Below are 121896 nucleotides of genomic sequence, written 5' to 3' on the forward strand. Positions count from 1 at the left end.
TCGATATTTGTTGACCAGATGAATGGTTAGAAGATCTAAGGTATAGTTTTAGGAAAAAGATCATGAGGTTGGCTTTAGAATTTGTATTGGGGATTGTCGTGGGTTGAATTTTGTCTCCTAAAAAGATATGATGAAGTCCTAATTCCCACATGTGTAAATATAATTCCAATACCTGTAAATATAACCTAATGAAAATAGGGTCTTTGCATATGTAATCAGGTTAAGATGAGGTCATACTGAATTAGGGTAGGCACTCAATCTGGTGACTTGTGTCCTTGTAAAGAGAGATCGAAGCCCTGGATGGCGCAGCTCAGTGGATTGAGCACAGGCTGCGAACCAAAGTGTCGCAGGTTCGATCCCCAGTCAGGGTACATGCTTGGGTTGCAGGCCATGACCCCCAACAACCTCACATTGATATTTCTCTCTCTCTCTCTTTCTCTCTCCCTTCCCTCTCTAAAAGGTAAATGAATAAAATCTTTAAAAAAAAAGACAGCTAAAAAAAAAGAGATCGAGAGACACACAGACATACATGAGGGGAAGATACCATGTAAAGATGAAATCAATAATCAAAGTGATGTGCCTACCAGTTTGAAAACTGATTGCCAGCAACCACCAGGGACAGAAGAGAGGGGCATGGAAGAGATTCTCCCTGAGAGCTTCCAGAAGGATCCAACCCTGCTGACACCTGAATTTTAGACTTCTGGCCCCCAGAATTGTAAGAGAATAAATTTCTGTTGCCTAATGCCTCCCAGTTTGTGCTATTTTGTTACAGTAGACCTCAAGAAACTAACACAAGAATGCCATCCTAATATGCAAGAAAAAAAAATGTTTATATGGTTCAAACGTTAGCTCTGAAACTGAGCTATTACGCTAATGAGGGCTCTTAGTTAGAACCTGCTACTCTTAAGGCAAACATATTTGATAATATCCCTCTTAACCATTGTTGGGAACCGCCCTGCCTGGTATCAGAAGCTGTAACCCCCACCAAGGCTAAGGCTGAGGGAGTGGCCTTGGACCACAAGCCAGTAAGGAGACAAAAGCTTATCTCCCCTGCAGGAATGCTGCTTCTGCTGCTTCATTCATAACTGAACCCCCAATGCTTGGTCGGTTAGCCAATGATGGGTAAGATTCCCCAAGGGGGGAATGACCTCAGACAGGCACGATCACGTAGGATGCCCCCAAGAAAGGACTTTGGGGGCTACAGCAAAAGGGGGTGATGGACCCTCGCTCCTCGGCTTTGACATAGCCTGAGTCCTCATCGTCTGGGAGGAAATCTCCTTATCTCCTGGTTGCCTTAGTTCCCTTGCTCCACCTAAGCCTGAAACAATGACAGGGTGGTTTTGACCCTGACTCAAAAGAGGCCCTCAGACTTCCTTGTTATCTATTGTTTGATCCTTACTTCCTAGCAATGAGTAGTGGCCTTTTACCTGAATTCTTATGCAAACGAAACCAATAAAAAGCATCTCCGGAGGGGGAATGGGGCGCTCTCCCCACCAGAGAGAGTGGCCATTCCGTTCCTACTTCCCCACAGGACCTGGCTGTGTCTATGTATGTTTTTCTCGCGTGTCGATGAGCCATCCACAGCGTTCCGCGCTCACTGCAGGCAGGTGAGCACGCGTCAAACCATTGTGCCCTAGGAAATCTGGGAATCCGCTTTTGTGGTAAAAACATTTTATGTGGCTCCAACCACCCGTATGGCAATCTTAGAGTTTGGAAAAAACCAGATATAAATAAAAAAGAAATGCTTAAAAAAAAAAAAACAAGATAGGGCACAAAGCACAGAGAAAGTTGTTCTCCGGGAGTGCTCCAACTTCTGCTTTCAGGGACAGGGATGCTTTCCTTACGCTGGAGATTGGGGTGTTGTTTAACTACTGTGGGGCAGTACAGTAGCTGTCCAAAAGTCTCGTGGAGATTTTCTCCAGCTCAGTGATCACTTCTGAAGAAGTGCTGGGAGATAACCTTTGTGAGCCTTGCCTGGGATGGAGACATCACTTTTAATTCCCTGTAAGACTCGAAAGGTCATCCTCATTCATCATGGGCCAGCCTGCTTCCCAGGGCTCAGAGATCGAATGGTTACAACAGGCTTATCGTCAGTGCTGTTATATATCCATCACGGCCTCCAGCATAACTGGGCCTTGGGTCCAGAAAAGAGCAGGAACTCGAACTGCTTGGGAATGAAGATCTCCTTGTTCCTCCCGCCTGAGTTTCTCTGGACTTTTTTGTGTGTGATGGGCAGCCCACTCCTCCTCCAGAGCTGGATAAGAGGCATTATCCTAGGCTGGTCCTGAAGACTATTTGGCCTTTGGCAAGAGGATGAATGAATGTGAGCCGCTAGAAGACAAGGAACAACACAGACGTTTCACACGCAGACAGTGTCAGGGGACTTGTGCTGCCAGAGTTCACACCCAGTTCAGTTGTCTGGGACTTGGAGCCCTGTCTTCACGGATGTGATGCATGGGTGGGGCTAAGCATCCCAGGTTCGTCCTCCTGAGGCTGCCAAACTCCCCTCATGCAGCTACACCTGATCAGTGATGACTGTGTGAAACTCTGTCCGGAGCTCCCCCTTGGAATTCCTGGAACAGAGAGACTTGATGGCCAAATCAAAGACAGCCCTCGCCTCTCCCCCTGGTTCTACCCCTACCCACCTGGTATATAATCAGAAGTAAATATTTCTACAACTCCAAACCAAATCAAACAAAAATTCTCTAAGCAATACACAGAAATGGGCTTGTGCTGTAAACAGCTGTAGGAGATCAGGGAGGTCTCTTGCCAGACCTCTCCTTTGGAATTCTTGCTTCTCTCCCGGGCTCTTCATATTGCCACTAAACTTAACCACACGTCTGTGCTACATGGATCCTCTCTGCAGGTCTAGGCATAAACTGAAACTTTGTTTCCCCCCTTCCTGTGGTCAAAGCAAAGGCAGGTGGATATTTCCAATAGAGAAATTGAACAACAAAAACAAAAATAAAGGAAAGTATAAAAGCATGAATAAATGCTCAATTTACATGTCACTGCCCAAGTGGCCTGTTGCTTGGGGAACAGACTGATATTAATTAATACCTAGGAAGCAACTGTCGTTCGCTTGGCCAACTCACAGCACAGGTAGTGCTCCTGCCATCTTCTTTCCCTGGCTGGGGAGGGTGAAGCTAGGCTCCCTACCCCTAGTACTTGCTGAAGCCATGCTAGTCATGAGTCATTACCACTGAACCCGTCAGCCATGAGCTAGCTCACGCGAGCTTACTAAATAAAGCAAGGCCTTCAGGTGGATCCGAGTGGACAGAGGAGGAGTAAATAATTGATGACTTTGATCTCTACTCTGATCAGAAGTGTTCAGTGTCAACAGGACAATTAAGGGAGTGGTGTAAGTTTTAGGAGTTGGAAACCAGCCCCAGCAATTGGGCTGAGTTTCTACCTTCCTTCTTGCCCTCTTTGTATATGCCTCGGGCTGTGCAGTGGGTTGTTTTGCCTCTTTAGCTCTGGAGTGGGGGGGGAGGGGAGGGAGAACCTCGAGCAGGCTCACACTTGCTCAGCAGGTGGTGAGAGCCTGGGTTTCAGCCTTCTAGATAATCTAGGCCTTTTCTTGGGAGAAGATGAAGTGACCACAGGTTCCTTAGCGAGAAGCAGTAGTGCTGCCTTTGAAAACCACAAGGTTGCAGCTCCTCAGCACACTCCATCTGCAGGGCACAAGGGATGCAAACCAGTGGGGAACTGAAAGTACAAAGATAAACAACAGTGTAGCAAAGACAAATAGAGTTAGCTACTCCCCACCTGTTTCCTATGCATAGTGTCCACCAAGAGCAAAACGAAACAATTCCCACTGAAGAAGGCAGAGAGAGCGGGGGAGAGTGAGGGTGGAAAAAAGAGAAGAGGAAAGGGGAGGGGGGAGGTAGAAGGCAGTAAAGTGACTGGAGAGGAGAACGATGAGGTTTGAGGGCTCATGCTGGACCCCTAGCTGGCTTCCCCGGCCCCTGCATCTCCCACTCCTTGCAGTAAGTCTCTGATGATCATCTTCCAGGGCCAGATCTTGCCTGACCCTATTCCACAGTCAGGGAAAGGAGGTTACTTAGTCACAGACTCCCTTCCAAGGTCTCAGAATTGACTCAATCTCCTTGCACAGGGCCTGCTGAGCAAGCAAGAGGAGCTGTCTTCCACCCGCAGCTGCCCACTGGCTGAGACTCTTCTACTAAAGAAACCCTAGGCCTGGAATCATTGTTTTCCTAGGAAATCTTTTGATCCAGCTGTGGGTTTCAGCCTGACTCTCTTCATTTGTAGTTGTTTTCCTGATACTCCCTGTTCACTGCAGCGGTATTCAAAACAGCTGAGAGGTGGAAACAACCTAAAAGTCCCCTGATGAATAAGTGGGTAAAGAAAATGTCATATTTTTATTGATAGAAGTGTCAATATTATTGATATAAATGTTAATATTCTTTTTAGAAAAACTGATTTATTTATTGAGGGTACAGTAACCTTTACACTTTAGCTTCCAAGCCATCATGACAGGTAAATTTCATCCCTATCATGACATCTTGATGTCACAATGTTGGAAAATTACTCCACAGAGCACGAGGAAGCTGTTAATTTTGCTCACCAGTTGGTAATTGGTAGTAGTGATTTTGGGATGGTACAAAGAATTCATAATTGTATTTTTATGAAAGTCCTTAACTACATATTAAACAAAATGTCAATATTCTTATTGATCTATATCAGATATATATGTATCTGGTGATATATATATATATATATATATATATATATATATATATAAATGACTATTACTCAGCCTTAGAAAAAGAAGGAATTCCTGCCATACACGACAATAGTGGAGAACCTGAGGACATTCTGCTAAGTGAAAAAAGCCAGTCACAAAAAGACAAATACTGCATGATTCCACTTACGTGAGATACCTAAAGTAGTCAGACTCAAGGCAACAGAAAACTGAATGTGGTCACTGGGGGAAGGGGGATGAGCAGTTGCTCAGTGGGTGGAGTTTCAATTTTACAAGATGAAAAAGCTGTAGAGACCTGCTGTACAATAATGTTCATGTAGTTAACACCCTTAAAGCTGGCTAATAACACAGACAGAACCCCTTTAAAACAGAATTGAAGCTGCCATGCAAGAGAAACTGCTTTGCACCACTTACATCTCAAAATCTTTGGAAAGTTAAAACAGGGCAAAGCAATATTTGGACTGGGGCTAGGGCAACATTGTGTCCCCCAAAACTATTTGCAAAGATAACAGCGAGGCAGTAATGATGACTACTGACCGATGACTGCGGGACTGAGTACTAAAGGCATTGCTTACCATCTGCACCAACAGAAATGCTTTCCTTCTGTTGATACAATTCTTCTCCATCTCCTAAATGCCCTTTGTTTCCTAATCACACATTATTTGGGCTTCTGTCTGAATCAACGCTTCCCAAATAACTATTCTTATTGATCTCAATAAAGATGTGTTGCTTTTCACTTTGAAAGGCCCTTTAGTTGTTAGGTGAGCAATGGTAAATTTTTTGTGTTTAACCAATTTTTAAAAATGGGAGACAACCCAAACGTCCAACCAAGGATGAATGGATAAACAAATCATGGCATATATGTATGAGGGAGTCCTATTTGCCATAAATAGGAATGGAGTACTGAAACATACAGCAACCTACATGGATCTTGAAACCACTATGTTACGTAAAAGAAGCCAGATCTAAAAGGTCACATATTACGGGATTCCACTTGTAGGAAAAACCCATAATAGGTTAACCCACAGAGACTGAAAGCAGATTACTGTTTGCTAGAGGATGGGGGGAAGGGGAGAATGGAGCACAGCTGCCCGGTGGATATGGAGTTTCCCTTTGGGGTGATGAAAATATTTCAGAACTAGACACAGGTGGTGGTTGCACAATGTTATGAATGTACTAAATGCCACTGAATTGTTCACTTTAAAATAGTTAATTTTATGTTACGTGAAATTTCACTTCAATAAAAAAATTAAAACACTTTTAAAAGATATATGCACACACACCTATGTATACACACACACACACACACACACACACACAGAGCTCTTGGACTAACAACTTCCTACTATCTAATTAGATTAAATAAGACAATTGGGACCATCCCCCATAAAGCCCTTCAGTTTTAAATCGAATCACCTTGCATGCAAACGTGTGAATATCCACAGTTTTACTTCCTCATTTCATGCTAAGAGAATGAGGAGTCCTTTCTATTTAAAGGTAACTCGTCCAAACCTCCCCATTCTTTCTTCCAAGTTCTCATCTCACCCTCCCACCTTTTTGTTTTCTCTTAAATATTCGATCTCTCTTTTCTATCCTTTTCTTCCCATCCTCAAATATATTCTACTACCCTTGTAATTTGCCTCCTTCCATTCTCTGCCAACTTTCTCAAATAGTCAGTATTCACATTCTGCCTCAATTTGCCTCCATAATCTAATGAACATATTTGCCTTTATTGTAAAAAAAAAAAATTCCTGGGTATCTTTCCTCGTTTCTTTTGCTTATGCTATCTCTACCCACTCTGAAAATATTCTTGTTCCTAGGGGCCCGTTCCCAGCCCACTCTTGCAGCACATTCTCTGCGTAATCTCAGCCCCTCTTGTGATTTTAACAGCCACGTACATGACAGTGACAAGCCTCTATACCTCTGACTGAGACACTTCTCTCAAAGCTTTAGACACGTATATTCTACTTCTTACTCAGCATTTCCACTTGGATGCTCCATGGGATCTTCAGCTTCAGCGCGTCTAAAGTAACTTGTCACCTTTCGCACAAAGGCTTCTCCCTCTGCAGCAGCCACTCAATAAGCTCAGTCACGTGGCCACTCTGTCACTGGACTCTGGCCACACCATGTCTCTTTCTGTTTCTCAAAGACTCAAGCTCATTCATAACTCCAGGTGGTGCCACCAGAAATCTCCTCTTCTTGGAAAGCTTTACTGCCAGCTCGAGGTCCACCTGGCTCCTTCCTCATCTCTACTTCCCAACACAAGAGCCATTTCTGAAAGCCCTAATCCTGCCCCACCCCCCTCAGCAAGTAGACCCTGTTGGACACATCATTGCTTTTATTTGCTTCATGGCACTACTCAAGTCATCTAATTTGTACATTTCCGTATTGTCTGACTCCTTTCCTAGGAAAAACACTTATCATTTTGGAAATATTATATGTGTTTATCTTATTCTGGCCTATCTCCTCTACCAGAGCGTAAATTTTATGAGAGCTGGAATCATATATATATTCTTATGTGGCCAACTCCAGTCCCCTTCCTGCCTTCTGGCAGGTGACGTTTCTGGCCCCAAATTGCTGATGTCTTAGTATGCTTTATGCTCAGTCTTCTTTGAAATATGGAAAGAAAGAGAAAAAGACAAAAAACTCTCTTCATTCATCTTCTAAGAAGAGTCTAGAGCTCCTAGTTTCTAGAGGTATTAAAAATGCCTTGGCCCTCACAAAGGTAGTGACATGTCCACATAAATACTCCATGACTCAACATTTATTAGGGAGGGAGGTGGGGAGGGGTGGGTGGGTGGGCTGGAATGGGAGTAAAGGACAGAAAAATATACTTAAACAATAATTAAAACAAAATTTAAAAAAAAAACATTTATTAGGCACCTCCTATGTATTATATTAAGGATTGTTTGGGTTACTCTGGTGACTTCAGCACTATTTCTGGTCTACAAGAACTCATATTTTTGTCCGAGAAGAAACACCAGCAACTGTAACTATGACAAAGATCTTAGATTATTCCAGATGATTCTGATTGCTGAATCATGTGTCCTGGTTTGTGATTCAGAGTTTCTTGCCCTTGTAACTATAACTTAAATGATAAATACCCATGGATGAACAAAGTTCTTTGCAAGCATAAAAGAAGCAATTCATGCTATTGGCAATATCAGGGAAAACCACAACAGATCAGTTGGATCTTGATGTAACTACATGATACTTCAGCTGAAGGAGACGGGGACAGAAAGCTGTGAGCAGATGTACAGAAGTGAGTGGGGTCATCAAGAACTAGGGACGAGAATTAAGAAGCACAAATTGGTAGTCACAAAATAGTCACGGGGGATGTAAAGTGCAGCATAGGGAATGTAGTCAATAATACTGTAATAACTGTATACGGTGCTGGGTGGGTGCTGGAAATATCAAGGGGATCACTATGTAAAGTATATGATTATCTAACCACTATGCTGTCCACCTGAAACCCATACAAAATAATACTGAAAGTCAACTGTAACTGAAAAATAAAAAAATAAAACAAAAAAATGCTAGCAAATCAAATACAACAATCCATGTAAATGATAATACATTACAATCAAGCAGGGTTCATTCCAGGGCACAAGGATGGTTCAACATATGCAACTGTATCAAGGTGATCCACCATATTAACAAAATGAAGAATAACAATTCTATGATCATATTAAAAAAGAACAAGGAAAGGGAAAAAAAACAGCAAAGGCTGTTGCCAGCCTTCAATGCCATGGTGAAGAATAGAGATTTCCCCCCTCTAATACACTGGTTCCCCACAACTGTGCTCAACCAAGTACAGAAAATTACCTGGAAAACTTGTTTAAAATACACATTTCCGGGGTCAGACCTGGTCAGACTCTTTGTAATGGATCCCTGGAACACTCCTGAGAAGTTCGGATGACAAGCTCAGGTTGGGAAGCGGGACGGCAGAGGATGGAGGAGGCCCTTCTTAGTGTTGCCCCGCTGGTGCCACTGAGGTCTAAAACTGGTCTACTCAACCTCAGAGAGTTTCCAAACAGGACAGGAAGTAGCCTGGTCACCCCACACCAGACAGAGAGTGGGCTCTAGGCTCTTCCTGCTGTTATTATCCATTGTCCTGTGTGTTTGGGCACTTAATGTCCACGGGACCTCTAGATTTCTCCCACTCACCCCCTGTGCCCAGTACATGCAGCTGGACATCTGTCTCAGTGTCCTCATCAGCAATCCAGTTTCCCCACTGACATGTGGCTTCTGGTAGATTCCAAGCTACAACCTGTCCAATCCTGCAACTCCCTTCTCTGTAGGGACGGATCTTCACTGTTACGAAAGTCCTACTTCAAAGCAAAGAGAACCCCAGAGACACTGGTCCTCACCAGAATCATCAAAGTTGTGGCAACCAAAGCTTTTCAGTGGGAGGGTGACATAATCTGGTTTATGTTCCAGAAGGATGAATTCCAAAAAATAAGGGGAAATGCAGGAAAACTTTTAGAAGGCTGTTGCAGTAGTTCAAAGGGAGAGACAGTGAAGAATTGTGCAAACAGTGACAGAAAAAAATAGACAAGTGGGGACTGAAGAAGTTGGTCACAGATTAGAGACGGGGAGAACAAAACCAAAGACGATGCCAAGGTTTCTAGCTTTATAAAGTGGTATTTCAGCTGGATTAGCACTTTGCTCCTATATCCCTTCCTACCTATTTTCAAATCTTCAAAGTTTTCATGGCATAAGGAAGCACCACTACTAAATGATGCCACAGTGTGTCACAGCCCATTTGTACCAAGCACTGTGAGTAACAGCGCTGAAAGCCTGTCTCCTGGCTTGAACCAATTTTCTCCACCACAGATATCGAAAGTTACTGGAAATGTACAAAATGATCATTTTCAACCACTAAAAGTAATGCTGTTATCTGGACTTCAAAGTAATCCCTCAAAATGTTATTTTAGAAAAATAAAAAGCATTCATAGTTGACCTTAGCAATGAGACTCTTTTTGGCTTCAGGCTGTTAACCTGAAAATAAAAAATAAGTGGCAGGCCACTCATTTCCCCCCCACAGGAGTATTTTAGCGTTACTTAACAATTCCACTTCTGATTGACTTGAATGAATGTGGTACTCACTCCAGCAGCACAAACACTCAGGTGAATAGAGCAAACGTGCGCTGCTATAGTATTTGGCTTGAAGATTTTTTTTTTTTGGTAAAAATAATGCTGCCCTGTTTTGTTTTTGAAATGTTTATTTTTCCAGAGATTCTGTGAGCTGTTCATAAATTTAAGAGAACAAGTTAAACTTTAGATTTAGTTTTGAAACTTAGAGAGGTGTCTTTCAATGTACAGCATCCTCAACAAAATTTTAATATTCAAATGCTGTCCAATTACCCTATCTTGATTCCTTGAAATATCACAGCTGCCTCCTTTATTCTGCTTAAAGTTGATAAGTAGAACTAATAGTCAAATTAAGCAATAAACCTGCTGACGTAGGATTCTTCATTCCTAATTTGGCTCATACCCAACTCTAAATTAGAATACAACAAAAACCCCAGGTTTACTCGCAAAGAAACTTGACTCAAACGCAGAATCTACAGTCTCCCGAAATGCGGATTTGCCTTCCTGACATGCCAGCCACAGCCACTGAAGAAACCATCATGGACGTGTCAATTATAGCAACCCTTCCTTTGGCCGGAATTTTCTTCTTCCTGGCTTTCTTCTTTCAACAAAATAACGAAATGATTGCCAAACTCCACTTCTGTTCCACAAATACTTCCTTAGTGTGGAGAGAGCTTTAAAAGCATGCACGGTGGAATTACTTCCCTCCTTGATAAGTTTGTCTCAGCCTTGTGTGTTCAGGAAGAAGGAACAACCCCTCTTCCCAAAGAGCCAATGAATAATTGCTTACAAGGAAGAAGAACATTCCTGGCCAGGGGAGAGGAGTTGCCAGCCCTTCTTGGTACCCTGTCTTCTGCCAAGTAACAATTGGTAGGTTGCCTCGTAATTTTCTTTCTTTACTTTTCTTTTTTTTTTTTTTTTTTTGGCTTGTGATTTTCCACACTGCAGATTCAAAGAAAGTGATGTTCTTCTTTGTTCAGATAAACCTGGGAAAAGAGAAAAATAAATAAATAAAGGAGCAGCGGGTGAGGCCCAATTTACTGCCACCTGAACTTCTCCCAGAAAAGCAACAGCCTCCTACACCGGCATGTCAGAACAAAGCTCACCTTCATCAGGAATTTGGAAGAGAAAGCCAAGTTACCCGGGGAGAGTTTGAAATTGCCTTAAGCCACGTCGCAAAGAACGGCAGCACAGGCTAGAACAGGACGGGACGTCTGAATCCTTGACATGGCCCTTTTGTCGTTTCTCCCCCGCTGGCGTCCAAGAGTAGAGAGGACATGACCTGAACCCAGAGTTCTCAGCAAGTTTGAGAAGAAATGCTTCTCCGGAGTGTTCTCTGCTTCTCTGAACTTACAGATCTTCTTCTTTAGAATGTTCTCACTTTGAGTGAAATTCTGTGCACTGGTGAGCGGAGCAAATCCAGCTACATTGTCCTCATGAAGAAAGGGGAGAGAGGATAAAAACAGAGAGCTGTTGAGAATAACTTTCTAGGCCCCACGTGGAGCTGATCTCGCCCAAAGTGCATGTCAGCAAACCGAAACTTAGATCATTTCATGTCCTTTAAATGTTCCTCTAGACCAGGAACGCAGGATATCCTGTCAACCCACCCCCAAACACCAAGCCAACTCGGGGCCTTTGCCCCTCAAGCTAGGTTGGCTAGGTGGCCCCAGCCAATCAGATATTTTCTGTTCGTCTCTTAAAAGCTTCCTGACTTCCACCCTATTTTGCAGTTCTCTGAAAGGAGCCTATCTACTTCATTAAGTATTAAATAAGTTTGACTCACACCTAGCCCGCCTGGGTGTAGAGGGTCTCTTTAATAGCAAGGCTGATCGGTCTGGCATGTCAGGAACCAGAGATCTTTTTATATCAAAAATCGTCCACAAGTCTTTTGTGGAAGTGGATGAGGAGGGCACAGAGGCAGTGGCCACCATGATGGCAGGCATATAGGGCTGCTGCCTGCTGATGTTTGAGAAAAATTTTGTGGCCGACCATCCATTCATTTTCTTCATTCGACACAATCCCTCAACTAACATCCTGTTCTTAGGCAGCCTTTCTTCCCCTTAGAGACTGTGGAAATACAAGGCCAAGCTCAGAGCTTTATTACCCGCACTTTCAATGGTAATAGTTTTCATGTTTCTTTAGCAAGAAAACTACCATCCCAGAACAGACCTTTAATTTCCTTTGTACGGTCAGCTCTGTAATGCCACGGCATTCTGTAGTTCAGCTCTGTTGCCTGTTTATACCCATTAACTTTGGTATGTATTTCTATTTTCCTTTTTTTATATTGAAAATGTTCAGTGATTATGTCTGATGCATCAATCAGCTGTGCAGAATCTTGACAATGTAGTCATCTATAAAATTGCTTTACTTTTTTGATAGCCATGTGAAAATTATAATACTGTGATTTATCTCACAGATAGACTTCTGGAAGACACAAGAGAGACACTCTGATTGTCGAAGGAAGGCTTAAAAACAGATTCAGTTGAAATACAGGAGAACAGTCCAATTAAGTGCTGGGTTATGAAGACCAATGTGCCTGGGCCAGTGTTTCTGACCTTCATTCTGGAGGATTAGTCTTCTATTATAGCCCTCTAGTCTTTAAACTATTAAAGATCCACCTGGTAATAAGAACAAATAAACAAAAAACAAACAAACAAATAAATTTGACCATAGCACCTAAATTGTCTTCTTTAATCATTTTTTTCACGGAGCCAAACGCATTTATACTTCAAGTCTGACAGAGCCCCATCAGATACCGAGTCTGTCCATCGAAGTGAACATAGGATGTAACAGGTACTGTTGTTGAAGCTTGGAAATGTTACATCACTAGCTGAAGAACAAATGACTAATGTAAGGCAGAGCTTGAATTTGAACCCAGCATGTCCAAACTTCAAGTGCCGGGTTTGTCCTTTGTCCCCCTGGTTCCCAAATGGCAGCCCCTGGAATGATGCTGTCACCCGGTCACTGCCGACATCCACTGGGCAGTGTTGTCAAAATGCCTGGGCCACAGGCTCCAGAAAATCTAACCCAACAGATCTGAAAAGAAACCTGGGAAACGGTGGTGTCTTTTAATCTCCTTGATAATTTTCTGCAGCGGGACTTGGAAACCACCATAGCATATACTCCTCCAAGACTTTTTCCCCAGCAATTAATGAACTGATTTCATGGAAATCAACATGCTTTTCTTGCAGATCAAAGTATAATGCCTCTATCACTCTTAGGGAATGGATCTGATCTTTCTATGAACAGTAAACTGTATTTTCCAAATATTTAAAATTTCAGTGTGCCTTAAGCTGGGACTCGAGATGGGGTGCTTCTTTATGTTCAGAAAATTAGAGTACATCCTGGGGGCTAATCTGTTGCCCACAATTGTTTTGTTGCAGAACTGAACAGTTTCCTTCAGGGATCAAAATTGTTCTTATTTCTTGGTGTTTAAGAAGGCCAGGGCTATGGATACTCAGGGCAAACGTCCCATCTCTTTAGATATCTTTGATTTACTGCACCCTCTGGGCTTTATTTATTTTAGATGTGGGCTCTGCATCTGTTTCCATGAATTTTCTAAAATAAAATACATGTTTTTCTAAGACAGTTTTTCTCTTGGCTCCTCTCTAAAGCCAGTGTCGAGCATCTCTTGGGACCTGAGATGAAGCTTGTTATGTCCCATGCTTTCCAGTTAGAGGCTCTTTGTGTGCCCCTATGTCCAGGTCTCCAAAGTTTATTTCTCCTCCTCACTTACCCTTTTGCCATGAAAGGGTCCACAGCTAGACTGAAGCAGGCTTCAGCCAACTACAGTGGGGGTGCCAAACCTAGCCTGACATCAATTTTTGTAAATAACGTTTTATTGGAACACAATGGGGTCCATTCATTTGCTTGCCTGTGGCTGCTTTCACGCTACAGCAGCAAAACTGAGTGGCCAGAACGAGAAAGAGACCATATGGCCTGCAAAGCCAGAAGCAGTTTCTGCCTGGCCCTTCACAGAAAAAGTCTGCCGATCCCTGGACTAAAGGAACATTTCCAGTGAAATTATTTCCAATTTTCCCCTCTAATCTTAGAAGTATCAACCCCAACCACATATGCTGTAAGGTTTTTGTCATTTACCTATTTCTCTTTATTTTCAATCTGGGTACAACATATATTCTTTAGGGTACAACATATATATTCTTTTTTCAATCCCATGTTCAGATTTCACTGGTTATGAAAGAGGCAATGTAAAAATGATACAGTCTTGCCCCCCAAAAGCCATTCTTTAATATATTTAAAATGAATTACCTCATTACATGTGTGAGGGATGGAGTACAGAGATTATTTGAATCTCTGTTAATTTGCCATAATTCCCTCCACTGAATCTTTTCCCAGCTGCTAATGCAAACCCTGACTTCACCAATTTTTAACTTTCTATATTGCTGATAACAATATATCTAATATCTAATAGAATATTAGCCCTGGAAAATAAATTTTTAGGAAAAAAATGTTTCTGTGAATATAAAAAGCAATGTGCCTAAAATAAAAAGCGTATTAACTCTTTTCAAATCCTGCAAAAGCTACTAAAAATAAGTCTTCTGGATTTGATATTTAGTGATTGCGGAAAAGAAACTGGGTTGTAGCTGAAATCCCCGCCTGGTCTTAAACTGTGCTCTCTTCCCTGGCAGAGTCGATATTTAAAGATACCAGTGTGCCCTCTTGCGGCACACTGCAGTTACTGTTCTTTTCTACTAAATTTAGAAGTTTGGTAAGGCCATTAAATTTTATGCAACTCATTTTACAAGAGGCCACTCTATCTTCCATTTCATCTGTGATTGATTCATATGGAAAAATAATCAATAATATATGCTGGGACTTGCAGGATGAACTGCTAAAATTGCCCTGGGCCGTAATGAAATATGACTGTCTGACACCCAGTCTGAGTTGCCAGGAGCAGTAATAAATCTGTCATCCATCTCTGGTTCATGGGGCTACTTTGTAAATGGAAGAAACATGAAGTCTAACATTACCATATTCTCGCATGTCAGGTGTTATCAAAACTTCCACCTACTCTGCTTTCCAATTTGTGGATGTAGATATATAGATAAGTGTAAATATTTTTATTGAAGGGCACATGAAAATCCCCCTACGTGGAACAAAAAAGCTTTATGAAAGTCAAGTCTACTTCCTTATTGCTGGTTGTCTCCTTTCAAGGGGTGCTCTGGGTACCTGTTCTGGCCACTTGACTTTGTTAACGCATTGGATTAGGCCATAGTGCAACCCCCATGGGTCCCCTAGATTGCATTTTGGCACTTGTGAGACCAACTACCCGTTATATATCTTCTTGACTGTTTGGACTTTCTGTTATTTTTGTTGTTGTTTTTAAATATATACAAGACCCACCACTTACTAGCTTCACTGGGACCCCCTATGCAAGTTACTTTACTGCTATCAGCCTTAATTCCTCATCTGCAGAATGGAGAGATCAATAATGACAACCTTAATGTGGCTGTCATGAGAGCTGGTCACTTAGGAAGAGTTCACTATGAACTTGAGTTTTCTCAACATGCTCCAACACTATAATTTCTTAGTATTCCCCTCTCCTTTTGTCATTCCCCACTTTTCTGGTGTATTTTTGGTTTGTTTCATTACAGTGTTTTGTTTGTCTGTGTTTGCTTTTGCTTATTGTGTAGCGATGGAAAAGCAGGGTTTAGAAGTGTGGGTTCTTGTCTCACAGCCCAGCATTTCAGTGGACTCATGGCTGTCCTGAACACAGGAAGACTGCACTATAGGGCCAATACCTAGAAATGTAAATAACAGTATCTCCGAGGTACTCGGGTATGAATCTTTGGACACCGTTTTTACTGGAGAGCTGAGATAGGCCTCCAGAAAATATATTTTTTTAAGTATGAAAAATAATATAATGAAGTACTGTTTGTTCTTTCAATGGTTGGGAGAGTCTTCTGCATTTATCTGAAAGTTTCTAATGCAAGTTGCTTCTGTGAGAAAACACTCCCACATCATGGATTTGTCCATTTTAGAAGAAGAATAAACATTGACTATGATACAACACAGGACAGAACAGATGCTCCAACTATTGAGGGCATATTTTTGTCCACAGCTTCATCAAACATCAAGAATGACTTTCTAGGTCAAACCCAGCAGAAAAGGACTTATTTTAGAACCCTCACTTTTTGTTTCCCCAGCAAGGCTATGACATCATGTCAAAGTTCTTATACTCGGAATTAGGGCCTAAACATGCTCATTGATTCTTCTTCTATAATTTGTATTTGGAGGCATTTCAAATCTCCTCATTAGGTGTAGCAATCCTAAAATATGCTGGGGGAGTGCTTTTCAAGCAGATAATATTTGATAAATAGAATTTTTACCTACGCCCACCCTGGAATCCACGATTGTACTCTGTTACCTAAGAATTAAATGTTGATTTGCCAGGGATGATCACTATAGTAACTAGAAGGGCACTGGAACATTGAAAATGTGGGAAGATGTTAAATTTAGATCAAAGTGAGTATATGTCACATTATCAACCCTATTCCTGTAGGAGCTAATTTTCTTCAACAGATCTTCCTTATAAATCACATAAAAGGCCCTTTTCACTCCTTTGTGCCAATTTTCAAAACCATTTCAATTAGCAGAAAAAAAAAATCTGGTATTAAGAAATAATTGTTTTTGTTTCTTCAGACTATAACTTAAAATAATCATGTCCCCAATGCTATTTAGTTTTCACCAGATGATAAATAGTGCAGATGTCTTGTGTTTTCTGGACACACACTTTTAAGTAACTATTTTATTTTTTTTAACACCAAAAATGCACCATCTGACCTGCATTGTGACTGCTGTGAATCATTCGAAGTTGGCATGTTGTAGGATTTGAGTGCTTTTTGTGGCATTAACTTCCCAACCCACAAACAAACAGCCTTCAAACTACCCAGAGCCGATCAAACAGCTGATTTTCCTAGGCATCAGAAAGAGGAATTCAATCCCACAAAATTAAATGCCTTTAGGAGAAAAAAGTTACCATGCCTATGTTTGACATCAAAGACAGAAATATCTTCTGTCTCTGTTTAGTGTTCCCTCACTCCAGGCAGACTTTCTTATTTTTTGCTTTTTCTCCATTTTCTTTCCCCTCCTGGCTCTCTGAATTATAATGAGGAACCTGGAGGATAGGTTTGACCTTCACTTGTGCTCATTTTTTAATATTATACGAAGTCTAATAAAGGACCGTTCTGCTTCTTCACAAATGATTGACTCTGTTGCTTTGGTGCTCCCGACACAGATCTGCGGGGTGTTGGTGACTGTCTCACCAACAGTAAACTCCCAAAGGCGGACTGCGTTCCAAGTAGCGCAAAAGCTTGTGCTGTTCGCTACTGCTGCGTTCGTCCTGCTTTGTCCATCAGCTATTGTTGTCTAAAAATAACGGGTGCTCATGACCCAGCTTTTTACTAAAACTTTCAGCAGACATTGGCCTTCCTTGGATTGTGTCTCTGGAACAGCGGGGTGAAAGGCTGTATTCTGAAACACTGTCTTTTGCTTCCAACCAGAACCCATGATAGATCTATCAAGGCACCTCGCCTTGTCTGGACTGAGGAGCGAATGAGTGGCCGCAGTGTTTCCTTGGACCAGCACGAGCAGCTGGATACAGTTCGTGATGATCGAGATATATCTCCCCCTCGCCTCTGCCCAAAAGTCCGAGGAGAATGAGGTACAGTTCGTTACTAAAAAGAAACAATTCTTCTAGTAACTAGTCCAGACCCACAAGGAGTCCAGAGTGTGTCAGAGGTGAATATTCATTTTCTGATGAGTTGTCTGACAGTCCTTACAAAGTCTGCCTTGAGTGAGAGCCTGAGAATCCCTATTCTCCACAGGCTCCTTTCTCTCCCCCTTCCCCCAACGATGCCTAGTTCTCTCCCTGGGGTGCTGACTCCACCTTGGGAGCTGAGAAGGCAGTAAGAGTCCTTGAAAGTTCATGGTGGCCATTTCTCCTAGACAACTCAAATTCTGTTATACTTACATTCTCGCTTCTAAGAAGGGGCCTAGGCATTTCAGAGTCTTCTGATTGGAGCATTTAAAATAAAAATAAACCCTTTCCCTTATAACATTAACCATTGCTCATAGCATTAAGTTCAATGTACTTAAGATTTCTTTCACTTAAGTCTGTGTCACAAAACCCCCCTCATCGGAGGTAAAGAAGGAAGAAAAGATTTAAAAAATAGATACCCATTCAAGAAGTCCACACATGAATTAGTGCCTTCTTTGGACCAGGAATTGTAGTGGGTGCTGGGAATACAGAATGAATAATTCATGGGCATAATCTCAGTAGCCAGAGATTAACTAGGGGTGGGGCAGGAGTGGTAAACAGACATATAAAAAATTAATGGCAGCGCAGCATCTAGATATAAACTAAGTGTTGTGTTAGCCCCGAGGAAGGCCCTAGTCCCTGGGAAAGCCTGGACGAGTGGGAGGCAGGCACAAGAACAAAAGGAAAGCATGTACTTTGATTAATTTTCCTGGACGCAGCCTCCCTAGAGCCATTTCCAAGGTGGACATGTGGCATTTTACACAGTGCGTTCACATTCTGCACCGCTGTTAACCACACTGAGACAGTCACAGCCACAGAATGTCAAGGGGGGAGAGGCCAGAAGGAAATGGTGACACGGGTTTGAATAAACTTTGCTGCCCGGGCCACTGTAGAGTACATCTGTTTGCTAGAGCTGCCATAACAAAGTACCACGGACTAGATGGCTAGAACAACAGGAATTTATTTCCTCTTAATTCTCGAGTCTAGAAGTTTAAGATGAAGGTGTTATCAGGCTGGCATCCTCTTCTAAAGGCCTCACTCCTTTGCTTGAGACGGCTGCCTTCCTCAGGTGTCTTCACGTGGTCGCCCCTCTGTGTCTTCAGCTCCTTTCTGATAAGGAAGAACACCCGTCATATTGAATCCGAGTCCATCCATATGACCTCATTTTACCTCAGTCTCCTCTTCAGGGGCCCTCTCTCCAGCACAGTTGCATTTTTAAGCCCTGGGGGGTTAGGGTTTGACAAAGATCTCTCCTTGACCAAGTTTTGGTCAGGCTCTTCTGAGTTCGCTTTTTGACGAGGCCTGACCTTGGTTGGACTTTCATGTGCTTCCTTGTAGAATGCATTTCTCGCAAGAATCTCATTAAGTCCATTTAATGAGAATCACCCATCATCACCCAAGTGAAATGTTTAACCTGGCCTGCCTTTAGCAGAAATCCTGTTAGGTCCCTTTAGGCAGAATCCTCCCTTACCCATGATGTTTCCTTTTAGTAACTTTCTATCCACAACACCCTCCCCACCCTACTTTTTGGCTATAAATTCCCATTTTTCCTTGTATTTGGAGTTCAGGCAATCTCTATCCCCTACTACAAAACCCCATTGCCCTGGCCCCTATACCTATTGTGACAATCCCCCTGAATAAAGTCTGCCTCACTGTCCTTTAATAAGTGTTATGAATAGTATTCTCTTTAACAGACTTGAACCTATAAATTGGAGGGGGAGGACACAATTCAGGCCACAAGATCTTGAAACTTCAGGAAAGGTATAGTAAGGAAACTCCAACCATGAGCTTCTCCTTCAGGAAATAGGGGTGGAGGGAGGAGGGTGCAGGGAGGAGAGATTCCTGGTTTCTGTAGAGCTCTGCAGGAGCTCTGGTTGGTTGGGGCAACCTGGAGCTCTGCCCTGGGGAGTCAGGAAGGAAGAATGAAACAAAGTAGTTGGTTGTTGCCTTGTAGGATGACGCCTCTGTCTGGTTTAAGAAAAATAAACTTTAGGAAAAAACAAAATCAACAAATGTTATGACAGTTGTTATATGTCTTGCATAGCAATTGAAACTCCTACTACTATTTCACCACCAAAGAATCACTTTCATAATTGTTACCAGCTATTGATTGCCTGCTCATTCAGTCTAGCCGAGAAGTTAAGGACAAGGGCCCTAGAGTCACAGATCCTCGTGTTTGAGTCCCAGCTCTGCCACTTACCACGTGACCTTGAACAATTCAATCTCTCTGCACCTTATTTTCTCCTCTGGAAAATCTGAATAATGACTATCTTCCTTAGAGGGTTCAAGTGAGGACTGCATAAAGATCATAAAGATTATTGTTATTATTAATATTTTTCAGGAAATGTGTATATAGTAGGTGTTTTATATATTTTATATATTTTAATCTCCTCAAAAAAGTCCTGGGAGGTGTGCATCACCAGCCTCACGGCCTCCTGATATCCCATCTACCCTGGCTGTCCCTGACAAAAATTTCCATGAGGAGATTCATGGAAGCTTTGCTCCCCAGAACTGATGAAAAGAGTAGCTTCGAGATCACTTCCTTCTCTCAGCTTCGGAAGGTACATTCCATCCTGTGTAGCTGCTCTCCTGGCACAGTTTCTATGACAACCTGTCTCGGGGATATTTTTCTGCTCATCCATAGTACTCATGGCTCTTCTCGTTAGAAAAAAATAAATCCATCAAATGAAGCCTCACATCAAGGTTTTGTTAATGGAAAACCTTTTATTCATGGAGAATCACAGAAAGAAGCCATGACGCTTTAAAGACTGTTTTTTGTTTAAATGTTATAAAGCCCCATATATGCTGGCTCTCTCCAGCACAATAACTGGAAACATGCACAATTGTCACTAGTACAACACAAAGCAGAAGTACAATTTCATCCTGATGTTGGAGCTTTCTTAAAATCCTTTTCTTGATGATTGTTTTGGTTTTATCGTCATAATGTTGTACAATACCCCAGCATGTAAACACTGGGAACTCTTGTGTGAGCAATTTAATTCTAATTGAATCCCTAGGAATTAATAAACACATGAAGTGGCCTAATAGAGTTAACACCCTAAGAAATGGTCAGGTTGGCATTCAAAAGTATTCTTGTCAAAGTCAACACCAGGAGTTTGATTATTTATCATCTTCCAGGCCAGTAATTCATCCCAGGGGGACAGCTGGTAAGGTCCTATGCCTCTCCCATCAGTGGACAATCCTGTCATCTGATCGAACTAAAGGGCTTGACCCTCCTTCTATCAGAACACATGTCTTTGTCTTGGGGGGAGCCTTTCATGAAAGTGCTGGTCATTATGTCAAGCGTTGAGACTGGAAATATTCCAAGTATACACAGGCAGTGTGATTGTTTTGTGCTTGCTTGCTAGTGAATATTTTTTTTTGCTTAGAATATTAGGGTCTGAAATGTGTTTTTGTCACAACTGCCTAGTAGAAAGGTGGTAGGTTGGAAACACAGAGCTGACACCCCCTCTAAGGGTTGGGGAGTTCTGATGAAGTCCAAAATGACCCGACACTCATGGGATAGTAAACTGGGTTAAGTTGGTTCAAATTCTCACCCTCTATCTTTCACACGTACCTCACAATAATCTTGTGTACCTGAATTTCCTCCTGCCACACTGGTATTTGTCTTCATTAACAGGTTCATTGATCTTCGTGCAAACGCAGTCTACTGATTAGAACACCACATTCAGGCAGTGCAGAAACGCTCTGGTTTCCATAGCCACCACTCAGGCACTGAGTCATAAATCCTCATGATAGCTTCCAGACTCCCTTTTTTCCTTTTAAATATACTTTATTTTTTAGACCAGTTTTAGGTTCATAGCAAAATTGAGTGGAAGGTACTTGAGGTTTCCCATGACCATCTGTCTTCACGTATACACATAACCTCTCCCACTATCAACAAGCCCCACCAGAAGGGTGCATTTGTTGCAGTTGGTGAGCCTACACTGACACATATTTATCATCCAAAGTCCACGGTTACATTAGGGCTCAGTCTTGGTGTATATGGTCTACTGGTTTTGATGAATGTATAGTGACACATATCTAACACTATAGTCACAACAGAATAGTTTTGATGATCTAAAACTCTTCTGTGTTTCACCTATTTATCCTTCAACATATGAATTGTGGTAGGGGATGGCCTCCCCCATCACCCCAGCCTCAGCAACCACTAATTGTATTGTCTCCCACGGTCTTCCCTTTTCCATAATGTCATGTAGCTGTGATCATACAGTGAATGTTTAGCCTACTCAGACTGGCTTTTTTTCACTAGAAGTATGCATTAAGGTTCCTCCATATTTTTTATGGCTTGATACCTCATTTTATTTTAGTGCAGAAAAATATTCTGTTGTCTGGATGAACCACAGCTTGTTTATCCTTTTACCTGTTTAAGGATATCTTGGTTGCTTCCAAATTTTAGCAATTATGCTACAAACATTTATGCACAGGTCTTTGTGTGGACATGTTTTCAACTCCTTTGGGTAATACTAAGGAATTTGATTGCTAGATGATATGTTTAATGTTATATGAGACTGCTAAACAGTCTTCCAAAGTGTCTGTACCATTTTGCATTCTGACTGGTAATGAATGAGAGTTCCTCTTGCTTCACATCCTTGCCAGCATTTGTTGTTGTCAGGCTTATGGATTTTGGCCATTCTCATGGGTGTGCAGTGGTATCTCCTTCACGTTTAAATTTACATTTCCCTAACAACCTATAAAGTAGAGCATCTTTTCCTATGTTTATTTACTATTTGTGTATCTTCTTTGGTGAGGTGTCTTTTAGGCCTTTTGCCATTTTTTTCAGTCAGGATGTTTGTTTTATTATTGTTGAGTTTTAAGAGTGTATCTTGGATACGAGTCCTTTATCAGATATACCTTTAGCAAAGATTTTCTTCCAATGTGTGCTTTTCTTGCCATTCTATTGACAAGGCTCATTTTTAATGTAGCAAAAACATGCCTATTTGCTTGTGCATGGGTCTTATGCCAATTTATTCCCTCTTTCATTCATTCAACATGTATTTATTAAGTACCTGCTAAGGACGAGGCACTGTGCCTGGCAAGTAACAACATAAGCAAGGGGTTGCACATGCCTCTAAGCCACAGCACCTGATATTTTATTTTATTTATTTATTTTTATTGTTACATTTATGGAGAATTTATTATGAGAGGGTCACATTAAATGTACTGTGTATTATCTCTTCGTCTTCACAACAACCCTATTGATAAATATTATGAAATCCCTTTAGTAAATATTATTATGGAAGTTTTATGAAATACTTTCTTACTTTTATTTTTATTTAGTCTTCATTGAATTTTTTTCATGACAACTCATATTTTAAATCCTCAAACTTGTATTCACACCCTTTGTGATTTAGCCTGTGAAATATTGTGAAACCTGCCCTCTCCTCTTTATTCCCAGAGACTACCCTAGTTGCTCTCCTTATTATGGCAGATGATCAGACCTAACTGGTCTCATCTTTCAATAAGGTCTCCCCCTTCCAATTCCTTCTCCACTTGTGTGATAGTTATCCTTCCAAAATTTAGATACAATCAGGTTATATTTCTGGTTTAAAATGTACATCACCCACAACTATAGTGGGTATGAGTTTTATTCTGTAACACTAGAATGAAAGAGACATCACTTCTCTTAACTTCTCTAAAATAGTTAAATGATGCTGAGCCCTTTTCTATTTAGTCAATGAGAAACTCAATTTCAGTCTTATTATTGGGCTCCTTCCTTCCACAAAAGATCCTCTGAAATGTATAGAAATCTCATATAGATTATTCAAAAATGAGCTCTCGGGTCTTAGTTTACAAGGCTCACCTTTGATCTTCACCTTGACTGCTTCCAGGTCCTATGCCAAGCCTAGATCTTTAAAAATCTTTGGTTTCTAGCCAGCAAAAGTATCTGAGACAAGGAAAAGCTAAAGTTAAGCACCTTCTTTGGTGGTAGAAGATAAAAAAATACATAAAACAAGAGAAACAAAACCACTAGGTAATATTTCAAATTACCCCGCCTCTTGGAGAGAGTCCAAATTCCTTAGCGTGGCCACAAGACACAGCTGTACTTTGCAACTTCGCCTGTATCCCATGATGCGCTACACCCAGTTCACACCAGCTCATGAGAGCACAGTGCTAGATTTTCAGGACTGTTGTGATTTAGTTGTTAATCATAACTTTTATTAAAAATTAAATAATATCAGTATCACTCATTACCCCTTCCCATCTCCCTGGGGAGCCCATCCACATCTGAGCTCTCAAAGCACTTTGTAAGTACTTGAATTACAACAAACCCGACACTGTTCTTCATTGTTGTTCTTACTAAAATATCCCCAGACTATGAGCTTGTCAATAAGGTTTTTCATGGGGAATTCAATAGTTATTTGGTGAATGAATGAGGGAATGACTCTTGGAGGTTAAAACTTATTCCCTTCCTGGTATCTTGGGATTACCTCTCTATCTAGCAGCATTCACAGTTTCTCAACTAAAGCTTTATATATATACCTAGGAGCCTGAGTCCTTCCATTTTTGGATCAGTCATCACAGGGAAAGCTTGGTTTCCCTCCAGAAGAGATATGACTTCCATTCTCTAAGGCTTTTACTCTGGGGAGAGTTAAAATTCAGATCAGATACAAGTTGTCAAATAACAAAGAATGTTTAAAGCATTCCTGATGTACAGAAAGCAAGCAAGTCTCAACATCCATATTTAATGCCCAGTGGTCTGTGAGCCTAAAGTGAAGTGTCCAAGTGGCTGGTGGATAAGCCAGTGCAGGGCTCTCTTCAGCCCACCTGATGTTTTGGAGGCAGAGAGTGGATATGATGAGAACTGTGGGGATGGTGGATGTGCATGGCATTGTTGGGTAGGCTGGTAGATGGGCAAAATAGCCAGGAAGTTTGCTCATCACATAGACATACTTGGGAAACATCCCTTAGGAAAGAATGTCATGAACATTCTGGAAGGCTCTGTCAGAAATGTGACAAAGACTGGGGGAAAAAAACACAAAGGTTGAAAACCATTGCTTTTGATTTCAGACTACGCAACCCCAAGTACGGAACTGCCTAACCTAATTTCTGATTCCACAAACAGCTTTGGGGAAGTAGTCATTGCTTTGCCCTAGTCTTCCCAGAACAAGAAGCAAACGTCCCTGAGGACACCAAATGACACCACCACCCCACCGCCAAGCTGGCTCCGGCAAAAATGCAGGCTATTTACAGAGAGCACACCGCCTCTGCTGTGAGTGGGCAATAAACTACCAGGGAGATGCGTGCAGGCTGCCTGGAGACAGGGTTGCTAGGTGCCTCTGAAGTAGTGAGACCGAGAGGTGTACGTTGTTCTCCCCACACTTCTTATTTTACACAGTGACAGTTGGAGCCTGGAAACAAAAGCGAAGCACAGCATCTGTGGTATTAGAAATAATGACCAGCCAAGTGCCCTATGGAGCAGAAGGAGCAGGACTGAGGCTTTTATCAAGAGCAGGAGAAAAAAGTAATGTGATTTGGTTTCACCATAATTGCTTAAGCAGCCTGGGTGAGAACTAATTATGAGTTCATCTGGCTCCAGAGAAACCCCCCTCTTCCCTTCTCCAGGATGGGACTAAAATATCAGCATTGCATCACCAGAAATCACTCCCATTGGTGGCCTTTCTTAAGAAGAGCAGCGGCTCTCTCTCTCTCTCTCAGAAAGTCACTGAAATCTCTAAACCCAGGACTTTATATATTTCCAAGGCAAACAACACATTCCTGGCACTCACTCGTCCCTTGAAAACTCAGAGTGCTTGCCCATTATTATATCATAGATGAAATGGTGTTTTAAAAATGTAGGAGTGATGAAATGCAGAGAAGAAAAGGAAGGGACAAGTTACAGGCCCTACGTTACTACAACAGCCCAGCCATTGTTAGACTCAGGGGAAATACTGGGTTTCAGAAGCAGGCTGTTCATCGATGATATCTTGACACTTTGCAGCATCACCAGACTCCAATGGCCCTAAAAAGGTAAGTACTTTTCCTCAGAAAGTTGGCCATCTAATTAACAAAGCAGCAGAGCTCACACTGGAAGTCAGCAGGATAGGATTTGAATTCCATCTGGGTTAGTAGTCCAAATTACAAATCTAGATGAGAGCTAAGTAATGCTGCTCAAGTATGCTTAGTTGGACTCTGTGAGCTCTGAGAATGAGGCGAGTGGATTGTGATAACAGAAAGAACATGGGTTCAATTCCCAGGTTCAACCTGGGTTCAAATCCTGACTGATACTTAATAGCTATATGTAAGTGAATTGCCTTCTCTGAGTGTCAGATTCAACTGAAAAATGAGGTAAAAATATCAGTCCTTTTGCAGCATCTATATAAGGATGAGAAGTAATACGGAAAGTGTCTACATGGCACTTGGAACAGAGGATGTGCAAGATAAATGGTAGCACATGTCCCAGTTCTCTCTCAATGAGAAAGTCTAAGCTGAGTGCCACTGTGCAGGTTACAAAGACATACCACACATGACTTTGTCTTCTGAACCACCACAGTTGAGTTAGATGGGGAGGGGGGAGGGGGATAAGGAGCTGTCTGAAGCAAGTTGCAACAAAACACTATAGAATTGGATTCTAAATCATGTGGAGCAGATTTGAGGCATGGTAGGAGTTCAGGGAAAAGGAAGGACAATGTGGTGAGCAAAAACTTCACCCAGAACTTGAACAGAAAAACAGACACAAACAGGATTTGCCAACTGCTAAGATTTACACAGAATCCAAACTGTTGATTTAACAAAAACAGAAGACCGATCCATTGAGAAGAGATTCATTTTCGCACCCAAAGGACATGCTAGAAAAATCAGCCAGCACTGGTTGCTTATTTTGCAAGGTCACATTTTCAAAGAAGACTGGGGCCCTTTGGAAGTTCCACATGTGGACCCTGCCCAGACTCACCGGTGGTGGGTAGGAGCAGAGCGGCCATCTTTATTTTGCAAGAAAACTCAGCTTTCAGTTAGGGAAATGAAATATCCAGTTCCATAAAAAATCCAAACTGCAATACAAGTTTAAAATGTATCACTTTATAAAGTAAATTGCTTACTCTATCCATGATTTTGTTGATCTCTCTTGTCATAGATCCCTTTAAATATATATTGGGCTTATGCCCAATTCCATAAACATGGATGAACAATAAATAGCACCTCATCTTGTGTAACTTAGAATAATTTCAATATGCATCCACAGGAAAATGCACCCCTCACAATTATTGCCCTTTTTCTTAGTGCAAGGAAGACCATGCTTTATATTTTGTACAGATTTGCATAAATACCATTGGAATTTGAATATAAGTAATATTTTTCCAAAAAGTATGCCATGGAAATAAAGGAATTGCCCTATATTTGAGTCTTTACAAAGTTTCATGTGTTATAGGAGGTCTATTTAACTATCTTGAAAACCTAATTGCATATATGTGAATAAAAGGTATCATTTTTCTCCTTTTTTTCTTAGAGATAAAGAAGCTCACCTTAAAAGAAATGCAAATTAAAACCACAATGAGATACCACTTCACACCAGTCAGAATGGCCATCATAAACAAACCAACAAACAACAAGTGTTGGAGAGGTTGTGGAGAAAAGGGATCCCTAGTGCACTGTTGGTGGGATTGCAGGCTGGTAAAACCACTATGGAAACAGTATGGAATTTTCTCAGAAAACTAAAAGTGGAATTGCCTTTTGACTCAGCAATTTTACTGCTAGGTTTATATCCTAAGAACCCTGAAACACCAATCCAAAAGAACCTATGCACCCCAATGTTCATAGTAGCACAATTTACAATAGCCAAGTGTTGGAAGAAACCTAGGTGTCCATAAGTAAAGGAATGGATCAAAAAACTATGGTACATTTACACGATGGAATTCTATGCAGCAGAAAGAAAGAAGGAGCTCCTACCTTCTGTGACAGCATGGATGCAACTGGGAAGCATTATGCTAAGCGAAATAAACCAGGCAGTGAAAGACAAATACCATATGATCTCACCTTTAACAGGAACCAAAACAACAAAACAATGAAACAAGCAAAATATAACCAAAGACACTGAAATGGAGAACAGTCTGACAGTGTTCAGAGGGGAGAGGGGAGGGAATTTCAGGGGTATTTCAGGGGGGAAGGGGATGGGTTTACAGGAACAAGTATAAAGGACACATGGATAAAAACTAGGGGCGGGTGGAAATGCGAGGGAGGAGGGGAGGGCTGGGTGGGTGGGTGGGCTGGGATGGGAGTAAAAGATAGAAAATTGTATTTCAATGATTAAAATAAAATAAAAAATAAAATAAGAAGCTCACCTTGTATGTGAACCTGTACAAAGTCTTTCCTGTTATGGGAGGTCTATTCAGTTATCCCAATTCAGTCCCAGTAAGTGCAAGTTCAAGTGTTTCTAGAAATCAACTAAAGAAAAGAGACAAAAATATTTTATATAGATTTGAAATAATTCATAGAGGCATGAGTTCTAAATTATAACAATTGGGTGACATTGTAAATAATTCTTTTAAAGATCAACTTAAAAAGCAGTATACTAAGCAATCAGACTGGAAAGATTATAAATATAAGCCTGTGGTATGGATTGGATGTTTTGATCTCCCCAAAATTCATATCAAGATCTGGCAGAAATAAGGCCTGCTTCAGTGTGGTTGGCAGTGTAATAATATAGGTGCAATAATTTATAGTTTTAATTTGAACATTTCACCTAAAATGTCATACAGTGTGTTTGAGTGTGATGTTGTTATGTTACAGGATTACATACTTATGATTTTGTAATAAAAGATTCTGCAATAAAAAGGGGCGTTATTTGTGCTGAGCCCTGAATTAAAATTCTAACCCAAATGTGATGGCATTAGGAGGTGTGGCCTTTGAAATGTGATTAGGTCATGAGGGTGGAGCCCTCAGGAATGGAATTAGTGTCCTCACCAAACACCAGTGCCTTGTCATTGAACTTCCTGGCCTGCAGAAATGTGAGAAATAAATGTTGGTTGTTAAGCCATTTAGTCTATGATATTTTTATTGTATAGCAGCCTGAACAAACTAAGAAAACACACCCATGAAATAAACTAACTGTGAAGTAAAGGGGACTGAGTGACTGAAGAATACTCGTTTGTTTTTTATACTTTTCTGAAATCCCAAGAAAACGTGGTAAAGAATGTTTTTTCCAGGACTTCAAATCATAAAGAGAAAGAATGAGTAAAAACAAGACAACTTCAACATTTGATAGCTGGGAAGATTAATGAAGGGTAACTGATGTGCCAGGTTCAAGAGTGCTGGGCCTCAAGAGGGGAGGAAAGCTGAGAAGGATTTGATTACACACAAGTCTTGAGAACTGGAGACACTGGGGCCAGCTCAGGAAGTGGGTTGAAAGTGGAGCAGAAAACAAGAGGTAGTTAGAGCCTCAAATCTCCTCTCCAACCCTAGCAAAATCCTCGAAGTTTATTTTTTGGAAACGCTAAAACACGGGGCTCTAGGAGAACTAGGGGCTGGGGTGCAATACAAGATAGAAAATTAAGATTAGGTGCATGTTGGTGTAGGGAAAACGAAGCTCATCCCTGCCCCCTCCTCCTCTTCGTCTACCTGGCTCTCAGAATGCTAGCAATTGGGCCAGAAAGCAGCTCAACGCTCTTTCTCCAGTGAATCAACCCAGTTCATACACACACCAAAAAATATTCAAAGAGAAAGCCTGGACCTGCATTGTTAATACAGTACTCACTAGCCACTCGTAGTGATTTACATTAAAATTTAGATTAATTGAATTAAGTAAAATTAGAGCATCAGTTCCTCAGTAGTCCTAGCCATATTTCAAATTATTAAGTCAGATATATTAGTGGTTATGGTATTGGACAGTGTCAATATATAACACCCCATCATCACATGGAGTTATAACAACAACAACCCAGACAGGTCTCCCTACAGCAAAGTCAACAGTATCCACTCTCACACTCTAAGCATGTCACACTCTTAAATGCATGTCAACATGAAGGATCACCAAGTATCTTGGGCATCTTTTAATACAAAAAATAGAGAACTGAGTCACAGTTTAAGCAAACTAGAAGAACCAGAGACAATACAGAGAGAAGAAAACATTATCATTCATATCTTTATGAAGGAAAGAGAAGATATTGTGCCTATGAAACAAGTATAGCTTATATTGTAAACAAATCCTAAGTAAATATATAACACATTAGAAATTTTAAAAATACAATGGCATAAATGAAAAGTCAATAAATTGTTAAAAGTTAAAACTGAAGGAATCTAGCCCTGGCTGGTGTAGCTCAATGGATTGAGCATGGGCTGAGAACCACAGTGTCGCAGGTTCGATTCCCAGTCAGGGTCCATACGTGGGTTGTAGGCCATGGCCCCCAGCAACCGCACATTGATGTTTCTCTCTCTCTCTCTCTCTTTCTCCCTCCCTTCCCTCTCTAAAAATAAATAAATAAAATCTTTAAAAAAAAAAAGCTGAAGGAATCTCTCAGAAAGCAGAACAAAATACAAGTCAAAAAATGGAAAAGAGGAGAAAAAAGTCAGAAAATTAGAGGACAAGTTCACAAATTCAACATTCAAATAAAAGGAATCCTCAAGAACTATGACATAGAATATGAGGGGAGCAAATTATTTAAGAAACCTTTTAAGTAACTTTCCACAACAAAATGACCTAATATTCAGTGTGAAATTGAGTCCAGAATATCCAGGTAGTGGCTGAGAATGAACCACACACCAAAGTCATGTCATTGTGAAATCTTAAAGCACCAGAACAAAGGCAAGCTTGAGGGCAAGTGTGTGAGAGGGAGGCAGTCATCTAAAAAAGTCAATAATGCAAATAGCTTTGAATTTTCAACATTAAACTGGGACTATAAAAGCAATACCTTAACAATTATGAAGAAAGTAGTTTTCAACATAGATGTCTGTATTCAGCCAAACTATCAACTAAATATGAGGGAAGAATTAAGACATTTTCACACATTCTGGGCATCAGAAATTTTACATCACCTGTAGCCTCTCTCCGATAGCCACTTTGAGGTTGTGCTGAATTCACAGTGGGGAAACAAAGAAGAGAGAAGGTGAGCCCCTGGAGACAGGAACCCCACAGGAGAGACAAAGTGGAGAGAATCACAGAACCCTAGTCAAGAGTAATGCCATGGTCATGGCTGTGTGGAGGCCCTGAGGGACAGCCTTTCTGGATTAGGGCAGGGTAGTGTGCTTCAAGAAATGCCAGAATAACTTGTGTCTGAACACAGCAAGAAGAGATTTTAGCAAATGGAAGAAAGTTTCAATTAGGTAGAAGAGGTAGAAAACTAATCACAAATGTTTAAGACAATTATTTAATCCAGAGAAAACACAGTTGTCAATGGGAGAAATAATCTTACTTGTATAAATGATTGTATTCTGCAGGGCATAGCTATGAATAGCATGTACATCATCATAGTAACACAGTAATTTTTCTCTAATCTAATTATAAAATAACTAAACTATACTAGAAAGATGAGCAAAAGGAACTATATGTGATTGGGCGGGGTGTAGGGAATTAAAGAAAATTCATCTTCTAAAATGGGATATATTAATACTAATAGATAATGACTGAAACTAAAAAATCAAGAATGAAAATTTCACAATAACTCTGGGTGTAAGAAATACCACATTTTTTATTTTGTTTATATCAAATTGAGCTCTTAGAGCAGAAATTGCCTGGCAGGAAATTCCATTTTGGTCAGTTCTGGACTGCTCTCCTCCGCTCCCATTTCCCGGCGATTTAAAGGTTGGGGGCGGGGATGTCTTCTGCATTCTGAAACACTGAAGGGAAGGCTTGTGGTCTCCACTGGTGCCCACTGCTTTGCTCAGCTGTGCTCCTGGATAAGCTTGAGCAAGGGTCTCTATCATCTCAATTCCTGAGACCTTGGCTCCTCGAGTCCTTCCTCCCTAACATCCTAATCCGGTCGCCACCTACCCAAGTGGAAGGTGGCATGCAGGCCCTGCGTCTCCTTCTTTGGAAACCACCCAAATCCCCTGCCTCCCGCTCCTCTCAAGGAATTGCTTGCTTGGGGCCAGTTTTATTTCCACCCCCTCAAAAGCCCTCATCTTCCTTCTCTTCCACTCTGGGTGATGTGGCATAATCTCCACAATGGGTCTAGTGTTCCAGAACCAAAACCAACACAAAGGAATGAAGCTGTCCTCTGGCAGTATCTGCTTTCCTTTCAGCATCCCAAAGTCCCTGGGGCAAAGAAACACAATGGCTTGGCTACTCCTTGGAATGGGAATGGGAAAAATAGCTTGAGCAGTGAAAACCAAGTGCAGTTAAAAAAACAATGTAGAGCAATAAAAATATAAAAAAATCCTGCCTTTAATAGAAATACACATATACATATGTAGTATAAAGAAGCAGGTATTTATAGAATTATATTTATAACATAAGCAGTTGAATGAATGCCTGTATGAAAAGAAGACTTTTACTAAAAAAGCAGTAACTTATTACGATGGACTGTCTCATCCTCCAGTTTTCTATTATTGCCTCTGAGCCACATTCCAAACCCAGGGAAGAAACATGTTTATGAAACTGCAAAGGTCAAGGCCAGTAATGGAAATTGATTTTACATGCTCAGTGGAGTGTTTTTAAAACCATGGAACAGTCTAAGGGAAAAGAAATCTACTTAATTACTCGACAGTCTTTGGTAGTCCATTAAAAAGGCTCCACAATTGTCTACCTCTCCTGAACCAACTTAACATAAATCCCTCCCATTAAAGAAGCACTTCTTAGAAATTGCACAGAATGTGCCCTTCTGAGGAGGTGGGAACTCCAGAGGATGAACTCAGACCGGGAAAATAATGATTCCGACACGAGAACAAGCTGCTTCCTTTAAATGTTTTCAATGAGGCAGAAATTTTCACGTGAAGCTTCTGCCCGATACCTGAGTAGCTGGTTCCTCTGAACTTGTATTTTTCTCCCTTCACTTTCTGTTTGACGAGATGATGGGGAAGAAATCAATAACAGCCTCTGCTTCAGGAGCACTTATGGTGCATTTTTGCCTTTCTTCTTTTTGAAATTCAGTCTATCATGGCCAACACTAAAAATCTTTTCCCCACATTTCAAAGCAAATTTGTGACATGTAATTTGAAATACGATTTTACTCTTATTAACAATTAATTGCTTTTTAAACTTTTATCATTTTGGATGAGAAATAGAGAAGAAAAAAGCATATAAATTAGAAATAAGGAGCTGTATAGCTGAATGACTACTTAGTTACACAACCAAGTGTGCTTGTCTTCATAGGTCGGAGCTCAGATGAGTCTCCTGGGACATTTTTTTCCAGTTAGGGGAAATCAGACTGCAAGTCTTTCTTAAGATCATTATGCTCATTAGATCATTAATTCAAGAGATTCCATTTAATTAAAGTTCCTGAAGAAAGGGCATAGTCAAGTACTATTGTCTGGAATTTTAGTAGTCTTTTAATTAATTAATTATGCATTAGTTATACAATATGCATTCTAGGATAATAAGTTGAAAACCATGACAAATGATTTATACTATTAGTCTGAACAAGTTATGTTTCAGATGGAATGATAGTGTTCTCTCTCCTTACTAACAAAGCTTCACTATAACTGCTATGTCAACGTAGGTGCTCATCAAAAGCTACTTCAACTTTCTTATCTTACCTGAAATCTAGCTTTCTCCTGATTCCTTCCCTTCTAGCCCATTCCATGACAGCCTCTCCCTTCCACTAGTCCTAAATCTTCAAGAGTTGCCATTTATGTTCTTCCAGACGTCAGTCTCCAGCTTTTAAAAGAAAAGCAAGCAAACACTACACTCAATAATTTCCATTCCTCTTTTGAAATTCATGGTATTTGCTTATATTAGCTAGGCCTATCTCAGCCAGTTATCCAGAACATTCCATAAGGTTTTGAATTACTAGGTTTTCTTCTTCATCTATGACAAACTAGGAAATGGGACCCCAAAATACACCATACCCTAGTCCTTGGAACCTGTAAATGTTATCTTATTTGGAAAAGAATTTGATGTGATTAAATTAAGGATCTTAAGATGAGGAGATTGTCCTGGATTATTTGTGCGAGCCTTAAATGCTGCCACATATGTCCTTATGTGAAAGAGGCAGGGGAGATTTGACATAACCACAAAGAAAAAGGCAATGTGAAGATGAACGAAGAGACTTAAAGAGGCTGGCCTTGAAGACTGGAGTCATCACAAGCCAAGGAATGCCAATAGCAGAAGCTGGAAGAGAAAAGAAACTTATCCTCCCTTAGAACCTTGTGACACCTTGATTTCAGTCCAGTGGTACTGATTTTGGACTTCTGGCCTCCAAAGCTGAGAGAGAATAAGTTCTTCTTGTTTTAAACCACCAAGTGTGTGGTATCACAGAGCCATAGGAAACTGACATACTATCCCATTCTTTCCTTTCATTCTCTAAGACTTCACTATCTATAAAGAGCCAAGAAGTCATATAGACAATCCGTAGAGGAATAAAAGGCCATGCATCATCTCAAGACCAACGTAGTAACCAACATCTTTAAATATTACTAAAAGTTAAAGATTTCAAAGTGCCTGCTGGATTAGAGAATCATGAAGTCTTCAACAAAACAACCACAAGAATAGTTTCACTATGGTGTTAGGGATGGCCGTCCCTATCCAGTATGCAATAGATTGAGCAGTGAACGGAAAGTCAGAAATGACAAAATCAGTGATAGACCCAATTTTCAAAAATCGTGTTTGTATATAGAGAAATATAAGGCAATTATTTAGAGTTGAATATGAGACCAAAAAAATTTTTTATTTTTAAGGGAGAGACTTGAGGATAGTCATAAGAAAATAACCAGTAGAGGAAAAAGACTGAACACACAAGAGGAGAGATATTTCATAAAATAAGTTCTCTGAAGAGGTGGGCAAGGCTAAGCACAAGCTAGCTACTATATTAAAAGATCAGCTGTGAACAGATAGATACCATTTCCTCGGAGATGGGGATGAAGAAAGTAAAAAAGGGTATAGAAGCAACCAGTTTTGTGTTAACATATGGCAGGTTGCATTTTCCATGCGTACGCTCTTCAGGAATGTAACTGTACCACTCCTCCATTAAAAGATGGATTCTTCCTCCCACCCTTGAATTAGGTGGTTCTTAGTGATTTCCTTGATCGATAGAATGCAGAACTGCCTTCCCTGCTGGGACTTCCACGCTTATGACCTAGATTTGGAATGCTTGCTCCTGGGCCTTTCCCTTCCAGACCCAGCCACCATGTGTGAACAGCCAGTGGAGTCCCACCCCAGCTCTCAGCTTGCAGCTACCATCAGTTGCCAGCCATGTGGGAGCGGCATCTTGGGTATCCAGCTCAGTCAAATCTTCAATTGTCTATAGGTCACACTGACTGTGGGTTAAGCTAAAATTGCATGACAGACCCAAAATAAGAACTTCCCAGCTGTGCCTGTCAACCCACAAAATCTTAAGAAAAAAAAATTTTGTTTTAAGCCACTGAATCTCGGAATGTTTTGTTATTCAGCTAAAGCTAATTGCGTACAGAAGAATGGGGAGTTAAGAGTTCATGCTTTATTTTCTCTTAGGTGAGTAAAATGCCAAGTGATTTGGAATAGCAAACGTAAGGAATGAAAGAGATAATTGGTCAGAAACATGTAGAAAAACAGTTCAGCGGTGTTAAGAGTCCATTTCGTGTCACAGACCCATTGTGATGGCACTGATCCCCTTTATGATTTCTCTCTAAAATGAGCGCTCCAAAGATGAATACAGGTTTGAGGTGTGGCAGTACAAACACAGAGAAACAAGGGGCCCGAAGAGCAGAGAATGGTGTCGAGGAGGTGGATGGTGCCGAAGGCACAGAGCTCAGGGCCCACAAAAATGTTTCCCTTTCTTTCAGAAACAGAAGAAAAATAAACGTTAAGGCCAAAGAAAATGTTGAATATATTACATTTACCTTTTTATAAGTGCAAATGTAAAATAGAACTTGTTTTTTTTTTCTTCAATTGAGCAAGAGGCCAATGGAGGAAAAAGTGTTTAGGGCTGAGGAAAATCATTATGTGGTCCTACCTAGGAGGGGCAGACAATATGAAAAAAAAGAAAGATGTTAAGGGTCAAAAATCTTGACAAAACTATTATAAATTTGCACTCAAATTAAGAGAGCTAAAGACCTGGAAGGATAAGAGATTGTGATGAGGAAGTGGAATATGAGAGTTTTAAGTTTTGGGAAGAGAAGAAGGACCTCGCAGGTGATGAGAAGCTCTGAGGCATGCTGGGGAGGGGCGGGAAAGGAGAAGGCTTTCTGAGCAAAGGAGAACAAAGATGGTGGTGGGTAGGTTATGAAGGCCCTTAACATTGAAGTGATTCCCCCATCACGGAAGGAGTTAGAAAGACTAGGATTCTAGGTGGATCAAAGACTTATGTATATAAATAAACACACAAAACTTAAAGTACTAGAAAGAACAAAGGGGCATTTTTTTAGTTGACATTTACTGACAAATCTCACATTAAGTGGAATTTTGAGACGCTCCTAATCAAGTTTTATAAAAATGGAATATATTTTAAATATTTCTTTTCTACCAAAACTAATGTGAATTTCCTATTTTTTAAGTTGAGATATAATTGACCTATAGCATTACACCAATTTCAGGTATACAACATAACAATTCAGTATTTACATATATTGCAAAGTGATCATCACACTAAGTCCAGTTATTGTCCATCACATAGTTACAATTTTTTTTTCTTGTGATGAGACCTTTTTACATCTACTCTCTTAGCAACTTCCAACTATGCAACACAGTACTGTATTATTAACTATAGTCACCATGGAGAACAGAAATTTTAAAAATTCTTTTACAATAGGGAATGTATAGGTATAATATAAAATATAAATAGCAAAATGGAAAGATTGGTAAACTACAATGCAAATAAAAGTATTCTGCATGAGAAACACCACAACCAAGTGGCAATTCAGCAAACTAGGAAAAAATGTATATTGCAGCTCATATGTCAGTAGAGATCTATTTTCTTTATTATATAAAGGACTGCAATAAAATAGGAAAATAGATAAGGGTTCTGCAGTGAACTCTAACATGTGGCAGGTTTCACCCACACCACCAAGCAATTCTCTGATACCTGCTATGTGTTCTACAGTTCAGCTCAGTCCTGACATTATCTACTCAGAGAGAGCATCAGATTCCATAGGCTAAAGGCTCAGTCCCACAAGACTGCCCTCCACTTCTGATGTCAATCACAAGTTCAGCTGTTACTTGTGCTTCTAACAGAGAAGCTATAAATCAGAGGTTCCCACAACCTCCTCCTTGGGTTCAATGAACTTGCTAGAGCAGCTCCCAGAACCTGGGAAACATGTTTACTCACTAGATTATAGGTTTATTATGAAGGATATTAAAAGATACAATTAACAGCCAGATGAAAAGGTACATAGGGCAAGGTCCCTAAATAAAGGAGCTGTTTCTGTCCTTGTGAAGTTTAGGGTCCAGCACCACTCACCAATCCAGAAACTCTCCAAACCTTCTCCTTTTGGATTTTTAATGGAGGTTCCCATAGGCAAGATTGCTTAAGTCATTAGTAATTGATGACTGATTCAACCTCCAACCCTTTTCCTCTCCCCTCTCTGGAGGTCAGGAAGGGGTGGGACTGAAAGTCCCATCGCTCTGATCACATGATTGGTTCTCCTGGCAATCAGCCCTCAACCTTAAGTACCAAAGTCATCTTATTAACATAACAGAAACCACTTATATTGCTTTCATCCCTTAAGAAATTCCAAGGGTCTCAGAAACTCTGTGCCAAAAACAGAACCAAGACCAAAATACAGGGTCCAGCAGAAGTAACACCTGCTTGAGTGTGGTTTGTAGGGTAATAATATGGGTGCAATAATTTATCATTTTAATTTTAACATTTCACCTAAGATGTCATATGGTGTGCTTGAGTATGATATTGTTATGCTATAGAATTACATGCTTGTGATTTTGTAATAAAAGATTTTGTAATAAAAAGGGGCATTATTTGTGCCAGACCCTGTATATATTTTTTTCTTATTATAAATCAGTATCATAATAGGCAAAGGAGATAGCTAACAATTCACAGAAATGGAAATACAGTGTTAAACATTTGAAAAGGTATGCATCCTCACTTAAAGTAGGAAAGTCACAAATTAAAAATTCAATGAAATATTTTTTTCAATGATCAAATTGGCAAAGGTGAGAAGAAGAATTAAATATTGTATCGTCAGGAATAATTGGAAACTGACTCAGGCCTTGCTGATGAGTGTAAATCAGCACACAGCCTACGGAGAGCAATGTTGTCAATATCTATTACAACTTTAAGAAAGTAAATAACTTTGATCTAGCAATCTCACTTCTAAGAACTAACTGATGCCACAAATAACATTCCTCTTAAAGGGCCCATGCACAGACTTGCTTGGTCTCACTGGCTCTGAGCTGTAGCACTGGGCAGCCGCTAGAGAGATGCCAGGGACACATGGGCAGAAGCTGAATTGTCCGGCTTTGGGGTGGGAGTTAAGAGAGCAACCGTCTCCCAGGTAGAAGTGCTGGCAAAGGCCATTGTTTTTGCTGAGACCTCCCTCCTGCCCCAATGGAACCAGCAGGTGGGTGCCATATATGAGTCTCCACCAACTTGGCTAACACAGTTTGCCCCACCCTGGTGATTCCCTGAGCCACCCTGCCCCTCCCAACTTTCAGCCCACCTGAGCCATTTCCTGTGACTTTTCAAAGCAAATGACCTGTCTTGCCTCAGGCTTAAGACTTTCTTAAAATTTTCCAAAGGTTCACAAACCCCAAACAAGCAGCATCTACTCTGATCTCAATGTGCTCATACCTCTTGCTAAATGGCCTCAGGCCCTGAACTACCTGGCGTCAGTTCCAAGCCTGGCTTCTCAGAAATACCTCCAAGGCCAGTACAAGTAGAAACTATCTGCAGATTGCTTTGTAGCTCATGCAGGTGGCCGATACTGGCCAGCTCCCTGGAGGCCCTGTGGTCGGCTTCAGACCACACCAAAGCACCACAGCCAAAGGGAGGACTTAGCTGGCTTCTGAGCCCCGCTGAAGTAAGTCCTGCTCCATGGAGTTGGCCCCTGCACAGCAGCTACTCCACTGTTGTCTCAGCCAGTCCTCTCCACAGCCCATGGGCCTTGGGGGTAAATCCCTCCCATTGATGTGCCAACAGCAATTAAGGCTCCACTACAACAGGAGGGTGCACAGAGCCCACACAGGGGGTGGACACGGAGGGCCCAGCTTGAGTGACCTGGAAGGCTGTGCCACTGGGCCCTTCAGGACACTTACTACATATGGCCACTCTACCAAGACTTTGAGATGTTGCAGCTCTACCTAACACATAGAAACAAACACAGGGGTCCTGCCAAAAGAAGGAGAAAAAGAAACATGGCCCAAATGAAAGGGCAGAACAAAATTCCAGAAAAAAAAACTTAATAAAATGGAGACAATCTACCAGATGCAGAGTTCAAAACACTGCTTACAAGGATGTTTGATAACTTAGAGGAAGAGTGTTGGGAACTTCCCTGCCTGGTATCAGAAGCTGTAACCCCCGCCAAGGCTAAGGCTGAGGGAGTGGCCTTGGACTGTAAGCCAGCAAGGAGACAAAAGCTTATCTCCCTGGCAGGAGCACTGCTTATTCTGCTTCATTCATAACTGAACCCCAATGCTTGGTCGGTTAGCCAATGATGGGTAAGATTCCCCAAGGGGGGAATGACCTAAGACAGGCATGATCCCGTGGGAGGCCCCCAAGGAAGGACTTTGGGGGCTACAGCAAAAGGGGGTGATGGACCCTCGTCCTTCGACTTTGACATAGCCTGAGTCCTCATTGTCTGGGAGAAAATCTCCTTATCTCTTGGTTGCCTTAGTTCCCTTGCTCCACCTAACCCTGAAACAATGACAGGGTGGTGCAGCTCTGTGCTGAGAAGGGTGGGTTCTCCGGGTGATCAGGCCTAAGAAAAAATATGTAAAATCCTGTGAAACCTGTTTTGTTCAGAATGCTCTCAGTTGAATGATAAGGGTCCAAGGAAGAAGTAAGTTTGTTCCTCAAAGTTTTACAGCTCTTTGACCCTGACTCAGAATAGGCCCTCAGACTTCTGTGTTATCTGTTGTTTGATCCCTACTTCCTAGCAATGAGTAATGGGCTTTTACCTGAATTCTTATTCAAACATAACCAATAAAAAGCCTCTCCAGTGGGGGAACGAGGCGCTTTCCCTACCAGAGAGAGGGTGGCCAAGCGGCGCTCTCCAGGAGAGAGGGTGGCCAAGGTGCTCCCCACATGAGGAGTGGCCCTGCTGTTCCTATTCCCCCACAGGACCTGGTGTCTCTGTGTATGTTTTTAGCATGTGTTGACGAGCATCCACAGCCAAGATGGATACTGCTGGCCGGAATCCACCACAGAAGAGTAGATGAAATCAGTGAGAACTTCCACAAAGAGATAGGATACAGAAAAATGAAGATAGAAAACAGAATCTTTGCAGGTCAGAAGGGGCTGGCACAAAATATTCAAAGTGATCCAGCAGAGCTATCATTTTGAATTAAAGAACAGCCCTCACCAGTTAGCTCAATTAGTTAGAGCATCATCTGGATGTGCCACAGGTATGGGGTTCAATCCCCAGTCAGGGTGCATGCAAGAAACAATCAACAAATGAGTAAATAATTAGAATAACAACACAATCTCTCTCTCTCTCTTCTCTCTTTCCTGTTCTCTCTCCCTCTCTCTAAAATCAGTGTTGAAAAACAAGAATTGAAAGACAGCTTTCCAGACAAGGAAAATCTAAAGACATTCATCAGCAGCAAACCAGTATTACAAGAAATGTTAAAAGGTCTTCTTTAAGAAGAACTAAAAACAATTTAAAAATATGAATAATAAAATGACAATAAATACATATCTATCAACAGTTACTTTTTTCAAAATCTTTATTGCTTTTTTCCCATTACCATTTAGCCCCCTTACACACACACACGCACACACACACACGCACACACGTGCACACAACCACCCCCCAGCAATCACCACAACAGTTACTTTAAGTGCAAATGGATTAAATCTTCCAATCAAAAGACACAGAGTGGCTGAATGGATCACAAAATAAGACCTTTACATATGCTCTCTACAAGAGACTCACTTCAGATCCAAAGACATGCATAGACTGAAAGTAAAGGGATGGGAAAAGATATTGCATAAAAATGGATATGAAAAAAAGTGCTGGGATAGCAATACTTATACCAGAGAAAATAGACATGAAAACAAAGGCTATAGCAAGAGAAGACAAAGGAGCCAGCAATTCCACTTCTGGCTAAAACACTAAATCAAAAAGACATATACATCCATATACTCATTGCAGCATTATTTACAATAACCTAGATATGGAAGCAATCTAAGTGTCCATCAAGAGAGGAATGGATAGAGAAGAAGTGGTGCATAGAAAGATAAATACCATATCATTTCACTGATATATGGAATCTAAAAAACAAACTTATAAACCAAGCAGACCTTAAACAGACTCATAGAACATTTTGATGGTTGCCAGATGGAAGGGGTGTTGGGGGAATGGGTGAAAAAGGTGAAGATATTAAGAAGTACAAATTGGTACCTACAAAATAGTCATGTACATGTAAAGTACAGTATAAGGGATATAGTCAATAATGTTATAATAACTATGTATGGTGTCAGATGAGTACCAGATTTACCAGGGTAATAACTTCATAAGTTCTTTATATGAGTAATCACTGAGTTGTGCACCTGAAAATGATATAATATTGTACATCAACTGTAGTTGAAAAATAAAAATGATTAAAGATAAAATTCTATAGCTACTATCACATTACATGGTGAAAGACTGAACACATCCTTAAAATGGGAAACAAGGCAGGAATGTCCACTCCTTCAATTGCTATTCAACACTGTACTGAAGATTCTGGTAGCATAATAAGGTGAGAGAAAGAAACAAAAGCAAACAGATTGCAAAGACACAGATCTCTGTTTATTCACAAATGATGTGATCATATATGAAAAAATCCTGAAGAATCTGCAAATAAGCTATTAGTAAGACGGTAAGGTTCAAAGTCAATTTACAAAAAGAAATTGTATTTCTATATATTAGCAATAAATATCAGCAGTTAAAATTTACCATTTAAAATGGCATCAAAAATTAAAATACTTAAGAATAAATTTGAGCCCTGGCCAGTGTGGCTCTGTTGCTTGGACGTCAACCAGTAGGACAGGGGTCACAGGTTCAGTTCCTGGTTGGTGAGTGCAAGAAACAACCCATTGATGTTTTTCTCTCACATTGATGTTTCTCTCCCTCCCTTCCCCTCACACTAAAAATGTATAAGTAAAGTTTTAAAAAAGAATACGTTTGACAAAAGATGTTTATGATTCATCCAACTAAACACTGCTGAAAAAAACTGAATACTTAAATAAATAGATAGACCATGTTCATAGACTCAGTATTTTTAAGATATCAGTTCTCTTCAAAGTGATCTATAGATTCAAGGCACCCAAGTCAAAATTCCAGCATAGTACTTTATGAAAGTTGCAAGGTAATTTTAAAGTTTATATGAAAATGCAAAAGATCCTAAATAGCCAAAACAACTTGGAAAAAAAGAACAAAGTTGGAGGATATTTGGGTTTTTTTTAAGTATTTTTTTTAGAAAGTCATTTCTAGGAGTATAATTACTGGATAAAAGATGAGAAATATCTCTAAGAAAAACCAGTGTTACTAAAGTAAATTTTGCAGCTCAGAAAACTTTTAGATTTGAAATATTTAAAAAACAAATTACTAGTTGTCACAAGCTTGGGGAATGCCTGAGTGACTACACCCTTCAAACACCAGGTGAGAATGAAATGGGATGGGGTGAGGGTGTGGCATGAGATTACCTGCTGGTGAGGTATAACATGGCAGAGAGAAAAAAATCCTATTTACTAAAGAAATTAATATAGGGGTAAAGTTACTAATAAATAAGAAAAAATATCTTATTGAATAGCAGATATTTTACAAATAGTTGATGCTTCTAATTATGCTTTAATAGAGCAAAGATTAATAATATCAATTTTTAGAAGTTCCAAAAAAATACACTGAACTAGAAATCTGGTGACCTAAAACCTTAGCATGGGGTCTGCTACTAACCAGCCTTTGGGTAGGTAACTTTACTTCTCTAGGTCTTGCCTTGACATCTTCAAAAGGTTATTGAAGGAAATAATTTCTAAGGACCCCTTCCAGTTCTATTTTAAAAATTCTCTTTAGGTCTTTCTGTAGGGTTTTTTTTCCAGCATTACTACATTTTGAGATATTGTCTATTTATTTCTTCTCTACAGAACCCAAGTTTTTGTAATTTACATGTCTTTATTAGAGATTATTGCTACCAGATTGTTGTGGTTGTGTTCAAGAAATCAAGGGCTATAAAATGGTTTTCCCTTTCACCATCCAGGACCAGTAATGAAGGCATTTAGCATGTCTCCACCACTGATTACAGATACTTCTATTATCTCTTCCTTCTGCAGTCCTCCAAAATGTAGTCTTTGACACATCGCATGCGTAAAACACAGCCAGTATTCTTCCCTCCTGATTCCCAGAGCAAGCACAGTTTAAGAAAATACATAAGTAAACTAAAATGGGCACAGCATTCTAAGTGGAAATAACTAGTTTAAGGTCACTAACTGACCTCTCTCTAGCTGTGTCTCAAAACCTCCCTCCATTATTTTTATACTCTGATTCCTTCTTTACAGTGAGAGCTATATGCATATAAGAATCTTAGTCCCAAAAGAGCCCTGTTTAGCTTGTCTTTTTTTAGTGTATAAAGCCAGAATTCAAAAGATATGCAACATGAACAAAATTTTATAAAGTGTTGAAAAGTACTTTGTCTTACATTTAGCTATGATAGAATGAGGTACCCCTACCTTGTTCTACCCAGGGCAGATCTTAAATGGCAGATGTTCCTTATAGGGGTCTACTGTTACATAAGGTTTAAGAGAGATGAAATCTCTGCTTTAAAGATCATACTCTTCGGTTCATGACCTTTTGAACTTTTTCTTCCTCTTCTGTTCACTTACTGCAGAACACACCAGCACTCCTTAAGATCTGCTAAACTTGACTAGTGTGTGTGAGGCCATTTTGAGATATAAACTTCAGAGACTTAAAGAAAATTCCAGGTGTGGTCTCATGTTATACAATTACCTTAGTACATGATTTAAAAATTAGATTTAAAACTTAAGGTCATCTTGACCATTGCTCAAGCCAGAACCTGAGTTCCCTCCTTTAAACTTTCACACCTATCAACATAAGCTCTGGCCCAAGTCTGTTCCTTCAGTTTTAAGTAGAAGTTATACCACTAATGACCACATGAATTGTCAACTTGGCTTTTGTCTCCCAAATGACACTTTTGGGAAACGTTGACCAATTTGTCCTAATCCCTTTTTAGCTGAAATTCCAAAACCAGTATGCAACCTTGTTATTCTGCATGCTTTCCTTATCTGTTCTTTGTTTATAGTTCTTTTCCTGGTACTTCTGTAACTGGAAAAGACACTGGCATTCAGGCTGCCTGTCACTACCAAATCCAATAAACAATGACAGCGATTGAATCTTTTATGGGCACTTTATTCAGATGGCCGGAGATCCAAGAAGATGGAGGGTTCATACCCTAACAAACCATCTTCCCCTTTCTTTCTTGGTCAGATCTTTTTATAAAGGGGGTGGGGAAGGACAAACAATGTGCGGTGAGGGCTTTGAGATTCAGCAGCTGCAACATTCCTGTCCTGGGCAGGTAGCTGTCTCAAAGCGGGAGGGGTAGTCGCCTGCTTCTTCCTGATATGGATGTCTCCAGGTGGTAATCTCTAGCCAATGCCCCAGGAGGTCAGCTGCTTTTCCCAGGCGCAAGGATGGGCCTTATCTGTAGTTTCTGAAACGAAAGCTTAACATATACATTACCTGCTAGGTTTATGGCTATTTACCTTAAGTTAAGATTTTCCAAGTCTTGAGTCCCCTATCACTTCCTATTCTTGGTCTTTCCTAAGGCTGTTAACTCACATTGTATTCTCTTGTTTCCCTCTGAACCCTTAAGCTTTGTATTTCATAGATTAACTCAGACCCTCTACTCTTGGAATGACATGTAAATGTTGTCCACCTCAAATGGTCTACTGTGAAGTTTTTACTCTGTGCTACTCAAACTGGAAATAAATGAGTTATTTTTACCCAAATCCAGACATTTTTTAAGTGGCAGAGAATAAATTTCACCTTCCTTGATTGTCATCGTAATCAAGTGGTGTCTAGTCTATCACACTTAGGGTGGTTAGGGAACACAAACAAATGTCTTTAGTCTATAGCCTGTCATAGATGGCAGTCACGTGGAGAAATATATAAAGTGACAATCTGTAGAGAAATGTATAAAATTAAAACAATACCGCCCTGGCTGGCGTAGCTCAGTGGATTGAGTGCGGGCTGCGAACCAAAGTGTCACAGGTTCGATTCCCAGTGAGGGCATATGCCTGGGTTGCAGGCCATGACCCCAGCAACTGCACATTGATGTTTCTCTCTCTCTCTTTCTCTCTCTTTCTCTCTCCCTTCCCTCTCTAAAAATAAATAAATAAAATCTTAAAAAAATTAAAACAATACCAAAAGTGAATTTTTTAAGTTAAAATTATTAATGCTGTCATGTGGATCCCCCCTGATCTCTATGAGAATGGATATTTGATATATTTGAGGTGTTGCTGGAGCCTACATTTATTACTGTACAATAAGTTTTCAAAGGTAATTCTGGAAATGTTTTAGTGTATTTAGAACTCATAAAAAATTATTTCATTAAAAAAGAATACAGGTTGACATCTGTGAGTGTTACCTCACACTTAAGTAAAAACAAAGTCAGCTGCCACCTGGCTGCAGCAGTACTTTCATTTGACACTTTCAAATACTTGGCTTAAAATAAAGTAGTGTGCTAGCCAACTAAAAAGCAAAAAAGTGTGGAAAGCAGTGGGGCAATGAAAATGGGTAAGAGCACATTTTCAGTTCAACTGTTTTATCGTCTAAGACTATAAAAGCAACGAACTGTAAAACTATACTAAACCATTTACCACTGAATTCTACATGATTCTTCGGTAAGTGTCATAATCTATCCTTTCCTTAAGAAGCAATTGTCAGTTCTATATTTCAGCCAAAGAACCTACAATGCCAATGTAACAATAATCAGTTTAGTGGCTTAATACATTTTACTCTTTAGATTTCCATTATCCTCTTAATATTATTTTTTTCTATAACTATCTTAATGTCTGCACACGATGTCTCTGTTTTCTCAAATTCAGTTCACTTTAGATTCCATAGAAGGGAAAATCAGAGCGATTAGAAGTGTGAGAAGAATACCATTCACTGTTGCTGACTCTATGATGTAGGGTCCCATGAGCAAAGACCAGGGAAGGCTCTGGGAGCTAAGAGCAGCCCCTAGTTGACTGCCAACAAGGAAACAGGGAACTAACTCATCATCCCTACAAATACAAGGTGAAGGATTCTGCCAACAATCAGAAAAAACAGCCAAGCCAACCCAACTTCTGATCAACAGGACTGTGAGATAATAAGTTTGTATTGTTTTAAGCTGCTCGGTTTGTGGCAATTTGTGCTCATTTGTTATGGTAACAATAGCAAACTAATACAGATCATGACACTGGATTGAAATGAGGGGATCATGCAAACTAATACAAACTAATACAGATCATGACACTGGATTGAAATGAGGGGAGACTACATAAGTGAAGAGGATGGACCGGAAGAAGGCGAATGAGATGGCAACCACCGTGTGGCCTTGTAGAGCATTGTAAGGCCAATTGAGTGGGGCAAAAACAGTTGAAAATCAAAGGATGAGTCAAGAAGATTTGCTCATCGATGGCCTATTAGGTGTTGAGCAAAGAGAGTTGTTTGTTGACTCCAAAATCATTTGCCTTAGCCAAGGGTGGAAGAATTATACTGAGATGACATAACAAACAATTCAGGAGGGACAGCTTTAGTGGGGGCTGAGAGGCAAAGAAGTGTTCACCTTGGGACATGTTATGAATGAAATGCCTATCAGACATCGAAGTGGAGATCATCATTAAGCTGTTAGAAGCACAAGCCTGGAGTTCAGAGAATTGTCTGGAGCTGGAACTGTTAATTAGGAAGTCCTTCCACATCAAGGGTTCCAAGCCCGGAGATGGTAAGTTCAAATGCTGCTCCTCTGTAAGGGAGGCTTTGTCGCTTATCCCTTTTTGAAAGTCTCTCCTAGATTGTACTTTTTTTTTTCTGATTTGTAAATACAGATATATGAATGATCTCAAAACCAAATATTTAAAAAATATTTAGTTATGTATTTAATGAGTTACCTGACTTATAAGTAATAAAACGGAATGAAATCCATACTATTATTGAAAATCCCAAATAGTTATCACTCATTTAAAGTCTTCCAAATTAAACACAGATCATATAGTTGTAAAAGTCCATTGAAATTTACATAAGCTACATACCCATATCCAAAGAATAATGAAACCTCTCATAGTTGTTGCTCTGAGACATTTGAATGTCCTAGGGTTATATATATTTTTATATAACATTCATGCTGAAAATCTGGTGAGGAGTATTGTCCTTCCAATTCATTTTGGTTCCTCAACACTATAAAAATTCCATATTTAAATGTCTGCAATTGAAAACAAAGGCAAAACAAAACAGAAAAAATAGGAACACAACAACTTTGTTCCATTCTCTGTTTCCTTCCACACATACTTGTCTGCATTGTGTTTTCAGTTGTTGCTAATGAAATGGCTCATAGCTAGTTTATTATTCTCACCAACTTTTCTTCTGAAAAGAAAGAAGTACTGTGAGTGCTTTAGGCTCGTATAAAAAAAAACAACCCTATCTTCACAAATTTCTCTGTACATACCCTTTTTGTATCACACAAAAAAGTAAGAGTTGTTGAAACCTTCTTACGAGGTAAAGAAAAAGTGACCTGCTGCAATCAACTGCCTAAAGTACTCTTACAAGCACAATTACAAACTATTTTTTGCCAACCACGTCACAAATAATTATTAATGTGGTAACTTTAGCTCCACGTTTTGAGCTTCTCCTGGACCAGGTGTGGGGCGGTTACAGGCTCTTTATGGTGACACTTCATTGGATCATCTGCTGACAAAGCAGATTTTTCAATCTTACCCATAATCACCCTAATTAGGACATGAAATGTCAGGGCTTGCTGTGTGAATTCAATTCTAACCATCTCTGTGGTGCCACTGACATGGCCCACATAAAAAGAGTGACTCTGCCTTGGAAACAATTTCCTTATGTTTATGGTCTCTCCCCGTTTACCTGCTTGGATTGAAAAAAACAGTAAGGAATGTTTGCAATGCAGTTCCACCAGTCTGGGAAACCTCCTTTCAGCTGGGAGCACAATCAAACCTAAACCCTTTTACATACCTACAACACTACTGACTTTATATCTTTGCGTGGCACTTAATTTATAACACAACTTGTAATCTATAGATTGTCTGCATGTCTACCTTCCATAGATTGTTAGCAATTTATTTGTTCATTTTTTATCCTAACAGGCACACTGTTCCCAATGCTCTAGCACAAACATTTGACATGGTTATGCAGATGAGGGCTTTTGAAAAATGACGTACAGTCCTACCTCCACATGCCCATACTTCCCACCACCACACAACTGTCTAAAAAGAGCCAAGAAAAGTAAAAACATGAGGACTTGTTTTCTTAATGAAGGCATGCTTTATGTCATTCACTAAGAGATTTATATATTTAAGCCTACTTATCTTGTGCCTTTGAGGAAATACTGTTGAATGAAGGTTGTTGTGATGGTTAATTTTATGTGTCAGCTTGGGCTACACCATGGCACCCAGTTGTTTGGTCAAACACTAAGACTAGATATTGCTGTGATGGGTATTTTGTAGATGTGATTAACATTTATAGCCAACGAATTTTACATAAAGGAGATTACCTTCAATAATGTGGGTGGGCCTCGATAAGTTGAAGGCTTTAATAGTAAAAACTGAGGTTTTCCAGCCCTGGTCACGTAGTTCAGTTCGTTATAGTGATGGCCTGATATGCTAAGGTTGCAGATTCGATCTCTCTGGTCAGGGCACATATAAGAAAAAACTAATGAATGCATCAATAAGTGGAACAACAAATCAATGTTTCCCTCTCTCTCTCCCTTCCCTTTCTTCTCTCTCTATTCGTCTCTCTCTCTCCAAAATCAATGAAAAAAAAGTTTGTTTGTTTGTTTGTTTGTTTTTGAGTAGAATGAATATTACTTCTTTAAGACAGTAAGGGGAATCCTGCCCATGGATTTTGGACTCAAGACTGCACCTTCAACTCTCTCAACTCTTGCTTGGGTTTTCAGGCTGCCAGCCTGCCCTACAGATTTTGGACTTGCCAATTCCCATAATTGCACGAGCCAATCCCTTAAAAGAAATCTCCTTCTCCATATATGCATACTGTTGGATCCATTTCTCTGAGAACCCTAGCAGTTATATTTCAAAGCAACTCTTTCTTTTAAAATATTCTGAACCTTTTGCTAATTGTATGTAATTATATTCTTAATTTGTTACATGGAATAAGAGAATGGATTTGTATACTACTTGTTAATAGGATTCAGTTTCTCTGCTGGTATGGAGAACAAGAGTATTGTCAAAGGAACTCAAGAGCAATGATACCTCTCCTAACAAGCAGGGGAATTTTAATCAGGAGTTTTTAATAGGAAGCTCTACTTGAGCCCACAGTGTGCAGCCCACCTATACATTTTCTTAATCCGTAATGGGGTGGGGGCTCTGAGCAGGTTGCTAGAGAGTGAGGAACCCCAAGCCGACATGAGAGGCTGTGCTCCCAGAGTGGGGTAGCAGATACTGCGTCCCGCTGGTGGCTCTTGCATTGCCTTGCTGGCACAGTGTGGAGCAGGCTCATGCAGGACTCATGCTCCACCAGCGGCAGGCCTGAGGGATGCTGTGCGGTGCAACACCGTTCCCAGACTGCTCCCAGGGAAGCTCTCTGGTCTCAGGGGTGCAAGCAGCATTGGATGCGGGGGCCCAGTGGACGGAGCCCCTCAAACGACCGGCTTCAGTGATCTGGCAGTACATCTGGGCCCTGGGAGAGGGAGGAAGCTATGGTGGGGCAATAGAGACACTGGCTTCACAAGTGTGCACTCTGGGGAAAGAGAACGCCCAGAGCTGGAGAGATGGAGACCACTTCATGTAGCAGCCTTAGACTCCAAAAAGGCATATAAGAATGAAGGGGGGCGGTCTCTGGGCATGGGTTTCGATTTGTCTTTTCGGGAACAAGGGGATTTCTGTGTTTTGCATAAGAGAATGGCTTGGAGAAGGGTAGCCTCCATTCCCCCAAACTGAGCACCCTGTTAACAAAAACCTTTTTCCTTCCCCACAAATTATTGTGTTATGCTTGTCTACAGAGCCAGATGGTCTGTAGACCATTTTACCTGGTAACAAGCCTCATTCACACGAATCGACAAATCCTAACCAATTGCTAACAAAGAATCTGAGAAGCTGGATTAACATATTTTCTGAAAAAGATAGGACATGTTTGGTGTTTGGAGAATGGTTGGGGCAGGAAATACAAAGTTGGTGTGTCCAGTTTCCATTGCCTCATTCATCAAGAGAATTTGTGTGTGACTTTTGGAAGTCAGTTTCATTGCATGATGTAATGGAGAAAATAATGAAGATTACAAATTTTCTTTATGCTTGTTTTTATAAACACTGCCAGTTTATTGAGATTTAAGAAATTGAAGCAAAGAAAATAGATTTAATTTAATTAACTAACTAGTTAAATATTGGAAAACTGAAGAAATATATTGAAGTGTTGTTTTTTTTAAGGTTTTATTTATTTACTTTTAGAGAAAGGAGAAGGGAGGGAGGGAGAAAAAGAGGAAGAGAAACAGCAATGTGCTAGAGAAACATCAATTGGTTGCCTCCCATGTAGACCAACTGGGGACCTGAGCTGCAACCCAGGCACAGGAAATCGAACCAATGGCCTTTTGGTTCACAGGCTGGCACTCAATCCACTAAGCTGCACCAGCAGAGCTGAAGTGTTTTTAGAATTAAAAAGTTTTTTTTTTAAGATTTTACTTATTTATTTTTAGAGAGGGAAGGGAGGAAGAAAGAGAGAGAGAAACATCAATGTGTGGTTGCTGGGGGCCGTGGCATGCAACCCAGGCATGTACCCTGGCTGGGAATCGAACCGGCGACACTTTGGTTCGCAGCCTGAGCTCAATCCACTGAGCTATGCCAGCCAGGGCCTAGAATTAAAAAGTTTTAATGCCACTTGATAGATGTCCAATGATCCCCAAAGGTTGCACACTTTTTCCTGATGTTGTATAACAGGACTCGCTCTGTTCACTACAAAAGTAACAGTTTTGTATTCAGATTCCAACCTGACGAGTAGATTAAGATGGTACCTGAGATTATTCTGTTTTTAAAATTTAACTCCTCTAAACTCAAAAGAAGAACAGATTTTAAAGAGTTACACAGTTATTTTGTGGGAAATAAGCCCTGATTTTGAAAGCTATTCATAACTTTGGGATTGTGTATGAGTTGTTTACTATGACTCTGGGATACAACCACATGATGTGTGTGACTTTAAAGCCCCTGTGCTATTAAGGTGGCTCATTTTCAAAAGAAACCACTTGTGCTAAAAGCAAACTAGACCTATTAACAAACAATCTTCGTGAACATTTAGATTTCACTGTGAAAATGAATCAGCCGTGAAAGGAAAATTACATTTTGTTGTGTAATTGTTTCAGCCTCCTAAAGAGAAGGGTCCAGCCTTGATAGACCAATTCCTTGGGGCTTTTGTGATTCCAGCTAAGATAAGAAAGGAACTGAGGGAAAAGATCTGAAGAACTGGCCACATTTTGAAACCACACAAGCAGCTATCTTGTGTGAGAACAGTGGAGGAGAAAAAAGAGAGAAGTGTTTAAGATGTGTTTGTTACTTATATGCTTCAGTGTTCAGGTTATGAGAACCTTAAAAATTTATTTTGAAATCAGATTTCAGACACGTGCCTGTGTTTTTTGGAAATGGTATTGCTCTAAGTCTGGGCCACGTGGGCCACAGATTTCTAAACATTACACAAAATAGCAATCTTGAGCTATAGGAATTTCAGAACAAATTTTGAGCAATGTTTGTGGCTTCCTAGCTAGTTTATGAAATTGCAGAGATAAAAACCTTTGTTGGTAAATAACCTCAATCAGATTGTTATGAGTTTAGAAAATGAAAACACCCTCATATCTCCTAGAATATTTCAGGGTATGAATATCAGTACTCTTTTTAAATTGACCAGTCCAGTAGCCCTAGGTAGAAGAGTGTAATTTTTTACAAAATAGTTGTAAAAAATATACAATTTTTTGTACTGGTCTTGGGATTACATATCTTTCGCTAAAAAAATTATTGTTTTGGATTGCTAATAAGCTATAACTACTAACATCAGTAATAAAAATTTAAAGTATTCATGAAGCTGGGCTGAACACATGCTCTGAGGCCTACTGGACTGTGAGAAATCTGGTCAATCTATATGTTGACCAATCAGTTCTTGAGTAATTTACATGTTTTATCAGGAAAGAGTGAAAACTCACTCTTTCAATAGTAATTTTTTAAAAGTAGAAGTATCTTTGTATTTTGGGGGCCTGTTTGGTGTATTCAAGTTCTTTCACAAAACGAATACCATGGTCCCAATTCAATATAATAGGTTGAAAAGATGTTCCTCGTTTTCTTCAGAAAGTTAATGTACCTTTTCCACATTTGTATGTGCTCAAAGATGAAGCTGTGTCTGGGAAATGCTTGAATAAAAGGACCGCAAAAGCAGAAAGCCCAGACTCTCAAGGTCTCATTCATTCAGCCAACACCCTGGAGCCCCTCCTTTTTGCAAGACACTGCTCAGTGCCACGTGGGGGCGGGGGTCGCACAACAGGTAGTCCCTGCTCTGAAGGAGCCATCTGCCCAAGCCCAACTAGGCGCTCTAAATAACCTAAAATTAACATGGCAGCTGCGCAGTTGACATGTCTTCAGTTACTAGCGCGAGGTCAAGGATCAGCCCATAAACGCAGCTTCCCTTCCATAAGGTCCACGTCGCCCCTGCCACCCCCTTTCCTTCACACCCTGGTACTAGAGAAATGGAGGTCTACAGAGCTGGATTTAGAGCTCGCACTCCCAACATACAGGATGTCAGGGCACAGAGGGGCAAGGAGGGACCAAAGCAGGGAAGCCTTAGTCCAGACAGTCCAGGGACGTGGCCCGCGCAACCCCAAAGGCTGTGCCGCAAGTAGGCGGGCGGCAGGAATCCGCTGGGTCTACTGAACGCGACTACACTACACCTCCGTGCTACCCTCGACGTGGGACTGGAAGGTCCGCGCGGGATAGTCGCGGCCCGGGCTCCGGGGGCGGGCTCTCAGGAAAGCCCCGCCCCCAGGGCCCGCCCCCGAGGCGCGCGAGCCCGTCCCGCGCGGCGCCAACCCTTTCCCGGGTCATCGCCCCTCCCCTCTTCCGGCCCGCGAGCCCCCAGCGCGCTGCCTCAGGCTTGCGCTCGCCTGCTCGCTCGCGCTCGCCAGCCCGACGACGCGGGAGCCGCGCGAGCCGGACCAAGCTCGCCTTGCTCCCGGCCGCCGAGTGGCGGCCCCCTGAGGCGGCGCCCTTGGTTCCCCGCCCGAAGACGGTCGGGTTCGCCTTATCTACGGCTCCAGAGCGGCGGCGGCGGCGGTGAGGAGGCCGGGCCGGGGGAGGCGGGCACGGTGGGACTGAGGGCTTGGGGGGGGGGGGAGGGTGGTCCGGCCGCCCCTGCGGCCACGTCGAAGGCTCGCCGAGGGAGGCGCGCGCCGGAGAACCGGGAGGAGCGAGAGATCGAACCGAGTTGCATCGGCTCCGGCTGGGCGCGAAGAGAGGGCTGGGGACCGCGGGGGGCGGCCGGCGGGGTTTCCGCGGGACCCTCGGCGGGATCGGGACGGAGGAGACGCCGCCTTGAGGCAGCTGCCACGTTTCCTTCCTTTGCCCTGCCGGTGGGCGGCCGCCCCGCGCCTTCCCACCCCCCGCCGCCCCCTTCTGCGTCCGCGCGGTGTCTGGGACCCGGGACCCCGGCTGCCCGAGGGTCGCGCCGGAGGGGAGCGGGGTCCTCGAGCCGGGCCCCTCGGAGACTGGCCCGGGCACCCGGGCGGCGCGCCCGCGGGCAGACTGGGGAGGGGGCGCCCCCCGCCGGGCTGCGGGCGGGGGATGGGGCCCGGGGCCCTTCCCCCTGACCTCGGGGAAGCCCCGATCGCACGAGTTGGACGCGCTCCCAGGTCGTTCTTTGAGGAGCGGGTGGAGGTATGGGGTGCCTACTCACCTCGCACTCGGAGAGCCGAGCGTGAGGGCTTAGCGGCAGGTTTCGCGGCCCGGAGAGCCGGTCCCCGGGCCCCGCGGGGACCTCGGCGCCCCCGGCGTCCGGAGCCCGCCTCGCCCGGCCGCCGAGGCCGGTGCCGGGCGCCGCACCCCCGCCGCCGGGCGCCCGCGTCCTCAACCTTGGGAACGTCTAGCAGGGGAGACATTGTTTCTAGAAACGGTCGCGATGAGCTTTTCGTTACACGGAAGGGAAAAGGAGAAAAGTTTGAAACTCCTGGAAGACGGGGCTGGGTTTCCTCCTGGGCTCCGTGCACGCCCGGGTGCGCCGAGGAGCCTCCGGAACAAAGTACAACTTGAGGAGCAGCCTCCGCGGTGACGACGTCCCGGGGTGACGTCACTGTGCGATGTTTAAAATGGGAGCTTTTGGCTCTCCGGGTGGGTGGAGGAATCGCGGCCACTTCACTCAGGGCGCCTAAGCTCTTCCGGTCCCTGTTGGCCTCTGGTTTCTCTCTCCCTGACTTGGTGACTCTGCCTCGTTGTACCTTCGGGTACTCCTCGAGATCCCTGGCTGGGGGGCGGGGTTCATTTTTCAGCTGTTCCAGGCATCATCCCTTCAAACTGAAAAAAAGTGATTCCATATGACTCATCTTGTGTTACAACCAACAGCAACCACTAAGTGGTTATTTCCTTCCTTTTCTCTTCGATACGAAACGGAGCAAAAATAAAAGGGAAAGCAAAACCCCAAACTCAAATATGTAGGGCACCGTTGGCAAACTTAATGAGGAGAAGGATCTAGTTACAGATTCAGTACTTTTTTTTTGAATGTGGTTCCTTGTTTTACTTGGTGGTGTGGAGGCTAATGTAGTTCCATCACCAACTTTTATTCCAAACCATATGTTAAATCGCAGTGGGTTTTTCATTTTCATCCTAAGGTGGTTGGTTGTATATATGGCTTTATAAAATGGGGATGGCTCACATTTTTTTCAGGAGGAAAAAGGCTGCACAGCATTTGTGGGAGGACTGGGGTTGTGTGTGCCTGCACCCTGTTGTGTGCAGCCTAGTACCTGGTGCCTGGTAGCTGGCCATAGAAAGTGGATTTGGCATTCTAGGATTCCAGGAGGAAGGTTTGGGTGTCTTCCCATCCAGGATCAGGGTGGCTATGGCTGCCAGCACACCTCTCAGATAACTATATAGAATTTATTCCACAGTGAGATCCCTTGTTTGAATTTGCACAAGGAGTAAAGGAATCATATTATAAAGAGAGACTTTTAAGAGCAGGTTTAAGAAAAGAAAAAGGAAGCTAACAGAATCACCTTTATTTTTTGAATGTGTGAGAACACAAACTATCGGGTTAGTTGGGTTTTATTCTAAACATAGCAGAGGCTGTAAGTCTTTAATAATTGGCTTCAAAAAAGGTGATGTTGCTTAGTAAATACAGCATCTGAATAACTCCAAGTTACTTCAGCCAAATGAATGAGCTCATCGTATAAAGACAGAATATACATCGAAACAATCCCAGGACATGGTTGTTTCTGCCTTTATGGATTAATCAATGATAAATAAGATCTGCCATTTAAAAAAAATCCTCCTTGAGGCACTTCCAAAATGCAGCTAAATCTCTGATTATTTCTTTTAGTTTGACTTTTCTATAGATGACCCTAAGTTTTCATTCTCTTAAATGTGTTCTCATAGAGCTACTCTTTGTCATATCTGTTCCTGAAAGAATGCTTAACAGAAAGAATGCTATACTGGACTATAGCAGCTTTGTGGAAATATAATTCACATGGCATATAATTCTTAGGTTTAAAATGTACAGTTTGTTGGTTTTAATATATTCATAAAGTTGAATAGCCATTATCACAGTCAATTTTGGGATATTCTTATAACCTCAAAAAGAAACCCTGTATTGACATCGCTCCTCTTTCCTCTCTGTCCCTAGTGCCCCGCTAAACCACCAATCTACTTTGTATCTATATAGATTTACCTGTTCCAGACATTTAATATAAATGGAATTATGCAACTTTGTTCTTTTTGACTTGCTCCTTTAACGTAATGTATTCAAGACTCTCCCAGTGTTGTAGCGTATATCATTATTTCATCCTTTTTGTTGCCCGATAATATTCCGCTGTGCATGTATACACCACACTTTATATGTCCACTCATCAGTAGATGAACATTTGGGTTGTTTCTACTTTATAGCTATTATGAATAATGCTGCTCTGGACATTTGTGTACAAGTTTTTGTAAGCATGTTTTCATTTCTCGATTACATAGCTAGAAGCAGAACTGCTGGTACATATGGTAACCCTTTAACCTTTTTAGGAATGCCCAATTGTTTTCTATTGTGCCTCTACTGTACTTAATTTTAAATTAACTTTTTTTGTGTTTTAAAATTCAAATTATTTCACAGAATTTTAAACTTAAGATATTACAGCTAAATATTGACGCATTTAATAAAAACTGTATACTGTTACGGTATTATAGTAGTTTCTGAGTGATATCTCTGACTTTATTTTAACCAGTAGGAGCAATTTGTTGTGCTCTCTTTACTGAATTTCTTCACAGAGCTAAGTGGTAGGATTCTTAAATAGTATTTTATGAAGTCTTTGTGGCATAAATAGTGATTGTTCTCCACTCCAGATATGAGCCAATGAAACAAGATAAAATTGGAAGGAAGGCGAGCTGCAAGGTGGGATATTTTGCAGAGCTTTATCTTCCACTTTTTATATTTTGTTTTGAGAAAAACTACTTTATCTTTACAGGGAAAATGAAGAACGAAATTGCTGCTGTTGTCTTCTTTTTCACAAGGCTAGTTCGAAAACATGATAAGTTGAAGAAAGAGGCAGTTGAGAGATTTGCTGAGAAGTTGACTCTGATACTTCAAGAAAAATACAAAAATCACTGGTATCCTGAAAAACCTTCAAAAGGACAGGCCTACAGGTAAAGGATTAGATTGGACAATTGGATTGGACTAAGTGAAGAGGCTGATCGGTTTCTAACATGCGTGCAAGCCCAAAGGACTAAAGGAGACCAGTCCATGCCTTTTATAGTTTATCTGCAAAAGCAGAACTCTGGGGTATCTTGGTATTTTTTCCTTACTTATTTTAAAATACATGTATTTGTTGGAGTCCCCCTGCCTGGACTTGGGGGCGGGGGTGATACTTTAGACTCATAGGAGTTAGTCTTCTTGTCTTTATAGTTTGGCTCCTAGTTGAGTACATTCCTCTCTGTTATTACAGGTACTTGGGGTTTTTCACAATTCTAGGGGTACACTAAAGCTATCATCCATAAATGGGCATGGTAGGAGTTGAGGGAAATGGGTCTCCTTGAATCTAAAAGTAAATTAAATGTTACATGTTTTACAAAAAAATAAAAATTGTATGCAAATGGGAATCAAGATGATTAGATACCTAATGCATTCTTTACATAGAATTAACTTTATACTATGCATAATTCTTTATTGTAGAAGCCAGTACAACTGTTTTATAGGTGAAGGCAACTTACCTATGATTCACAACTGGTAAATAGTAGCTTTGAGATTTGAACTCAAATATAACTGACCCTAAATTCTTGTGGTTTTTCTGTACACCCCACTCTGAGAGGGAAGGTAATTCTCACTTGTAGCTGTCTTGTACTCTGGTTTATAAGTTACATTTACAGCTTGAAGTAAAGAACAACAGACTCCTGTGGAACATGTCCTGGCATGCTTACTCCCTGCTATTGATGTTGACCGCTCAGGAACTTAGGTTGAGAATATTCTGCTAAACTCATTGGTTAAACCTCGCCCAATTTGTGGATGTGGCCACAAAAAAAATTAAAGTAGAACAGTTGTGGCTATCATAAGTACAGAAATTCTTGTATTTATGGATATTGTTATCCTGAAAGTTTTCTCCACAAAGCAGCACTTCTGTGTTGTGATGTAAAAAGGACCTCCTTGTAGTCACTGAGCTCTTGCAAGTGCAAGACTATTCAAAGAATGTACACACTAGGTGAAGATACAATTTATTTCTCATTTGCTAAAAGTTAGGTGAATGTGTGTTCTATTGAAAACAGAATCAAAGCAGTGTTATTTTGCCTTTTGTTTTTACCCAAGAGCTTTCTTGGTAAATTGGAAATATGGTGAGTTAAAGCAAAAATGTGGATGTTCTAAATAAAACAATCTCAAGTTATTTTTTATCTTGTCCCTCGATTCTCTTAATTTTTTCTGCACATCTTCATTACTGATAGAGTGAACAGCTTTTGTGAGTTAGAGCTGTTCAGGCTTTTACACATATGTAATTGACATTGGTTGAAGGTGTATGGAAGTGCTGAGCCACCGTACTATTCCTGAGAAAAGGAGGCACTGTCAAGTAAATGCTTAAAGGTCACACAGTGTATAATTTCATTTCCATTACTTCTAAAAACTTGAGGCAAAAAATGTTAGCCAAAAAGGATTAAATTGGCATGTGATCAGAAGTATCATTATTAAGTCATTTTGAAGTTGTCTTTGAAGTAGAAAACAGACTTAATGCTAGGTCGTTAACCATTATAAAAATGAATCAATGATAGGATTAACCAGAGTTAGTATACTCTTCAATGCATAGAGTAGGGTAGAAGTGTTCTTTTTCTTCTAAAGTGTTTATAAATTAAAATTGTTTCTCTGCAATATGTACAAATAGATGCTTTTGGAGGGCAATTTGGCATTATTAAGATCTGTAAAAAATATCCATACTCTTGAACAGTTAAGTCTCCTAAAAATCTATTCTAGGAACTTAATTAGAAATGTAGACAAGTATGTATAAACATGGATGTTTCTTACACTTTATAATTCCAAAAAATTTGGGAAGAACTATACTGGTGACATTAATTGATAGACTATTTTTACACAATGTTTAAAATCCTGTTTTGAAGAGTGGTTAATGGATAAGTAGTCACAGTATATAGAGGGAAAAACAGCATAAAATATGTAAGGTGTGTAAATTTTGTTAAAGCAGATACATACATTTATTAAAGATTTTATTTATTTTTAGAGAGAGGGGGAGGGAGGGAGGGAGAAAGAGAGCAAGAGAAACATCAGTGTGTGGTTGCCTCTCGTGCACCCCACTACTGGGAACCTGGTCTGCAACCCAGGCATTTGTCCTGGCTGGGAATCAAACTGGCGACTCTTTGGTTCGCAGGCCTGCACTCAAATCTACTGAGCTATACCAGCTGGGGAGCAGATACATATTTTTAAGCATAGAGCCTATATCAGTACATAGCAAAAACATATTAAGATTACCCTTAACTAGGATGCGTGGAATTTCCCCCCCCCCTCATCTGAGAATGTGTTTATTGATTTTTAGAGAGAAGGAAGGGGGGGTGGAGAGAAACATAAATCAGTTCCCTCATACACATCCAGACTGGGAATTGAACCTGTAACGTATTCTGATGTATAGATGACACTCGAACCAACTAAGCTACCTGGCCAGGGCTACATGGGCCTTTTTTTTAAAAAAAATGTATTTTTAGATAGAGGGGAACAGAGGGAGAAAGAACAGAAGAGAAACATTCATTGCCTCTTGTACACCCACAACCGGGAATGTGCAAATTGGTCGTGAAGAAAGGGCTGGTGAAATGGCTTAATCTAAATTCACCCAGTACTTGTTCTAGGGCTAGTACCAAAACTTGGGTTCTCTTGATTTCTTAGTTGTTGGTCTATGTATTGGGAGGCATCTTTGAACATTCTCACTTATTTGGAATATTATTAAAAATAAAACCCTTGCATAACAGAATTTAAATGAAATAAGCCAATAACACTTTGGATTATATTTTAATCTTAAGTATGGTTCTGTGTCCTTGACTAATTCTAGTTTTATACAACAGTTACAGGTAAGACAGAGGACATTCTTCTTAACACTTATTTTATTATCTGGGATATATAAGCAAGGCAACACAGATCAAAATTTGTCATGAGAATTTCCAAATACTATTTGAAACACTGGTTGAGGTCTTCTGTTGGAGGTTTTCTTATTTACGAACTTGGCCTATGAAAACATTTGCCTTAAGAGCTCTAATTTCATACAGCTTCCATACTCCTTGCTCATATAATGTACATGTTGAGTAGTTTCTAGGTAAAATGAAGTAGAATCAGTTTTAATGATTTCCCTGGGCTCACACAGATGCCCATTTCTTTTTATCAGCCTGGGTAGTCTTATTGATGCTGCCTTTGCCTTTAGTTCCCATTTATTATCTAGGAACACTTTAAAGTTCTCTGCAGGGATATTTTTTTTCATTCATATTGGCAAATACTAAAAGATGTAGTGAGGCTTATGATCATGATTCGGTTAAAGCTGTTAACATGACTCTACTTTATTGTAGATGCATTCGTGTTAATAAGTTTCAGAGAGTCGATCCCGACGTCTTGAAAGCCTGTGAGAACAGCTGCATCTTGTACAGTGACCTGGGCTTGCCAAAGGAACTCACTTTGTGGGTGGACCCATGTGAGGTGTGCTGTCGGTGAGTTTTTTAATTTGGTGGCTGAACTGATTACCATGCTGGAATTCATTAAATTCTTCTAGGTACTGCCTGCCTGTGTATCTTTATGGCCAGAAGTTGGTTGCTTGGCTTCCTGAGATGTGGATTTTGTAAAGTACTTTTTATGAGGTGATCGGAAGGAACTGGTTACATTTCTATTTTACAGATAAAGAAACTAAAAATCTTGATTGGACAGGGTTTTTGTAAAGAAGTTTACATAACTTTGTAAAGTTTGTAACTTTGTAACTCTATAACTTTGTAAAGAAGTTTATTGTAGATCAAGAAATAAAATATTATAGATCAAGAAATAAAATTGACCTAGACTCCTGTAGGTCAGTTCTTCTTTCATTGGTGGTACACTTGTCTTTCCTGTTTTCAAATTAGGAAATAAGCTAATCTTAAATAATACTGGATAATAAATTTTAGTTGGTCTCTGTTTCTGTTTGTTTCTATTCTTGGCCTCCCTTTTTGATTTTTAAGTGACTGGTTGATATTTTTATGGTTTTGTTTTCATAATGGAAATTATTTTTTGTCTCCTAATGAACAGAATTGTAAAAGGTGAGTGGTAGGTCTGAAATTGAATTGTACTCCATTCATTCTAGAAATATTCAGTTGTGGGCCAGGCTTCTTAGCTGCGGCATTTCTGAAAATGAAAGTGTCATAAGTCCTTCAGGTAGTTCAAAATGTAATAAATTAGAAGAAAGAATAAGCAGATTATAACAGAATGATTTGTGCTATAATAGGAAAAAGTATAAAATGCAGTGGTTGATGGCTCAATGGAAAAATTAGTGCTCTGCTGAGTCAGAAAAGACTATTTGAGTAGGTGATTTGATACTTGAGTCAATCTGGGAAGGATGAGTTGCACTTAACTAGGTAAACGAGGTAGGAAGGACCTTTCCAGGCAGGAGGAACAGGATGAGCAGATGCTTGGAACCCCCAGTGAGTAATTTACTAAAGCTCTTTCTTTAGGATTATTCCTCTTTAATTTTGAGGAACAATTCACCTGTTGACTCTAGTAGAGATGCTTTATGATGTAACCCTAATACATTCCAAATGTTCATATTAATAATAGCCTTTGACTTGGTCTTCCAAAATGAAAGTAGAGGTGAAAACATGTCAAAAAATGTGTGGTGGTTCTTTCACTGAATTTTCTGGCCTGCCCTGGACTAAATAAGGACTCAACTGAGGCCAGGGTGAGACTGGAGACTGACCACTGAAACACTGGCAGAAAGACCTCAGTATATGAGAAATATAGCTATCACAAAGCTATTGTATTAAATTGCTTGCATTTTTATTAGGACTGTACTTAGATGCTGATGGACCCTTCCTTATTAAACACAGTTCTTTAAGTAGTTGTGTAGTTTTTCAACTAATACAAGATTGTAAGCAGCATTTGAAAGGGGGTTGCTCACAGTAGTCAGGCTACAAAAAAAAACTCGGTCATGGTCTGACATAGAGGTGGGTGTGAAGAAGCTGAAGAGTTGGTACAAATGTGTTATTACACAGTCAAATAATGAATATTTAATACGATGACTTTAAATCATTAGGAAAAAGTTTCTATGTCCAAGAATGTTTAAGAAGTTGGGTAATTATATGAGCATTTTGGACAGATTTATTTGAAATGTTTAAACCATGTCACCTGAATTGAAGATAAAAGCTTTAGTTACATGGACATTCTACCTAAGTGGGTACATATTATTATGATGCCAGATAATGAAAAGTTACTGTGTTTTCATCTATCTGGTTAATGTAAGAAAATTTTTGTATTCAGTAGCTTTCTAATTTATACATGATTAAAATTTTGCCAAATAATGGCTGAGATGTGAAATATTTTTTCATGATTAATAGAAAGCACCTTAGGAATGTGGAGCTCTCCGTCAGTGATAACCCCCAAAAGAAAGATGGTTAGCAATTCAGTAGAGATGACACCATAAGTTAGTAGAGGAGATTGAAGTAGCGATTAGTGCTTTTGGACCAAACTAGAAAGAAATAACTGAAAATTAAAATAAACCTCATCTAGCAGTTAGTTATATTATATAACAATAAGTACCTGAATAATAACTAACAATAACTGGAGACTAACTGAAGGTTGTGAAAAAAACTGAAATGCACTCAAAGATAACATTCTTCATAGTCTGAGTTTACATCAGGATAAAAAATTGGAAGGGTGCAGAGTGTTGGGAACTTAAACAGTTAGTGAAATATTTGAGAAGATACAGAATGGATAGCACATCTTTCCAATAAAGAGAATTTGGCAGTTGTATTATCTACTCAACATAGTTCTATAACTTTTTTTTTTTTTTTAATTTTCTGGGACTTCAGGCCAAGATGGAGGCATAGGTAGACACACTGTGCCTCCTCGCACAACCAAGATAGGGACAACAGCAATTTAGAAACAGAATAACAACCAGAACTGACAGAAAATTGATCTGTATGGAAGTCGGACACCAAGAAGTTAAAATAGACACATTCATCCAGACCGGTAGGAGGGGCGGAATCAGGTATCCAGGTGTGGGTCGAGGTGCGGAGAGCAGGGAGCATTGGGACCGGGTGCATAAGGCATCCGGGGCTTGCTAGACCGCAGCAGGTGGACCCTGAGTGCGCAAGCGGCAGCTGGCAAACCGCAGCCGAGGGGTGGCAACTGGCAGACCCAGCAAGGTGGGGATTGTGAAGCAAGGCACTGCATACAACTCAGGATCACAGCGCTGGGAAATAGAGCCTTGGGGTACTGGTTGAAAACACCTGTGGGGGTTGAGGCGCAGGGAGAGATTGTTGGAAAGTCCCACGGGGTGCACAAGCCACCCACATGGGAATTGGCACCAGAGGGTCCCAGTTTGCTCGGAGGAAGCGGTGGAAGGGACTGGGGTCAGATGGAGAGCAGAGCAAGTTCCATTGTTCCCTCTCGGACCCTGTCCCCACACACATCACAACCTAGTGGCTGGGGTGCCCCGCCCTGGTAAACACCTAAGGCTCCACCCCTCATACATAACAGGCGCTACCAGACCAAAGGTGGGGGGGGGGTGGCTCAAATAGAAGTGAAAGCCCCAGAACCTGTACTTTTAAGTGACAGAGAGATAGCCAGCCTATGAGATGCACAGTTCAAAGCACTGGTGATCATGCTGACAGAATTGGTTGATTTTGGTCTCAATTTAGATGAAAAAAATGAAGGCTACAATAAGTGAAATGAAGAAAAATGCACAGGGAACCAATAGTGATGGAATGAAAGCTGGGTCTCACATCAGTGGAGTGGACCAGAAGGAAGAAAAAAACCATACAATCAGAAAAGAATAAAGAAAGAAGAATTTAAAAAAAATGAGAGGCTTAGGAACCTCCAGGACATCTTGAAATGATCCAACATCCGAATTATAGGGGTACCAGAAGAAGAAGAGCAACAAGTGGAAAACTTACTTGAACCAAATAATAAAGAACTTCCCCAGTCTGGCAAAAGAAATTGACTTCCAGGAAGTCCAGGAAGCTCGGAGTCCCAAAGAAGTTGGGCCCAAGAAGGAATACACCAAGGCACATCACAATTACATTAGCCAAGGTAAAAATGAAAGAGAATCCTAGAAGCAGCAAGAGCTAAGGAGACTAACTTACAAAGGAGTTCCCATCAGACTGTCAGCTGATTTCTCAAAAGAGAACTTGCAGGCAAGAAGAGGCTGGAAAGAAGTATTCCAAGTCATGAAAGGCAAGGACTTACATCCCAGATTACTCTATCCGACAAAGCTTTCATTTAGAATGGAAGGGCAGATAAAGTGCTTCTCAGATAAGGTCAAGTTAAAGGAGTACATCATCACCAAGCCCTTATTTTATGAAATGTTAAAGGGACTTAAGAAAAAGAAGATCAAAAACGTGTATAGTTAAAACGACAGCAAACTCACCGTTATTAAACACACCTGAAACAAAAACAAAGAAACTAAGCAAACAACTAAAACAGGAACAGAACCACAGAAATGGAGATCACATGGAGGGTTAGCAACAGGGGATTGGGAGGAGGAGAGAGCAGGGGAAAGGTACAGAGAATAAGTAGCATAGATGGTAGATAGAAAATAGACGGGGAGGGCAAGAATAGTATGGGAAATGTAGAAGCTAAAGAACTTATGACACATGGACATGAACTAAAGGGGGATATGGACGGGAGAGGGTGTGCAGGGTGAAGGGGAATGAAGGAGGGAATGCGACAACTGCAGTAGCATAATCAAAATATATTTTTAAAAAAAGAGGCAACTTGGATACAGAAAGAGACACCAGGGACACACGTGTCTAGAGGAAAAACCATGTGGAAGTGTCAATAAGAGGGCAGCCATCTGCAGGCCAAGGAGAGAGGCCTCAGAAGAAACCAACCCTACTGGCACATTGATCTTGGATTTCCAGCCTCCAGAGCTGTGAGAAAATAAATTTCTGTTTAAGCCAAAGAAAATTTTTTTTTCTGTGATCCTTTCTTTTCCTGATAAAGAGCCTTAGATACTATTGATTTGCTTCAAATTAACTAAATTGACCTTAATGTTTTAGTAGTGTATCATTAAAAAATGGAAAGGTTAAAAGTGGTTCATTACTGATTGTAAGGAATTAACTATACATTCTAATGTTACTGTAATATAGTAAAGCAACTTTACTTACCATGAAGAGAGCACTCATACCAAAATACTACAAAACGAAAGATGTAGAACTTAATTGAACTTGCATGTCAAAGAAATCTGAGTTAATACAGCTGATCCTTCAGTCATTAGCTGTCTGCTCCTGATTTGGGTTTCTGTTCCTATAAAGGCAGGGATTTTTCTCAAATTTCCTGCCTTTCTGTTTTGCTTGAATTTTGACTCCATTAATGGACAAAATTGAAGGTAGGCCTAAGCCCATTGTTCATATTGACATTAACATATGAATTAACCTTTGATAGTATCATGATTTGCCTAGCCTTTAAATGCTGGAGAGGACAGAAGGGTAAATTTCCATCGCTAAAAACCCTATGCTAAGTAAACTTGAAATAATAATACATGAATTCTGTATTGTGAGGAACTTGCCCAACTGTTCAGGCATCTGATACTAAGAAGAATCACCAGCAGAAGACCAGCCAGTATCTAACCGGCTCGAGTTTCCTCACACTGCAAATAGGAAACTGAGGCCTGGAGAGACTAAATTACCTGCCTCTAGTCACAGAACTAGTTACTGGCCCAGCCAGAACCAGAAACTTGTCCAGTGCTCTTTCTGCCATCTTGTAGCAAGTCCTTTTATGAGGTAAGCTGAAAAAGAACAGAAGTTATGCTCCACATTCAGGTAGCATTTATAGCCCAATTCAGCCTGTGCAAATGGAAGATAGCACAGGTATATGAATACACAGAACTCACTTACGAGACTACTTGATTTCTATATAAACTTTCAAAAGCTTTATTGCAGTTAGGCTGTTTATTGTAAATATCTTGATTTAGAAGTAAGTTGAGAGGTTATTTGGAATGAAGTTAATTGATGTCTATTGTAGTTAACTTTATTTTTATTTAAGTTGTATTTGTTTTTTAAGCTTAGAATCACTTTTTCTAACTTTAATTACATATTGTGTAAGAATTGCCTAACAGTTAATATCCTTTGTCCTAATATTTACTATAAACTGTTTCATCATGTTTATGTTGTACAATCTATTTAAATAAATTTGTGGATTTTTCCTTTGGCCTCTGAATGAAAATGACTACTTTTACTGTTTACTGTGCTGTATTATACCCTTATTGCAGAAATTGTTTTCCTTTTTTGAAATAACCAACAACCAAAGTTACATATTTTGACAACTATTTTTCTTAGATCAAGTCTTTAAAAACATTTTGGAAGTATAAAAAGGCTTATTTGACTCTTTAAAAAATTAAAATGAGAGGTGAATAGTTACGCTAGGAATCACTATGAGGTATACAGTAGTTCAAGTAGTTCAAGCAAAACCCCCTTTATTTCCTCAACCACCGTTTTTTCTTTACCCTCAGCAGTTGCCTCAGTTCTTATTTTTGTCTGAATATAAGAAACATAGGCCCCTTTGTGTTTAGTCATGATAAAAGTAAATGTCATAAGAAATACCTAGTTGATTTGTGACTTGAATTACTAGGATCTGTATTATAGGGATCACTTTAAAATATATTAGATTTTACTTTAATGGTACATAAAAAATGTAATCAAAACAATGAATTTCTCTTTGATGTTTGAAATAAGTGTTTAGGTGACAGTAGAAAAGAAAATTGAAAAAGAATAGAGTCACTTTTATCTGAAGTTAAGTGGATCAGAAGTAAAAAACTGTGGCCTGCCTGCTGGCATGAAGCTAGGTTAGGATATTATATATGTAAGATCAAGTCAGAGGAGGGTCCCTTCTTTGCTCTGGAACAGTGACATGTCCAGACCAGTTTGTTTCTGTGGCCATGTTGATGTGACTTCAAGGTTTGTAAGATTGTTTTTTTTTTTTAATTCTTAGGTATGGAGAAAAAAACAATGCTTTCATTGTTGCCAGCTTTGAAAATGAGGATGAGAACAAGGATGAGATCTCTAAGAAAGTTACCAGGGCCCTTGATAAGGTTACGTCTGATTATCATTCAGGATCCTCTTCTTCAGATGAAGAAACGACAAGTAAAGAAATGGAAGTGAAATCCAGTTCAGTGACTGCAACCCCAGGCCCCATGTACCAGGTAACCATGAAACAGCTTTATATTGAAAGTCCATGAGGAGGGCTTGCCAAGTCATTTCATGTTGTTCAAGGTTTCTCTGATTTGAGATTCCAGATTACAGTTGTCTTTCCACATGAAGTTCCCTGAGATGTAACTAGGCATCCTGAGGTACTTTATCAAAGGTCAGCTTTACTACCCAATAAGTAGGATAAACGTGTTTCAAAGAGTGTGTGGCAAAGAGAAAAATAAATGTAATAAAACGTTCCTGGTATTTTTAAAATCCGTACTGTATTCAAAAATAACCACTCATTTTTTGTAGTCTCTAGCACTTCTAGTTCATACCTTTGGGTTTAACTTTCTTGTTCTTTACTTTTCCATGTTCTAAGAGAAATCTCACTAAATTATATTTAGTTAATTTTCACTCAAGCCAAAATATAGTACCTCCTTCACTTTAACAGTTGAAGAGTTAATGTAGTTACCATGCAGGCTCTTACAGGATATGTTCAGTTATTTACAATTTATACCCCACATGCCAAAGAACATTTAGTATACTTATAAAAATTCTTAACAGTAATTCTCAACCGAAAAGATATTTTAGAGTAAAAAATATTTAAAGAAATCTTTGAGTTGAGCCTTATTCTGTGCTTGAACACTTTTCTAATTTTAAGCACAGCTGAACTTTGAATGATATGGGTATAACTACACGAGTCCACTTAATGTGGATTTTTTTCAATAAATACCTGTATTGTTTTTTAGTCCGAGATTGGGAGTTTGAGGATGTGGAGGACCGACCATATGCATTAATCTATGCCATTTTATACAGAGGATTGAGTATTTGCAGATTTTGATATCTCTGGGATCCTGGAACCAATCTCCTGCTGGTACCAAGAGACAACTAGTTAAGCTTTTAAGGGAGTCAAAAGTTAATACATCAATATTTACAGGAGAGGGCGGTGTATCCAACCCCCATATTGTTCATGGGTCAACTGTATACTTTTAAATATGTTTTTACTATTTTGGCCTTAGACTTAATGAAACATACCAAGTTTACAGTGGAGTTGGGTTTGTGCTGAAATGAGAATTTAGACCTTCATAAATAAGAAATAAGAGTTACCAGTTTTGAATATGAAAAACGAAACCTTTCAATTTAACATACATTTATATAGTGAGCATTCTCTCAGTGTCACTTCATTTTTGATTTCTCCTTTTATTTTTTAGTTGCATTATTCTTCCTAAGTTTTAAAGGAAGATTAGTTCTAAAGATTACTATATTGTATATGTGTATATGTGTATTATACAACACCTGCATCTGCTTTTAAAAACATCAAACAGGATAAAACTGTAATAGTGACAAGCCTTTCCTCTACCTCCAACCACTACTAGTCCCATGCCCTTATAGTAATTCCCACTTATTTTTGTATTCTTTCTGAGAGATTTTGTATATAGTAAGTAACATTTTTAGGACCTTTGCCTTAAATATGGTGCGTTATGATCGATTTCCCCCTCTTTGTATAATTTGTTATATATTGCAAATTACCATTGTTAAATTGCCTGGAAGTCATTCAAATATGTCCAATTTTACCTCAGAATTTTGTTAGTTATTTAACAAAGCAAGAATATAAATCCCAAATTGAACTGATTGCTGCTAATATTTTATAATTAAATTGCCTTTTAATATTTAGATTTTACTTTAAAATTAAATTATTTTCCACCCACATTGAAAGACTGTTAGGATAAAATTATAACAGGAAATGAAAGTCTGTTGTGCTTTTTAAATAAAACATTACTTTTTTCACATTATTATCTACTAACAAAAAATTTTTAAGAGAAGAAGAACCACCTAATGGGTATCTGACACCATACACAGAAAAATTTTAATTTGGAATGGATCACAGACCTAAAAATATAAGCTGAATCTCTTGGTGTTTTTGGAAGAAAATATAGGAGATTTCTGGTTGCTTCAGAGGGCTATATTTGAGTTTATTCATTTTCACTTACTTAGAAAACACTGGTTGATCACCTGTTTTTAACATATAGGGTGGGGCAAAAGGTTTACAGTTGTTTGTATGGAAAATAATACAATCATTTATAAATAATACAAGAATAAACTGTGTATTATGTACTCAAAACTATGAACCTATTTTTGCCCCACCCTATATTTACACTTAACCTTAGGAATGTCACTCTGTGGGTGAGTACTTTTGTTTTTCTTTAACGAGGAATCTGAAAATTCACCTGGTTTTTACATAACACATGACTAATTTTTTTTCTTTGAATTGACTTGCTGTTTTCTCTTTCTTACAGATTTCAGAACTTATATTCCCACCTCTTCCTATATGGCACCCTTTGCCCAGAAGAAAGCCAGGAATGTACCGAGGGAATGGTCATCAGAGTCACTACCCTCCTCCTGTTCCATTTGGTTATCCGAATCAGGGAAGGAAGAATAATAAACCTTATCGTCCAATTCCAGTAACATGGGTGCCTCCTCCTGGAATGCACTGTGACCGAAATCACTGGATTAATCCGCACATGTTAGCACCTCATTAGCTGCTTTTGATTCTGTTGGTGTTGAGAGAAGGTAGAATAAGCCTGACTACATATTAAAAGTTAAAAGTTCATACTCATAGTAGTAAAGTTAGATGGGTTAAACCATCAAACTTATTTTTATAGAGAAGTTATTGAGAATAATCTTTCTTAAAAAATATATGCACTTTAGATATATTGATATAGTTTGAGAAACTTTATTAAAGTTAGTCAAGTGCCTGAGTTTTTAATATTGGACTTGAGTATTTATATGTTGTGCATCAACTCTGTTGCATACAAGAACACTGTAGGAGTGGACGATCTGTTCTAGCACCTTGGAGCATTTACTTTGTGGAGAGTATGTAAGTTATTTATACACAAGGAAATATATTTTATGTTACTGTTTAGAAGAATTGTGTGAAATCATGTAGTTGCAAATAAAAAGTAGTTTGAGGCATGACAATGTGTGCTTCTGTTCTGTGCACAAAAAAGGGAGAGCAAAGGGGATGTTTCACTTCATTGTTTAATTAAACATTTAGCAAAGAAAAAAGGTAAACGTTTCCTTTAAAAAAATCAACTTTTTAAAAAACCATACTTTCCCCAAAGGCCACAATATGAAAATAAGTATATAAAAAGTCTAAAATTTGTTAGTAGCTTGTTGAAAATATAAACATTATAAAACATCTTTCAAAAGATTAAAGTCACTGTACATAGAATTTTCCTAACCAAGAATTTGGCCTATACTAATTTGGTATGGCATTTGACTTATGTGCATAATGCTGTTGCATAAAGCAGAAATATCCTTTCAGCCACTCTAATTTCTGTGCCATGTGCTTTTTTGCCCAACACGTTGAAGTCTTTAGTAGAGGTCCAAAGTAAAGCAAAATAGAACAGTACTTAGGATTCTTCAGTGGTCCTTCTTATTTATACCACTGTAATTCCATCAGTCTTGTAAGTGTACTCGGACTACAAAAAGAGAAAAGGAGGTATAAGAATTTGGTTCCCAAAGTAAATTTTAAAACACTTAAGATCAATAATTTTTTCCATCTCTAACATCTAAATTATTTAACTTAGAGAAATCATTATTTGCTAATCATTAGATGGCCTGGCCATTTTAAGTATTCCTGTTGTCATTTTTTCTGATAAGTTCTATTGAGGTACAGGATACCAGAGAAGTACACAAATCATAAGGATATGTAGCTCAAAAAGATTTTAAAGTATGGAAATTAAGTTTGCAAAATCAATGTAATGCTTAATTTTAAACCTTACTTTTCTTGTTTTAATGTTATTGTACTCTTTGATAAAGACATACACAGCTATTAACATATTTCCAAACCATATCTACTTTTCCTCCAGAAATACAGGAGGTTGGCAAAAGTACATTTTTAGTTATGAGTATATGAAAATTTATTATCATTGTATGTACCATACAGCAAACTGCAAACCTACTTTTGTCTACCCCTGTATATAGTGGATGCCTGTTCAGACTTCAGTTTATTTTTCTAGGGGTAATTAGCATCACCAGGCAGATTAATTGTATTTAAGTTTTAATTTTTAAAACTTGAGAGAGTTTTATGTGGTAATGGCAGCTTTGTGGTCAGTTGTAAAGGTGACAGGTTTCAAGTATTTTTGTCACGGAGTTAGCATTTAAGTTTGCTCATGTAATTAGAAGCTTGTTGGGAAAATCAGAAGTATACTACCATACTGTCATAAAAGGAAGTATTTTGGGTACACTTCTAGTAACCAGACCTTTCCATATAAGATACTGTAAAATCTAAATCTCTTACTTGTTTTGATAATGGAATGGCAGGGTGTGTAGGAGAAAATGCTGATTTTGAACTTGTATATTAGATGAACTACCTGTAGAGATTTCCAACTTTTATTTCAGTTCACCAACCCCCCCCCCCGCCACCTTGTCCTAAAATTAATTTAAAGCAAAAGAAAGCTGTTACCAATATAGTCTTTCCAATCCATTTTTTTTTTAAGATTTTATTTATTTTCAGAGAGGGAAGGCGGGGGGAGAAACATCAATGTGCAGTTGCTGGGGGTCATGGCCTGCAACCCAGGCCTGTACCCTGACTGGGGATCCAACTTGCAACACTTTGGTTTGCCGCCCACGCTCAATCCACTGAGCTATACCAGCTAGGGCTCCAACCCATTTCTAATGAAGATCATCTTTCTCAGCACCTGAGTCTTCAAATCAGTCTAGTAAGCATGGGATACAAAAGTTTCTAACTTTCAGTGGTGAGTAGCACTAAGTTGTAAGATGTCTGAAGTCTCTCTTACATGACTAGGATTGTTCTAATGAAGACAAAATGTAGCTGCATAATAGGTTGAAAGCCTTATCAGGCAGGTTTTAACAGGAGTGGTTTGTCAGTGGATGGTAATTGCCTTAATTCTTTTATTTTGCATTTGTAGATGTAATTGCAAAGTTCTAAATTTAGAGGTTAAACTTGGACATAGAAATTTTTAAAAACTCTTGGTAAATTTTATTACACCAATAAGTACAATACTTCTGGCTTTTTAGTGTGTAATATTTGTTTCAAAGTATTTAACTTTTCAGCAAACTTATATGATTTTAAGCTAATAAAGCATTCATGTTGACTTTCTACTCTGCTATCCCTGTTAAAATAATTTCTTAGTGATTGGGAAAAGGGAAAAATACTTACAAACACATATGATGTACATTTACCTTGCCAGGGTAGCCATTGTACAGGTAAAACTATTTAAATATTTTATTACATTAAAATAAAATTTTAAAAAATTAAAATTAAATATTTTATTACTATGTGCCAGTAACTTGTTTATTCCACATAATAATCCCATGAGGATAGGTATCAGTATTATTTCAGTTAACATAAGGATTTTCAGAGAAGTTAAAAACACCTGGAATCACAGAAAGCTAAGTAAGAAAGCCCTAACCAAGCTGTACTTTGTAAAGTCCATGCTCTTGATGCCTTTATTCATTTCATTACTTAGAAAATCTATCACCTCTTGAAACCTGTGAGAATATTTAACATCAGGCCAGATTTGAATAAAAAGGGAAGAAACACAAAGATTTTATAAAGTGAGAAAAAATAAAAATCTTGATTAATATCTAATAGTCTTGACAAAATTCCTTTTTCACACACTATTCAGATATTTCTGAAAAGGCATTGACTAATAACTTGACAGTCATTTTATTTGCTTGAACTAAATCAAATTGTGAGAGAAATTACAGCCCAATTGAGATGACAAAGCTGTACCATTGACTGGTCAAGGGGAAAGATCACAGAGAATTCGTGCTATTAGTAAGGCCCAAGTTTATCACAAGCTTTAACTCCTTTTTTCTTAGTTATGTGTGATTTAACATAGTGTACAATGTTTTCAGGTATTCTCTAGAGCATGCATTCCAGTTGTGAGGAAGTAACACTGGGGCGCTACGGAAAACACCCCTGGATTACAGATGGAGCTTTATGGTATCAACTCATACTGGAAAACTGGCACACAAGCACTAGTTGGGGAGGCTCTGCATACCCTTTCAAAATGTGCACACTTTATTCACTGCAGAAAGCATCTCCTGCCTCCCAACTTAATAGCATTAGGCACCTTCCAGGTTCCTGTGATCTTTCATGTATAATTTAAAAGGTAGTACATCTGACCCTTAAAACAAATTCACACCCTGACTGGTGTGGCTCAATGGATTGAGTGCCAGCCTGTGAACCAAAGGGTGGCTGGTTCAATTCCCAGTCAGGTCACATGCCTGGGTTGCAGGCCAGGTTCCCAGTGGGGGTGTGTGTGAGAGTCAACCACATATTTTCTCTCCCTCTCTTTCTCCCTCCTTTCCCCTCTCTAAAAATAAATAAATATAATCCTTAAAAAAAAAAAGCTAATTCACCATTAGGACTTGTAGTAGATACACCACTGCTTAGGGTGGCTTATTTATTCCTTAAAGCACATGATCAGCACAAAAATACTGAATTGTATTTCTACCCTCAAAAAAGGAAAAACTTATTACAGAAATGGCCTTCATAAGTATGGAAGCCTTGGGAGCCTTGCTTTAATTTCACAGGACAGGAAAATACTAAGTATTATGACACATCCACAGCTTGGCTTATGGATGTTCTAAAATATTGCATATATTAATGTGTATACAATATATGGTAAACCTATAGGGAATATAGGTGGCAAGCATTTCTAACCAGGCTAGAAGTTTAGTGGATAACTTAAGTATACAATTTAGTGTCATAACTGATAAACGGTATGAACTTCATTAGTAATTAAAGCAGATTTATTTTGGCAATCATAAGATCAGAAATGCCCAGTGTTGATGAAAGTGTGTGAGGAAACATTATAGTACGGTGTTAGTACAGGTTTAAAGGAGTATAACTTCTGAAGGGCAGTTAAAATGTAAATGCATATATCCTTTGACCAACCTGCTGTACTTCTAGAAATTCATCTACAGAATCACTCAAAACAAGGAGGCCATTGTCTAAATAAAAGTGTTCATTGCACTTTTACCTAGATAATGGCAAAAATAACAAAAACTCGAGTAGCCACCAATAGGTGAACGGTTAAAATACAAATGTCTATTCAAAAACACACTGGAAAATACATAGTCACAAACGATGAATTTGTAATAACATGGAATAGAATGTTGCAAGGTGGGGAAATAGTGCAAGTAGAGAAATAAAAATATTGTGTCTAGGATGGTACCAACATTGGAAAAATAAATTCCCAATTGTTAAAAGTAGTGTTCTCAGAGGCAGGGGAAGATGGGCAGATACAGAAAACTATTTTTCTACATTGTGCACTTCAGTCTAGATTTTTATGCTAAGCATTATTATTTTTATACTGAGAATTATAACTGGAAGGGTAAAGAGAAACATTTTTAAAAGCACTTGACATGTTTGGTGGGTTTATTTTTAAATACTATACAACATTGATAACCAAATTGCATGTATGTTTTGAGGGCAACCTGTTACAGTTCTGAATTAAATGGTTGCAATGTGGTTACCTTTTATTGTTGTTGATCATACTGTGTCTAGAAGAAAATATTTCAAAATAATAAATGCTTATAATAGAGTGGTAGTGTTCCCAATTATGTATTACATGATTTCGTGATAAAAAATTTAAATAGTACTTTGTGGGAGATAAATTCCTATTATTAAGAAAGAGTACTGAGTATTTAAAAACAAATAGAAAGGTGTGAGTCTGATAGAGGAGAAATATAAAAATTTGCCAAAAGAAAAAAAAAACTGACGAAGAATGTACCACATTTCTAAATTGACTCAATACCATAAGAACATTACTTTCCAAATTAATATGTAAAGTCAACATAAATCAAGATCTCAGGGAATTTTAATGGAACTCAAAAACTTAAGTTTACATGGAAGAATAATTTTCAAGAATAACCAAGAATTTTTTTTAAAAGAACAATGGACAGGGACTGTCTTTCCTTCTAATTTATATACTCTAAGTATAACCTAGGAGTGAACTAATATACTACTTACAGAATTACAAGTACAGAACCAGAAATATTTATACAATCAGGTGCCATGTGCCCCATACCAAGGAAGATACATTCTGAAAAATGTATCAGTAGGTGATTTTCTCCTGCAAATATTACAGAGTATGGTTACACAAACCTAGATAATATAGCCTACTAAACTCTTAGGCTGTATGTTATGTCACTATTGTATATATATGTGGTATGTCATTGACAGAAACATTAGGTAATTCATAACTATATAAAGAAGTTTAATGTGTGTGAATGTGTATTTATAAATTGAAAATATTCACTAATAAAAAATTAGTAGTAAACTAAATATTTGGCTATGAATTTTTAAGACTTAAATTCCTACTTCAAACCATGAAAGTTCCAGATAGATTAAAGATAAAATATAAATTATGAAACTATAAAAGTACAGAGAAAATCCAGGAGATACTTACAAGCTTTAGCTTAGGAAAATACTCCCTGTGATGACAGAGAGATTGCTGATTTGGAATTAAAAAAAATTTGAACTGCATATCAAAAGACATCATAACTTAAGTTAAAAAACAAATTTCCAAAGAGGGAGAAAATTTCCAAAAAATGTTTAAAAGTTAATTAACATTCTTAATATACAAAAACCTTCCACATATACTTATTTAGCAGAACCAAATATAAAGAAATACAAATGGCTAAAAACAGAAGATGTGCGAATGGCACATTAATGACAAAGGAAATAAAGGCTGAAACCATGAAGTATACCATTTTCCCCTAACACACTGAACCATTAAAAAGACTGGTTTGTGGAAGGCAACTGACAATGTCAAAAAATTTTTAATGTGTATATTCTCTTGCCCAGTAATTCAAATTCTATACATCCAGAAGATAACCTATGAAAATACTTTTGCAATTGTATAAATATCAATGTCCAGTTGATTCAGCACTATTTGCCATAATAAAAGATTATAACTCATACTATGTAAGAGCACATGGCCAATACAAGAATAATCTGCGACTACTGCTGTGCAAAATTGCCCACCATGTTGTGTGACAGGTGAAAATAGATGCAAAAAAATGAGAATAATAGAATTTAGCAGGTTTATCATTGAAACTGAGTCTTGGAGTATCCCTGCAAGTTGCCCCAAGTGACGGGAACTTCAAACCCAAGCAGTGTGACTCCAGGGCACCTGCTTTTAGCAGCTGGACGGAGGACTGGAGTGATGGTTCCAGTTCCCTATCATTAACAAGGGGAATGATGGTTCCCCTTAAATTGGTAATGATAGTGTTTTTCTGTTTTCTTTTTATGTTATTTGGAAAGCAATAAAATAGATATTTTGGTATTTTCTTGGTTTAAACAGGATTTCAATGAAAAGAAACAAATCACCTGTGAAAAATTATCGGCCACAAGAGGGCATCAGATATTCTTTTTCCAACTTCCAAGCTAAGTTGTGTTCACAAATATTAATCTCCCTTTTCTCCCTTCTCCATGATAAGCATTAGTGGTTAGTTTAAATCACTGCTTTTCCTGTGGATCTACACATAGAAATTGTCACTGGTAATTAAGAATTTTAATTAACTATGCCATAATTATACACAAAAATTATTTATTAGAATTATTTTTCTGTTAATACAAGTAATGTTAATTTAAGGAAAAATAGTTAAAAGCAGAGAAAGATCTTTCATATCACTTATAGTCCATCTAGCAAAGATAACCACTGTTAATATTTTAGTGGAAGGGGAATGTTCAAAGAGGGAGTTTTTAATTTACATTCTCCCATACTGTTTTGTCATGATGAAATACATTCATTTTACTGTCACATGATTTGAAAATGTGAAACACTGAATTATGACACTGATTCTTTAAACACAATTTTTAAGTATGTATATATATATATATATATATATATATATATATATGCCTTAATTGATGTAACCCATCTTTATCATTAAATATTAAGATCAGTTTTGGAAATGTCTTTTCAATCATACATCTAAATATATACCATACCACCTTTGTTGAGAATGGAGTGGGAAGAAGGGATTATTCAAGTTCAGAAATAAGCAAACTGATCTTATAACAAAGCTGCTGACTTTTTGAAATCACACATAGAAAATTATAGATGACAAATTTTTTAGAGTCAAACTGATAAGCAAAGCTGTAAAACAACAGAAAACAGCCAGTGTGATTAGTTGGCTATTTGCTTCACTTAATTCAATAGAAAAAACATTGTTTTCATATCTTATAGATCACCCATTAAATGTTTCTTCTAAGGAACCAAAATTTACTGATTAAACTTGAAAGTATATTTAAAATTTTAAAATTCTGTCTAAAGGGACTGGAACATGAAAAATGTAAAATTCACTTTTGTCATCTGAGTACTAAGTAAAATCTCACTATTTCATGTTTTCTACTGTTCCCCAATGATAAACCAGGCAATACTTAAAATCTGATATTGATAGTTAAAAAGATCTTTTGGTAAATAACTTTGAAAATACTAGTTGTGATACTTGATACTGTGAAATCTGGAAAGGAATACACAAAAAAAGTTAAAATACAGATCTTTGATAGGGATTTGGCATGCAGATTTACAGTAAAATCCCTCTTCCCTGACACAGTTAGTAGTGCCAATCAAAAAAGTTTAAGTGAAAAACCATTAAAAACTATACATCCCTTAAACATTTTAAAATGTTTAAAATTTATCAGTATACTTTCAGTTACCAAATTTTTGATGTAAATCATTTTTCTTAGAGTATGGGCCTGGTGCTAGGAGTATCTGTTTTCTTTATAAAAATTCATCCATATTATATCAATCTTAATGTAAAGTTTGGTTTCTTTGCAGTGAGTGAAAACAACATATTTCTAAAGCAATTGCCAGCAGAGTCATTTCCTCAGATATGTTATCTTCACCATATCTAGTACTTTTGCCCAAATTATGTACAATTTACTTAAATTATGCAATCAGCAACACAACAAGCATAAACAGGCTTGGTACCAAACAAAGCAGACTCTTGTCAATCATATACCCGCTGGGGACACCACAGGCATCGAGAAGAGTGCAGCTGTGGATGCTCACGTGCGCCCTCGGCAGGGGTGAGCCAGTTCCGCACAGGGGGCAGAGGGCAGAGGGCACTGGTTAGGTCAGAGTCAGCTCCACATTCCCTGGCCTTCTCCCAGGCTAGTGTTGCAGGGAGGGGAGTGAGTGGTCAGAGAGGGCCATACACTCTAACTCTTCTCTTCCTTCCTTTCATATAGTTCTCTCAGGGCTGGGACTGCCAAGGACTCAAGGCTCCTAGAAAAAACACTGGACCAGGAATCAGGAGACCTGGATTTTGTTTCTAACTATGGCCTTGAAAAAGCAAAACCTTTATGGACCTTGATTTTTTTCATACAGTCATACTGAACTAGACACTATAGCCTATAGATGTTTTTTTGGGGGGGAGGATGTTTTTACAAAATCTGAACTATATCAATTTTCTTAACTACATCACAAATATTTTGCTCTTCCTACGAAAAGTTTAAAACTGAAGGCACATAAACATGTTCATAAAGCCCTGTTAGGGCTGCGTCTTTGCCCTAGACAGAGCAGACAGTATCTGTTAGTTGGTTGGGCAGGGATCATGTTTCTTTTCACAGGCTTACTTTACTTTGTGTTTTGCTATTCCTGTGAACGAGGAAAACGCCCCTTCCTTGTCACCAGATGGAACGACCGGTGGAGGCTGATGCTGGAGGACTGTGATTTTCTGACTGGTTGCAAGTCTTCTTTCTCTATCTGTCCTGCTGTCTCCTCTCAGCGCTGCCAGGTCGTTCTACGGTTCCCCTGGAAACGTTCTCATTGTTGACAGTTCTGTGGTACGCGAGAAGAAAACGTCCCACTTAGCAACATTAAAAGAGCACACTGCCGGTAGCCAACATTCAACTTGAAATGGAGTGTGACAGCTGGCCTAGCCCATGACCTAGACACATCTTTTCAAGTGCAAGATTATCTAATTTTCTTCATTAGTTTAGTTCGTGCTGATTTCATAAAACTGCTTTAGGCAAAAACTCCGGGAACTCGAAGAAACCAAAGATAAATTAAGGAACACACTGTGACGGGAATATACGTGGCGATGGCTTGACTGGAGCGTAGCCAGAGCTGCTGCAAATCATCAGGAAAGACTACTGAGAATCTATTACGTGTCGAACTTTATTTATTTATTTATTCATTCATTCATTCATGCCTCACCTGAGGACACTTTTTTCCATTGTTTTCAGAGGAAGGTGGGAGAGAGTGGGGAGGCAGGGGGAGAGAGAGAGGAGAGAGATTGACTGGTTGCCCCTCATAAGCGCCCCAACTGGGGTAATAACCCACAACCTGGGTATGTGCCCTGACTGGGAATCAAATCTGCAAACTTTCAGTTTATGGGACGACACTCCATCTAACTGAGCCACACTGGCCAGGGCGTGATTGGAAGCTTTAAGTGTGAACACGCTCCCTCCACCTTTGAGGAAACACATCTGCTTGGAGAAAGGAAACAAATACATGAAAAGAGAGGTAGGCGATCCTCATCTTCCTTTGAGGATATAATTTCAAGGAGGGAGAAGTCAGGTTGAACCAATATGACAATTTAGGAAGAATTAGGATTTCATGGTCAGAAGGATAAGACCAAAAGCAAAGTCAAAGGAAAAGGATAACCTAGCAAAAAAAGTTTTCGTATCGCACAGGGCTACTTTTAATATATTTAAGAGCTCCAATTTAGCAGTATATAAAAGAAAAATGGGCAAATCATAGGAACATAGTTCTCAAATGGTTTTTAAATATCAGATGCTCAACTAAACAAGTAACAGTATTTTAAACCATGAGATAATTTTCTTCTTGGAGATTGGGCAAGATCAAAAGGTTGGGTAAGAGTATTGGTGAGGACTGGGGAGAGACCAGCGCTCTCATCCATTGCTAGCGTCAGCTGCTACAACACTGACAAAGCTACTTTAATAATAGTTGCCAAATTACTCTATACTCACCAACACCCCTCTTAGAAATTTACCTTAAAGATATATATACACACATATATAATGATGTATATACATTGGTGAAACATACGGCTTGTAAAATTTTATTCACTGCATCAAAAAGATGGGATCAATTTAAATGGCCATGAATTGGTGGCTGGTTAAATGAGTTAAAATGTTATCCCTCTGATGTAAACATTACTGTTTTAAAAACAAGTAAGATAGGTAGATAGATGTACAGATAATAGAATATAGATAACATAGATGTAGAGCAATCTGATAGGATATGTTCAATTAAAAAACAAGTGTGTCTAAAACCTTATTTTTTCGAAGGAAAAAAGTGGAGTTGCACGCCGAAGCATGGCAGTGAAAGGCCGGTTGTGAAAGGCTGGGAGAGAAACAGCCACTGGCTTCACTCCAGACCTCCTCAGAATCTAGGAAGGGCTTTAGAAACTTTTTTCTAAAATGTTCTTCCACTTTCTCAAGTTTTCATCATTCGTTTTTTTTTTTTTTTCCTGTTTTTAAGTTGGCTCCTGTTGACTCAGGTCACCCCATTCTGTATTTGTGCAGTTCATTTTTCAAGCCACAGGCAGACTTTCTCGCCACGTGTACTCACCCTCACTTTCTCTCTCTCTCGATACTGCCTTCGGGGAAGAAACCAGACCAGGTGTCTTATGGACCATATGACGTGAACTTATTGAATGCATTCTGGCCCCCTAATGCCGTTTCTTTTCTGAACATTCATTCAGTATTTTCTGAGCTATAATACATCAGAGTTAGGAACTAGAGATTAAAGTGAATAAACTCGGTTCAGACCCATAAAGGGGATAGATTAAATGTGTTAAGTAATTAGAATACATACATAAAAGACCTGTACTAGCAATATTAAAGGCTCAGACACACCCCTAAATTGGCATGTGAATGGGGGGCAGGGGTACGAATCAGAAACAATGACTTAAAGGAGAGCAGGTTTGGAATTGTCTGAACTTGTAGGGCAAACATGCCCTGGGAAGGTAAACACGGAGGGGCTGCTGTCTGGTTGAGGAAGTTGCAAGTGCGCAAGGCATGAAGCCCCAGAGCACAGAGTTGCAACTGGAGATGTGGGGAAAACAAGCTGCAGAGAAATGGAATGGACCACGAGATACCTTTTGTATCAGATTAGGATGATCTGGATTTGAACATGTTTATATTTACATGTTAAGACAACCAGTCCACTAGGACTGGGGGCAATGACTCAGGGCAAGAAAAGAACATGATGGCTTTTAGGACCCTGTTGGGGACCGGCATTAGGCTTTTTTACTTGAGTATTTCCTGGATCTTCTCCCACCTCCCTCATTCTTCATCAGAGTCAGAATTTTCACAGCTCAGCAGTGAAATGAGAAGCAAACTGATCAAAGAGCTAGTCCTTGATTAACTAGACTGAAATTTCTCAGTTCTTCATTAACTCGTGAAATTCGTTTTTTTTTTTCTGTAGTTACCCTAGGATGACTTTTTTCTCCTATAGTTATCAAACATAGAAGAAAATCATTTAACAAATCATTTGATTTATACTTCAGAAATACCAGCAAGGAAAACTGAGCTGAGTTCTTAGGACTGCTTTCTGAATCTTTCTCTGTTGCCCTTACTACATTTAGAAATTATACTTGATTATGCCCGAAGCCTTAAAACTAAACCACTTTTATTTAATAACAAATTACTTTACATATGTTTTTGTTTCAATTACATTGGTTTTGCTACTTGGTATTTAATTAACCAGAAATATGATCTGGCTTTTAGAACTGCAAGATTAAAATATGGTCTAAATTTAAAGGCAATAAATTATACTCAGTAGCTCAACTTAGTATATTTTATTGTAATCTTGGTTCCTTGAAAATCTGTGTATTATTTTCAGCATCCCGGCTACCAGGGACAAATGCAAAGACTTTTCATTATATCAATTTTATTTCTTTAAAATCTTCCAACATCCCGTGATGTAGGTATTTTTATCCCTATTTTAAGAACTAGGAAATTGAAGCTAAGTAAAGTGTCTAGCAAAGAATGGTGTTCAAACACGTCTGACTCCAAGGCCTATGCTCTTCTCATTTTAACCTCTGAGTAGAGTATCTAACATTAGTACAAACCAGTTGTTCTAAACCTGGGGGGTGGGGGATTTTGCCCTCTACGCCAGTGGACATTAGGAAACATCTGGAGACTCTTTTGGTTGTCATATCTGTGGGGGTTGGTGGAGGGGACAAGGTTGCTGGTCCCTAGTAGGTAGAGACCAGGAATGATACTAAACAACCTATAAAGCGCAGGACAGTCCCCTACAACAAAGAACTATTCAGCCCAAAATATTGAGAAACTATAGTATTGTACAAACAAAACATTCCTAACAATGTCTTCTCACAGACTCATTACTATCCGTTCTGGTTTTTTCTGAAATCAATGTTTAAAGTCAATGAAAGTAGCTTTAAACCAGAACCAGATATGTTTAAGACATATATGCATGAACATTTTCAAATGCAGCTGAATACTGCTTTGACTTTGCACTGTAAAACACTGTGAAATGAGCACCAAACTCTGGAGTTTCAACCCCAAATGTTATGTCATGTGCAGTCATATAACTGCAGAGTGGGGAAACATATGTATGTTTCACATGTTTCCATTGATGTGTGATTGTTCTGACTTTCATTCTGTTTAATAAGGGATTCAGGGGGTGGGGGGAAGAAAACCCAGGCTCAGGAAACAGGGAGGAACGTGAAACTGAAGCCTGATAAAGTAGACATCTTCTTAAAGGCACAATGAAGCCACACCATGAGGCAGAAAACTACTTTCTTGATTTTATTTTAAAAGTACACAAGGTCACAAAACTAGAGCAAGTTCTTGCTTTTTTAACCAAATTTTGTTCTTACAAATTTCACAATCTGCTGCACCATTGGATATTTAAGCCAGAAACTTTAAATACAAAAAGCATTTTTGATACTGACACTATCAATTCTCTATTTGCATATATGAAGTGTCAAAATATTTTTCTCAGTAGTACAAGTGTATTTATTACAAAAATTCACAGTTAGGGATGAGAATAAGTGCATCAGTGAATTGTGGTTCTCTTAATGCTTGTGTTATTCAAAGTAGAAAACACCAAATCTTCCTTGATTGGAGATTTTAGTGTTCTTGAACAAAGCAAACCCAAGAGATATTCTCCACACTCTTAAATTACAGAAGAGGCTATTTCGTAAAACTTGATTTTAATTCACAGTGAGAAGCCAGAGGCAGCAAATATTTGCTGGTGTTACTATCCATAAGATCAAATACTTGCTGGTGTTACTATCCATAAGGTACACAGAACTGCAATTCACAAATTTGTTATTCTTCCCTGCTTCTATAACATTAATCAGTAGAACTTGTGTTCAGTTATGGACCATATTTTAGTGCCAGAACAGGCAAACAACAAAAAATCCAACTGCAGAACATGTTGCCTTTATTGCAAGAATATCCAAAGGCATTTGAAAGGCATTTGAAATATTAAAACTTGCCCAGAACATTTATACTAACCACAGAATATTACAAAGATTTATGTACATATATATATATAATAATATAACATCACAAGTCACTAAGGGTAGAAACGGTGCCAACATTTTCTGCAAACTACTCTTCACATGACACATCAAAGCATTAACCACGTGATATGGGCTTTTTCTGTTCACACTGGAATAAGGCATCTGAAGGCCCTAAACACTGTGGAGATGAGAAGAAATCAGGAAAAACTTTACACATTCATATAACTTCAAATTTACATGCTGCACTCACAGAAAGAGACAGAGAATGGTTATTTCAAAAAGCCATACGTTACAGAATTTGATATCCAACTTCATGCAATGAATTCTTTTTATATTTAATCAAGATGTTTTCTTGCCCCTTCACTTACTCCTAATTTACAATACTCAATCTTGAAAATGATCATTTTAATAAAAATCAGACATTAATTCATACCAATAATCTAATTGTGTTTCATTAACCTCCCCCTAAGACACACTTTGGCTGTGTTTCCATTGTAACAATTCCATGGCAGGGTTTTGTGTTGTTTTGAGTTTTCCTTCTAATGAGAATATTAGGTAAAGTTGCCAATAAGAAAATGAATACCTGCAAACCATACATTCAAAGCACAGAACTACATCTTTTATGGTATCCCTTCAAGTTATCCTGTGTGACTCAACAAGATGCTGTCGAATCTCTTAGGTTGCCTCAAAGATGCAGTGTCACCCTTGACTGATGATGTTAAACTCTAACAGAAATGCTTGAATAACAATTTTTGTTGAGTCACTTGATTACCGGTCACAATTCTAGAACAAATATTCGATCTCTGGTTCAACTGAAAATATCAGTGAGAATTACTTAAGAAGTCAATCAGAACTCTCTGACTTTCGGATTAACTGAAATTTACAATGAGAGTAGCTGAAGACATAGTTTAAAACTTAATTCTGTCCTTTAAACCTCACCATGCCCAGTAGGTCTCTTCAGGTTCCATAACTGGTTTTTATAAGCATATTTCTCAAGGTATAGCTGGTATGGACCTGAACTAAAAGTGCTTCTGGAAGAGAATCTGACATACTTATAGCTAAATCCTAGGCCAACTATGAAATCTAAGGCCAGGGAAGCCTTACATATGTCCATTTTTTTTGTAGTAATTTCTACTTACATTGATAGCACAATCTTCATTACATGAAAACTAATAGAAAAGGCCAAAAGTTGTCTATGAAAGTTTGTGCTGTTATTTCTTACACTATTATATAAATTTATTTATACAAAACAGACCAGACATCTGGAGTGCAAAAATAGTTACTGTTATAAAATCAGAAACACAGTAAAAGAGTGTTAGGGGTGTTGAAATTTTAAAATCCTTGTAAATAACACGATCTGTTAACTTGCATCCAGGAAGAACAGGAAAGAGGAGGCAAACTGAAAGTGTGAGGACAGAAAGGGGTCACAGTGATGCGCTTTTAGGAACAGTACCTTCACCTCTAAGCACCTCTCAGGTGATAGCTAGCTCATAGGCACCAGAAATTCATAATAAAAATTAAATTACCCAAAAGGCACAAATGAAAATGTTAACACCAAGTAGAAAACCATTATTACGTAAGGCTAAAAATCTATTTTAAAAAATGCTTCCGTATATGTAAAACTATACACTAATCCATTACACAGGCATTCAGCTTAAATTTACCATTAAAAATGTACATAATACTCTTCCTAGTCATAAATTCATGCCAACATTAATTTATAATACAGCATGAGCCACCACAGCACCCAAAAAGATGAACAGAAACCAAATCCCTAAAAAATCTAGGGAAAGGCTTTTAGAGCTAGTGAAATAATTTATTGCAGACCTCATTTACTACAAAGAAATTGTTGGCTCATGCTACTATATCCACACTCCCTCACAATCTTAAGGGAAATACAATAAATTCACTTTCTTCTACTAAAACAGTATTTAACACATTTGGCAGTTAGGAGTATTCTTTTTACTCCTTTTCCTTTCATTTCCTTCTTTTTTTTTCTTAAAGAATAAATCACTTGCACAAAACTAAGACTCAAACTTTTCAAAGCTCAACTTGATTTTCTGCAACCACACCAAGACATGTTGGCCACACAATAGCAACTGCACACCCTCCACGTCTGGAATACAGAACTGACGGAGGACACTAGCCTAAAAGTCTTTCGTTGTCCTAAGTCTATGAAGAAAACATCCTCCAGGAACTGCATTCAGGAAGGCAAATTTGGAATTACAGTTTTCTAGAACACACAACATGCAACACCATCCAAAAACAGCAACAAAATGCCGAACCAGTAAAAACCTTTTAAAATTTGGAACCAATAATTAGGGAATTTCAACCTGTTACCTGTCAAACAATAAATGAGTTATAATTTTTTCTTATTAGAAAAATATGACCTAAAGCAGAGAACCAGCACTTAGTTTGGGAGCTGCAAAATACTCCGTCCTTGATCTGGCTGGTCACCATTCTGACCACAAACCTTCAGGTATTGATCACTCATCCCCGAAATCCATCCTTGCTATTGAACTCCTAGTGTCACTGCTCTGTGTAGCTGACAGCAAATTTTCTAGATAAATTCGCAGACACTCCTTTGTTTTAGCATATAAAAGAGCTCACTACACCTCTGTTGCCTGGAGCAGTCTATCAATCAAATACTTAACAAGTCATTTCATAAACAAGGCTTATGAATGACTTGAAAAGTAAACTAGTCATTTTTAGAACACTGTAATGTTTTTTTATGTTATTAGAGCTATTTCAAACATCTTCAGAGTTTTCCAAGAAGCTATAAAAACAAGAACAAACATAAAGGTATATAAGAGTTTTTGTCATGAACTATCTTTACCAATTTTCAGTCATAAATTGAGAAAGGGATCCTAAAGATAATGGTAGAAATAATAAAGCACTACTTTCAGATGATTCAAGTATCAACTTGGTGTGCACGAAAGTTCACCAATTTCTTCCTCTATGATTTCATATCCAAAGTGCTACATCTTACTAACCATTGATATTTAGAAACCTACAAAGTCAATCTCTTCAAGGAAATCTTTTTCAGATGGCAAATTTGTCTTTAGTAGCTTTCATGCCTTTACTATTTTGATGTAACCACACAAAACTTTTTGAAAGGTACTTCCTGCAGTTTCTGGTTCACTTTTTGATCTACTGAGGCTGGTAGCGACATTTGGAACAGAACAGGTTTTCCTATGTTGAAAGGAGAAGAGCGGCATGGAGCGCAGCGATGGAAGGCACAGAGGTGCTATACTATCGACCCGTCCTTGCTCTGTGCTGGAATCATCACAGGCACCGCTCCCATCCTACTGAGATTAGGGGCAGCTACCTTAGCAGGTGGGAGAGTCGGGCTCTGAGGGGCGCGGTCAAAATCTTCGCTTGGTACTTGGTTATACTGAGTCTTGGAATAGCCTTCCATGTTGGAAGGAGACATGGACCCCAGGGATGAGTGGTTGCTGCCCATGTAGCTTCTGGCAGTGGACGTCCGGCTCTTGGGAGGAGGCACGTCTTCCCTAGAAAGCAAAGATGCCAATAAAAGCTCCAAGAATAAGTTTCAAGGAACCTAGAGTTTAGTAACTCATGACTCATGGGTGGAGGCTATTTAAGTGTTAAGGATATAAAAGTGTGTGTGGCACACAAAAAGTCAAGAGCGACAAAACACAATGTCGCCGACTATGTATCGCTCCCAAAGTCATCATTTGCAGAGTACCTATCTTCATGAATACTAAGAGGTGGTTTTTGTGATTCCATTATGTTGTCTTGCAAGGAACAAACCTCAAATATTTTCATATTCCAGTACAACTAATCAAAGTAATATAATTAGAGTCATATAACACTTTATAGTTGATAAACCACTAACACCTAGATATATTTCTACCAAAAAAAGAAAAAAAAAATCCCTGTTATGCAAGTTACTTATCTAAGACCTTAGTTGAATACCCAGCAGATTTAAGTCTGTAGAAAATGGGAATTCAGGCATAAGGATTTTTATACCATGGACTGACAAAGAACATACACCTGAGTTACCTCTGGTGCCATTTAAAAATACAAAAGCCCAGACTGCACCCCATACCTACCAAATGTCAATTCTTGGGTGTTACTTAAGTCATATGCAGTTATTTTTTGAAGTTCTATAATCCAACATCCACTTGTGGTTAAGATCTACTGGTTTAGAATGTTAAAAAAAAAAATACTACTTATGTCACTTGATACAATCAGGTCTTTTTTTTTTTTTTTTTAAATCCTCACCAGAGGGCATATTATTGATTTTAGAGATAAGGGAAGGAAGGAAAAAAGGAAGACAAACATCAATGTGAGAGAGAAATGTCAATCAGCTGCCTCTAGTATGTGCCCCAATCAGGGACCAGGGACTCAACCTACAACCCAGTATGTTTTCTGACCAGAACTGAATCCATGATCTTCTGCTTTATAGGCTGATGCTCCAACTAACAGAGCCACACCAGCCAGGGCACAATCAGGTCTTTTTTAAAAATTTCAACATCTTGTTCATTTTTTTATTTTTGAAAACTTCACATCTGCACTGTATTTGGGGAAGATAGTCGTGAGATAAGCCATTTTGCAGTAGTTATTAAAATAGGGTCCAGAATTGGAAAGGGGCTCGGGAAGGGCACAATGGAGGTTGGCTGGATCTGCATACTTGAAATTGGAAGTAAAAGTTTTCAAATGTGTTGAGGGGAAGAGCTATAGCTTTTATCCGATTCTCACAGGGTTACACACTGGGAATGGTTAAGAGAACTAATTCCTTCAGATATAATGAGCTTAGCATACATCAGTCAACTCTTGTGTCACTTAATTACCTGATATCATGATGAACTTCCTTTTCATATTTTTTCTCTCTGTGCTTTTTACGACAGCAAAAGATGATCAGACCGATGATCGCTAGCGCAAGCAAAGTTCCTATAATAGCTCCTGCAATTGTCCCAGCTTTATTTGAAGCTAGAAAAATATGTTCATAAGAAAATAATGGTAAAAAAACATATGTAGTCATATTGAAGGTAAGGATACACATTGATAGACTGATTTCATTCCACATATTAACTTTGAGGACAAATTAATTAGCATTTTGGTCCAAGGGGAAAAATCCACTAAAGAACTTTCTTTTGAACTGTAGAATCCATTTCAAGCATAAATGCGATCAAACCAGATTAAAAGACTTTACTATTCTCAGCTGTCTGAGTTGGCATATAAGCATGTTCCAAATAGTTCATACTTATTAATATAATGGCAAAATACGGTATAAGAGTTGATTTGACAACTCTTCTTAATGGTGCTACAATAATGGAAGTTTCATTCATAAAATGTAATTTTTCCTTTTGTGACTTAGGAAAGCTAATAACCAAACCATAAAGTGCTTTGCTCACAATTTGCATCCACTTGTCCTCATCATATAGCCTTGCTGACTGAACCAAAGGGGGCTTATCTAAAGAGAAGGGAAACGAACATTATCACAACGAGCAGAAAGAAGGTACTTACGAGGCACAACGTCCAGGCGCAGCTCGCACTGATCAGAGCCCACTCTGTTGCGGACTGTACAACTGTACACCCCGGAGTACTCGGTAGTGGCGTTTTTTACCGATATAACCGGTGACGTCATTTCTATGAAAAGAAAGGTGGGGCACAGCAAAACCCATTTTTATAGGATAGCTGAGTTCCCAGTAAAGGCAAACCCCACTAAGTCTGACAATCCAGGCAAAAGGGACAGAGGCTGAAGCCGGGTGCAGAACAAGCTGCAGGCAGACACACGCATGTCTCCAGAATGCAAACGACTGTAACTCCAGTTCATTTGCATCAAGGCAAAAATAAACACGAGCTCCCTCTCCACACATAGAGTCGCAGTTGAAGCAGAGCCATATTGATTACAAAAAAAATATCCCGTGCCACAAAGGCTCTTTGGTGCAGTGGGAAGATTTTCAAAAGCCATTTCATCCACCCCCAAGAGGAAAGAAATACATGAAAAATGTCAGAAGGGATCATATGGTTTGTCTCCTAATTTAAAAAAAGAAACAGAGGCTGAGAGAAATCCTACCTAGCCCGGGTGGGGAGAGTGTAGATCAGTTTGAATAACAGGTCAGTTATAACAGTGAGCAATCAGATTTAACCAATTTGTAACTTTCTGGTTAATGTCACAGAGGTGTTTTTGAGATGTTTTTGTTTTGTTTTAACAAACACACCATGGGTAAATTACAGTACCTTCAACATGAACCTAGGCTCATGAAACTTTCAAGATCCAACACTTGCTACAATTTAGTCGTTAAGTTATAATCATGAACATTTTCTGCCAGTATTGCCATCAATTAAATATATATATTCCAAAGAAACCAATTATAATACCCAAAACCGTGAACCTGTTATAAAAATATATCTATTTATACTACATGGCAGTAAGTTGTCATTATAAAACACTGAGTAATTTCTACGGAATCCTGATTGCTCTGTACAGAAAGGGGAAAGTATTTGGGGATTAAAAAATATACATATTCACCCTGGCTGGCGTAGCTCAGTGGATTGAGCGTGGGCTGTAAACCAAAGTGTCGCAGGTTCGATTCCCAGTCAAGGCACATGCCTGGGTTGCAGGCCACAGCCCCCAACAACCGCACATTGATGTCTCTCTTTCTCTTTCTCTTTCTCTTTCTCTTTCTCTTTCTCTTTCTCTTTCTCTTTCTCTTTCTCTTTCTCTCTCTCTCTCTTTCTCCCTCCCTTCCCTCTCTCTAAAAGTAAATAAATAAAATCTTAAAAAAAATATATATATATATATTTACCCTTCCCCCCGCAATTAGGTTTAAGTCCAAATCAATGGCCCATTGTACAAACTGTCTCATCAGAGGTACCTGTTACCAACGCTGGGGGCAGTTTCTGTGAGTTGGACAATTTTTGCCATTCATACAGTAACGGAAGCGAGCCTTCCTTGGGTTCACATTTCAGTTTAAAGTCATTTCCAATTTCTTCTGATCCATCAACGTAACATCTTGTACCCGAAGGCTTAACTGAGAAAAGAAATGATAACTTGACACAAAAGAATGGAATTCATGTTTACAAGGATTACTTAAACACAGAGCATGCTGCCCGGCCCCTGACTCATCATCATGTGTTCCAGGCTCAGAGCCCAAAAGACCGAAAGACTACAGCAGGGTGTGAACAACAGTTTCTCAGCTTTGTCCAATACAAAACAGGCAAGACTGGGCTCAGGCAAGCAGCCACTGCACGGGGAGGAACGGCAGGGTCTCAGGTGCAGCTCTGAGCCCCTTGATTCCATGGGGCACGTCGGAAAGCAAGCAAGCTTCTTCCCCTCCACTCCTAACCGGTCCCTCTACTCCGTGCCTGACATGGGAGTATGTGCCACATCACGTCCCTCTGGTGCCATTACCGTGCCCATCAGGGGATTTATAATAAATAATGCTGCTAACAGGGACAATTCACTTGATGAAATTAAAGACCAATTAATATTCCACAATTACATTAACCCCAAACCATGCAGAGAGCAGTGTTACAAAAGCGTAAAACTGAGGCTGTATTCCAGGTCTCTCTGGGTCACTGTTTAGAGAAGCTGTTAACCCCATTACCTGAAATTCACCCCAACACTGGATTAACGCCTTGGCATTTCGTACTCTTACTGAACTTGATTAAAGCATAATATACACACAATAAAATTAACACACTTTAATAGTGTAAGTTGATCGTGTTTGAGAAATGTGTGTGTGTACATGCACATACACTCCATTCCCCACCCTGATAAGCACCACCCCAATCCTCTCGTAAGCCACCCTCGTGCTGGGTGCAGTTATCTCAGCCACAACCCTGGCCCCAGGAGCCACCCATGGGATTTCAGCACCACAGATTAGTTCTGCTGCTTCTAGAGTCGTGGAAGTGGAGTAATACAGTACTGCTTTTGTCTTGCTTCCTTTATTCCTTGTAAGGCTTTAGAAACTCATGTTGTCTCTTTCAAAAGTCCATTCTTTTTCACTGCTGAGTTGTATTCCATGGACTACAATGTAAATTGAGCTATCCATTCATCTGTCGGTGAACACTGATTCCAGCTTTTGGGCCTGATTCACTGAACTGACTAGGAGCAGGTGTGTAGTCTGTCAAACCAGACTCACTGACCAGTGAGGAAGGCACTGTTGGGAGCTGTGGGGTGTCACTGGAGCGAGAGAGGAAGGGTTCTGAAGGATTCTAGGAGACTCTAAAAGAAGCAGAGATTGGTTCTGAATCCGATGCTGTTTCTGAGGCTGGATTAGGAGAACTGGTGACGAAGGCCATTGAGCAACTGCGGACCCTCCTCAGTGTGGGATGGGCAGTGCAAGGTGGGTCTGGGGAGACAGCAGTAATCTGTTTGCAGCTGTGGTTTACCGCAGCTCCACGACCTTGGCAGAAACCATGTCCCCTCTACACTCTGCCGCTGGCTGTATCTCTATCTGTATCTATCTGTCCTCACAGCCTAATAAACGGCAGGACTGTTTTTTGTTTTTTTTTTTTAGTCTGAACTTCTTTTCATTCTTTTCAGTCCTGGATGGGCTTTTACTCTTTCACTACTAGGAATAAATGTGAATGGGTTTTGCAGTTTTACATAATTATGAACAACACTGCTTGAACACTCATGTGAATCCTGGAATGTCTTCCTTTTCGCAGTAATTGCTGGATCATTTATGGTATGTGTATGTTTAGCTCTAAAAGAAACTGTTTTCCAAATCTGGCCAACAGGGGCTATCATATCCAGTGGGGCGTCTTTAACCACGGATGTCAGTCATGATCTCATCTCTTCACCCACTTCTTGATCATTCTTCAATCTGATGGTGTTTCTCCCCTTCATCTGTTACTACTTGCACTTTTTCCTAAAGATCAACAAATGCATTTAATTGCATTGTTGATTTCCTAAGCAAATCTGTCTCTTTTTTAGATTGATCAGTTGCCCTGGAGACTACATGAACTGGACATTTAAATTGGTTTTGCAAATTATTTCATCCTGTGAATCTTCAACAAAATGAACTTTGTTCTTCATTTCTAAAAACTACCAATAAATCCTTTATTACGTGAACTAGCAGTGGGAGATGAAAGCATTGCTTTGTACATCAAGTATCTACTGGTGATACAGCGTATTAACCCTAACCCTCATCTCTTCTATTAAAGGTACCCTTTCCCATACACCAAACACATCCAACAGTGAGCAGTTGCCTGAACTGACTGCTTGGGAAATGCAAGGCCCCACTGAGTCTGAAACTGCAACATACTCCATCCACAAATAGAACAAAACTTTACCAACAATGGTTTCTGAGTGTTGCCTGGGAGTAGCCCCCCTGCTTTCCAACCCGAACCATAATGCTACAAGAAAGATCCACTCTTTATCCACGGCATTTGGCTGGAATGAAAGAAATAAAACCACAAAGGAATGCAATAAAGTTTTATCCCCTAATGTTTCTTTCATCTGGTGTTCCAGGATACCTGGTCATTGTCCACAGAACATCCTTCTCCATGATCACTAGCTTGGACAATAGTTCTTCTCAGGGAAGGGTATCTGACCATCAACTTGTACCCGGCCAACGGCCCACCAATGTAGTAATGCTGTGCTTCATATATATATACTGCATCATCACCCTCCATGTCAGTGGCCTACCTTGGCCTACAGAAAACACACCCAAGTCCCCGTATAGAACAGGATATACAGGGTGGGGCAAAGCAGGTGTACAGTTGTGAGTACACAAAACACAGAGTTTATTCTTGCATTATTTATTATATTATTTTCCATGTGAATGGTAAACCTACTTGCACTCCACCCTGTGCACTTTTATCATTGTGTCACTTGTCTAAGAATGCTAACTTTGCTTGGTTCAAAACACCCTGACTCCAGGCAAGCTCCCATGCATGGATGCTAAAAATCAATGGGCAAAGTTTGAGGAGAAATGGGATATCTGTATGTTCTCAAAGTGGTTCCCCACAATAGTTTTCTTAATTACAGAAGGAAAAATTGTAAGCTGGCAGTGGACTAACCCATCAGATAAAACACAAACCAAGCAGTCATGATTAACAAGGAGATGCAACATCACACGTCCCTTGACACGAGTGGAAGAGACTAAGGAGACGTAAATGCAACGTGGATACTAGACTTGACCCTCGCACAAAAGGACGTGAGTAGAAAACTGTGAAACTCAAACCAGGTCTATACTGTAGTTAATAGTATTGTCCCAAAATTAATTTCTTGGTTTTGATCATTGTACTATACTTCTATAAAATGTTACTATTAGGAGGAATTAGATGATCGGTACACTCGCAGGAACTCTCCAGTTTTGGAACGTCCTATACAACTCAAATTGTTTCAGAATTAAAAAGCCCTGCCCTACACTACTGGCTTCCGAGGGCCAGGGCTGACTGAGCGCCCACACGTGCCGGCGCCCCTGTGTCCTGCGGTGTGGGTGCCGTCCGAGAGCACCATCCACGTCCCAGAAACCACTCGCTAGGAATGCCCTACTCCTTCAACAACCCAGGCTGTTTATACCAAAGGGTCTCAGGAATAGGCCAGCTCAGAGCTGTGGTGAAAGACTCTGGTGTGGTCACAGTACTGGCTACTACTGCGGGTTCTCTGTTAACTCCCTTTGTTACCATCACCCCCATTCAGCTTCTCTATTGAGCTGCATCCACATGCATGTCCGGGGCACCTGACAGAGCAGGGATGGCTCTGGGAGTGGAGCACGCCGTGGCGACAGGTCACACCTCACGCCCAGGCAGCTCAAGGCCACCCTTGGTTCACGGCCACAACAGCGCAGGGGGCTCCATGACTCATTACTCTGCAAACAGCGTGGAGCCATCTCCTCCAGGTTTCCCACAAACACACCGAAGTTCATGCAGAGCCTCTAACAGGGAACCGAGCAAGGGCTCCCCTGGAGGGACTTCATTTTGCCTCCCCCGCCACAGATTGCCTAAGCAGAATTTTCACGAAAAACTGAGACAAGCTTCCGTCCAAGTGTGACTTTCAAGAGAAACTTCCAGTAGTTTCTCCAATAGTATGACTCATGTGAAAACAGGGAAGAGAGTGCTACAAGAAGTTTGTTCTAACTCTGGAGTGTTAGTCATCTCCACTGCTCATAGCAGGAACTTCCTGCTTTCTCTTCTTGCCCTCGTTTAACCTTCTCTGTCCCCCCTCTGGTTTGAAACCAGGGTTTACCTGGCCATGGTGATTCCCCACAGAGTTAGCAAAAGATGTCACTGAGTCAGTGCTTCGCACTGATCCATTCTGAGGAATTAAATGTTGGGGTTGCGACGTTTAATGTGAAAGACCCATTCTTCCTGCCCGGCAGTCACGGCTGCTGCCACCAGTGTGCTTGGCCACACCATTGTCCAACCTGGTTCCTTCTGGGTCATGTGCAGCCTCGTGCTATAATGATCCCTTCAGTGGAAACCTGTGAATTCAATCCAGAACCTGGTCTTACGGAATCAATTACTCTTTCTCTCTCTCATATTCTCTCTCTCTCTCTCTCTCTCTCTCTCTCTCACACACACACACACACACACACACAATCAGCTCGTTTATACCCCTTCTGGCAATATGTGCCAATCACATCCCTTGCAGTATCCCTGCCCCATCAAAAAGGGATTTCGCAATAAAAAATTCTGATATTCTGATTAAACTGGTATACTCTGTTTGGTACACCATGAACCAGTTAAAATACCATATATACTTAACTCAGTGCTTTCTGGAGAGTAGTGTTAAAAGAAGATATATACTCAGGGTTAGAATCCCAGGTATGCCTGGACCTGAGACATGAGTTCAGACAACTTATTAAACTTGTAGCTGCCTTCACATTTATATAAAAAAAAGGTAACTCCATGCTTACTGAGTGTAGACACAGAAAGCTAGAATCTTCAATATTACAATATTCCTTTTCCTGTTTTCTTGTTCAGGTCCACTTGCTTTCATACCACAGGACGTATTTTGGATGGGTGCCATTTAGAATGAAGTACCTTTACCAGGACCCCCTCGTGTGCCCACTAAGGATGCTGTCAGCGGAAGACCACCTTTCCAACCAAGACAACCCCTGACGTTGCCGCCGGAGCGCACAGAAATCGGCACTCCTGTTCCTGCGCTGACAGTCATTCTTTAGAAGAGAGTGAAGTTCAAGTTGAGTCTGGAGCCCAATATGCTTCCCCCCCCCCCCCCATTAGTTCTCTAAAACAGAAGGAACGAGGGACAAGTTGATACGGGGGATACCTGTCTTGATTTCAGAGAGGGGTAATAAACTTTCCAGTTTTCGAGAGTTTACAAAATCTTTACACTTATCTCCTAGAGAGGGTTACAGGAAAACCATCCAGTGACCATGTGGCAAATCCCCTTACTTTCAGGATGAAAGACTGTGATGCTCATGGAGGAGAAATGACTCTGAGGTGCAGTGGTCTTATCCCATTCAACACTCCTTCTCCCACAGTCCACCTCCCCATTATAGTACTCCAATGAGTCATCACAGAAACCTCACCTGTTCTTTGGGTAATGCAGTTTGAAAAAGGTTTTGGTACACATAACAATTTTGAACTGAATGAGATCAAGTATAGATTTAATGATAGTTACATCTTGCAGTGTTTCACAAAGGCAGGCTGAAGCCCAGGAGATGAAGACGCTCTTGAATTCTCAGGACAAATCTCAGGACAACACAAAAAACAAAAAGAGAAACAAAACCCGGATCCCCTAACTCCTGCCTTGGGGCTCTTCTCCCGTATCATGGAACCTCCTCATTTCCTTTCAAACTCTTTTATCCACTTCGCAAATAAGCTGCTCACTTATTTTGTCTACCCCCCAAAAGTCTGCTAGCTTTATGTTTTAAATGTTATTTAAAATATAGGATTACTTCAAATGTTTAAAATTATTACTCTAAAAAAACAAAGCTTTGTCTCACGGTAGGATGCTGCTGCTATCCTACCCTACCGTGACCGCTCACCCTGTTAATGAGTAACATTAATGAAAAGAACTCACCAAGAACTGCCAGCTGAATCTTCTTATTTCCAACCCCAGGGGCTTTTTTCACTTTGCACTGGTATGTGCCGATATCCGACAACTGTAAATTTGTTACGTTTATCGATGCGTCACCAGATTTGACATCGCTGCTTGTAAAATGCACTCGTCCTTTTAGATCTTGATAGTAGTCATCATAAATTTTGTCACCAGAATATATGATAATCTAAAAGAAAACCACAATAAGACAGGAAAGTAACAACGAAGCAAAACCTGTCTCATTAAAGGCACTCTGGATACACTAGGCTACTATGGGATCCCCACGCCCCCCCCCCCCCCAAAAAAAGAATGAGAACACGTATCATGAGGAAACCTACAATTATTCAAAGCAAGATTAAGGAAATGTTAAGACATCAGTGTGATCCCTGAGTACGGTCGCGCTCCCATTTCACTGAAACCTAGACCCAACGTGATTAAGCGACACAGCCCTGAACTGGAGTCGAGTCAGTGAGCCTGGACAAGAAGGCAGGCTTGTGAACGGCTGCACCATCTCTCTCTCAGCGGCCTCAGAGGCTGCAGTGTGTATGCCGATCAAGTGGATAAAATTAAGTGCACGCCACCCACCACTCCTAAAAAAGGGCTTATGATAATTTACCTGTGAAATGTAACAAAACCCAAAAAAGACATTTTTTGTCTGAATACTAAGCAGGGGATTTAATACTTGAGGGTTCTAGACCCTAACAGATAAAAATCCTACAACAAGCCTCTTAAGAAGTGTGCCCAGGTTAGCAGGGCCTCTCCGTGAACCCCTGTGAGTAACAGCAAAGGCCCCTTCCCGATGCCCCTGAGCTTCCTGAGCCAGTTTCGGGGTTTCATGGAAATACTAAAGGTTGAATCTAGTGGGAAAATCAGTTCTGTGTTAAACCTGACTTGGAAGAGAACTATTGGTATAAGAGTCACCTCTAACTATAACTAAAATTAATTCAACACACCGGATAATTTTTTCACATCTGCTAACAAAATCTTTCATTCTGGTCATCTGTGACCCAAGGGCCACAGACCAGTGGTGCTAGCCAAATGATAATCAGAAAACAGACTATAGTCTGTACTCTGAAAATAATTTTTTTTATCCCAAATGTTAATTATGAACAACAGGACAGCCAGAATAAACGTCCTCTGTAGGAATTTCTTAAGGGCAGGGACTTGGGTTCTTTTCTGTACTGTCACCTCCCTCCCTACCATGCTGACCCCCACTCTTAATTTGCTAAAGATCTCTTATTTACACAAACACGAAGTGTCTGCTTCTAGGAAGCACTCAGTCACAGTTTGCTAAGTAAACAGTTGAAGGGTCCACAGCTGACAAACTCTGGAAACAGCCAGGACTGCATTCGCGGCATTTCTTGCCACACCCATGTGTCAACACCAACACTGAGAACTCAACCGAGGTTGCCCTGTCTCCCTTGGTGTTTAACTGTGGACTCCCCAGAAAGTCTGATCTATTGTACTTTCAATCCCTCACTTTGCTACACACACACTTTTGTAGTCTTTGGAAGAGGGCCTGACAAATAAGAGATGTGTCACTACTGTTAAGTTCATTTTGTAAACTATCTTGGTATTTTGCCACAAAAGCAATTTTTTAAATGGAAGTTAAGAAATGTGGAACTACTGTTTACCAGGCATATGATTCCTCTTCACAACCCTGCAGGGGGGTGGTCCTGTCCACAGTTTTTCCCTTTAGCTCGAGGAAAGCAGTGGCTCTCACACATCAGCTAGTGCAGAGTCACACAGCCAAGATGCAAACCACATCCCTTTGAGCTGGCACAGTATACTGGCTCTATTAACATTTCTACATGACGTGTAGGCTTACGAGTTACTTAAGCATACAGCATTTCCGTGAATTCTCATTACAGTCTTAAGAGGTAGGTGTCTTTGTTCCCATCTGAGGAAACAAAACGACTCTGAAACAACATGGGAGGCAGCACAGGATGGTGCCAAGGATAACAAGGTGCAGGATGGAGACTGGGGAGGGTCAGAGAAACCTGGGTTCAAACAACAGCTGTGACGTTGCCCCGCTGTGTGACTCTGGGTGGGTTCCTTCAAATCTCTGGACCTCTGCTTTCTCCTCTGGATGCATAAAACAACAATCCTCATTTTAGGGTGCTGCTCTAAGGCTTAAATATATATAATTTGAGTACATGAAACACCACAGGGCACACGGTAAGGACACAGTACATGGTAACTGTCTGCTGACTAAAGAGATCACACAGGGAGGAAGGATGGAAATTGCTCCAGCCCAGTCCCCCACTACACTGTCTGCTAGCGTAAATATATTAAAATAAGGGCTCAGGTAACACATAATGTAGCTGAAGTCTATGAAAGCATTCTCTCCTGTGCCAGTCCCTCCCTAAACCTGCTAGCTTTCTTCTGACCTGAACTTACTGTGTTTTTCACTATGAGGCCAGTTTTTTAACCTGTAAGTCCTGTGCGAAGCAAGGCCGTGCCTCCCACTCAACAGAAGACTTCAGGTCCCCCTCCCATAGATGGACACACAAGACTACAGACACACACTGGGCTTCGTGGTCTCTAGAAGCACCTGGTTATGACTTCACTCATGATTCTGAAGCCAGAGGCATTTAATGCCTGCCCTCTCTATTTATTCCTCTAGACCATGAGTGGAGTCCTAGACTTGAAAGGGAGATGGACCCTGCACTGCCAAGGGCAGGAGGGTGCGCAGGACCTCGGATAGAAGCCTGTGGTCTGGGTGCTGGCCCTGGCGTGGCAGGGGTGGGGGTGGGAAGAGCAAGGAAGGAGGGAACAGGGTGTCTGGGCTAAGCAGGCTGCATGAGTCAATTTCCAGGAGCAGAATCAGGGCAAAGGTATGCCATTGGAGGGTGTGGCCCTAGTTACTCTGAACTTGGGAAAGTATCTTATTTATTTCCCTTATAATTACGTCATGGGCAAACTGCCTGAAAACATGCCAATAACAGTAATTATTTAACTGCACTGTTCAGCCACTGAACGGCTGAAGAACCCCTTCTTTTATATGGACCATAAGTAAAAATAAAACTTCTCCTCTAAATATATATGTGTATACACAAACACATACACATACATATATACACATATACACAAATGTGTGTACATATACACATTGATATACATGTACATACAGTTGATTTTCAAACAACATGGGTGTTAGGGGTACCAACACCCACCCTCCAGTTGAAAACCTCCATGTAACTTCTGACTGCTCCAAAACTTAACTGCTAATAGCCTACTGCTGACTGGGAAACCTCACCTATAACCGAAAAGGTCAATTAGCACATATTTTGTATGTTATATGTATTATATACTGTATTCTCACAGTAAGTTAGAGAAGAGAAAATGTTATTAAGAAAATCATAAAGAAGAGAAAATGCATTTAGCGCATTTATTGAAAAAAATCCACGTATAAGTGGGCCTGCAAAGTTTAAACCTGGGCTGTCCAAGATTCAACTGAATTACCATATTTCTCTAGTATGTAGACTTATTTTTCTCTCCCTGATCTAATATAATTGACTAACACTGAGTTCATTTTTAATTAAATGTGTCAGATGAAGCGAATATGGAACATTCTAAATTAAGTAAAATATTCTGGTACAATTAAAGGGAGGCAATTTTCCTCCTTTGTTCTACTTTTGCCTTTCCAAGTTTTCTACATTGGCTTTTATTACTTCATAATTTCAAAATTTTCTGTAACAATATTTTGATATTTAATTTTTTAAATTAGTACTAAATATTTTACAAATAGCTGTTTTGCTAGGAACATTTTGCTTTGCTTTTAAAGAAATTCAGTATACAGGATGTTTACCTGAAATAATACAGAGAACAGACTTTGCAACAGTATGTAGCTGTGCTGTGCACTGTTATACCTGATGACTCTTTTACTGGCATCAGAATCCTTGGGTTACAGTTAAAAATTCCATTCTATCAACTTTTCAGAAGTCTAGCTTACTCACTGACCCTAATACATGCATATTTCTGCCATGCTATCATGTTTGCTCCACGGCCTTCTGACTCACCTACACTTTACAATCCAGATTTGCAGAAGGTCCACAAGTCACGCCCCACACACCTCTGTGGTCAGCACAGTGATGGGCACTGAAGACAAGTTCCAGAAACATCTGCTGAATGAGTGAGCACTCAGCAAACTTACCACTTGATCCACCTTCTGATTATCAGCTGGTGATAGCAGCCACTCAATGTCCAGTGGACCCTGGTCTTCTGGACTCTCGGTGAATTTGCATGGCAAATAGGCGGTTTCCCCTTTGGCCTTTTCAATCATGTGTTCAGGACTGGTGATACTCAAACTGCTGGTCACATCTGGGGAAAAAATACGCACATGGACTAAACGTCTGCACGCTCAGCGCACCAGCCTGTTCAGAAGGAACTGGGGATGTGGTGGAAACAGGAGGCAACTTGGGACCGGAGTAAAAGAGTTCAAACTCATGGTGGCTTGTTTTTAGTTTGTGCCTTTGTAAGATTAGAGTGACAATATCTATGTTATCCAATAAAATTTCCTTGCGGAGCACTGTGAACTTGCCCACTTTATAGGAATATACGTTTCTATGTGTAGAGGGTGCTTTATATCCAAGCAGTTGTTTAAAACTGAATTAAGCTAGAGTCTCTGAAAGGCCAGTTGTGTCACACTAAGTCAAGGCCACATGTTCACGCTTGCCTGGGTGCCACCCACACACTGGGAATCCCCCACTGCTGGGACGCGTGCCAATGAATTTTGACACATTTTGTTGGCAAGACTTCTTTAATTCTAAATTTTTATTAAATTTGATTCTGTAACTTTTATTAAATGCTTTAAAATATGTCTAAGCTAAGAGAGTAGATCCAAAGAGTTCTCATTGCAAGAAAATAAAACCTTTTTTTCTTTTCTTTTCTGTGTGTGTGTATGTGTGTGTGTGTGTGAATGAGCTGATGGATGTTAACTAAACTTACTGTGGTGATTATTTCACAATATGCACAAGTCAGATCATGCTGACCATCTTCAGCTTATCCAATGCTGTATGTCAATTACATCTCACTAGAACTGAGAAAAAGTTGTTGTGTAGTTCTAAGCAATAAATTTTGATGACAATTCAAAAAAGGGTGAACTGTCAATTTATATAGTTTAAATGTACCAAATAGTGGATATCAATATTATCTTTGGCCCTGGCTGGCATAGCTCAGTGGACTGAGGGCGGGCTGCGAACCAAAGTATCGCAGGTTCGATTCCCAGTCAGGGCACATGCCTGGGTTGCAGGCCACGGCTCCCAGCAACTGCACATTGATGTTCTCTCTCTCTCTCTTACTCTCCCTCCCTTCCCTCTCTAAAAATAAATAATAAATAAATAAAATCTTAAAAAATATTATCTTTAAGATATTTCCTTCATTCCTTTCTATTATCCTTTTGAAAAAGTGAGTCATATTTATTATATATTTAAAAAAATACATCTTAAAATTCCAACATTCTGAAGTTTGTATAACACTTCCATTTGGATCACACTTAAGGAAAATTAGTGCTAAATAGCAATACTTGAAAAATATGTAAAAGGCAAAATAAGATGTCCTGAGCCCCAAACAAAAATTCCAAGAGACTCTTCTGATTGAGTTTGTCAAGAAAGAGATGGCTTAGTCCCACTGAGACATTATAAGAACAAAAACAAGTCTCCTTCTTCTTGACTTGGGATGGTGAACACACTATACAATATACAGATGATGTACTACAAAATTGTACCCCTGAAACCTATGTAATTGTATTAACCAGTGGCACCCTTAGTATTTTTTATTAACTGTATTTTGTACTAAATACATTTAATACAAAAAGAAAAATTTAAAATAATAAGTCTCCTGGCTGCTAATGGTTTACAACAAAACTATTATCTTTTATATGCCTAAAAGGTAAAAATAACCTGTGAGCAAAATGGCCTTGATCTATATAAGAGTAAAAATACCAAGTTTAATCAATTCACATCTTATTTTTCAAAAAAAGCAATTATGTTCATATCGCTTTACACATAAACACAGGTCTATTCACAACTTACGTCCTATGAGAAGACTGAAGTTTCAACAAGCTAACTTGGTATAAAATGAAGATGTAGTCTATAAATGACCTATCATACAAAGCTTAATTTTTCTTACTATTTACACCCTAAAAGTTTGCATAGCACTTTTAGATGACATTTTCTGGTGTATAATTCAAATATATAATGTATGCAGAACCAAAGTTTCAACTAAACAGCCGATTTCAGCAACACTAACTTCCAGGGCTGGACAACAAACAGGAAGAGGCCGGAAGGACTAAGATGATGGGACACAGATTAGGGCTCTCTCCCTTCTCCTCCTCTGCTCCCACCATAAAAATAAAAGCAGTAGAGAAAAATTTAGAGCAAGTAAATCCAAATCCTAATTCCCCATAAAAAACTGCTGCCAGAATAAACCAAAAATGCAGAATTAAGTTGCTAGCTGCCCTATGGTCCTTTCTGTTAGCACACTATCACTTGTAATAAAATGTTAATGGCTGTGGGTTCAATCCTTGGTCAGCCTATGTGCGGGAGGCAACTGATCAATGTTCTCTCTCACATTGATATTTCTCTTCCTTTTCCTTCTAAAAGCAATAAACATATCCTTGGGTGAAGATTTTTTTTTTTAAAGTTAATAAAGTTGAAGCCAAAAGATTGAAAATGAAAGCAAAGCCAAGTTACTGTCAAGACCATTTACATTCAAGCACCATCTTAAGCTTTTAATCACATTTAAGAGCACTCCTTAAACAGCAGATTAAAACTGGACACAGGCTCTCTGCTCCCTTAAATCAAAGGCTGGCCTGTCGACCAATAGCATATGGCATGAGTGCTGCCACTCTGAGGCTAGGCCTCACGAGGTCTTGCTGCTCCCACTCTGGCCCTCTCAAACCCCTGCCACCAAGTAAATGAACCACATGGGAGAGAACATGAGTCACATGTTATTTTGTATTAGTTTCAGGAGTACAGCATAGTGGTTAGACAATCCCATACTTTACAGTGATTGCCCCGATATTTCAAGTACCCGCCTCGCACCACACACAGTTATTACACTATTACTGACTGTATTCAAAAGGCAGTTGGTCTCCTTGAAGACTCCCTGGGAATTCTCTCCTAATCTATTTATGAAGCAAACTACATGATAATTTAAATTGCAGAATCAGAGTCTGAAAATTAATCAAATGGCAAATCTCTTTATAACTTTATTCAAACTTATATTCAGAGTATGACAAAATATGTAGTACATTATCGATGAGTGCTTGCAGGGTGCACTTAAGTGTGCTCAGTGCTGGGTTATAACATCTCCCAACTCCCAGATCATTTGGATCTGTCAAGTTTCTTTTCCGCCCAGTCTGACTTCTGTCTTAGCATCAAAATGACGAGTTCATCGATGCAGTGTTTTAGTCCTGTATGTCATCCATCTACTACTAAGGCCTTAGCTATGTTTCTACCTTGAGAATGGAGAACTGGAGGTCACGGGAAGCACTAACTACAGCTGGAGGAAGAAGGCAATGCTTGAAACAAACAGATCACCTACCTTGATTTCTTCAATACTATTTTCAAGTCTAAGCTACATGTTAGCTGGGATGGTCTCAGCTTTTTTTTTCCCCTTATGGCAATCTTACAATCATAGAAAGTGCTCATGAAACTGCGATTGGTTCAAAAAAAAGGGAGAAATAAACATGTGAGAACTCTTAATAATGTTTTGAGTGAGGAAAGCCTTCAAGAAAAATAGAGGAGAATCACAGAAGCTGTGATGGGAAAAAGAGACCTAACTATACGAAATATTTTAGGTTAGAAAAACAACCAGCTTGCATTCAGCACACACTTGCTGAATGAAGGAAGGCTTTCTGTTATTCTATCGCCGAGGAAACAAACAAACGGAATGCTTTCAAATATGTTTACCTACACCAGCAAGACAGAAAAACGTGAAGTCTGACCAGCGATGGCATGAGCACAGGGATTTTAAAAGTAGAATGCAAGTGGCGACAGGTGAGGTCTTTCCTACCCTGTGCCCACAGTGAGTATTTCACATTTGATTTGGAAGCCAAAGACCATGGTTCCTGATTGCCATTGGTTTCCTTTAGCAAACCAAGATGTCAGCAACTCAGCTAATAGATTAAAAAATATATTTTTAATTTATTTATATATATTTATATATATAAATATATATATATTTTTACAGGCACAAGTACCTTCATATCAAAGAAAGGAAAGAGAGTCTACCAGAGATGAAAGAGGATCCACTTGAAAACAGCAGAGAAAAATTAAGTTGTAATGCGGCTAAAAGCAGGCGAAAATAAAGTAAGACTGTTACCTCTTAGAGGTGGAACTGTATTGGTGAAAGTGTTCTGGGGGCCTGAGGCCAATCCACAAGGAAATCAAAGCAATCAGAGGAAGCACTCAGGGGAAAGAGGCGAAGTCCCTGTTTGTGGAGCACTTGTGCTTGTGCAAGCTTTCCGGGTCTGAAATGTCCTCTTCCTCCCCCCCAGATCACCTCCAGCCATTATGTACCCACTCAAACCAATCACCTCCTCTGCAAGGGTCTCCCTAGTCCCCGCAGGCAGTCAGTGGTAACTGCTCCCCCCTATTACACAACGCTCTTTTGTAGATAGCTGTTTGCATGCCCCTGCCCTGAAGCACAGAGGATCACTCAACAGATTTTCAGGACATTATCTCCGGAGGGGAGGTTCCTAAACCTTGTTTAGTAAGCCCTTCTGACTGTGGTTAACCGCTAAACTGCAAGTGGAGGGAGGGCGGGCACAAGGAGCAGAGGGAAGGTGAAGGAGCTCTTGAAAGAGGAGTAGTGATGGGAGAGAAAAGACCACAGGCCTTGTGGGGGCAGCACAGAGGGGGGAATTGGGCAAGACCTTGTGTCCAGGGAAGCACAGAGGTGGAACAGTGAAGGCCAGACAGGAGGTACGGCTCAGAGGGAGGTGAGCAAGCCTGGCATGTGCTAATGAGAACAGAGGATTCCTTATTATTTTAATATCCATATTACAGGAAATGTTAGTGAATCTGGTAACTAACATGATTGCCATTTTATATATGATTGTGCTGACAGGACAGAAATATGACATCAAGAAAAATGTTCACGTGTGAATATTCCGAACTCACAAACTGTGGATGAAGAAAAGTCGCCTGTCTTTCGGCTATGTCTAGAACAACATGAAGCAGAAAACTATTATGAACTCGAGTGTGGTTTCTCAAGATATCTGGAGTCATTCCAAAGATATTAGCCCAAAGAAAAGAAAAATTAGAAATAAAAATAACAATTTAAGACCTAAAGTTCTGTATATTTCTTTGGTTTCTTGGAAAGTTGTATATTATGACCTTAATGTCAGTTGTGATAAAAAACTGATTTGATATTGAGAATTTTGAGAAATGTCAAAGAATGTCGTAAGGATTTATTGTTTTAAATAGGACCTATTTATTTGGATTGTTGAGTTCAGATCACAGAGTATAGGAAACTTACATATAAACACAACAGTAAAGGTACTGGCATAAAAACAGACATATAGATCAATGGAACAGAATAAAGATTCCAGGAATAACCTCATGCTTTTATAGTCAACATGTGACAAAGGAGGCAAAACCATACCATGGGGTAAAGATAGTCTGTTTAAATAAATGGTGTTGGGAAAATTGGACAGATATGTGTAAAAGGGGGGGGGGGTGAGAGAGAGAGAGAGAGAGGGAGAGAGGGAGAAACTAGACCATCTTTTCACACCATACACAAGAATAAACTCAAGCCCTCACTGGTGTGGCTCAGTGGATTGTGTGCCAGCCTGTAAACCAAAGGGTTGCCAGTTTGATGCCCAGTCAGGGCACATACCTGGGTTGCAGTCCAGGCCCCCAGTAGGGGGCGTGCAAGAGACAACCACACATTGATGGTTCCCTTTCTTTCTCCCTTCCTTCCCCTCTCTCTAAACAATAAAAGAAATCTTTTAAAAAATAAACTAAAATGCATTAAAGACTTAAAAGTAAAACCTGAAACCGTAAAAACCCTAGAAGAAAACATAGGTAGTAAAATCTCATACATTTCTTATAACAATATTTTTTCTGATATATCTCCTTGGATAGGGAAAACAAGCAAACAAATAAGAAAACAAACAAATGGGACTACATCAAACTAAAGAGTGTTTGCACAGCAGAGGCCATCAACAGAATGAAAAGACAACCCACTGGATAGAAGAAAATATTTGCTGATACATCTAATAAGGGATTAATATCCAAAATTTATAAGGAAATTATAAAATTCAACACCAGAAAAACAAACAATTGAACTAAAAATTGGACAAAGAGCCTGAACAGACACTTCTCTAAAGAGGACATACAGATGACCAATAGATATATGAAAAGATGCGCATGTCACTAATCAGATCAATGCAAATTAAAACCACAATGAGATATGATCTCACACCTGCAAATGGCCATCATCAATAAATCAACAAACAAGTGTTGGTGAGGATCTGAAGAGGTGGAAAATTCATGTACTGCTGATGGGGATGCAGGCTGGTGCAGCCACTGTGGAAAGCAGTATGGAGTTACCTCAAAAAATTAAAAATGGCACTGCCTTATAATGCAGCAATTCCGCTTCTGGGGATTTATCTGAAGAAGTCAGTGTTAGCAAGCAAATCACTGGGATATTTCTAACCCTGTTCAAAAATGCAACCACCATGTTAGTGGGATCATTTCCTCTCTCTCTTCACCAGATATTAACTCCAACATGTACTAACTTTATTCTCACCAGGAAGTACTCTTGAGATTAGCAATATTTAAAAGTCACCTACCTACGTAGTGAGTGTCTCTAGAAAGCAAAAAGTAAGACACTTTAAATACGTTAATACTAGTTAACGACTTCAAATAGGCTTTAATATTCTTGGGGTATTAAAGAAAACACTTAAGGAAGGTATTAATTACCATTTTTGGCTGTGTATAATGCACACCCACGTTTTTGCACACATTGTGCACGGGGTGGTTATACCCATTAATGCACCCATTGCATGAAATCATTATACCCATGTATAACGCGCATCCTTATTTTTCCCTCAAAAATTTGGGCAAAAAGTGCACATTATACACAGCAAAATGTGGTAGGCTCTTTGCTCTCTAGGAGTTAGCTTCATTGTGTGTTCCTCAGTATAGTACATTAATACGTACATAGAAATAAATTAATAACAATGAGAAATTACATTCATATACTTACTTGATTTTCTATGAATTTTTTAAAAAATATAAATTCCAGCCCTTGCTGGTGTAGCTCAGTGGATTGAGCTTGGACTGCGAACCAAAGTGTCGCCGGTTCGATTCCCAGTCAGGCTACATGCCTGGGTTGCAGGCCATGACCCCCAGCAACCTCACATTGATGTTTCCCTCTCTCTATCTTCCTCCCTTCCCTCTCTAAAAATAAATAAATATAATCTTTAAAAAAATATATATATATATATAAATTCTCAGCTCTCTACCTACAAAAAGAAATAAAAAAGCAGGCACCCAGGAAATAAACTGAGCTGGAAACCATCACCTTAACAATCAATAGTAACTAGTAGTAACTGAGTACTTATTATGTGCCAGGCATTTTTCAAGATCCTTCAAACACATCGATTCTTTCAATTCTCATAGCAACTCTGAGGGAGGTACTAGTATTATCCCTATTGTAAAATGAAGGAACAGAGACACTGAAAGGTATTCAAGCAACTAAGCGGAGCAAGATAGAAATGTAGGCGGCCAGGCTCCCAAGCCACAATCATCCTGGAAGTAGCAGTCTGGCAGTAAACACCCAGGGGCAGGGAGACTGCATTTTAAAAATCACTATAGCCCTGACTGATGTGGGTTGGTTGGGCATCATCCCATAAAGCAAAAGGTCACTGGTTTGATTCCCAGCCAGGGCACATGGCCAGGTTGCGGGTTCAGTTAGGAGTCATGCGCATCCAAGAGGAAACCACATCGATGGTTCTCTTTCACATCGATGTTTCTCTTCTTCTCCTTTCCCCTGCATTTCCCTCTCTCTAAAAATAAGTAAGTATAATCTTTTTTTAAAAATCACTATTAAACACAGTATGTTATTAGATCCCATTCCAATCACCATGGTGGATGTGGGTTTGGAATGTATACTAATCTCCTTTACTAAATGTCTAAGGAGACAACATTTTAGGTAGCACATGGTTCAGGGGTTTGGGTGAACATTTTTGTAATACAGAAATAAATACCAGACTGGGAATCCATTGTCAAGTTTTACACAAGCAAGGCTTGATCACTTTGGACACGTTGCTTCTCTAGGGCTCAAACATAAATTAAGGGTGTGGAGTTGAATTATCTATTGCACATCTATATAAGTCCTGAAGTCAGACCGTTAATAAATCAACTGACAAGAAGCCTTCCCCTGACATCCCCCCCCCCCCCCCCCGCCCATACCTCAAAGGCAGCGGCAGCAGTTCCCTGAGTGACCTCACCTCACAAGGGCAGACGTCTCTGAAACAGCGGCACACTGCACTGTGGGCGCCGTTCTGCCCACGAACAGTGTGGGCTCTACAGTCAGATCTGGGTTCAAATTCAAACTGAGCTAAATGCTTGGCCACTGGCAAATTTCTAGCCTCTTTAAGTATTAAGGTTTTCTTTACAGTGGAAATTAATAGTAATAATGCCTCCTTCCTTGTAGGGATTAAATTAAAAACTGCATGTAAAGCATTAGAATAGTTCCAGCCTAACCTGGTGTGATCCTTTCAATAAACAGTGTTTAGTGTGACAATCCCCTGTCATTTTATAAGCCTGTCACTCCTACTAGGATAAACTCCTGTAGTGTTGGGAAGGTATCTTTTCACCTTTTCTCTCTCGCACTTACCCCACACATAGGAAGAACTCAAAATCTGCTATGTAAATAAATGACACTGAAATGCATCTACTAGGTCTGGCAAGCAGAACATCATCGGTCCCCTAGGCCTAACCTGACTTAGTGAAGGCTTTGTGGGAAGGGGCAACGGGACACATCTGACTACAGAGGTGACGTTTATACGTAAAGACAGAAGTGACTAATTGCTGTTTTTGAGGAACTTTTGAGGCTGTCAAGGACAGGAGATTAGTGAACTGTGACGTGTGGTCAAGGAAAAGAAGTTTTTTCTAAAATAAGAGTGTACAGCATGTCTGAAGCCACGAGGCACCTTATGTCATCCTTGTATCACTTCAATGTCATCTGTACATCATTTTAACTCTCTGTCCCTGAGACTCTCATGTACACGGGGTCTCTGCCCCTCTTACATGTGGGGCTTCCATTTACACATATGTGTTAAATTTGGTTTTGTCTTGTTAATGTCTCAAGTGGATATAACTGTGAGACCAGCCTAAAGAACCTTGAGGACAGAGGCAAGTGTCCTCCTCCCCCACAGTTGCAAGGTGAAGAAACCAGGATTCTGGTATAAGCAGGAGACTTGAGGGCAGAAGGGTCGGTGTACAGGGCAGAGGGGGAAATGGTCAGCAGAAGCCTGTGGGGCTCCAAGAGACCAATCAGGAAACCGTGCTTTTACACTGCATAGCACATCTGATCTGGTTAGTGTTGGTAGTTAGCTAGTTAGTAACAAAGGAAGAAAGCAAAGGGAATCAGATGCTTTTTAAGCCTCATAAACTAGGGAGCTGAATCAGAGATTAAGCCTAATCTACTAGGAAGCTGAACTGGACATCAATCCTGCTTCGCTGGGAAGTTGAAGCATTCACAGGCTCCCCAGGAGGCTGCCACATTCTCCACCCTCAGGACTTAATCCCCAAAGCAGAGAGGAAAAATCTCCCCAGAACTGCTGGCCAATACTGGGGTTACAAGGGTGGGGGGTGGAATTTCTAAGCTGGGCACATGCACGGTAGAAATCAAGAGGGAGCGGGGGAGGCCCTCCTACCTTGAGGCAGGGCAGTAGGAGCCAAAATGGTGACATAAAGGGGCAGGGCCTGGTCTAGGAAAAGGATCCAACTGGATGAGGGCCTGAAGCCCACGAGGTCTAGGAGAGGGACTGGTTGAGGAGGGGCCCAACACAAGCCCCGGGGAAAAAAGCCAGGAAGAGAGGATTGGGTACTTTGAAAGAGAGCTCACTAGTTCTGGAAAACAAGAGAATGTATTGAGGATGATCAGGAATCTCAGGGCAGTTGCTGCTAGAGCCTGCACACCCTCCACATCCCTGAGGGTGCATCATTTCCCTTCGTTCCAATAAACCTCCCCACTATGCTTAAACTGCCCCTGTGCATGTGCCCTTTGAAATTATTTCTCGTGACACCACAAGAACCCATTTTCACAGGCAACAATCTGCCCCCCTCCCTGCTCTGCGGACTCCTCCCTCCAGACTGAAGCTTGCTGACTGGATTGCAGTGATGTCTGCCTCAGACCTCCCAAAGTGCTTATTTCAACACCTCGTCCACATGTATACAGTATGCCTTTACCTGCAAACTTCACCCACAGAGACTGAGGTACTCTATAAGAAATATTTAATATATGACTTGCAAATCAGGGCCAGGGAAAATATAAGTTATAATTGAAAGCCAGACAAAAGGAGTTAAGAATGTGAACATGCGGAGAGATTTTAAGTATTTGTAGTGTTGGAGTGGGGTCCACCCCTTTCCCACTCCCCTCACTCAGCTCAGGAAAGCATTACAATTTCAATTCTCATCAAAATTAAGTCTCGGCCTTTCTTCAATCCGTGTAGTACATAACCTTCCCCATGTTCTCTAATACACAGATGCTGCTAGTTTCAAATTTCTCTGGCAAAACAAATGCAAATAGGGTACTATGCATTATGGGTAAAACGGATCTGTTGCCATGGGGAATATTTCCACCACCTTCAAAGAATAATCCATATCGTTCCATTTTAAGAAATCTGCCTTTTCTTCCTTGCTCATGAAAAGCTCAGGCTCTCTTTCTTTAATTAGCATGAGACAGGAATAGTGAGCGACTGAGTACTTGGTGCAAAAAAATGAAAAAAAGCTTAGGTGAAGATGAGATCACAGAAAATAGACATAATAGCAAAACAAGTAAATAGTGTTATCTCTTTATGGAAAATCCCAAAGTTAATAAAGAAAGGGTAATTACAATAAGAAAATCATCCTTCTTATAAGCATGTCTAAACTTGATTGTCTCAATCTTGGCATTAATTCCTTTTTTGGGGGGGGCATTAATTTGTTTCTAATATCCCAAAGTAAATTTAAATTTTTCAAGCAACCATCACCACATCTTATTGCCACTCAATCCCTATTCTTTCAATAAATTAATTTATCCACCCAAAGGCAAGTTAAAAATGTGATTTCTGTGCATATATATTTTTTCTGCTTTATACCTAAAATGTAAATGCATATAACTAATGAATAAGGGCAGCTGATATAATTTTGTGTATAAGTTACAAATGCTCTGATAATTACAAAAAACTAAGTAAGAAACCAGAGACTTTATTTAGCTCATTGCCAACAGGAACCACATGTAATACAAATAATCGCTTTTGAGTTAAAATCTCAGCAGACAGCCTGGCTGGCATAGCTCAGTGGACTGAGCGCGGGCTGCAAACCAAAGTGTCACAGGTTCGATTCCCAGTCAGGGTACATGCCTGGGTTGCAGGCCATGACCCCCAGCAACTGCACATTGATGTTTCTCTCTCTCTCTCTCTTCCTCTCTCCCTTCTCTCTCTAAAAAATAAATACATAAAATCTTTAAAAAACATCTCAGCAGAGCATTTCCAAAGGCATGTCCCATTTGACAAAGCTATTCTGACAGTACATCACGCTCATGCTTTTTTTTTTAGCTAGTTGGATGTTCTGATACTAGTGATGCTGGAAGGTAACTGGAACTAACACTCCAAGTTCTAGACCCATGCCGACCAATAGAGCAGGTGCGAGCCACATCTGGCTACAGAGCACTTGAAATGTGGCTGGTGCAAACCGAGATGTGCTGCAGGTTAAATATCGACCAGAACTCTACGACTTAGTGTAAACATTAACCTCATTAATGTTTACTTTGATCACATATGGAAATACTTTGTTTATTTTGGGTTACACCAAAATACTTGAAAATCTAGAATGTCTCCCACCTCTGGCCTCAATATTCCTACCAGGTACACCTGTTGGGGGTGAGGAGGAGCCTGAGAACTCCAACTCCATCCGAACCCCACCACTCACATGGCATCTGCAGATCCGCTTCAGGCAGGACAGAAAAAAATTTAATAAAAAAGATTAATATGAAGTGTTACTCCTACCCCAACGTTGTCAGGAGAGTGGATTCAAATGAGATGCGTGTGAAATTGTCTTTAAAAAAAATAAGGTGAGATTACTTTTCTAGCCCAGAGTCACCAGTTCGTTCCAGAAGTATCCGATTTCACACTGTACTACCAAGTAGGTTAACAAGTCTTCTCAATTCTTGCCGTAGAACTACCCAAAACAAAACACTCGAAAGTTTTTGTCTGGTCTATTAGAGAAAACACCCAGGGGAACTGTCTGGCCTTCCAGAGTTCAAAGCACTCTCCACTGGGGAATCAGAGAGACTAAGTAGGGTCAGGTAGAGTCACTAATGATTTAACAAAGACGTGGCTAACCACATTTGGTTCACTGTATCTGCATGTTCCCTGAGATTCCTTGAGAGCACTTCATCCTTCCTTTGGACAAACCTGCAAAACTCACAAAGAACATACATCTACCCGTGATTTTCAACCTTTTTCATCTCATGGCACACATAAACTAATTACTAAAATTCTGCAGCACATCAAAAAAATATATTCTGTGTTAACGTGACTAAAAAAAAGGTATAATTCATTTACACCAGATGGCTACTGTTGTGTTGGCTATTGTCTTTTTTTTTTTAATTTGAAAATCTAAGTTAAAGAGGTCAGTGGCCCTGACTAAATAAATAGGTATTGCATGTTTTAAAAATTCTTAGCCTTGGCTGGTGTAGCTCAGTGGATTGAGCGCAGGCTGTGAACCAAAGTGTCACAGGTTCGATTCCCAGCCAGGGTACATGCCTGGGTTGCAGGCCATAACCCCCAACAACCACACATTGATGTTTCTCTCTCTTTCTCTCTGTCTCCCTCACTTCCCTCTCTAAAAATAAATAAATAAAATCTTAAAAAAATTCTTGTAGCACACAGTTGAAAATCTCTGATCTACCTTATGGGAAGATGAAAAAGTAACAATTAGTTATATTGTTTCTTCACAAAATCTATACCCACTTTTAGCTCTTGGAAGTAAATGGAAATAGTCATTCCCATTCCAACTGATACAGTGTCTTCAAAAGAATGAAAGCAATTTAACAGTTTCCAAAGCAAGTTGCATTGTCTCAGTATGTACCAACACAGGTTTATTTGACTGTTAATCCTTTTTCTCAGCAGCTATCAAAGGACAAACTAAACCATGCCACTGCTCTCACACTCACCCTAAAAATAGACTTACTATCTCCTTCCATTTGTCGACAGGTTGCAATAGTCTTTTCTCCCAAGAGCACCCTAACCATTAAAATACACTGCAAATACTGCTGAGTCAAGTTAAGGCCTTTAAGGCTTAAACTCTAACTACCGTATTTTTCAGACTGTAAGAGGCACCTAGGGTTTAGAAGAGGGAAATAGGAAAAAATTTTTTGAAGCAAAAAATGTGGTAAAATATTTAATAACATAAATAACATAATATTTCACCAATATAAATGTAAACAAAACTGAACAATAGCATCAATAACCATTATTTCTCCCAAGTTTGGCGGGGGGGGGGGGGGGGGGGGGGGGGGGGGGGAAGGCAAGTGCGTCTTAGAGTCTGAAAATACGGTAGCTAGCTGTTAGAAACCAGAATGGGTGAGTCAATGAGGTGAGGGAAGAAAGGCCTCGGAGAAGGCCAGTGGGAGACCACAGAAGAGATAAAGCATCTCTTTAAGTCACAATTTGCCACTGAACATAGAGATATTTTCCACTTCCCGATTTATTTTACAGGGAGATAGGAATGGACTCAACAAATTGTACCAATTACAAAGAAATACCACCCACTGAGACCCAAGAGAAAAAAGTGAAGCGGGAATTCTGCATCAGCTTCCTGCATGGATCACTTCACCGTGGCAAGGCCGCAGGCGGCACCTCCACGCCCCACCTGCCCCAACACCTCCCCATGCTCCGCCATTTGTACTTTCAGCCTCGCTGAAGGAACCAAGTAGAAAATAAGGCAGGGAGCCGGAGCTACAAAAGTTTACTGCTTTTCACCTCCACTTAGCACCACACTCATTAACAGAAACCAAACCTAATTCCAATACCAATCCAACAATTATTCTGGAATATTAGATTTGTTTTCTTATACAACACAAGATGGGCGAAAGACAGTAAAATAGAGCTATAAGCTCATTGAAGTTAGACAAATTTTATTTACTTTCTGGGTTACTTTAAAAACTATTTTAAAGTTCACGTCCATTACTTGCTGGCCACCCAAGGAACCAAATAAAAAATTCAGTTTCAATTCTTGCCTTTATTTAATTACACCCAATAATGATCTGTGCGTGCTAGGGGAAAGGTGAAAACAAGGGCGGGGACTACGGGCTGCAAACAAGAGATTAAAATGAAACTGGAGTGGTACAAGTTCTCTCCATTAGTGAACGCATGGCACGTGACAGAGCTCACTGTGCCGGGCACGCAGGCCAGCCCTGCTCACCTCTTCCACGATGCACCTGCTCTTGATCTTCCAACGCTCTTTCCCCTCTAGGTCTTTTTCTCAAGCCCACAGACACAAACTGCCTAGTTCGCCTTTCCTTCTTTATTCATTAACATGCACTGTGCCACATACTGGGAATGCAGTGAAGAATAAACAGACAACCCCTGACCTCACGAAATGTACAGCCTGGTGAAGGAAAACAATCTCAGTAAAGGCCTACTCGATACGTGTTACAACACGCTCCAGTGTCGGGAAGTGCTCTTGCAGTAGTAGGATGCTGATGGTGAAGCTACTTCAACCATCCGAAGAGATGCTGGTATAACCTGGAATAGCGGCTGCAGGGATATAAATGACTTCAAAACTGACTGACTGTAAACAGGTGGAAGGATAGGAAGAGACAAGGAAGATGCCTGGATCTCTGCCCGGGCATTTTGGTGGATGAAATGCCATTCATGTGAGAGGCAACAGTGGTGTGCAGACAGGTTTAACTAGAGGTGCCTGTTTGAAGTCTAAACAGAGGTGTCCAGAGTGGGTGGTTGGAAACTATGGACAAAGCTTGGGGAGCAGTCTAGAAACAGACTGGAGGCTGTAAGGACTCAAGTGGCAGCTGAAACCACAAAGTGGGAAACCCCAACATTTGGGTAAAAGGAGGAAACTGGGCGCATGGAGAGAAATGAGGAACAAGGTTCTAGGCCTGGGTGGCTGGAAGTTAAATGAGTCCCTACCTGCTGGCTTCTACATTCTCCCCTGGGTCTGCTTCTGTCCCCTGGAGTTACAGCCATATGTGCAAAGCATCATTGTCAAGACAAGTGCAAGTGCCCAAACAGTGCATTTCTCACTCTCCACTTACCCGATGCCACTTCCTAAATCTATTACAACCCAGCTTCACTCTCACTGCCACCCAAACTGTCCCCCCTTGGAAGTAATGAATGTCCTGTTTTTCTCAACAATCTCCTTATGGGAAGACCCACTGGCCTCACTTCCGAGTCGGCTGTCTGAGATCCCCTCACCCTCCCGTTCTCCCGTTGTTCACCTTCTGTGCACTTGCTAGAGGTGGCTGTTCCCCAGCAGCGTCACATTTCCTCTTCTCTTCCAGTCCTTCTGGCCTGTCCTGGTCAACCTTACACAGGTGCTACCTACCTATCACCAGTGGCTCTCAATGCTCTATCACAGATCCTGGCCTTTCTCCTGGATGAGGTCCTTTGTCTAAATCTCCTTTACCGGATATTTCCACCTTCATTCCCCCCAGGCACCTCAAATACAACCTGTTTAAGCTTAAGCTCGTTGTCACCTCTCTAAAACTTGTTCCTCTTTGCTTTATCCCCTGCAGGTTAGTGACATCACCATTCGCTCAAGCCAAAAATCCTACGGCTTTTCTCCAAGTTTTTCTTGCCACTCCTTCAGCCAGCCAGCTATCAGGTTCTACTGCATCTCCCTCAGAACAACTTTCCAGATCAAAGAGGAAGCCCAACACCACGCTGCAGTGTTTCAACAGAAACTGTTCATGTCCAGGTCGTCCCAGATGGAGACCTGCATTAGATCCATCAGCTCTGCCTGCCTCCAGAAGTGCTCTGGAGTTTTGCGTCATTCAAGACAATGGTATCAGGGTGTAACCTCACTTCTCGGTGCCACTGCGGGGGAGGTGGGAGAGGCACTTGAACTTGACAAATGTTTACCATTTCTCCTCCCCTTATAAGCTCTCGAAACAGCCTCTGGATCTCTGCCCACTCAAAGTGTACTCAGCAGTGATATATAAGGAACTTGTTAAAAAATGTCAAATCTCATGCCCCACCCCACATTTTCTTCTAGGAATGACACAGTGCACATCAAATGTTTGAGAAGTGCCGGCTAGATGCTTCCTACTTGTATGCACTGAATTTCTCCACTCCCAAGGCACATCACACCCGTTCAGGTCTCTGTGACTTTCAAGAGCTGTATCTTCTGCTGGGAACGTCCCATCAAACCTGCACCTAGCAGTCCTATACTAATGTAAGAGGCCCGAGCACAAGCGCAGTAAATAGGAGGCCATAAATATGTGAAGGGTTGGATCATTTAATATATTAATTAACTGATGAGCCTGAGTACCTCAGGCTCACTCAGCTAGAAGGTGAGTGTTAAGCAGTTGAAAATAAAGGTCCATGAGTCAAAGGAAAGATGGGCTGAGCTGTAATCTTTTTAAGTCACTAGCAACGATTTGGAAGGTAGAGTAATGAACAGGTAAGCTCACCCAGCTTTAAGACAGAGACTGAGAAGAGGACTGTAAGCCATATCATGGGGAAGGCCGACATTGAAAGGTCCTAATGTAGAAGGTCGTGTAACAGGCTACCAGGGTGGGAAAGGACCACAACAGGTATCAAGGAGCTCCAAAAAACAGATGGATCTGGGACATGTTATCATTACCTGTGGCAACTGAAGCAGAGGTGGGGAGGGTGTGGAACAGAACAATGAGGCTGGAAATAAAGCAGGTGCTTAACGTCTTCAGACTAACAACTGGATGAGGCAAGTCTAGTGAAATGATCCCTACGAGGACCGAGAGAGCAATGGAAATGACAAGAGCTACATCACACACATGGGCCTAGTGGCAAAGTGGCTGAAAACTTTCAGTCAGCAACATTTGCTGAACACTTAGCCATCACCACGTGCTACAAGCTAACACTGACCAGGACTATAACAATAAACAACACAGGCCATGCCCCTGCCCTCTGACCTAGTGCAATGAGATAGACGGAGTAATTGATGGAGACCCCACAACAAATAGGTTAAGGAGCCAATAGAGGGCGGCTCGCCTTGGAGGAGAGGCAACTTTTGCTCTGGTGGTTGGTATAGTGGCAGGAATGTGACTAAGAGAGAGGTATATAGAAGGATAAAGTCCACATCTAATAATCTTCAATATACACACTCGAATGAAAAGACTCCACGAAAGCAGAAAGACAAACATCTCACTTTGGTCCTCAACAAGGCTGAGGTAGGAGGATCCTCATTCTTGACACATAACACGACCGAGGCACACGGAGAAGGCAGAGGCCCAGCTGCCATCAGATGGCTTAACAAGTGGCCAGTGCATTTTTAGTTCCACTCATGCAGACAGTGTGAAAAAATAGCAACATGCCAAACTTTAACAAGATCCCAGCTGCTGCCACCGCCGCCAGTACGAGCCACATTAGTCTACAACGCCAGTCTAAGCCCTGGATCCTCGTGGTTTCAACAAAGATAAAGGATTTAAAAGCTAATAATAAAAACCTTTGTACGTGGCACACAGCCAAGCCAATAAATAACTCATAACCAGTCACAGAAACTTAGGATGTGAGTTAGAGGTAATCAAAGAGTAAAGACAATAGCTGCTTAAAGGCAGACGAGCATAGTTATGAGAACAAGGATTAAGGAGGACATGTGTGGTCTTGGCAAGTTATAGAACCACCCTGTGCCTCAGTTTCCCTTCTTGTACAGCAGGGATCATCATAATACATACCCTCTAGGGTTGCTAGGTAGATTGAGTATATGTAAAACCCCCTAGAACAATGCCTGGTATTTAATAACTGCTCAGTCAAGGCTTTATTTTTACTACCATTGCTGATGCTCAGCTACTACTGCCACTACCATTACTAGCACTGTAGTATGACTTGCTACTAGGTTGGCAATTAAAATGCATCAGAAAGAGTTCTACCAGCAACAACAGTATACCAAAAACTCTTTACAGCCCATACAGAGACAGCTCTAGAGGAAGCTCTACCACTGACAGCACTGCGACTTTTAAACTGTGCAAGCCCCCACCTTGCTTTGCCAAGTGTAGGGTCATGCCACCACTCCACTGGAGTTCACAGCAATAGATTTTCTAAAGGGGCAAGGAGTGGCGGGAAAAAATAGTCAAAAACCATACGTCAATCACATAGGTTTTGGGTCATCTACTAAGCTGGAAAATTGAAAGTAGTCGTCTTGTTCAGCTAAAGACAATACACCTGTAATGAGATGTTCTCTGCACCCTGCTGTACACGTTATGAGCAGCATAACTCAGTAAGTATCAAGATACTCTTGGTTGAGACTGTGCCTGCCAAAGCGAGGCATCCAGAAAAAAAACAGACCATTATCCCCATATTCCTAGAAAAAAATTCCTCTTTGTGGCTTATGTTCTTCCACTTCTGTGGTTTATATGCAGCCTAAAACACTTCTTTCCACAGAGGACACGAACTCGTGTCCTCCGTGCGAACTTTGGTTTAGTCCTTGACAAAACAGAAATGGGAGTGTACCGTGTAAACTGGTTGCTGACCCTTCATCTTCTCCAGAAGACTGATTTGGAAATTTCAGCCAAGTCTAAATGACATGTATCAAAAAGGTGAAGGTGGTGCTATAGACGCGGACTGATGATTAGACTTGGTAATCGACTGTGGATCCCATGAGTGAGGCTCACAGCTGTGGCACCCAACAATGACATTACCATTTCAACAGGAAGTAGAGGGCCATCCCCACAGAAAGGGCCGCCTGGCCCTGCTTCAGAGCACTTAAAAAAAAAAAAATTATCCTTCCGGAGGCTACAGTGTGCCTCCTAGGGTCCCACTTACGAATTTTTTTTTTTAAATGGATCATTTGGTTATAAAATGAGACAAATGTTTATTTTGACAACATCAGTTGCTTAAAAAACTGACAAGGAAATGGATCAGATTATTTAAAATACAAAATGATTATGTTTCCTAATGTTCCACAGATTTTTTTAAACGCCTCTTTTTCCCTCCTGATAAAGGCACGGTTGAAAAATGTACTACTTGGCTCTTCCTTTAGAAATTACCCTATACTAGTCATTCTGTCTTATCTCCAAAATGAATGACCTCATCGAGGTTACCGATTTCCCCCTTGCACTTTGCACCGGGACTGCGCCAATCAATACCGCGGTTTTGCAGCAACCTGCTTTTGATCGTCCAGCGTCTACTCCTCTGAGTTACCGCCTACTTAGAGGCTCGCCTCTCCGACCAGACCGAGAACCTTCAGGTACCGTTCACACAGCGCCTCGTTCCTAGAGGTAGCTTGGACGATCTCGGGCTTAGTGTGCATTTAATCATGGCGTTTGTAATTCGGTCTCCCCGCTTGGACTGCTCGACACCTGAAAACTCGCCGCTCACGGAAATCGGGTAACCCTGGACAGAGTCGGCTGCTAACAGGGGCAGGGCAAGAGCAAATAAAGCAAAGCCCGAACTGGCGGCGAAGAATGGAGCGGGACCAACCGCAGGCGCAAACCCAGCACGCCGCGCCCACCCACCCGCCCGCACCCCAGGAGCCCCTCCACTGCGCCCCTCATCCCGGGGCTCAGCCCCCCGCTCTGCCGGAGCTCCCCACCCGAAACACCCCACGCCCTGCACGGCTCCCTCCACCTTCTGAGCGCCTCCACCTACTCGGCTCTCGCACCCAGCCGAGCAAAATCACCCCTGCAAATCCGTCCGCCCGGCCACCAGTGCCGCAGCGACCCCAAATCGCGCCCGCCCCCTCCCCCACGCCGCATTGTTCCCGGCTAGCTGCAGGCAGCCAGCGCCCCGGGGGTGGCCAGGCAGTGCGGACACTAGGGACCGCCTCGCCTCCACTCACCGGCGGCTCCGCACAGGAGCAGCAAGCGCAGCAGAAGCGCCATGGTGGCGGCCCGGGGGTGGGCGGCGACTGCAGGTGGGGGGCTCTCGCCCGGAGTCCGAGTCTCCCGGCGCCCGGCGCGCTCCCGACTGGCTGCCAGCTGCCGCACCTCAGCACCGCAGCCTCACCCCGCCCCGCTCGGCAGGTGAAATCGTCACTTCCGGCAGCGGAGGAGTCCCGGGCTCCGCAAGGCTCAGCCGGGCTCAGCTGGGCGCGTGGGGTTGACATGGCAACCGGGCTCCGGGCACCGCGCGCGGGCGGAGGCGGACCCTCCCCTTCGGGAACTCCCGGTTGCGCCGCGCGGAGCGTAAAGGAGCGCAGGCAGCCAGTTGTGCCAGCCTGAGCTGCGATGCCCGCCTCCATGCATTCGGATAAACGGGGACCCGTGCCCCGGGACCGGCCAGCCCCTCTCCCCGGACAACTGCTGTGAGCCCTGGCTTCAGGGGGCGACACCGGACTGGGCTCGCCGGCCTGCCTGGGGATCTGCATAGCTGATTGTGCGTTCGGCCCCGCCTGCACTCACCCTCCCTTGGGAGCAGGGTGAGCGCTTCGGGAAACGCGCCCTATCTCCTGCGGTTTGCCGCAGGGACCAGAGCTCCCGCCCAAGACCCTGGGGAAGTGAATTGGCAGCCCCGGCATTTGCTTCCAGCTCTTTGAGCCGGGTGGGCTGATAGAGAAGGCTCCAAAAGGCTTTTCCCCCATCTCCAGTGATGACTGAACCTCTAAACTTAGGCTACAGATTTGGGGGAAATAACCCGGACTGGCTTTCCTCGCCGTGTATTTAATGGTTATTCTAGCCCTGAAATTGGCCAAAGATGGTTCAAGTTTTGGGGGCCGGGGTTTTTTGGACTGGGGAATAAGAGATCTTGAGGCGCCGGGTCAGCCCAGGCAGGCCCCTTTTGCCTCTTGGTGGCCGCCATATGTCTTCTTGTGTCACTTTGCCGCTTGATCTCAGTTGCTCTTTTTCAGGTAACGTTTATTTCTAACTGCTGAGACACTCGTGTTCCCGACAGGTCCGTGTCGGGAACAAACTACAGGAAAGAAGCAGCGCTGTG

At 40.5% G+C, this 121896-nt stretch overlaps 2 protein-coding genes across 5 annotated transcripts; one reads left to right on the plus strand and one right to left on the minus strand.

Annotated features, from left to right (window-relative positions):
• The first annotated feature begins 53119 nt into the window (after positions 1 to 53119).
• Positions 53120 to 70051, plus strand: BTG3 (BTG anti-proliferation factor 3). Of its 2 annotated transcripts, none has more exons than XM_036017563.1 (5): positions 53120 to 53329; positions 56707 to 56884; positions 60281 to 60418; positions 66879 to 67089; positions 69373 to 70051. In XM_036017563.1, the coding sequence occupies exons 2-5, from the start codon at positions 56712 to 56714 to the stop codon at positions 69613 to 69615; spliced, it is 765 nt and encodes a 254-aa protein (XP_035873456.1). In that variant the 5' UTR covers positions 53120 to 53329; positions 56707 to 56711; the 3' UTR covers positions 69616 to 70051. The 2 variants fall into 2 exon arrangements, with proteins under 2 accessions (XP_035873456.1, XP_035873455.1); XM_036017562.1 differs by having other exon boundaries at positions 53120 to 53326.
• A 131-nt stretch (positions 70052 to 70182) lies between these two features.
• On the minus strand, positions 70183 to 121041 carry CXADR (CXADR Ig-like cell adhesion molecule). 3 transcript variants are annotated; one of them, XM_036017560.1, is made up of 8 exons: positions 120803 to 120975; positions 100738 to 100904; positions 96564 to 96768; positions 90439 to 90594; positions 89084 to 89206; positions 88408 to 88546; positions 86919 to 87102; positions 70183 to 70557 (listed from the first exon to the last, which is right to left on the minus strand). In XM_036017560.1, exons 1-8 carry the CDS (start codon positions 120843 to 120845, stop codon positions 70516 to 70518), a joined length of 1059 nt encoding a protein of 352 aa, XP_035873453.1. In that variant the 5' UTR covers positions 120846 to 120975; the 3' UTR covers positions 70183 to 70515. The 3 variants fall into 3 exon arrangements, with proteins under 3 accessions (XP_035873453.1, XP_035873454.1, XP_028360377.1); XM_036017561.1 differs by lacking the exon at positions 70183 to 70557 and adding an exon at positions 77561 to 78351; XM_028504576.2 differs by lacking the exon at positions 70183 to 70557 and having other exon boundaries at positions 82856 to 87102; positions 120803 to 121041.
• Between the last annotated feature and the right edge of the window lie 855 nt (positions 121042 to 121896).

This window comes from Phyllostomus discolor, chromosome 2 (genome assembly GCF_004126475.2).
Source record: "Phyllostomus discolor isolate MPI-MPIP mPhyDis1 chromosome 2, mPhyDis1.pri.v3, whole genome shotgun sequence".
In the NCBI taxonomy this organism is placed as follows: domain Eukaryota; kingdom Metazoa; phylum Chordata; class Mammalia; order Chiroptera; family Phyllostomidae; genus Phyllostomus; species Phyllostomus discolor.

What these genes read in the sequence shown, in the direction of transcription:
- BTG3 (XM_036017563.1), top strand. Translation starts at nt 56,712, where the DNA reads ATGAAGAACGAAATTGCTGCTGTTGTCTTCTTTTTCACAAGGCTAGTT. An exon ending in TCAAAAGGACAGGCCTACAG is followed by an intron (nt 56,885 to 60,280) that starts GTAAAGGATTAG and finishes ACTTTATTGTAG; the next exon opens with ATGCATTCGTGTTAATAAGT. An exon ending in CCATGTGAGGTGTGCTGTCG is followed by an intron (nt 60,419 to 66,878) that starts GTGAGTTTTTTA and finishes TTTAATTCTTAG; the next exon opens with GTATGGAGAAAAAAACAATG.
- CXADR (XM_028504576.2), bottom strand. Translation starts at nt 120,845, where the DNA reads ATGGCGCTTCTGCTGCGCTTGCTGCTCCTGTGCGGAGCCGCCG. An exon ending in GCGCCTGGACGTTGTGCCTC is followed by an intron (nt 88,547 to 89,083) that starts GTAAGTACCTTC and finishes ATATTTTTCTAG; the next exon opens with CTTCAAATAAAGCTGGGACA. An exon ending in GAAGTTCATCATGATATCAG is followed by an intron (nt 87,103 to 88,407) that starts GTAATTAAGTGA and finishes TTTGCTTTCTAG; the next exon opens with GGAAGACGTGCCTCCTCCCA.